We start from the raw sequence: 105,927 nt of genomic DNA, 5'->3' as shown, positions 1-105,927 counted from the left end.
GCCGAAATAATCTCATGGGTGGTGGCAATGGAAAACAAACCTGCCATGAGCAACTACTTAAAAGGAAAAAACAAAATCAGGAAAGAAACAATTTATGATAACTCAAAGGGAAGCTCACTACTTTTCGAATCGAGATCACGATGCCTTACAACGCGCAGCTATAAACCGAGATATATGAACGACGAAGTATCTGCTTGCTGCGGTAAAGCTGGAGAAACGATGGAGCATGTTTTATCAGAATGTGGAGATAGCTGCATAGTTGTCGATTTAGGCACCACTAGACTCCTTGAAGCACTTGGTTTCCGCGAGAGCAGGAGGATAGTAGACATGTCCGCAGTAGAGATCAGAAAGACGCGATTGAAAAATTGGTGAATGTAGGGAAAGGACAAAGAACGGACATGCACAAAAACAAAGTTCACAATAGGGGTCAGAAAATTTGGTTATGGGAATTCATCGTGCGTCTTTTGTTTCTTTTTCTTACTTAACCTAAGTAGTACATTAGGCAGTACAATAGCAAGAGCTTCGTGGTGCAACCCACCGCCCCGTTCCGATGGGGATCCTCATAGGATATCCATCCAATATCTATCCATCGAAAATTACGGTTGTGCTTCACACGTCCACGGCGGACGAGCAAGGAAGTGTGATGCGTTTTCTATGGAGCAAGGGACGAACGTCCATAGAAATCCACAGAGAAATGCAGCCCACGAATGGGGAAAGGTGTCTCGCTTCGAGAAGACTGAGGTGTTGCGAGTTCACAAAAAGCCGTGAAGACTTGTGTGACAACGACCATTAGGGAAGGCCGCGTGCGTCGCTGGCTGACGACTAGGGCATCTCAAATTTAGTGCTGCCATTGGACCGGTGTGGGGACTATGTTGGAAAATAGTGTAAGGCATGCAGAATAGTACTTATATTTGTAATGACCTGTGTGTACACCTTATTTTGCAACTAAAGAAAGAAACAGGGGCGAAGACTTTCTGATTCGCCCTTGTATAAAAGACCGACCAACTGACCGACATAACAGTACGTCCATATCTCTTCCCTAGTTACCAGTTTGTTCAGAAAATCGGACTATCATTTTCTAAAAATGTCCTGAACAGCCGCCGATGCGTCTACGCATTTGCTCTTTTGCTCAATTGTCAAAAGTATTGGGATCCACTTTGCTGCAACATTTTTTTCTATTCTAAGTCGTCATTGATAACGGCACCAACTCACGTGGTATTTACAGACATCGCAATACTTTCGGCCGATTTTCGGTCTTCCGCACCTTTTACTTTCAACACTGAAATTTCTGATTTTAACATTGACAATGCAACGTTTGTTGGCAGCACATGGAGGACTATAGCGGCACAAATTTCGGAACATATTATGTTTGGAGGAACAGGAACTTGATTATTGGGATATGCTCTTCACCACTTTTCTGGACATGCTGCCATGCTCACCTTGGAGCTAATGAGAAAATGATGAGCCCAAAATATAGGTAGCTAATTTTTGCACATTCAATATGGTTTAATTAGCCCATACATTGTGCAATCTAGGTCAATATTTTTTCTGGGTAAGTCTGAATATTTATCAGGACCCCCTCGTAGTTGTGTATGTGTACTAAACGTAGCTCAGTCTCAATTCAACAGTGTCATGTGATCTACAGCCCTCATTTACTATATATTCTGAAGTCTTCAGAAGAGGGACGTGCAAAGAACATGTACTTTCAAAGTTAATGTCCCGCAAAACAAACTTTTCAAGAGGCGTAAGTGTGCAACTTAATCTTAAGCATTTCTACAACTTCAAATTTACAAAATGGTACTTAAATGCTGGGATGTTACGTGCCAAAATGACGTTGTAATTATGTGGCACGGCGTGTGTGGAGGATTCCGGAATAATTTGGACCACCTGTGTTTCTTTAATGTGCCCTAAAATCTAAGTACACGAGCGTTTTGGCAATTCGCGTCCATCGAAATGCGGCCGCCGCGGCCAGGATCGTACCCACGACCTCATGTTGGGCAGTGCAGAGCCATAACCACTAAGCCATAAAGGTGTTCTGTGACTACATAAGCTACCGTGGCTGTTTCCCCACAACTAGAGGAGTGCGCCGAAACGTGGGCGCGCCGCCGTAGCCGACGTTCCTTCTCGGCGAGATCGATGTGCCATTTAAATCGCAATAAAGATCTATTTTTTAAATGTAAATCTAAGTTCATTTGAATTTTGTGTTGTGTTGCTTAATTGTTTTCCCCGTCTCACGCATAGAATCATGTCAAGTAGGAGAGAAATGAAGCAACACAAAGCAATCAATAGTAACCCTGCGGTCCGTGCGTCTGCAATGCGTGTCGTCACCAGTAAACGTGGGATTCCGAAACTTATCTTTCAAAATCGCAATATGGCGAAGCGAGAAGAAAGATATAGCGGTTTTGGAACGTCGGAAACACAGCTCGAGGGTCGCGGACACTGTGAATGCTGCTAGAATCGGCGATATGTCTCAAAATGGCATCAACGCGAGAGATGCAACTTACAACGAGATACAGACATTTCTGGCCGCGATGTGTTTAAGATGAAGATTGGACGTTTTTGCATGTATCCGTTGCATTCGAAGGTGTTTTTTCTACATGTCTACATGTAAAAAATTACCTCTGCATGTCGGCTGCATCGTGCTGTTCTTTTGCAACATTCATGAGAAATAGAATGCAATTGACTTCGATAGCTGCACTGAACTGTAAAACACTTTCGACGTGTAGGTTAAAAAAAAACTCCTTTATTTTCACCCCGGAAATAATTGTGCAACTGAGCAGAGCCTGCGTTCCAACTAAACCGCATTTTAACGCAATAGCGTTAAGGAGCTCGTGTCGCAGAAAAGCCGGTGTCGTCGGCGTTGGCGTCCGCGGCATTGGCCGTGAGCGATAAATCCGAGAAGGCACTTCATAAATAAAAAAAACAACTTGCGAGATGGGCTGGTGGGAATCGAACCAGGGTCTCCGGAGTGTGAGACGGAGACGCTACCACTCAGCCACGAGTTTTTTTTTTCTTTATTCACAAAATGACATACATAGATAAAAACACGTTGTACTACTTGGGCCAACGTGACAAGCTAAAATTTCTTGAAATTCACTAATTCATCAAGATTACCCAACCAGTCAGGTGGATCTGCATGTACACGATATATCTCACGTATGAAAATAATGCTTTCAACAAAATTTTCTCGTGCTGGGCGCGCATTCACATCGGCGTGCGTTACCGCCATCCGTGTCTTCCAAAGACTATGGAGGCCCAGGAGCATTATCATGTCATACGGAAAGCCCTGATGGCTGTCTACCGGCACGAAACGTATACCCTGTGCTGTTATCGGCAGTTCCTTTTTAAGAGTTCTTTGCAAGACATCCCAATAAAAAATGGCATTCCAGCACTCAATGAAAGCGTGCTCAATGGTCTCCGGCTTGTTACATAGCGCACCACTCAGCCACGAGTTCGTTCCTTCAAAATGGGACAAAATCGCCTCTAGTGAATGCGGTGTTGCCTTAGAAACGTGCCGTAGAAAGTTATACTGCGGTGTATATCGGTAATCTGACCATGTAACTTACAGAAGTCGCAGTTTCACGAGTAGCGAAGTACGTTTCCGTTGAACTTCTTCTGCGCTCTGCGCACACACAGAGCCATCTTGCGGCAAACACAGAAGACCCCTTCCTCGCAATGCACGGCGCTGCCCCGACACGTGGCGCACCACTCGCCCCATGACCGCGTCCGCCTTCATGGCGCGTCGGGGCCCGGTTATCTCCGCCGATCGCGACGTTTGGCTGGCGTAGCGCGTTCGAGTAGGCGGTGCGAACGGGGTGCGATAAAGCTATCGCGTTCCACTCTTGAAGGCTAAGCTTAAGCGTCCTCCAATTTTTTGTTCATTTAACGTGGTAATGACGAGTTAACAAATTTATCTAATTTGCTTTCTCCGGGGCATCATACCATATCTCAGCTGAAAAAAATGTTTCAGCCGCCACAAAAAAAGTTATTTCCGTTATTTTTTCAGGAAAAAAGGACGTTAAAAGAAATTTTAAAAGAAAAGTTACAAGAAAAGGGTGAATAATATACAGAAAAATGGCGCAGCATGGCCTTAGTCGCTTTTGCGCCATTAAACCCGAATTAACTAACTAATATACAGAAAAAGTGCTTTCACTTATCGTACAGTCGGGAAGGCTCGTTATAACATACGCTGATTGGTTGACAGAATAAAGGCTGAAACTAGCAGCACTGGGTTATAAAAGAGGTCTATTTCCTATTTGTTTAAATAAAGAATATTATATGAATACAATCTCATTAAGAACAAGAGCAAGCAAGGTTAACATATCTAAAGAGTCGCATGTGGTAATTAGTGCTGGCTTAGCAATTCTAGCCAAAGTCACCGACTCTTTCCTCAATGGAAAAACTATCGCATAAAAACTGAAACATAGAAAAAAAGAAAACAATTGCCACTACGAAGGAAAAAACAAGCAAGGTTCTGCATGCATAATCGTGAAGGAAGAAACATAAACCCTGGACATGCACGCCTCTAGATATGCGCTCAATGTTTTTTTATATATCTCGGCAGAGAAGCAAAAGATTTACTAAGGGTTTTGTACTTTTCTCACTTTCAATACCTCTGTATTCGGTCTTCGCAGCCCTTAGTATGAAAAGCCCAGAACTTCAACCTGTTTAGCAAAGAAGGATGTAGCGAAAGAGCTATTTAAATTTGTGGTTCCGGTTTCTATACGCTGCCGATGCTGCCAACGCAAAAAGACACAGTTTCTCCTGGAAGGCGAAGCATCGATTGCGATGGCAAATTATTGGACAGGATGGTAGTTTATCGGTCGTACAACAATGTAAACATATAGGCGCACTAGAGAAATTAACAAGCATGGTGTCACGCGTGCACAAGCCAACGTGAACACGTCTCATTCGATGACAGTGGAAACTCGCTGTAAAAATGCTGGAGTGAGGAATCGCGGCAGCAGCCGCGAGCGAATTGACCTTCGTACAGTCACTCGCATCAATGCCAAGTATGCCGCGAAAACACAGCGCAGCACGGACTCTGACCGCGTCACAGATTGTTTTCAAAAAGCCTTTCAAAAAACAGCGCCCTGGGAGGGCGCCCGCGGTAGCCCGAGTAGCCCGGAGGTAGCCCGCACGGTAGCCCGCACCTATGGCGCGTGTGCATGTGTCAGTTTCCCTTGTGACTCGACTAAGGCATTAGCCTGACAATCAATGTTGCCAGTACTTGTGCCATGCGTCCCGGCACATGTCAAAAAGTTGCCTATAAAAGCGAGAGTACCACAGTTTCTCACATTCTTCTCTCGTGGTTGCATTAGAATTTCGAGACACTCTGTTGCATTGCATCGCTTTCAGGATAGGCCCCATTTGTAATGAAACAGGTTCTAATGTTTCGGTGCCATAGTAAGAAAGATAACTCGTGTTATTTTCAACATAATGATGGCATCGCCGTCTTCTAGACACCCTATATGCTGAACGAAGTGAAAGACGGTTGAGGTGAAAATTACGCAGACTCCACGCACTATGGGAATCGATGCTAGGCAAATCATTTTCCAAGTAGCTTGTTATGTAGCATTGTCAAAGGTTCTGCAAAACGGTACGAGGTTGACTAGCGTGTTCGTACAAGGTGAGTAATATGTGTACGTGCGTGCATGTGCGTAAATAGCGCAGCAAGACGACCGTATGACGACCTTGGTATGACGAATGAACTTCTTGTTCCCTGAAAAAGAAACGCCAGACAGAAATAAGTTTAACTTTCCGCGTAGACTGTGAGCCTCTGACCCACTCAACCTTCTTGATGCACGCCCGAGCATGTAAGCAACTTGTATGCAATACACAGCTGGTCCATCAACCACACTTTGGCGGAGTGCAGTAAAGCTGCCTGTGCCAGCAATGTCTTGGACCATGCTCCATTGGGTGCACGCTTGGCATAAACATATTGACTTCGGAGAATCAGAGCGATACAGAGATGGTGCCGTGCATTCCCTTGAATAGCTAAAATATCAGATCGCACCATCAGTGTGCTGTGAAGAACACGCATCAGTTGATTCTTAGGCAAAAAAGTACAATGGCCTAACTACATCAGTGAGCCAATGTTATTTTCCAATTGAATGCTCATGAGAAAGAAAGAGCTGATTGAATATGGCTAGGTGTTCACCTATAACCGGACGTTTATATTTAGAGAGCATTAAGAAATAGGCTGCCCAAGCTTAGGCGACCTTATTGGCAGGATGGGCTAAAGATGCAGAAAAGGTACAGAATTACTTGAACCAAGCAGAATTCGGATTCTGCACCATCGCAGCATCGCTCACGCTACGCTAAAGAATTTAGGTTAGGTGACCCAATGGATTCTGTATAACGACGGTAGAGGCGTATATAACAAAGCTGAGCAGTGATCCAGTCGTGCTATACTCGTGGACAACTTTCCTTGGCTTTGAAGCGAAAGCTACGGGGGGTGGAGCTTTGTAGTACGAGCACGCTCGGCACTGGTTTCGGCAACCTTGCACAAGCTCTTTAGTGAAGGCAAATACATTAATTTGGCGTGAATAAATTTTTATTCAGATCTAATACGTACCAAGTTCTCAACAGCGAGCATTGCAGCCTGTGTCGGAGCTCCGAAGCAACTGTATGGCGTCGGTTAGGAATTCGATGTGCAACTGATGCTGGCGTCGGTAGAGTCAGCTCGCTCGCTCATTTGTACATGCCGATGGCTGCGATTTACAGCACAGACGCTGGAAAAACTTTTTTGTGTGCTTCAACAATCTTTTGTTGTTAAAGTTGGTCAATACACTGTCAGGGGAGTGTTCGTCGCTTAATTAAGCTACAAACCGTCACCAGGAAACACGGGCATCATTTGCATTTGATGAATATGCAAAGCGTGAGGAGGCCTCAGGTGTGCGAAAACTCGAAGGAGCAAACTAAAAATACAATAAAATACGGAAAGCTTACTGGTGAATGTTACGTATTGTTTAAGATTAGGTACGGTAAAAAAGAAAAAGTTTTCTATTTCTCACGTAAGAAAATGAAAACAAAACGGTGAGACTACTTCCAGCAGTGGTGAAAGAGGCGCGCTTAGTTTCCGTAGCCTTCGCTTCATAGCCGAGAATAGTTGTTGGCGAGTATAGCACCGTTTGTGCGTGGCGTGACGCCTGCAGGGAGTTCTTCCCTCCGCGGTGCGGCACCAGCAGCACGCAGCGCTTAAAGGCTCACAACATTGGTCCACGTGGCACTCTCGCCATGCACCGCAACGGCAAGTGCGAAACTCGAGATTGAGCCTGATTGGGCGCCGCGAGGGGAAGTGCAGCATGCCAGTGAACATAGCAAATGCGTGATTGCTGTAGGTTAAGCCCGATTCACAGACAGTGGCACCACCGTTGGCAAATAATCCCCTCCTTCTTTTCTACACTACCATCGCCTGAGAGTAGTCAACTCGCTGTGCTCATCGTATATGCCGTTTGGGATCCAGTGTATTATCTCTGTCTTATTTCTACAGTTAGCTATATTTGCTGCTTGAAAATGTGGCGTGTTATTCAATCGGTAAAAAAACTAGCCTCCATTAAAATTTTAAACCCATTCCAAGGTGTCAGCCACTGTATGTCCATTGAGGCGCTAACTGGGTAGAGACGTTTCTCGCACAGGCAGAGGAAAGGTACTTGAAGATTGCTGATGACTATTAACCATGTCCAATGCCTTGACAAATCATTTTGTCAGTCCTCAACAAGCATTCCTGTGCACCACATGGCTCACGACTTCAGCAGCTCCGATGCCGCTCTAAGAGTTATAGCAGAGCGCAGCAATGCAAGCACATGTCATATATACATTGTTGTGGCGGTGGAAAGACAGCTTGGCTTAAGTGATTTCGACGAGGAAGAGGAAACCTAGACAGGCCGCATTAATGTACGTATCTTTCCGGCATATACATGTGCAGTTAAAGGCATCACTCGTATTTAATTAACTTTACTCATACGTACTTAGGTGCCCTTGCTTGTTAAGATCGAGAGTGAACAGCTAAATTTCAAAGCGCAGAACAAAAAATCAACTCTGCATCAGTGACTTTGCTCTCAAAGAAACTATTAATGCAACAGCTAGTTGTTATGCGATTATACATCTAGACGTCCAACAAAAGCAGATAAAAAATATAAAACTAACAATAATTAAAGCGTGTTGTAAGTGTAATTCCTCCGGTTGTATCTGTGCTGCAAGTGTTGAATGTATTGTGGAAAGTATTTTAGCAAAGTGTCTTATTTAATAACTCTTGTTTTAGTCAAACAAGGTACTAATTGAAAGATAGATGCTATGTGTTCACTCTCAGTGTCAGTAGGTGGTCATTTAGTGGGATAACTTCTTTAATTGCTTCTACAACGTTTTCCATCAGGCATATTTTTCTATAATTGCTAGATCGATAGGTGCTCCCCAAGTATGTTGAAATAATCGATCATTACACATTTGAACTTCCTATGGGGAGTTCTCGCATGAGGTCCACATTCTGTAAATTGACAAATGTCAATGAAGAAATTAAAATTACTAATCTGTTCAGCAGCACAGCTACGTTTCATGGTTCTGAACTCTGATGCCACCTATTCAATCTCACGTAAAATGCCGAAATTTTATTCTGAGATAACCTTTGGACTAATTTTAATGAAATTTGTTGCATTTGACAGAGAAAGCTAAATTCTAGTGACTGCAGAAGGCGAAACTTTGATTTCGGATTTGAATACATTTATGAATAATGCTAAAATTGTTAAGTAAGAAAAAAACTTCAAATAAAGACAATGTCTACAAATTCTCAGCTCTACACCAAAAACAGATACTGCAGATCTGTAAACTACATCGATTAGATCATCTAAAGCAGATAAATCTGGTATATTATATTCCGCTTATGTGATTTCTTACAGTGTTTACGATAGTTTTGCAAGAGTCATATTCACAAATTGGTAAATACATCTCGCAGGAGTGTATAATGCAGTAAAAGCTCGTTAATTCGAACCGCAAGGGGAAGCCGCTTCAGTTCGAATTAACGAAAGTTCGAGCTAACGAAAGTGAAGGACAGCAACAGTACACTGCGATTTGGAAACTGTAGGGAATGTCAGAAATTTGGCGGGTCAGAAAGTGATGGCGCGTGCCGCGGGCACGCGCCATCTTCAAGTCGAAGCTCTGGGTCCGACTGTGCCACACCACCGATGTCCACCGAAACGTACGTTAGCCGAGGCTTAACACCATCACAATGAATCGCGACGGCCGATACCTCCTAAGCTGAAAACAGAGGTGCACAACCGATGAAGACTGCCGAGACAAAGACGCCGAACATGTGAAGGTGGCGAAGGCCCTGATTCGTTGGTTCTTGATTGGAAGCGCAACTGCGACGTACTTGATTCGCTGTGTTTAGGCGCTTGCCGTGCCATCTCCGCACAACATTAGCAGCTGTACAAGATTTGCAAAGCCTCCGAGATTCGCAACGGGCAAGAAGTCTCGGAGGTTACGTAGAACAGAGAGGCGGCAGCCGCCGCTGCCTTCTGGCTGACCCCGCGTCGGTTAGATTTTTTTTCCGATTTTGCCTTCTCTCGCCGTTCTATCCGTTTAGGAGGCAATACAGCCTTGTGTGTAGGCAGTAGGCGCGTTTCTATGGCCGTATGCCAGGCGAGCGTAGTTCGAATTATCCGTGAGGGAACTTTCTCGCGTTCGAATTAACGGACTTTTTTACACATAGACTTCTGTGGAGCTTGGCCGGACAAAATCGTACAGTTCAAATTATCCATAAATTCGAATTATTGAAGTTCGAATTAACGAGGTTTCACTGTATATCAATTTTGTCCTCTTTAGATGTATTACTAAATGCAGTTTTCAGAATTGTTACACAATTTTTTCTTTGCCAAGATATAGAGTCGTAAACTTCATAGTTTCATTTTGTTGAAATATTGTTGAACTAAGGTGCAGCTCTGTGCAACAGTCATTTGTAGACGAGCCGTGCAAACATGAAATGATTTTTCTCTTTTTGACATCACAGACATACATATGTTTTTTGTTTATGTAAATAAAACTTTGCCATTACAGCATTGCTGAGAACGTTCTCACAATGAGTGAAACCAACCAACAGCTTTAGATGGGCATAGCTGCTTGCGATGATGCTGTATGATGACATTGCGGAGGCAGGAGTTAAGCAAATTTTCACTGTTTTTGACACGAGAGTGTAAATTCCTTGCTGGAGGCAGTGCAATAACATATGACTCACATCTTCAAATGAGCCTTTTCTACAGATCGGCAACATCGTTTTACTAGTTTGTTCACAAAGTGATTCAGGGCCCCTTTAAACAACAAAACACTTTTATTCTCTTAAGGTAGACAGAAGTGAACGACTGAAGAAGAACAAAACTAGGCATATTACGAACCAGTCACCCTACTTAAAAACAAAAAAAACCTTGCTAACAACCTGTACGTGCAGAAAGGTCATCAGGGTCACTGCAGGACACATTCCATAATTATCCTGGCAATATAGGCAACAATGTGGTAATATTGCCACAAGGCAACAAGGAAAGCAAAGGCAATTTCATTGGGTGGACATTGTAGGCTGTACCATAAGTTAAGAATTGTTTGCGAAGTACTAGCAACTTGCAACACTGGTCATTTTAAACTACTTAAGCTTTACTTTAATAACGAGTTATGACCCCTGCAGAATTTAAGCCAGGCAATGCTAATTCACTTGGAATACAGCGTGAGCACGAGCTTTGAGATATACCTCCCCAAAACGTGCCATAAAAGAGATTTTCGCTTCATGTAGTATCATTCCTAGAAGCTGCAAAGTTGAATAAATAGGTTCCTAATCGATTTCCGGCACAAAATTTGTAACCTTTTGCGACACTGACAATCGTACCATAAACACCTTTCAATCTCATAGGCATACTGCATTTATTCAAAAAAGTTTAAAGTTGAAACAAGTGGTAGGCCATTACACACTGCACAACTCACTAAAATACTGCACCGGATTCTTACAAACCAAAAACACCGACAAAACAAGTAATCAGTTTGTGACAGGAAGAGGTGTACTGCGCCATGACGCAACCGCTTCAAGAAGACTTCTAGAAGTATTTCACAAGAAGAGAAAATAAAGTTGCATTTCTGAGAAATCACCTTTAAAGATGTCAATACATGGTAGCATAAAAATTATTGAGTGGCTGAAGGTTTTCCCACATCGGAGATCAATATAATTATACTGCCTGCTTTGTAGGGGGCACAGGCAACTATTGAGAGATGTGTCTAAAGCACCCTACTACAACTGCTGCAAACCAGTCACAATAATGTATGCAAGTGTTTCACAAAATAAATATCCGTGGAAGACATACAGAAACTGACTCAAGAAATCTGACACAATAGAAATAGTGACAAACTCATTACCATTCCAAACAAACACACAATAAAAGTGCAACAAGCGAAGATGACACAACTACAGTCGCCGACCAAAAATTTGGACATGCTTGGTAATTTGTACCTTCTTTCGGCATGACCGTTCTCCCCGTAGATTCCATGCATAACAACAGAAATTTTGGACCATCTAGGGCTCGCCATTTGATTTTCAGGACTCCGTCCATGCCAAACTTCTTGTTATTGTGGCCGTTTCCAACTAACACCAGCGCTGCCACGAAACTGTTGAGCGAAATTAGAGCCGCGGAGATGCTCAAACATGCTTCACTCTCTGAGGTTAATAGGTCATTGCAATCGCTATCATCATTGTTTTCCGGTTCCGTCACCGTCTTTTACGCTGTTTTTATGTAACTTTGGCAGTACGTAAGATTGTGTGTATCTATCAACAATAAGCGAAGCGTGGTGTCAACTCCCCTTTTCGTAGCTAGCACAGGTGATGAAGTGCTGCAAGTACAAGACGATGACCATGGCACAGAAAGCTGCCGTTGTACAGCTTGTACAGAACAGCCGATAACAGGTTCAGGTAGCCTGGGAATACGGCATTTCGAAGCAGTCTAGCTTGGGCTACGTCAAGAAGAAAGCAACACTCTTCAAGCGGCTGAGAAATGTGCTACGGCCCAGAAGAGAAAGAGAGAAAGAGAGAGAAAAACCATTTGTTCGTGATGAGATTGGATTACTTCCTCGTAGGGTGGAGCCTTTCGTTCAGGGCCTCATTGGCTCGCGCCACTCCACATGCCCGTCGGACCAGCCATCGCTGCTCTTGCGGGTCTTAGCTGGTCGGCGCAGTCTTCCAGGAGGAAGGTGAAGGTGAAGGAATAGGGGAGTAACCTGGAGGGTGTGGGCACTCCCAGGTGCAATGATATACTGTGGGATTTGCTTCACAATAGGGACAGTATGAGGGACATTGAGTGGGGAGGAATAGGTGAAGATAAAAGAGGCAGGAAAATGAATTAGTTTGAAGCTGTCGACACGCGACGGCATCTTCACGGTTAAGGGAATTATGTGGTGGAGGGAAGTGTCTCCTGGAATCTCTGTAATATTGTAGAGTTTCAGTGCAGTTCAGTGGTTCTGTCGGTGCGTCGTCTGGATTGGACAGCTCTTCCAATGGTGCCCGGTTAGCGAGCTCTCGTGCTACCGCATTAGCGTGTTCATTACCATGCAGTGATGTGTGTCCAGGTGTCCAGACGATACGCACCCTGTGTAACGCTGTGGGGTGTAATGATGTAAGGATGTGGTGTGTGTAGGGTGACACCCTCCCTTGTGCCAAAGTCCTGCAGGCGGTCTGTGGATCAGTGACCACTGTGATGGGTCCATCCAGTGCCGGCGTGGTTGAAGCGTGTACGATGGCTTAGGCGATAGCAGCCTCTTCCGCCAAGGCACATACCCCCAACTTGAAGAGTCTGAATATCCGGCTAGGTACCATGGTTGCGCAGTGCGTTCTTGTGACCTGCTGAAGCAAAAGGCCAAGACCCTCACGCTACGGACGGGAATCATAAGCTTCAGGTTCAGTGATGGCTGGCTCTGCAACTTTAAGAAGGGATGTGGCCTCGTCTTCAAGAAAATGTGCAGCGAAAGTGGTGCTGTGTAGAACACGTTGGTCGCACATTACTGCACTGACAAGCTGCAGACCTTGCTCGGCTGCTACTTGCCGGATGATGTCTTTAACTGTGATGAGACCGGACTGTTTTACAAGCTTCTGCCAGAGAAGACGCTTGCTGTTTCCAGAGATCACCGCCATGGTGGGAAGAATAACAAGGAAAGGGTTACTGTTCTGTTAGGTGTGAACATGTCCGGAACTAAAAAGCTAGCGCTTTTGGTTTTAGGAAATTCCTGAAACGTAAGATGCTTGAAAGCCATTAGAAATGTGCCCGTGTGGTATGAAGCGAGTACTAAAGCATGGAGTACACAACAGTTATTTAAAGGCTATGAGCACAGGCTGGATAAAATGTTTGGGGCACACAAGTGCGAGGAGCTGCTTTTTGATGACAACTGAAGTTCCCATGGCGAAATCAATAATTTGGAGGCAACTGAAATCAAATTTTCGGCACCGAACACCATGAGTATCCTCCAGCTTATGATCAGGACGTCATCAAGAACCTGAAAGTGTATTACTGATCACACCTGCTACGTCACATGGTACTGTGCATCAACAGTGGCAAAAGTCAGTGTGGATTTGTCGTGTCGATAACGGGAAGGAACTGATGGCAGGCACAATCCACCGCTGTTTCCACCATGCAGGAGCCTTGGCAACTATGCGAGACGTGAGCGGAGATGAGATGGTTGAAGATCTGCGAAGCGGTGTGCCTATTCGCGTCACAGTGAACATCGGAAACTTTGCTGGTGTGGACAATGCCAAAGTGTCCTGTGCCAAAGATAATGATGAAATAATTGTTAATCAAGTAGTCGCGATCTTGGGAGATGACTCTGACTCTGAGGAGAGCGTACCATGCGCTGCTGAACCATCGAATGGGGACCTGCTTTGGTTGTGCTTCAGTGAGGACATGGCGCTTGCCCAAATTCAAGCAGATTTGGTTCTACGTAAGCAGAATACCGTTCAACAATGCATCAAACAGTTTTTTTGGCCTCAAGTGGTCTAACAAGTAAATAAATAAGTGTTTTCTTGCCGAATTTGTTTTTTCAGACAATGGATGGTTCGCAGTATTTTGCAATCTTTATAAGGTCTGAATTATTAGTCAGCGACTGTACACAGAGTGTAGGAAATGCTCAACTTATACACAACAATATCACACTTACCACGATAAAAACACGCACACTTGTATATGCAAACTGAAACTTTGTGGTGACAACAGAGATCAAAGTCGTATTAAAATTTTCTTTAAGATGCAATAATGATGTGATGTGTGGTGCGCGACATGGTGCGGTGATCGGGATGGTCAGGAGCAGACGGCAAGGAGTGCACGCGCGCCGAGGCGGATTCCATGCTGGAAGAAGGAAAACAACGACGCCGAAGAGCGTCCGGCATGAGAACGCGCGGCGCATGAAAAACAACAAAAAAGAAGAAAAGCAAGCAATTAGGAAAGACCACGGGGAGTCAGGCAGCCGATCGGAAGATGCCAAATCGGCCAGATCAGAAGAAAAAGCGTGGTGCGCTGGCAGAAAGAGGGGACAGGCAGAGGAGACGCAGGGGAGACGCCAGGAGAGTCCCAGGAAGCGACGGCAAGAGGAGGTCAGCCACCGGAGCGGGCGTTGAATACGGGCCGTCGGGTTCCGGACCCGAGCCACCAAGACTTCACCCGACCGGGGCCCCCTGCCAACCTGCTCCTGTGAGTCGCCCGTCTACCCGAGCATGCCGCCAGCTTCTCAAGGCCGGTGAGCTTCTGTGCTCGTGGGCACGACGAGAACAGTCGGGCTACGGGCCCGAGTTTACGCCAGCTGCCCTGCCAGAACGCCACCCCCATCTGTCGTGCCGCCTGCTGCCCGAGGCCGGCGTTCGAGCTTCTGTGCCCGTGGGCAGGACAAGAGCAGTCGGGCTATGGGCCCGAGCTCTACTCCCAGCTGCCCGGCCAGTACGCCGCCGCCGTCTGCTCGTGCCACGATCCCGCCCGCTTTACGTCTCCGAGGCAGAGCTGGCCAGCTCCGGTCGCCCGGTCTGCCATTCCACACCACGATCCTTGGTGAGGCCGGCGCAACTCCTTTCACCAGCTTGTCGCAGCGTCGCAGCTTCGGGACTGTTGTGCGTCCCTGCCGTCGTGGCAAGCCCGGACTCGAGCACTAGTTAACCTCATGCAAGCCCCATGTGTGTTGCTTGCCGCAATGTGCGCTTGAGTGTTTATTTTATGCATGCTTTCTCTTTCCATCTATTTACTTTATGCCTCTTTTTAGTTTGATTAAAAGTCTTTGTGCGTGTGTGTGTTCGAAACGAACGGCTTTGTCCTCAATTGGGTTCTCGGAGGCTCCGCCTAAGAGAACCGTAAGAACCTTTTGAGCACACGAACCTTTGCCCCCATATTAGGGTCATCACAAATGATCACAAAGGCACGAAGACAACCGCCTTTGGCACAATGCCTGACGATACACAGGTGTATCCTGTCTCACCCGTGTGCCTTACTTTTCATATTTAAAAGGATCACCTAGCAGTTCAGTGATCATTCAGTGATTTAATGAGACAATAAAGAATGTCACTACATCAGTTAAGACTGGTAATGCATTCTTTGAAGATTGTATTAACAATTTATTTGGTAGAAAACTGCTAATTACCAGAGAAGAAAATGAGGGCCAAACTTCCCCTTCTCAAATCTTGCACCCAAAGCCCAACGTCTGTATGTCAGTGTGAAATTACAGTAGACGATTCTTAAACAAAACATTTAAAAACTTGCTGGTTCATGTTTTTGGTGCCTTTGCAAAACGACATAATCCTTATAGATAAGCAGTTAACTAGTCTCACATAGATGCTGAAAGAATCCATCACACCGTAAAAACTGGTGCTGGAATACCTAGCTTAGTTATTTTGGCACAGCCAAAATACCTAATAAATAAATACCTATTAAATATATACGTTTGGCACAGCCACATTGGGAGAATTACCAGTTTCTGACCAGTAGCGATATTTGTTTCAAAATGCGTTTAAACAGCACAGGAATTTCCCCCGGCATTAAGCGGCAACCAGTTGTATACATAGCGTGTATATACGCTTTTCCGCGTCACAGGGTTGCACGTTGCCGGCAGGTCAGTTTCTGGCTTCGCGATGACCGCTGTTTAAGGTTCTGAAACACGTCATAAATGCTACCGATATATTTAACCCTTTCAAGGAGACGACATATCTCCATGTCAGGTGTATCATCAGAATAAATGGCTAAGCAGATTGCTGAAATCTGTGGGAAGCGAAGCCTTAGTGAGGCGATTAGTTAAACGCTGTACAACTATTGGCGCTTCATATATTTGCGTTTACTTTTATCTTATGTAAACGTGCAATCTCGTGAATGGTTGTGTTCACCCAAGACAACGGTTTCTACTTTGAGCTCGTGCAATTTTAATCTTTATGCACCACACAGCTCACACGCTATTCGGAAACATAGACACCGAATCATGCGGTTGCGCAGTGCGAGACGTCTAAGCAACAATGCCACGAAGACGACGGCGATGCGCATTGTTTCTCGAGGAAATAACAGAGATGACGGGTGTATGCACTGAGGAGTAGGACACTTATATCGCTAACATTTAAGGATTCTGTACCTCTTGTGTCACAGTGGGACCTACCCATTATGAATGATGTTGGCCGAGACCGAGTGGACACACAAAATAAAATCAATCAGAGAATCCGTTTAATATAAATTCCTTATTCCTTCAAAAAGTTGGTGTGCTTTCAGAGATATCTGCGAGTCGACATTAAACGTTCAGGATTTACGTTGGAATTTATTTTTCATTACGCTAAGAGAGGTGCGCTTAATGGCACTTGGCGGTCAGCATACAGACGCTCTATAAGCTCTTTCGCCGACTTAAATTAGGCGCACACGTAACCTTCGTACACATATGTACCTACCAACTTGTGAACTATCAAAATATAAAAAGCACTTACCGTCGTGACAAAAGAAAGGGATAGAGGGCAGGGGGCAGGGGGAGGGGAGAAATAAGCAGGCAGTTTCGTTTGTTTTCCATGAGATTCCATTTTTGTGTCATGCGCGCACGGACTTTATTAACGATTATTTACGTTTAGACGTAGACATTAGGAGGAGCAAGGTAGGCAGAGTAAAGCCAGAAGCATACGATGCATGCAGTTCATTTAGATCATAGTGACGTTTTCAGTGTCTATGCTTTTGTCGATGTAGCAACTTGACCGAAGGAAATAGCCATCTCTTGAGCGCATTGCATTGCCACAAGAAGTTTGAGCAGGTAGCATCGAAATTTATTCTTATATGCATTTTCAATTCGAACAGAATTTTTGGAATACTGAGTCTAGGATGGCAGAAGACTAGGTGGAGCGATGAAATTAGAAAATTCGCCGGCGCTAATTCGAATCGGTTGGCGCCGGACAGGGATATTTGGAGATCGCATGGAGAGGGTTTCGTCCTGCAGTGGACATAAATATAGGCTGATCCCGGGAATAGTGCAGTCTAATAACGTGCGCCGATCCCGAAAGCAGAACAGTCTAACAATCTGTGGAGTTTGCTTGGCAATGCGCCACTCTTCAATGAACCCCTTTGCAGCCAACATGGGTCACTGTGTGTGTGCCACTTGTTATGCGCGGACTTCACGAAGGCCCCGCCAGAAAACAGCGCGTGCAGAGGGAAGCGAGAGAGAGAGAGAGAAGCCCGGCTGAAGTACGCGCCTCCCGCCTGACGCCGTTATACTATTCGCAAGCTTGGACCGTCGTCGTTTCAGTTGTTGACCCGAGTGGTGTCGTTGCACACACCCACATTGGGGGACTGCAACCGTGGATTGGATGGCTAAATTAATAGTCCCTGGCCAATCCCATTTATCTACGCTGTTCGCCTCATCTTTCAACATGTTTAAGAAATATTAACTCGCAGGATATATCTTTTCCTAAAACTTCAGGACAATTCGCAGCCCGAATTCCTAAGAGAGAGGGAAAACATTTATTTGCACCATCGAGGTCGTTGCTCTTGAGGTCGAGTGGGTGGTGTCCTCATTGCAGGGTTCCACTGGCCATGGCTGCTCGATAGATAGATAGATAGATAGATAGATAGATAGATAGATAGATAGATAGATAGATAGATAGATAGATAGATAGATAGATAGATAGATAGATAGATAGATAGATAGATAGATAGATAGATAGATAGATAGATAGATAGATAGATAGATAGATAGATAGATAGATAGATAGATAGATAGATAGATAGATAGATAGATAGATAGATAGATAGATAGATAGATAGATAAACTTTATAAAAAGAATAATCAGAAAACCGCTAATGGTCGGGGCCCTTAGTCCAGGGCTCCGCTGGCTCTTGCCATGTTCTCAGCTCTCTTTATCAGCTTGAGCTGGTCGTCGAGGGCCGAGCTGGACAGCAGTGCCTCCCATTGCTCCCGCGTGGTGTTCGTATCTAGGTGTTCTATGTCTTGTAGTGTGCACTCCCACGTAATGTGGTATAGGGTTGGCGTGGCCCCACACCATGGGCATTCGTCCCTGTAGGCTGTGGGGTGTATCCGATGTAATATGCGTAGGTTCGTGTAAGTGCCTGTCTGGAGCCTACGCCAGGCAGCGGCATCTTCTGTCTTTAGATTTCGATGGGGTGGTGGATATCGCAAGCGACGCCCTCTGTGGTAGTTAACGATGGCTGAATACTCGAGGTCGACAGGGTCCGGGTCTTCTGCAGCCGGCGTGATGAGTGCTCGGTTATGTACGAATCCTCGAGCTGCTCTGTCGGCCTGCAGGTTGCCCGTGATGCCAGTGTGGCCCGGTATCCAGATGATGGTTTGGGTGGTGAAGTCCTCAGGGTCCTCCTTAAGTATTCGGGCTAGGATTTGTGCAGCAGGTCTTCCAATTCTTCCCTGTAGGAAGTTGCGGCAGGCCTGCTGGGAATTCGTGAGGATCGTCAGTAGTTGGTTTGCGTGTAGGCCCTCGCGGATGGCTAACGCGATGGCCATCTCTTCGGCTTCCGTGATCGTGCAGGGGCGGGTCAATGCAGTGGAGGTAACGTGGCCTCGGTGGTCGCATGCCACTGCCACTGCGCCCTTGTTGCTCGTCCCATACATGGTGGCGTCCGTAAAACGGGCCGTGGTATTGAACCTGAACGCTTTCTCCACGTACTGGGCCCTTGCTCTCCTCCTGCCGGAGCGTAGGTTAGGGTCCATGTTGCGTGGTATCGGGGCAACGTGAAACCTGTCCTGGACGTGACGAGGTATTAGGCAGGTTTCTTGGGTTCGTTTTGTTAGTGCTGGGAACCCCAAGGTTTGTAGGACCTGCTGGCCCGTGTGAGTCCGCGCTAGTCTCTGTTGTTGCGAGACGTAATGGGCTTCTGTCAGTTCGCTGAGGGTGTTGTGCAACCCTCGTGCCAATAATTTTTCAGCCGATGTACTCATCGGCAGGCGGAGAGCGGTCTTGAACGCCATCCTCAAAAGTGTGTCGGCCTGCTTCGTCTCGGACTGTGTGAGGTGGTAGTAGGGCAGGCTGTATGTGATTCTGCTCACCACCAGACTACTGACCAGTCGGAGGGTGTCCCTTTCCTTCATTCCTCTGTTCTTCGATGTTACGCGGGAGATCATGCGTGATATCGCCTTGACACTGGTTTTTAGGAGTGTAAGGGTGTGTGTAGCGCGCTGGTTGGACTGCAACCACATGCCCAGCACCCTCAGCAATGGCTTCTCTGGTATGTGGCCCCCGTTGAGGCGTACCTCGAGTCTTCTTGTTGGGTCTGTGGGGACTGCGTGGTTACCCCGGCCTCGCCAGACTCGTAGGAGCTCAGATTTTTCGGGCGAGCATTGTAGTCCCCGTTGGCTGACGTATTCTTGGATTAGATTTGCTGCAGTTTGCAGGCGTTCTTCTTTTTCAGTGAGGGACCCTGTTGTGGTCCAGAGTGTTATATCGTCTGCGTAGATTGCGTGCCGCAGACCTGCTACGTCCAGCAGTTTGCTTGCGAGGCCGATCATGGCGACGTTGAACAGCGTGGGAGAGATGACAGCACCTTGTGGTGTTCCCGTGTTGGGAGGGTGGTACACTGGGGTCTGGATCTCTCCCATCTTTAGCTCCGCCGTGCGGTGGCTCAGGAAGCTCTGAACATACTTGTACGTTCGCACGCCGCAGTTGGTGTGGGCCAGCCCTTCTAGGATTCCTTGGTGGCTGACGTTGTCGAAAGCCCCTTTGATGTCGATTGCTAGGAGGACGTGTTCGCCGCAGCGGGAAACGTTGCTGAGGACTTCTTCCTTGATTTGGAGTAGCACATCTTGTGTGGACAGGCTTGCGCGGAAACCGAACATGGTGTCCGGCAGGTGTTTGTTATCTTCCGAGTGTCTCTGTAGCCTCGTGTTTATAATTTTTTCGTACACCTTGCCGAGGCAGGACGTTAGCGATATGGGTCTGAGGTTTTCAAATGCCAATTTCTTGCCCGGTTTGGGGATCATGATTATTCGTGCGTGTTTCCACATCGCCGGTACCGTACCTTGTTCCCAGTGTTTGTTGAGAAAAGCCGTGAGCGCGGAGATAGACTTGTCGCTCAGGTTTCTGATCATCGAATTCGTGATCTGGTCCGTGCCCGCCGCTTTGTTACGGGTGGTGGCTGCGATGACCGCTCTCCTTTCATTTTCGGTGATAGGTTCGTCCATTAGCGGGTTGGGTTGTCCTGTATAGGGTGTTCTACATGGTTGTGTGGGAGTGGGATCTCCATAGCACTTGGTCTTGATGGCATCGATGAGGTCTTGTTGGCTGCCTGGGTAGGTGTGTAGTAACCGTTCTAGAGCCCTGTGTTCTTCTCCTTTGGTTTTGGTGGGGTCCAGGATGGCTTTGAGGATGTGCCACGTCCTGGCCGTGTCCAGCGTGCCACCGAAGGAGTCACAGAATCTATACCAGTTCGCGGAAGCGAGTTGCATGGCATATTCCTCTGCTTCCGCTGTTATTTGTGCCATGCGCGTCTACAGTTTCCTGTTGTATTTCTGTTTTTTCCAGCAGCGGGTAAGGCCCCGTTTCGCATCCCACAGGTGTAGTAAGTGGGGATCCACCTCTGGGGTCTCTTCCGTTCTGGCGATTTCCTTTGTGTGGCGCTGTTTATGTCGACGGAGGTTGTCGCACCAATCTTCCAGATTCGTGATTGTGTCAGCGTCCTGTTCTTGCGCTTCCCTGATTTTTCGCCAGTCAGTGAGTTTAGCTGTGCCGATCTGCCTGCGTAGGCGCCCACTCTGTAGTGTTATGTTTAATACGAAGTGATCGCTGCCAAGGTTTTCTAGTGTGTTGAGCCATTCGGCTCGAGTGGTTTGAGTGATGAAGGCGAGGTCGGGAGTGGTGTCGCGTGTTACGCTGTTCCCTTCCCTCGTCGGTATGTTCGGGTCTGTTATGAGTGTGAGGTGACACTGTTCAATTAGTGTTTGTAGCTGGAGACCCTTCCAATCCTGCCTCTGGTACCCCCACAGGGTGTTCTGAGCGTTGAAGTCGCCCATGATTACCAGGGGACTGTCTTTAGCGAGGCGGAGGGTGTCCCCAAAGAGTTTTCCTATGTTTGCCCGCCTTTGGCTAGGGGGGCAATAAATGTTGAGTACGAAGGCGCTCTGTTTCTGGTTGCCTTTGTATATTATTTCGAGAAGTACATGTAGTACATCCACGTCGTCTATGGGTTTGTGTTGTATGGTTGTGATGTTTCTGTCTACTAGTGTGGCTACCTTCCACTTGCCGTCTTGAATTGTGTGGTATTCTTCGTAGCCATGTAGTGTTGGTCGGGTACCGGGCTCTTGTAGGGCTATGACCGTTGGTGGTTTTGAGGAATGAGTGATCAATTGTGCCAGCAGCCCTTTCTTCCTGCGGTACCCACGGCAGTTCCATTGCCAAATTTCTAAGTTTTCTTTGACTTGCCTGTATGTTCTAGGCATTGTTGGACGTTGTGGTCGGTGATGTTACGATTTGGTTTGGTGCTGCTACAGGTGTGGCCTTGTAAAGGTACTGTCGTAGTGTCTTTCGTAGTTTTATGGAGTGAAGCTGGTTCTTAAGCTTGCTGTCTACAGTGGCTTCCATATGTTTTATTGCTGCATCTGTCCGTTGTATTGCAGTCTGTGTTATTTGTTCCAACTGGGCGCGTGTTGCGTCCATAAAGGCTTGCATCTGGGTGCGGATGGCATCGACATGGGTTTGTAGGTCAATGATGTCCTTGTGTGGAGCCGCCTCTTGTGGTATTTGTGTGAGCTGTGTCACTTGTTTGAGTTGTCTGTTTTCTTGTGTGAGTGTATGTGTGCGCGCATGGTGGCGCGTTCCTGGTCCAATTTCACCGATCGTGGCGTCTGTGGTTTTTTATACGAGGGGGAGGCTACTGCTGCCCAGCTTACCTCGTGTTCTTTGGTGGTAGTCCTCTTGACTGAGGCTTCCTTGGTCTTTCGGTGGTGTTGCTGGGGCCCCTTGTCTTTGAGTACCGCGATGGCTGGTGCTGCCTGCTGTCCTTGCTTGGGCGTCGACCGAGATCGCCGTCTGGGCGACCGAAAGTGAGACCCTGGGCGAGAGCAGGAGCGGGACCTGGACCTCGGGTAGGAACCGGACCGGGATCCGTAGATGCTCGGAGACTCCGAGTAGTCGAAGTCGGAGCCTTCCCGCTCGGAGCTGAACCATCGCGGGCGAAGGTCAGCCGTCTTGGTCGAGTGAGTGACCAGGCGGGGCTGTCGTTGGGTTTTGGGTGTGGTGGTGGAGGCAGGCTTCCATCTGGGTGGAATGCGTTTGAGCTTGTTGTTGCACTCTGTTGCGGCGGTGAAATGGGCCCCTCCGCACAGGGCGCACTTCGGAACACAAGTGTGTCCGGCGTCACGGTTAATGTAGTTGCAAACGTTGCACGCACGAACCGTTGGGTTGGGGCAGACGTCTGGTCGGTGTCCGGTGATTCTACAGATGGAGCAGAACTGCCTTGTCGGCTGGTAGTCTCGGCAGGGCATTTCCCCTCCATAGCAGTACACAAATCTAGGCACCTGTGGTCCCTCGAAGTGGAGTAGGGCTGTCTGGGATTTTCCGAGCATACGGGCCCGCACGATGCGGACTCCATGTGTGCGGACCCGGAGATTCGCCATAAGCTCATCTTTGCCGGTGCCTGCGTCGATGCCGTGTACGACACCTTTAAGCAGGCCCTCGGGTGTTGATAGATACACCTTCACAGGGTGTGATCGTCCGTGAAAGGTGAGGCTTATAATTTGCATGAGGGTGACCACCGTGGCCTCGTGAGGTGTGCTCACGATGATGATGTTCGAGCCGTGTCGCAGGCGGACGATGAAGTCGTCCCCCTTGCAGGTCGGCGCACCTCCGGTGGCTTGGACGATCGCCTTGGCCACTTTGTGGGTCTGTAGTTTTCGAACAATGAGGCCCGGGGCAGGGCGTATAATGATTTTCATGTCAGTGCGCGGGGGTCGAGGCGCGCGTCGGCGAGGCCTGCTCGTTGCAGCCGCGTCTTCAGAAATAGGTGTTCCGGCTCCGCGCTCTTCGCAGGTAGCTTGCGACGTGGCTTTCGCGGCGGTGGCTGGCGCCTGGGTTAGAGCTAGCCCTAACGGTGTGCTTTTCGATGGCGTGGTTTGCCCACTGGATCTTGCTCACCAGTGGATTGTTGTTTTTGCAGGCGGCGTTTCCGATGAAGGGAAACGACCGTTTGCCACTGGGATTCTTGATTGTGGAGCTGCTCCGAGAGGACGGGAGGCGGCCCGGGCAAGGCGTCGTCAGGCAGGGGTCTCGGGTGACTCTCGGATACAACTTCCATGGTTTCGGTGTCGGTTGGTTGGTGGGCAATGGTGCCTGGGTTCCCCGCGATCGTAGCGTTCCGGGCTGGGTTGTCCCCACAGCTCACAGTAGACACGGTGGCTGCTTGCGGGTCTCCGAGCTCCCGCGCACCAGCGTTCGGCGTTAGAGCTAACCCTACCGTCGGCGTGGCCGAACGAATAGGGCTCTCATTGGTCTTAAAAGAGCGGCTCACCGAAGTTCGGTTCCGTTGAATCCCCTTGATGTTGACAAATATTCCGCTGATCCCAGTGGTACCAGGTGATTTTGGGCGCTTCGAAACTTTGGAATCACGGAGCCGATGCAAAGCACGTCTGCACGCCTCGAGCTTCTTCTTGGCTGCTCGACGTAGTCGCTGGACGAGAGCTTCTTGTCCCGCCAGGGTATGGGCCGGTCAGCTGTACCTCCCACCGCTCTAATGACGTGCTGGGCGTATCTAAGTGTTGAGGTTTGCCCCCGCACCCCACGAGACCGAATTCGAAAACTTTGCGACAAATTCGGGATAGCTGATATATATATATCAGCTATTTAGAGCAGATTGGATGGCTGGGCTAGTTGCTTTTCTTGCATCTTGAAACTGTAAAAGCGCTCAAAGACGAGAACGAAGAGCGTGGACAGGATGAGGCGCTTATATATTGCGTAGGCGTATTTATATGTTTCACAATGGTATCCGCTGAGGTACCGACCAAGCCAGCCGCAGCTACCCCAACCCTGGGTCGGTAAGCAGTGAAAGCTTCGCTTTAAAATACATATCAGAACACCTGTTTCTTGCAACCGCAGCTGAGAGCTATGATCAATCAATTCATAGTTGGTGCTTAAGCATGGTGTGCATCCATCATACGCTTTGTAGAGCTTGAACTCAGCTAATGTTACAAATGCAGCGGCAGCTGGAAACGCCGATAATGCAGCTTATGCGCTTTAAACTTGTTAGCGTTTGAAGTTGAAGTGATAGCACGTGGTGAATGCGTTTTGTACTTAGCTGCAGATTCATTGTTCCCTAGCAGACCGTCACAGTGCCACAGTGCATACAACTCCACCTATAGTTTCCATCTTTGCCAATGCGAAAACACTAAACAGCAATTCGTCTGCAGCAGCATATGTATTTATCTAAACTTGCACGAGGCGCAGGGTTGCCAGCAAAAGTCCTTCTTTTGAGTACTGCACGTGTGACGTTCCAATCACAACATGCCTCTTAGAGTCAGTAATTTAAACTTTATAGAGTGAAGAAGAAGAAACATAACTAAAAAGAATTGTCCGGCAGGTTTTGCTGTGTGGCCTGAGGTGGCGCGAATGCTATTATGATTGGTCGCTTCATCCGTTACCGCAGCGGGACGCTGGCTTTCGCGAAACCAAAGGCCATTTAAATTAACCTACGTGTTTAATTGGCTCATTTGTGCAAGCTAGCAAATCAAATGGTTCGTGACAGTGCGCGCCTCACAGCGGTACGAGGCAGCGAGCGTGGGCAATGCGGATTGAGGCAGATATGCGACAGTGTACACGACACGCTGCGTTCCCTGGCGATGTTTTGTCGGAAGCAACTTGTGGCAGCAAGATGGCGTCGAAGAAGAACGAAGAGGCGTGTGAAAGGGAGAGAATAAGCATTTATTCCAGTGAAAAATGGCGTAAGCGATTCCAAGAATCATTTAACTGACTCGCTAATGAACTTGTGTGTGAGACGGAAAGGTGAATATCTTCTATCGCAAGGATGCGGAAATTTCAAAAGCAGGTGAATACCGTCTTTCGCGAACATCTGAAGGCTAAGAACAATCGAATATTGGCGAATAGGTGCGACATTGCAATATTCCCTGTCGCACAGCACTAGAAAATTAAGAAAATTATCGTCGCACATTACTGAAACATGAATTGATAACTTCTTAAACAAAGTGAGACCGGGCACGTTATCAGGCAACAAAGCTTAATTTCATCACTCGTCTTGTTCCACTTACACGTCTTTAGTTCATGAGACATTGCGCCTGTCTGTGCTGCGCTAGCACCGTAATTTTGTGCAAATGAAAATTCTAGGAGCCGCGCCTTCTTCCGTGCATATCCGTTGTTCTCAGCCCATGTGCTATAGTGTTCACACCCGATAACTACGCCCCGAAAAGTAAGCAGCGAATTTCTGTCCGCCCCACCTCGTCAACCCTGAACAATTAGCATATTCTGCGTGTCCAGACAAAGAAGCATCAAAGACGCTTGCAAACGGGAACACTGCCGGCGAGCAGCGACAGCGCCTCAAACGCCTTACACCACACAAACTAACTTTGTGGACATGAGGCCTCACCATGGCCCGTCTCGTGTACGCATCGGTTGCCTTCGGACACCTCTATGGAACGTGTTACGGCTGCGGATACCTTGCAGCTACTTGCGTGCATCCTCTTGGAAATTTAGCTCTACAGCGCTCGAAGTGTACTACAAAGCGTGGTTAAGAGTTAGAGAGGTTCGGCTGCGTGCATAAATACCCAAGTCGAACTGGTTCCCAAGAGACAGGCGCATTTTCTCTTTATCATTGCCACCACGAGCAACGCGGCATTCGCTGCGAATGTGGCGGCACCAGGGCAGCTCAGTGGTGCTCCGCCTCGGTTGTGGTCTCCTGCGGGGCCGACGGTTGCGGCGGCTGCGGGGTGTCACTCTGCGCCAACTTGCTTGACTCCTGGCTGGAGCGGCGGGGCTTCTTGCGCTTGCGCTTGCTGGTCGCCGTCTCGCTCGCGTCCTTGCTGACGTCGCCCTTCGCTGGTGCACCGGGACTCTTCAACGTCATTTCCGCTCTGCAAGACACACCCATTGCGGAGACGCTCAATTGGCAAAGAGGGGAGACAAGAAGCAAGGCGAGTCGAGGCAGGGAGGTCAACCATGACGAGCAATAGGTACACGTGGACCACTATGGGTCACTCAGGCAGTTGCACTTGATCTGCACATTTGTGCGAATATTTCACGCCATTGAGGGGTGTGGCTGCTGTCGCAGTATTTTGGTCTCAGGAAATGGTACGGAGTCTTGTTTCACGAAATCGAAGGCGCAAGGTAGACGCGGAGAAAGAGACATAGCACTGGTCGTCCTTGTTCGCGTTTAATTTGGCGCCTTTCATTGCCGGAAATATGACACCTGCATCGACTAGCTGAAACCAAGATTCTACGGAGTTTAACTAGTTTAAAGCTGTCACGACAAAGAGGCCTCATTAAAAATGTCGTGCTGAGACTAAGGGCACAACAAGTGTTCGATAGTTTCTTCAATCTACAAGCATCGCACGTAGGTTCCTAGGAAAAAATGGAGACTGTATGCAAGAGCATGAATAACTCTACAAGAATAGCTATCGATTACAAGAGAAACACGAAAGCTCAGGTACACACAAATTGAATGCTCAAGAAAGGATGGCGCAACCACACAGGGATGAGAAAGAAAAACTCGAACGAGCGTCATTCATTTTTTTTTCTCGTCAACGTGTGTTCGCGCCATTCTTTCTTGATTATGGAATACCAACACGCCCAGCATTCAGTACTTCTAAGGCAAATTGAAGCAAGTCGTACGGCAAAGTCAACCAAGCTATACTCAAAAGAGGCGCAAAGGAAAGTTGTGCAAAAGAACCATACGAGCTATTGGCGGAAATCAAAAGAAATGAAAACCGGGTCATACTTTCTCAACCGCCTCGTCAAATCCGGTGCAACTCCTCCGTCACCCCAAGCTTTTCTTTCCATACTTTGACGTACTACTGCCCCATAGGTGAGTTGCACGTGAACAGGGTTTAATATGCCATAGATGCAGGTCCTAACTTCTCCGAAGCTCCACTGATCTACGGTCGAGCCGTGTCCGCTATATGGAGCGAACAAATTTTGTGTAGGCAGAAAGCTCACAATCAAGGGCAATACAAACTCTGCAAGGTAAGCAGGTTGTCTGCGGCAACTTTCGCGTCCGTGGTCACCGCAAACTAGAGTCCATTACCTCGCCTACCAAAGGAGGGACCGCTTACTTAGTGCAATCACCACGCTTAAAATGACACTTGAAGGGAAACATTAAATCAAGTTTAGACCGGATAAGCTATTTCGAAGCTCTATTTTCCATATTTCGCGGCAATGTGTTGATCATTCGGAGAGAAAGTTAAGGTTGAAGTACTCTTCCATTTTTTTTTCGTGTCGATAACCCAGCGCCGATGTGTCAGTGTGACGACACGGATATTATTAACGCGATAGCGTTAAGGAGCTCGTGTCGCAGAAAAGCTGGTGTCGTCGGCGTCGGTGTCGGCGTCCGCGGCGTTGACCGTGAGCGATAAATCACGGCAGGCACTTCATAAATAAAAAGCAACTTCCAAGATGGGCTGGGTGGGAATCGAACCAGGGTCTGCAGAGTCTGAGACGGAGACGCTACCACTCAGCCACGAGATCGATGCTTGAAAGCGGTACAAACGCGCTTCTAGTGAACACGGTGTTGCCTTAAAAACGTGCCGTAGAAAGTTATACTGCGGTGTATATCGGTAATTATGAGCATGTAACTTACACAAGTCACATTTACACGAGTAGCGAAGTACGTTTCCGCTAAATTTCTTCTGCGCTTACCGCACACGCAGAGCCATCTTGCGGCAAACACAGAAGACCCCCTCCTCTCAATGTACGGCGCTGCCCCGACAGGTGGCGCACCATGCGCGCATTGGGGCTGTGCGCGGACCGGCCCCGACTCCCTCTCCCCTGACGACGCTTCGCCGTGCTCCCATGCGGGTTGCAGAATGAAGCGCCGTTCCCTTCTTTAGATTACTATCTATCCATCTCTCTGCCCATGCCGATCACGACGTTTGGCAGGCATAGATCGTTTCCCCCTCCGAGACACCGAGTTCTTTGGTTCGTTCCGTTTGCTCAGGCGCATGCTTCGTTGCCGCGCCGAACGCTGCGTTGCTCGACGCTCTCCGTGTGATAGGTGGCCGCAAAGTCCGATGCGGGGCGCCTCGTAAGTGATCCCTGCGCCGTAGCGCATTGTCTTACACCCCTTGGCGGGTCGATGGGAACGCTGTCGCGTTCCACTCTTGAAGGCGAAGCTTAAGCGTCCTCCAATTTTTTGTTTACTTTTTATATTTGGCCGTCGTGGCTCAGTAAAGGCTGCCAAAACTTGCCAATTGTAGTCTCTGCCTCATTTATAATACAATACACTCCACTTTTGCCGATAACAAATGAAGGCGCCGCCTATCTCTGGAGTCACGGCGCGAGCTTGTGCAGAAACTTCACGGCGGCGTCGCCACCAGCCTTTCATCCTCGCGCTTTTTTCGGCTTACTGACCCTTTATTCGTAGTGAGCTTAGAGTAACCTTTCGGTTACGAAGTGTCTAAGACTACGTAGGACCTTAGCACTACCTACAAAGTACAGTCGTTAGAAAACATGCAAAGCTCCTTCTCACACAGGGTGGCTTGCCCGTCATAAAGTATGCTGTGTGAAATCCTGCGCCCGCAAGCGAGAAAATCTACGAGTCCTAGCACCTTTCGACACCAATCAGTGCTACTGTGCGGCGCAGGGTTAATAACGAGAACAAGTCATAAAGAAGTGGCTCTATGTGTTAAATATGGTAAAGCATAAGAGGCTAGAGGAATGTACGTAAACGGCACAATAACCGGTCTTTCAAAACGCCAAAATTAACAAATGTAATGCAGCAAAGGCCCAACCAATTTTGAGTCTGTGGTTAATAAACAAAACTCGCAGTTTCGTCCTGAAGGCAAAGCACTGATTGCGACAGCAAATTGGACAGCTTTGCAAAGTAAGGTTGCTAGTTGTATATGCATACACTGCTGCAAAAATTAGCTTACTAACTGCGCACGTTGTGACGCATGCACAGGCAAATACGAACACATCTCACTCGATGACCACAGACACTCGCTGTCCAAACGCTGGCGCGAAGAATAGCGGTAGCAGCGGCGAGCGAATTCACCTTCGTACTTCATCTCTGTTCACTGTGAACTAGGCACGCGAGAACACAGCGTACACAACGCCATCACCTATCTCGGGTCACCTAGCCTTCGAACCCAACGCCGACTGCCTCCAAGATAGGGCGCTGTCGACCACGCCCAGCAACCTCAGCCACGGTGTAGTAGATCAGATGCGCGCTAACCTACCCCCCCCCCCCGCCGCCCCCCCCCCCTTTTTCTAGCACGCGCACATCTCCCAGCTCCGCACCCTCCGCCCCCCTCCCCCCCCCTCTTAAACTCACGAGAAGACGGGGCAAATAACCATCCCTGCCTCTTCCCTACCGCGCGCGAAAAGCCGCCGCCGCATCGAGCCGCTAGCCTTCGCGGCTCACCCTCTCAAGCTTTCTCTCGCATCTGCAGCAAAGCGTGTCGCCGCAATCTACTCGAACTTGGACTTTATACGGATTACGGTGACGCCATCGCCATCAACGGAAATTTGCCTTGAGCGTCCTTATAGTTGCTACGGCAACACAATTCAAAAGAAAGGTTCGGCAAGTTCCAGCTTTAGCACCGCTGACTCCCACGTTGTGAGCCGGTGTTCGAGACCCTGTGGCGCCTACTTTGTGGTTTCGTGAATAATAAAGCATATCTTGCATGGCGAAAGTCTTTTTTGCCGCTTAGATCTCTTAATTGCAAATGACAGCGATTAGCATGTCCTCACTGCCGCTCGTAAGCCGGGTCACGCTATAAGTACGTTTACTGCTCTTTTTCTGCACTACGTTATGCTGGTGTTTTAAACGCGACAGCATGAAGGATCTCGTGTCGCAGAAGAGCCGGTCTCGACTGCGTCAGCAGCGGTGGCCGTGAGCGACAAATGCCGGAAGGCACTTCATCAATAAAACACATGTTGCACATCGGCTGGTGGGAATCGAACCAGGGTCTCCGGAGTGTTAAAACGAGACGCTACCACTCAACCACGAGTTCGGTCGTTCAAAGCGGTACAAAATCGCCTCTAGTGAATGCGGTGCTGTCCTCAGAAACGAGCTGTAGAAAGTTATACTGCGGTGTGAATATCGGTAATTATGACCATGTAAATACAGACGTCGCAGTTTCACGAGTAGCGAAGTACGTTTATGCTAAATTTCTTCTGCGCTCTGCGCACACGCAGAGCCATCTTGCGGCAAACACAGAAGACCCCCTCCTTGCAAGGTACGGCGCGGCGCCGACACGTGGCGCGCCACTCACTACATGATCGCGTCCGCCTTCATGGCGCGTCGCGGCCCGGCTCTCCGAGCCGATCGCGACGTTTGGCTCGCGTAGATCGTTTGAGTAGGCGGTGCGGACGGAGCGCGATAACGCTATCGCGTTCCACTCTTGAAGGTGGAGCTTAAGCGTCCTACAATTTTTTTTATAGATGTGCTCTGTAGCGCACGTAATTTTAGGGCGCAATAAGTTAGTCGCGTGACCTGACGGTGGGTGTGACTGTCCGGCAGTGGTGAAGACGCATTGCTTCCTGTCATCTTGTCTTGCAAGATGCAAGTGGTGAGAAAAGGCTTTCGCCAGGTTAAGCAATACTGGAGTAAAAAGAAGCGAGAGGATAAGAATATTTGTCAATTGATATCCGACCAAGCTACCCAGCGCAGTTTACTGCAACGCTAATACAGAACAGCCAGCCGAGCGGGGGAAAGAAAAAAAAGAACCAGAAAGCTCGCCCCACTCGCCTTCTAGAATAGCGTTCCCCGTAGAGATGTCATCGCATAAGCTGCTGTTGCCGCTTCGCGGCAACTGCACGATTGCGTAGAACCCCATCTATAGAGCACAACAAGCAGACGAAACAGCATCAAAGTGTGTTGAAACGGACGCAGTCGAAATTACTTTGAAACGTGTGAGTAACTATGACGCCTCTTACGATTTGCTTGAAGCTCACGTTTACATAATATCGCGTCGGAGCACATCGGCCGAATGGAATGCGTTTCTCTCTCTCTGCGAAAGCGCACATCTCCGTTCTGGAATCAGATGCGGCCCTTGTTACAGCAACGACGAGCATGCTGATCAGCGCGGGCTGCACAGCAACTCGCACAGAATGAACGCTGACGCGAGGGACGTATGTATTTAACTGTCCAGCGTGATTATGGCCGACGTACCTTAACCTGAAGCCTGCAAAAAAAAGAAACAAAAATACATCGGGCGTACTTCCGTAAACACAAGGCCGGGGCCGTGTAACGTACCTGTCAAAGAAGTTGGAGGGGGACGTCGGACGCGGCTTTCAGCACAGCCTTTTTTTTCGTTATTGTGGAAGGGCATAATTTACCTTGTTTTGTTTTTAGTGTCCCTTAACTACAATATGCCTGCGAGAGGGCACTTCTTCCGTTCTCAGTTGCTCCCTCCTCACACCACACTCTTAACCGGATATCAAATCTCGGTATCGCCATTGGCCAGGTATATCACTACCTGCCTGCTGCATCACCATTGCATGATACTATAACGTGAGATGCGGGCCCGGGAGGCACACACGCATTTTTGTCAGCATAACGCCGGAAGAAAGTAAGTGAAGAACTGACGTCGGTAAAAAATTTAAAATGCCGTCTTTTTTTGTTTTTCTTTTGCGAATGTCTTGTCGAGGATACTAGTTTGAGTGTAATCGAGAAAATCTGGCGCCGAATTTACGCAAACCTTTTATTTTGTAAGTGATCTTTGGCCTTGGTTGGCGCCCTTCGCTAACGGTACGTCCAGCATCAAAATTGGCCGACTTTTTATCTTGCGTACGATTCTAGCGTAAGAGGTTTTTGTGAACACGGGCCCTGTTTTACGTGCCCAGACCGCACGTGAAGCATGCAACGGCAATGCCGTTCGCGGCCGAATTTCTTGGCCAAGCACACGCGAAGTATCGATGCGATGTAATTCGCGAAACTTGGAAACGGGCAACTCGTTTGCGCCGACTTGCGCTAAAGTAGCTGTATACATAGTCTAAGGATTCGAATTTCGGTTCCTTTTTTACCCGTCGTTGTGGCGCGGTGGCTATTGCGTTGGGATTACTATGCCCGAGGGCGCGCGATGGAATGCTGGCCGAGGCAGCCGCATTTCGATGGGGGGTAAAATGCAAAAGCCAGTGTACGGTGCATTGGGCGCACGTTGAAGAATCCCAGATGGTCAAAATCAATTTGGAGTCTCTTAATACGGCGTGCCTCATAATCAAATCATGGTTTTGGTGTGTAAAATACCAGAATTTATTTCAATTCCTTCGGACAAAAAAAAAAGAGGTGAAAGGTAATTTTTCGGGAGCGTAGCCCGTTTCTATGCATAATCTCAATTAGGCGCAAGTGTGTAGGCACAAGCGTTTCCTCGCCAAGAAACGCAAACCGACTCAGCGGTACAGCTGCTTTCAGCTTGCGGATTCAGCTTTGCAATATCACGAACTGGACTACATTGGTGTTCCCAGATCCACCCACACGTACTAGTTTACTAATTTTGCTACATCGCTGATTATGTGATTTATCTCATTGGTACGAAATCGGATAATTTTGAAATCAGGAGTTTTTATCTTCAGTTGTTGCGTTAGGCTCAGAGTTGCGCCTCTCTTTCCGACGCAACTCTGAAGAGCAGCGGTTTATTTCGGACATTACGTTCAAGATAAACCCAAGTACGCCATCAACAACGTGGAGAATTGAGCTGCAACGGTGTCCCTGTAGATATCTGCCGTACAAGGCAACGAGGCGAATAGAGTCCTCGTATACGTGAGCCATATACAAAAACAATGTGACCAGTTCTCCAGAGCGCTGAGTTGCGCGGGGCACCTAGACTGATCGAGATGTTTTCGAGCCGTTCGGATATCTGCGCGCGCATCAAAGTTGATCATAGTCGATCGTTTGTGTGTCCATACGTCATCGTCATACGTCCATACGTCCATACGTCATGTGTCCATCAGTGAGCGCGCACTTTGATCTTGGGAGACGGAACCCACTACAGTGCACTCAGCGTTCATGGTTGCCGAGTGTATGCGCAAAAAAAAAACACCGATGATTACGATACTCCATTCATTTTGCGATATATTGGCTGGCGCAGGCAATCAGTCACGTGTGGAACGTTTCAAACGGAGCGAAGTGTGGCACCACTGCCTCACTAATACGGAGATCGCGAGAGCCAGCTCGTGGTGCCAGTACGTGGGTGGGATTCACAGCAGCCACCGCAGACAGGCGTTCGCTTATGCAGTGCTTTGTTTCCATACAGACGGCGCGCGCTACACTGGCGCCACATCGCATATAACCATCGTCACGGCAGAGGCCATCTTTCGCGACACTACGTTTTTATTCTCACGCTTTCGTTCCACCAAGGACAACAGTGGCTCTTCGTCGCTGGGAAGTCGTGCCTTCAGTGTCAGCGGCGACAACTTCCAAGGAAGCGTGACACTAAGCCTCACTCGTAGCCGCTCGGCATCGTCCCTTGCAGGAGCAGTGGTCCCCGTGCCACATACCGCGGACTGACCTCACCATCTGACGCCGCGGACGAGCCTAACCCTCCCCACCCAACGGCACCCTGCCCCCCTCCGAAGCGCAGATGAGGTTGCCCACGCGGCTGAGCCTGACCGGGCCGTCGGCAACTTAGCGCACGCACAGGCCGTATCCCTCCTGTCCTCCTCCGCTTTCTGCCTCACTCATGGTTCCGCGGCACACTCCTCCTGCGCTATCGCATTTCGTGCATCTCCCACTTTCTCTCCCCCTACTTTCATTCCCTACCCCCTGTGCAGCGCGGTTGAGGTGTCCTCTGCTGAGAGACAGTTACTGCGCTGCATTTTACCCCAACCTTTCCTTCCCATCTATAAGAATCTCCTTCTCTCTCTCTCTCTCTCTAAAATACAGAAAAAAAGCAAGACTCTTCGCCGGCTCACTTACGAGTGCTTCGATGTGCGGCTGGGAATCTTCTCGACTGGCGACAGCTTGTTTTCCGCGGTGCTTTGAGGCGTGATCCCTGCGGCGTCACGAGGCGTAGTCGACGCCGACGCACTACTGCCCGGAATCGCAGACGTCTCCGCCGTGGCCGGCGTGAGTACAGGCTCGGGAGCAGCGGGCGGTGGTCCCACAGCGGCAGGCGCCTTCAAATCCGCGCCCTCAACCAAGGGCACCTTGTCGAGCTCCTTGGCGTCGGGCTGAAAGCAGCCGAACACGTCCCATTTGAGAGGCGCGCGTCCACCGGCGAAGAACCACGAGGCGACGCCGGACACCGCCACCAGGGTGAGGAAGCTGATGACCATGGAGAAGGTGCGGAACGGGAAGCGCTGCTCGCCCTGCTCGTAGTCGTAAAAGGGGTACTTGATGAAGGGTGGTATCTTGAGAATGGGCTCGCCGCCGCCCGCGCGCAGGAAGCAACCGATCACGTAGGCGGCGAAGGAGCCGTACGTGTTGACGTGCTCCTTCAGGTAGACCACGCACACGAGCTGCGGGAAGAGGATCACGTAGACCAGGTCCGAGGAGAGGAACCACAGGCCGTAGACGGAGTCGGCCGTGAGCGCCATGAAGGTGGCCAGCGCGCCCACCAGCACAATGGACACGCGCATCACGCTGATCACCTCCTTATCCGTGGCCTGCGAAGCACGGAATGCCAATTGAACGGACACTGTAACGGCAAGAATTGCATCACGCTGGAAGGGAATATTGCGATTACAAAGAACACGTATACTTATACTGCAGAATAAATCGAAAAAGAAGGAAAAACATAGCGCTCCCTTGTCATATAACCTGTTGCAACTCATCATGGGGCAACACTTACGTTACTCACTTATCCTAACTTCAACACGTTTAGAATCAAGCAATACGTATAATCTTTAGCGGTTTTATGTCTCACACTCTTTCGTTACATTTTACGCTTAACATTTTAACAATGCAGAATCTGAACAGATATAGCAGAATTTTTTTGTTTAAGTACGTGTCCGGAAAGCTTCCATTTCCTTTGATACATCCTAGTTAATATCGTCATGTTCCAGCGACGCTTCTTGTTACATAATATAACTACTTATTACTTAAAGGGACACTAAAGTGAAAAGTGAGTTCTTCTGCATCAGTAAATCACCGTTCTACAACACCAGAAACACCACTCTTACAACGATAAGACGTTTGGTAAGCCAGAAAAAGCGCAAGAACGAAATTCGGGTGGCGACGCCTACGTGAGTTCCCGCACCTGGGGGCTGTGACGTCATGGATTTTGATGGCATCTTCCAGGGCCTACTAATTGTATATAGCGGTACAGATTGACTACATTGTGTTCTAAAGGAACCAAATATTAAACATGCCAAGTTTCGGGAACCTTTATTCAGCCAACGCGGCCCAAATGCGAAAACAAACTTTGGAATCCCTGACGTCACGCTGACGTACCGGCGCTGGCGTTTCGGCGCGAAATTCAAATACTGATACTTCGACCTTCATTTTCTCATCCAATACTCAAACTATTTTCTCGAAATGACTGCCTGCAGGTTTCTCAAAGAATGATTTATTAGTCTAATCTGATTTATTGTTTCCCTTTAGTGTCCCTTTAAGCCCACGACTAATTACGGCAAGCTCACTGCACATATTTAACGTGTTCCATTGTGGAATTCATTGCCGGCTGGTATAAAAGAGGGTTCTGTTGATTAATTTAAAAGGAATTCGCGTTTACATGGGCTAAATAAACAGTTAACTTTTCATTATTCTATTTATTTACAACGTTCTTCAGTATGTTTAGACTTGTAGAATGAATATCGTATTTTTCATTTTTCTGGTTGTACGCAGCGTTGTATATACTGAAAGCTGCTCTACAGTGCATGACATTACAGCTGCTCTGCATGTTTTGAATAGCCTGGTGCTGTTCATTGTATAGTTATTTTAGAGGGCAGCACTTAGGCGCCCATTCCTGAGGCGAGCGTCGGCGTTGTCCCTCGGCGTAACCGAGAGAGCGGACACACAGAAAGATGAAAGCGAACGCTGAGCGCAGCGTGAGAAGAAAAGCGCAGTGCTGCGTAAGACTTGCGACGACCGCTACACGATGGCGCCAGAGGAGTGGGCCTTCGTCTGTTCAGCGATGGCATGCGGTGATCGCGTCGCACGATACTATATATGGAAACAACGCGTTGCATGAGCGGAGGCCTGTCTGCGACGGCCGCTGTGAACTGCGCCCACGCGTCACCCACACGCTGCCTGTCGGAATCTCCAGACTAGCGACGCAGTCGCGTGACCCTTCACTCCATTTTCAACGTGCCGCAGGAGACAGATTGTCCGCGCCAGGTAATATATCGCAAAATGAAAACTCATATAGAGCTGCTTTTGTATTTCGCAATGAGGAGTATCGGTGAATCATGGATGAATTCTTTCCTTTGACATAAGCATTACCAAGGGGTCTCGCACATTGCATCTTTTCACTCAGACTTCTTTTTGTATTTATGTCTTCTTTAAAATTAATATCTTTAAATTACGAAAATAATAAATGAAACAATCCTCGCATTCTAGATTATCCTCACGCAAAGACGGGGGCGCCACGACTGAGTCGCTGCGTCACGTCAAACGTCACGGTCTCCTCGCTGATATGGCTTCTTTATCCGGAAATATCGGCCAAGGTCAATCCTTTATATTCTAATTACGAGCGATAATCCCTTCCGAAAGAATTCTCTCATTTCAAACGGTACGTACTGATTCCTGTAACAAGTAAGAATAGTCACCACCTCTACATATCATAATCCGCTGCGTCGTTATTACGTGATTACTGTGGCAATGGCCAGTCATCTGAAATGCCAATTCTCTGCACCAACTTTTCACATTCAGCGAACCGTAGTGGGAGCTGTACGTGTGTGCACCCTGTGCCTTCGGCGATGATTACCCACCGCAGGAAATCCACAGTGCCTTGTGACGTTCTGCACTATTGGCTACAAAACGAAGCTCCACGCTAGCTCACGCCTGTTAGCCAAGAAGAAAAAAAAAACAAAGGGACCGGGCGGAGCACGCACGTTCTGCCTGATGCCCAGTTTGTAGATATTCCATGCGAACATGGATGCCGCGCTGAGGATGGACGAGTCCGAAGAGGACATCACCGCCGCGGAGACGGCGCCCAGCCCCATGGCGGAAACGAAGCCGGGCGTCAGGTACTGCAGCACCAGCGGCAACGTCAGCGACGTCGCCTCGCCCGTCAGTGGAACGGCCTTCGTGTAGCCCACCTGCGTCAAGTCTGCACGCAAAGGCACAGAAAAGAGTTGGCGGTGCGAATACGCCTCGGCGAAGGCGAGTCATGCATGGGGCAAGAACTGATTAGGAACGAAAAATACCGTTCTCTGCGGCGTATGCATAGCGTCTCGAATTCCATCTGAGCATGGCAGCTTCATGAGATGGTGCAAGGTTAAAAGAGCCGCCATGATAACCCCACACAATGGGTCCTGCTATTTCTCCCACGCGCGCTACGTGTCGTTCGTTGTGATCATCACGCATTTCCTGTCACATCGGTCACCGAGTGGCACATCCATACAGGCTACGTCCATCGGCTATGAATGCCCTCTCTCTGCAAGCTTTCCCTGACAGCTGAAGCGCGTTTGATACTGCACCGGGAGGGCTGGTTGATGAAACCCAATTCTGTAGTGCAATGGACTTGGGGCTGTTTTTTCTACTCCGTGATTCTGGCAATTACAAGTCGCTGGCACTGGCCGCGCACTCTGCTTTCCCCTGCGTTGCATTGCTGCACTCACTGGCTGCCTTGGCGACGGCGCCGATGATGACGGGCGGGATGGCCATGAACAAGCAGCCGAACGCCGCCATGTACGACAGCAGCTCGGCACCCTCGGCCGTGCGGCTCGAGAGAACCCGCTGGAAGTAGACCTGCGTGCGTAGTGCGTTGAGTGTGTTGCAGAGCGACAGGTAGTAAGGAGAGAGACGGCACGCCGCTTTTAGCAGGGAAACTTGGTTTAGTCGGTGAACTTTCACATTGAAAAAGCAGCGCTAGAGCAGGCGAGGACTTCACTCGACCGTTCCTTAGTCGTGCAGGACATTGCCACATATGACAGGTTTTCGCAACTGTCCACGTGTCTAGCACAGCGTCTATGCCACTGCGTTCACTTCCGTTAACGCAATATTTTTCCAGCACGCACTGCGAAAATAGGAGACTTTCACGAACGCTGCAGAAAAGCCATTAGCCTCAGGTTCGCAGGTCCATGCACCATTGGAAAACGCCCGGTGAAAAGTACACGCAGCAACAATATTTTCCGCTGAATGCGAGAGGGTATTGATGTTCCTATTGTCGCAGGAGAGTAGTGCACTAGCCTGAAACCGGTGTAAAGGAGGCGGCTACACGAGCGGTGACAAGACGGACAGAGAGCAATGCGAGAGGTTCGAGACACATGGTCCACCAACCTGCCAGGGCACGCCGCCCATCATGAGGAGCAGCATGTTGTCCCAGTAGTTGCCGAAGTCCTTCCACTCGACGCTGCCCACGAAGTCGTTCCTCGGGTACGAGATCGGGCCGACCGCCTCGTGGAGCATGGCGAACGGCACCGACAGCCACTGAGCGATGAAGGGCAAAGACGCGCCATCAGCCATGTGCCATGTGACCAATATATGAAAGCACAATTACACTACTGAAGACGGTGGTACTGAAGTTACATAAACAGGGCGAAAGCGCCTCAGGAAGGCTGGCTAACATTCCAGTAAGTGGACTTATCTTCGTCAAAGGTGCCTTGTCAGCCCTCCGAGCATGACAAGGCCACCTTCGACTAGTATAGGTCCACCTATCGAAACGTTAGCCAGCATTTCTGAGGCACTTTAGCCCTGTTTACGTAACTTCAATACCAAAGTTGCAACTTCAGCTGTCAGCTCCCTCCTTAAATTAGACTTCTGAAGAGACGTTAGTAAGAAAACAATTCCAGAACGCCGTGCCTTAAGGCATGGTCTAGGACCTTATCTAGGACCTTGCGAGGTCCTAGAATATGCAGATGCCTCTTGCTTTCGTCACACACAGTACCACTTATGGAGAATGTTGACCACGAAAGACAAGCAAAGAACTGCATACCAGGCCAAAGAAGATGGCCAGGAGCTGGATGACGTCCGTGTAGGCGACCGAGTAGAGGCCGCCCGTGAACGTGTAGAAAAGGGCGATGCACGCCGACGCGACCACCGACTCTGTGCGCTCAAAGTCCATGATGACCTCTACGGTGGCGCCTGCGCAGTGAATAATTGGAAGACGATTCAACCATCCAGTTGGAAGTGCATCAAAGACAAGGTCTTCCTGAGAAAGTTGGGGCTGACAATGGGCACAGCCACAGCGCACGGCGCTTACAGCTTCAGCGCTCACGTGGGGAGAGTAGGAGGTGAGTAGGAGTGCCAAATTTTTTTTACTGTACTTAGTTTTATTCTAGATACCCACGGGAACGCCCCAATTTAGACTACACTACTTTCGGCACTGGCCCGCGTTTTCAAATTGCACTGTTCTCGGGATCGGTCCACGAAAAATGCTAGAAACCCTGTAACCAGACCCGGAAAAGTGGAGGTGACTCGCTAAGGAAGGCTCTGTCTTCAATATCGTGAACGAGTGTGTCAGAATAAACAATGATTTGTTTCGCTTTGTGTGGAACACGTCGCAATAGTAGGCAGAATCGCCAATGGCATAAGTGGGCGGTTACGATAACCGCCAGGAGAACCGATAGAAACAGATGCCTCCAGCTTAAGCGTCACGCCTTTAAGAGGGCTCAAAAAAGCACATTGTTGGACCAGTTGTGGGTATCAAGTATATATATATATATATGCAGACATATCATAAGAATCCAACAAACACTGATACCGAGGGCAACCTTACTTGTGCTTAAAGGTCGCCGCTATGTTGTCCTCGGTGTCAGTCTTTCTTGGCTTCTTCTGATATGACTAATAAAAGTCGGGCCCCTCGGTAACCCTTTTTCTTCTCGTTTATATATATATATATATATATATATATATATATATATATATATATATATATATATATATACCAGAATTGCGGCGCAGCAACAGACCAGGGATGACAGAACTGACACGTGCAAGACGCACAATATATTTGCAGTACATTTATTTTCGCGATAAAACAAAGCATTTAAAAAAATTGTGTACCTTGGGCGCAGGCTGTGAACCCGCGCAACCAGCGACTCGAACTCTAAAACGGAGTTTTGACGCAATAGCACGCGAGTCGGCAGAGGCATATTTCATCGAAAAACAAATGTGTGGGGTTTAGCAGAATGCGTTGTTGGGCAAGTTGGTTCATTGTAATTGGAAACATTGGTTGCGCATTTAGACATTCACATGGAAGGAAGACAGGACAGGCGCGACCGCTGATACTTGGCATGATGAAGGGAGAACACAATGAACCAACTTGCCCAACAACGCTTTCTGCTAAACTTCATTTATTCTACATCGGGCTCTTCCTTTTGTGTTCTCCCTTCATCATGTCAAGTATCAGCGGTTGCGCCTGTCCTGTCTTCCTTCCATGTGATTGTCTAAAAAGCGCAACCAATGTTTCCAATTACAATGAACCAACTTGCCCAACAATGCATTCTGCTAAACTTCATTTCTTCTACATCGGGCTCTTCCTTTTGTGTTCTTCCTTCATCATGCCAAGTATCAGCGGTTGCGCCTGTCCTGTCTTCCTTCCATGTGATTGTCTAAAAAGCGCAACCAATGTTTCCAATTACAATGAACCAACTTGCCCAACAACGCATTCTGCTAAACTTCATTTCGTCTTCATCGGGCTCTTCCTTTTGTGTTCTCCCTTCATCATGCAAAGTATCAGCGGTTGCGCCTGTCCTGTCTTCCTTCCATGTGATTGTCTAAAAAGCGCAACCAATGTATCCAATTAAAAAAAAAAGGTGTGAGGGGGGGGACATGCATAAGTGAACATTCTATTGTCATCCGCAGTAACGAATATATTTTTTTTTCAAATTTCGCTTTTGGCTGTGCTTACGCGCATGTGCTCTATCTAGCCTCTCTTCTCCTGGAAATACATTAGTTGAAAGTGTGCGCATGATTCATGTTGGCTCTGTCATGCCTGGTTTTCGCTACGCCACAATTCTGCTCAAAAATGAACACAGTGCTTGTATTCCTGCCGGTAGACCTGTGAGCAACACTGTGTTCTGCGTTTTGTCATCTTCTCAATGTATATATAAGCTATACGTTTGCGCGCAATACATAGAACATACGCTAGTGTGGGCAGACTTTTACATGTTACAAAAAAAAGTAAGTGTTTACAAATACTTCATTCAGAAATGTAATTGATTACTGTCACCAATTAGTGCCCGACGAAAATAATTGCGGAAATATTCAAACTAAATCAATTTTCTTACGTTACTTCCGTTAGAACTTATTATACCATCGGAAGGAGCTGTGATCATGAATAATCGCTCAAATGTGCATGCTGGGTCGGTGCTCTAACGTGCGGACGTCTTGCGCACAAGGTTGTTATTACTCAGCAGCTGGGTCCTCTGTGAAGTGTAGGCGCTTCATTGTTTCATAGTTGCTGGTCTTTCAAGAAGACACCCCCGGTTGGACCAATGAGAAGCTGTACAAATAGTCCGTAGGCGATTTCGTGGCATTAACGTCCCAAATGGCAGTCACTATCGTGACATGCCAGCTCCGGTTCGATTCGACGGACAACGCCTGGTGGAGCGTTAACACGAGAAAGATACTGAGCTCCCGGACTTGCCCGTTTTAGCAGGCGCATCTGCGAAGCTGCTGCGTGACACAATCTCGAGCATTGTGTGCTGTAGTTGCCACCAAATTCAGGTTCCTAAAGCTGCGTCACGTATTACAGCTCATCTCGTCAGTAAAGTAACTATTTACATGTAATTGGTCATTGAAAAATAGTAACGGAATTACAGTGAGCGTTACCGAGTAAAAAATGCAATTGTTTAATTGCAATATTATCAACAAATGTAACAGATTCCGACTAATTATTTACACATTATTCGTTAAGTGCACGTCTGCTGGTGGCCCACGAAAGGTCTGAACTTCCAGACCCGTATATAGGTGCCGCGCAGTGGCGTAGCCAGAAATTTCGTTCGGGGGGGGGGGGGGGGGGGGCTCAAGTTGCAGCTCGGCCTCCTCCTTAAAAGGAAACATTAGGTTGGATGCTCCTATCCAAATACACGTAGAAGGAGAATTCGTTTTTCTCGGCAACCACTGCACCAAATTTGACGAGGTTTGTTGCATATAAAAGAAAAAACTTGAATTATAGTGACTGTTTGATTCGACTTTTCAATTTAGGTCGTGAATATTTTATTGAAAGTGGCAAAAATCGAAAATTTTCAGAAAACGAGACAATTAAGTTTACAACTCTGTAAATCATCAATGAAAATTGATATCACAATTCGGTGAATCGCCCATAATAGTACATCTACAGCGGACAAAATTGATATGTTGCACATGAGTCTCAAGAAATTAAGTATTATGGAAATACGGCTTTTGCAGAACCCTTGTAGATAACATAACCAATTCACGTAAGACACAATTTGACATATCGAATTTGTCCGCTTTGAATGGTGTAATGAATGCCGTTTACAGAACCGCGATATCTGTTTTTGATGCTAAGCTATTAATTTGTAAACTTCGTGCATCTATTTTTTTCGAACTTTCGAATTTCTCAAAATATTTTAAACAAGTTCAAGCCCTAAATCGAAATTCCGCTTCCAACAGACACTAGAATTTACCTTTGTCTCTCAAATGCAACCAATTTCAATAAAAGCGATTCAGGAGTTATCTCAGAAAGCGTTTCTGCGTTTTACATGCATCTGAATAGGCCGCGTCGGAGTTGGGCCCCAGCTAAAGCTTCCTCTTAAACAATTTGCCTAGGGGATCAAATACACGAATAATAACTGCATTGGCACTGCCAAAGATGCTGTAAACGAATTCTTGAACGCTACGCACTGTCAATACAAGTAAAATATGTTTTTTTTTCATAAAAGAATATACTCGTATGTGCCAAAAATTGTGGACAACATAACTGATGTGAATTCTTCCATGTTTTTTGTCTGTTTAATAAGTAAAGAAACTATCACACGAACTTTAGAACTACATCAGTTCGAAGCCAGCAAAGCAGTGCATGCCGCTGAAATGAAAGATATAATGACCATGAAATGAACAAGTTGAGAACAAATATATTAATGACACTTTGTCATTAAAGATCCTTGTTTACATTCTTGTACATATGCGACGGCCAGTGAAAAATCTCAATGACGCTGTCATTTGTTCTAATGTATTACGCAGCAGGAGCTGTCACCGGTCGTGTATCGTGAGTAATTGCACCGAAATTATAGTCGCAACAGAGAGCACGTATAAAAATCAGGAGTTCTGCATAATATACGAGGGCGAGTCAAATGAAAGTGAGCCAATGCGAATATATGACAAATGGGGCACTTTATTTAAAAGTAGCCTGCATGAGCATTTAGACATTTGTCCCATTGATTAAGGAGTCGCGTAATTCCCGTCTCATAAAGCTCCTTGGGTTGTTGCTTCAAAACGTCTGCAACTGACTTTCACGTCATCGTCCGAGACGAATCTGGTTCCCTTGAGCTGTTTTTTCGGTCGCCCCAAAATGTGGAAGTCCCAAGGCGACAGGTCTGAGCTGTATGGCGCACGTTGCCGCGTTTCCCGCTTGAACTTTGCCAGCTTTGTATTAACCACATCAGCGACGTGGGGATGGGCATTGTCGTGGAACAAGATGACCCCATTCGTCAATTTGCCACGACGTAGTTTATTTTTGATTGCGACACGCAGCCGATCCGCGGCGTTTCACAATATCGGAAACAATTGATAGTCTCTCAAGATTTAGCAAATTCTATCAGTAATGGCCATTGACGATCGAAAAATAAAAGTCGACAACACCTTTCTGGTGGCAATGACGGCCTTTGCTTTCTTTGTGGGTTGTGAATTCGAATGTTTCCATTGTAAGCTTTGCCGTCGTGTTTCAGGCTCGTAGTAGTGGCATGATGGTTCGCCTCCGATCATAATTGCAGAAAAAAGATTGTCACCCTTATTGTGATACCGGATCAGATGAGTAAAGGCAGCGCCGATCTTCTCCGTATTCTGGCGGCGGTTAAAAATCTTGCGCACCCATTGCGCACACAAGAGCCGATAAATGAGATGTTCATCATTTATGGCGTAAACCAAACCGTGACTGATGTTCACATGCTCTGCCAGTTCATCGATGCTTATCCTCCGTTCTCGTCTCATCAACTCATGAACCTTTGCAGTTTTGTTATGGGTGATTGCACGATGGCTTTGGCCCGGTCTGGGATCGTATTTGCAACTTTCACGTCCTTCTTTGAACCGTTTGTTCCAACGCTTCTCAGTGGCCAATGAAATGCTATGTTCCATGTACACAGCAGCCATACGGCGACTAATTTCTTTTTTGGAAACACCTTCAGCTGTCAAAAACCTCACGGCACCACGCTGCTCAACTTCTAGAGCGTCCATGACGGCACGCAACCATGTTCAACCCAGTGTATGACAGCATTAAAGAACATTTATCCTCACAACTGCGTGTCACTTTTTGTAAATGAGAGGTGCCTGTGTGCTACGTGCAGGCCTTGCAGATAATGAACAGAACCAGAATTGAGCGGGTTGAGTAGGCTCACTTTCATTTGACTCGCCCTCGTACATTAGAAATGCGAAGATACAGCTTGATAAAGGGCAAAAAAGTGCCACTGGAAACAAAGTTCACTGCACGTTTACACAAAACCTCGCAACAAGTTATTTAAACATGCGTTTAAGTAAGTCTCTAATAAATCTACGTATCTAAGAAAACGTCACGGTATATAATGTGTCAAACAAGGCAAATAAACATGTTGCGCAATCACAGATTCACAGAATCGTAGATCCTGGCCCCATTCCACCCACTCCCCTCCCCCCCCCCCCCCCCCCCACCGATGTATCGCACGCAACGGAAGGCGGCGCGCTTGCTCCTCACATTTCTCCTTGGGCACACAAGACTGAGCCACCATCGTTGGCTCACCCATCCCACCCCCACCCCCCCGCCCACACTTTCACTCACATATACAGCATGCGGCGCGGGGTCACGATGTTATCGCACTTGGACTTTATGCCGAACATGAGTGTGACTGCGACGGCAGGGATGCGCCTAGAGTGTCCATATAATTGCTATCGCAATAATATAATAAGAGTATCCGGCAACTGAAGCATCCCGTGGCCCATTACTTTCCGCAAAAGAACAAAATATGACTTGCACTATGCGACAATTCGCTGCACCACAACCACGCTTTTTTGTTTCCTTTTGTGGAGCGGGCGCACCGTAATGAAAAAAAAAACGCAAAGTATGTTGGTCACAATCGAATGCCTACTTTGGACAACTAATATGGCTATTAAAGGAATTTCGAAGAAAACACGAGACGCTTGGTCCACCAAGAACAATGTGCATACTGCTCGGTATCTTACACCGGCGAGACAAGACTTTCTGGAGAGGTTGCGCTCAAGCGAACGCGGTGCAATCAGTCGAGTCCCCACAGTGATGGCGGCTAGCGACCATTGTTTCTTTTTCTCGTCTGCTAACTAGAAAGAGTCCAAAGCTCTGCCAGGCGAAAATGCACTCGGCCAGAGAAAAACGAACGCGCACCGAAGTGCGCCGCGCGGTGGTCGGGCAACACGAGAAAAACGCATGCGCTCTGGCTGGCTCTGGCAGCGCGCGGGTAGGGGAGCGAGAACAAAAAAAATTGAAAAGGCTCAGTGTGCCCTCGCGATTAAAAGTCAAAGTAGAAAAAATAAATAAGAACGCAGTTAGCTTGGCTGGCTTTAGTGTCTTCACTGGATGCTTTGGCGCAGGTGAAAAAAAAATGAAAATTTTTTTATGTGACATGACGGCATGAATGAACCACCACAACGCTTCGTCTCATCGGGCCTCGCAGCGGGCTTTGTCAGCTTGTCTGATAGTGTGTTGATTTGGCTTGTCTCGTTGAATGGCCCGATGTACGACTTTGGAAAAGTCAATGCACCTTTGGCGTCAAATATTTATGGGAGCATTAAACTTACAAAGTTTGGCAATGTCAATGCACCTTTCACATGAAAATTTTATGAGAACTTTATACCTGTAAAGCTTCGGAATTGATATCCACGAGCTCCATAAATTCCATAATAGAGTGGAGATTCCGCGGCCTCCACGAGATGCCGCCGCGAGCCCGTTCGCCATCAAAACATGCTTGAAATTTTGTGCTCGGATGGGGCTGCTTGCGTTATGTGACTCCCGGTGCATGGGCGTTGCCGCGAAATTCAGCCCAAGTTCGCAATTTTCGCGGGGAAATGGCTTTTCGAGCGTGAAAAAGACACTCTAGACAAAATCCAGAATGATTTCCGGCGCCGGGGGTTGCTTTTGTAGGCGGTGCATGGACAGCACGAAAACATTTCGGGGGGGGGGAGGGGGCTGAAGCCCCATAAGCCTCCCCCCCCCCCCGGCTACGCCCCTGGTGCCGCGTATTGCAAATGTGTGGGCACTGGGATTGCACGGTGCTTTAACAGGAAGCGGGGGCTCCTGTTTAAATACTGTTGCAGGAAGAAAGCAGGCCCACGAGTGTAAAATAACGTATATTTACAACTGGCGTATATGGCATTCAGGCTACTACCAGACTTCGTCTTCGTCTAGTCCAATCCAACTTCTTCGTTCCCTTCACCATAACATGACCCTCCCGGTGGAGTAGCTCCATCTCGGTGCAAGTTATAGAGCCTAACTTAATGGGGGGACATAGGGCTTAAGCCTGACGACGTGAACAACATCGCTGGTGACGTTGCGATGCACTGAAGGCTGACCGACTGGGGCGATCTCGTATGTCACTTTGGATAGTTGGCGTAAGATCTGGTACGGACCAGAATACCGGGAAAGTAGTTTTTCCGACAAGCCGACGCGACGTGAAGGCACCCAGAGAAGGACAAGGGAACCAGGTGAAAAATAGTAGTCTTGGTGCCGAAGGTCGTAGCGTCACTTTTGAGAAGCTTGCGAGACTGTGAGGCGATGATGGGCGACATCTCGGGCCTGGGCGGCTAAGTCAATAGCATCACGAGCGTAACCAGTGCTGGGTGATTGTACTGCGGTAGGTAGCAACGTATCAAAGGGCAAGGTTGGGTCGCGGCCATACAAAAGGTAAAATGGTGAAAATCCGGCAGTATCGTGAGGGGACGAGTTGTACGCGAAAGTGATGTATGGTAAAGCGATGTCGCAGTCACGGTGATCGTTGGTAACGTACATGGCCAGCCTTTCAGTTAGCGTGCAGTTGAGTCGCTCGGTGAGGCCGTTCGTTTGAGGGTGGTACGCGGTAGCGATCTGGTGTTCTGTAGAGCAGGAGCGGAGCAGGTCATCGAAGGCCTTCCATAAAAAGTTGCGGCCGTGATCCGTCAGCAACTGGCGAGGGGCGCCGTGGTGCAGGATGACGTCGTAGAGTTAAGAAGTCTGCGACATCTGTAGCGCAGCTGGTTGGTAGCGCTCGTGCGATGGCATATCTCGTGGCATAATCGGTTGCTACAGCAATCCATTTGTTGCCTTTGATAGAAATTCGAAAGGGGCCAAGGAGGTCTAGGCCCACGCGAAAGAAAGGCTCTGTGGGGATATCAATTGGTTGAAGCAAACCAGCGGGAGGCGTAGCAGGCGTCTTCCGGCGCTGACACAGGTCGCAAGAAACGACCTAACGGCGCACAGAGCGATAAATGTCGGGCCAGAAGAAGCGGCGCCGCAGGCGGTCGTATGTACGAGTGATGCTCAGATGTCCAGCAGTAGGAGCGTCGTGAAGTTGCTGGAGTACGGCTAGTCGAAGGTGCTTGGGAACGACTAGGAGGAGCTCCGGGCCGTCAGTACGAACGCTACGACGGTATAAAGTTCCATCACACAAGGTGAACGTGCGGAGGGACGGGTCATTGGGCGAGGAGCTTAGGCGTTCCATAAGTGTTCGAATAACAGGATCTTTGCGCTGCTCGTCGCCAATATGGAGGAAGCCGGAGATGGATAGAACACTGATGTCCGAGTCTGCATCGGTATCGTCCGGTTGATCCACGGCATTGCGGGACAGGCAGTCAGCGTCTTTATGCAGGCGCCCTGACTTATACATAATAGAAAATGTATATTCCTGTAGACGCAATAGCCTACGTGCAAGTCGTCCAGTTGGGTGCTTCAAAGAAGAGAGCCAGCAGAGGGCGTGATGATCGGTTACGATGCAGAAGCTCCGACCGAAAAGGTACGGCCGGAATTTCGCGACCGCCCATGCGAGCGCGAGACATTCTCTCTCAGTAATGGAGTAATTTCGCTCAGGTGTGGAAAGAAGGTGGCTAGCGTAAGCGATGACATGGTCTTGGCCCTGTTGACGCTGAGCGAGGACAGCGCCGATGCCATGACCACTCGCGTCAGTTCGTACTTCAGTGGGCGCAGAAGGCTCAAAGTGTGACAGAATTGGGGAAGTTGTAAGCCGCTCAATCAGGGTAGAAAAGGCTTTCTCCTGCAGAGGTCCCCAAGAAAGAGACGTCTTTCTTAAGATGGTCAGTGAGAGGGTGAGCGATGTCGGCAAAATTTTTCACAAATCACCGGAAATAAGAGCATAAGCCTAGAAAACTATGGACATCGTTTGTTGAACAACGTACAGGAAAATTTCGCACAGCGTGAACTTTCTGTGGATCAGGTTGCATTCCGGCGGCGTTTACGAGATGGCCGAGCGTGTTAATTTCACGGCGACCGAAATGCCACTTGGAGGAGTTTAGATGAAGGCCAGCCCTGCAAAACACGGAGGGTATGGTTGTGAGGCGCCTCAGGTGGCTCTCAAAGTTCGACGAAAACACAATCACGTAGTCGAGGTAACAGAGGCATGTGGACCACTTCAAGCCGTGCAAGAGAGAGTCCATCATGCACTCGAATGTAGCTGGCGCATTGCATAATCCAAACGGCATTAAATTGGTACAGACTGTCCGGTGTGACGAAGGCGGTTTTCTCGCCGTCCATCTCATCGACGCTAATCTGCCAATAGCCACAACGGAGGTCAATTGATGAAAAGTATTGGGATCCGTGAAGGCAGTCAAGAGCATCATCAATGCGCGGCAGGAGATAAACATCCTTCTTTGTTATCCTGTTGACGTGACGGTAGTCAACGCAGAAGCGCCACGAGTTGCCTTTTTATGCGAAGCATATTACGAGAGCTCAACCCAGCTCCTCAGGCGCGGCGGTGTCGCCTTCAATACCACGTGACACCATGACGTCACGACAGAGGAGAAACGGGGCTCCAACTCGCGCCGTCGCTCGCGGCGTCGCGGCGGTACATAAGCAGCTGCGCTTGCCTCTGCTAGACACTCACGAGTTGAGATGCTACCTGGAGACAGAGCTGCTCGTTGGAATGAGAAGCGAAGGTTGCGGCGTGCTACAGAGACTGATTTTCTAGGGGGCTTTGGCTCAACTCTTGCAAGATGGGCTGGGTGGGAATCGAACCAGGGTCTCCGGAGTGTGAGACGGAGACGCTACCACTGAGCCACCAGTACGATGCTTCAAAGCGGTACAAAAGCGCCTCTAGTGAATGCGGTGTTGCCTTAGAAACGAGCTGTTTCTAAGGCTCAGGCGTGCGTCGCTTGCTCAGGCGCACATTTCGTTGCCGCGCCGAACGCTGCGTTGCTCGACGCTCACCGCGTCCAATGCGGGGCGCGTAGTCGCTGCGCCGTAGCACCCCCTGGCGGGTCGACGGGAACGCTGTCGCGTTCCACTCTTGAAGGCGAAGCAGAGTAACGCATGAGTTGTTTCTTCGTCTAGCCAAACCAAATATAGCCAAGCAACAGCAGTTCACCAGGCTAAACAGTGGTTCAACAACTAAAATAAAGGCTAGTATGCTTCGCATCCTGGGCTTAACCTTAGCTAAGCCACAGCCATTTTTTTTCTTTACTAAGACAACCGGTGATGCCCACGGGCTACTGGAAGGTTCAATGATGTCCTTGCTTATCATCCTGTCTACTTCTTTCCGTATGATGGCTCTTTCTGTTGCGGAGACACGATGTGACCGCCTATGAATGGGGCTGGCGTCACCGGTGTTGATGCGATGCGTGACAACAGATGTCTGGCCAAGTGGACGGTCGTCCAAATCAAAGATGTCCCGAAAAGATGACAGGAGGTGACGAAGAGCTGTTGTTTGCTCGGAAGGAAGGTCAGGAATGATCATCTTAGAAGCATCGTCCGCAGGCGTCGAGTACGGAGGAGTGGGTGACAAAGGTCCGTTGGTACTGACAAAGGATTCAGATGTCAAAGAAGAAATCTGAAATTCTTCCAAAGGAGTGATATGCGCTATGGCGATACCGTGTGGCAGCACATGCGGCGAAAATCCAAAACTGAGGATGGGCATGCGAGCGCAGTTTTCGCGGATCCCGACTAAGGTGCTCGGCAGGGAAATATTGCGCGACAAAACCACGTCAGTAAGCGGTGACACGACGTACTCGCCAACAGGTACACGAGGACAGGGCGTCAGGAGGACATTAGTAGCCGCCTGTGGAGACAGCCTTGCAAACACAGCAGAACATAAACGGTGTGAAACACAAGTTGTTGCGTCGGCAGGAAGCGGCAGATCCAACTGTACAACACCTGCGGAGCAGTCGATTTGGGCAGAGTGTTTCGAAAGGAAGTCGAGGCCGACAATGAGGTCGTGTGGACAGTGTTCAAGGACGATAAATAGAGCAACGGCATAATGGCCCCCAATGGTCACACGTGCTGTGCACATTCCAAGGACAGGTGAAGTACTCCCATCGGCGACTCGCACAGTGCACGGTACGGCGGGTGTCAGAACCTTTTTAGCCTTCGGTGGAGAGCAGCGCTCATATCTGAAAGCTGCGCTCCTGTGTCAACGAGAGATCTAACAGGAACGCCATCAACTTCAATGTCCAGTAGGTTTCCACATGCAGGCAGGGCCAACAGAGGATTTGTGAGCCGGGTCGGAGTTGCAGCTTCACCTCCGGGAGCTGCACCGCCTAGTTTCCTGAAGTGAAGCGATCGGTTGCAGAAGGGCACGGGGAGCGGTGAAAGAGAGGCGAACAGGACCTACGACCTTGAAACGGGGAGCGGCTGGATCTTGGTGGAGCACTGTCAGCGTTGATGTTCCTAGTCAGCGTATAGGGCGAGAAAGTACTATTGTCTTGTACTTGGCGGTAGTGACTCGGAGACGACCACCGAGGAGGCGACGACCAATGGTTGCGGCAATGACGGGCGATGTGTCCAATACCGGAACTATTAAAACAGATAGGTTTATCATCTGCTGTGCGCCAGTCAGCTGGGTTGCGACGAGGGGGCGGAAATCTTTGCGCCTGGGAGCGAGCGGCCGGAGAAATCTGCTAGGTATTGGTATGGCGAACCGAGCAGAGAGATGGAATGCCCGAACTTGCTATTTCCTCCCGAAGGACCGCTTGTATAAGGGAGATAGCGGGCACGCTTTCCCGACAGTCAGAAAGAACTGGGACCGGAGCCATGGCGTCAAGCTCACGGCGAACAAAGAGCATGATTTCTTCCGGTCCTGTGGGCTGAACGAAGCGCCGCGGGTCATCGCAAAAAGAAATCGCGGCGGTATTGGGCAATCGGTCGAAAGTCTGAGTGACGTGGCGACCCTTAGCTTGTTCGAAGCGCCTGCACTCCTTTATAGTGGCATCCACAGTGGCACAATCGTTGCACAACAGGAGATTGAAGGCATCGTCTGCAATACCTTTCAATATGTAACCAATCTTGTCTGCCTCGGTCATGTTGTTATCAGCCTTGCGACAGAGGGCCAGCACATCCTGTACGTAGACGATATATGATTCTGTGGACGTTTGAGCGCGTAACGCAAGTTCTTTTTTTGCCGCCAGTTGACGACAGACAGGTCTGCCAAACAGGTCTCGCATTTTTTCTTTGCAGACGTCCCAGCTCGTTAGGTCAGCTTCGTGTGTGTCATACCATTGCCTCGCCGTTCCTCTTAGGTAAAATATTACGTTTGCTTGCATCATTGATGGATCCCACCTCTTGTTGTCACACACTCGTTCGTACATCGTAAGCCAGTCCTCGACGTCGGCGTTGTCCGTGCCACAAAATGTCCCTGGGTCCCGCGGATGAGTGAGGATGACCGTTGGCACGGGCTGCTGAGGCGTCGTCGCTTGTGTCGGTTGATTTGCCATTGTGGCGGCAGGTAGATGACATCCGCTGCGAAGTTCCGTGATCGTACCCCGCTACTACCACCAAAATGTTGCAGGAAGAAAGCAGGCCCACGAGTGTAAAATAACGTATATTTACAACTGGCGTATATGGCGTTCACGCAACTGCCAGACTTCGTCTTCGTCTAGTCCAATGCAACTTCTTCGTTCCCTTCACCGTAACAATACATAGAAAAAGAAATCTATTTTCTCGGCAACCACTGCAATATCTGACGAACAGGTAGGGGTTCATGGAAACCTTTCAAACTTGTAGACATTTCTCTCATGAGAACACGATCCACGCAAAAGCTACGGTGTCGAATGCAATATTTGAGGGGCTGTACAAAGCTCAAAGGACATTAAAACAATAAATCAGTTTAGACGGAAAGAGCGTTTTTGGAGACATTGTTGTCGTTAATTTTGAAGTAATAGGTTGATTATTACAAGAAAGACATGAAGGTCGAAGTTTTATGCGAAGCATATTACGAGGGCTCAACCCAGCTCCTCAGGCGCGGCGGTGACCATGAAATCACGTGACACCGTGACGTCACGACAGAGGAGAAGTGGCTTTGGCTCAACTCTTGCAAGACGGGCTGGGTGGGAATCGAACCAGGGTCTCCGGAGTGTGGGACGGAGACGCTACCACTGAGCCACGAGTACAATGCTTCAAAGCGGTACAAAAGCGCCTCTAGTGAATGCGGTGTTGCCTTAGAAACGCGCTGTTTCTAAGGCGTGCGTCTCTTGCTCAGGCGCACATTTCGTTGCCGCGCCGAACGCTGCTTTGCTCGACGCTCACCGCGTCCAATGCGGGGCGCGTAGTCGCTGCCCTGTAGCCCATTGTCTTACACCCCTTGGCGGGTCGACGGGAACGCTGTCGCGTTCCACTCTTGAAGGCGAAGAAGTAATGCATGAGTTGTTTCTTCGTCTAGCCGAACCAAATATAGCCAAGCAACAGCAGTTCACCAGGCTAAACAGTGGTTCAACAACTAAAATAAAGGCTAGTATGCTTCGCATCCTGGGCTTAACCTTACCTAAGCCACGGCCATTTTTTGAATTTCGGGCCGAATTCTGAACGGCGGTACTTGACTGTGTTGACATGAAAGAGTTCTTTCGTATTCAGGCTACTCTGGCTCAGCAGAGTTTTCCGGAACTCGCCATGTTCAATCTATGGCTCCATGAGAACACAATGTAGAATTAACTATGCCCTAGACAAGCTAGAAGACGGTGTCAAAATCCATGATCTCAAAGTGAACTGGTGCGGGAGCTTCAAGGAGGCATTAGCACCCGTGTTTTGTTATTGAACTTTTCTGGCTTACCGAGCATCTTATTGTGGTACGAGATGTGATTTTGGCCTTTTAGAAGGGTGATTTACTGAGATACAGAAGAAGTCATTTCTCTCTTCAGTGTTACTTTGAAGACCAATTCTCACCAGGTCTGGCCATTATGAGCTGGCAAGAGCGGTGCATACAATGCGCGATTACAATCGTGCCTGAAAAGTATTACGCCGCTACGCGTCCCGAAAACGGCTGAAATTTCGAACCAAAAGTCGTGCTCGCTTCTCCTCGTGGTTGCCGCACTCCCAGTCGACGTCATTCGCACAAGTGAACCTACGTAGTTGGCACTGCTGTGACGTCACTCAAAGTGACGCGTGACATTGAGAATTAGTAAATGAAGCAGCAAGAATTTATTTCACCTGTTGCTTCAATAGACGAATTAAAGTTTAAGCAAAAAAATGGCTGTGGCTTAGCTAAGGTTAAGCCCAGGATGCGAAGTATACTAGCCTTTATTTTAGTTGTTGAACCACTGTTTAGCCTGGTGAACTGCTGTTGCTTGGCTATATTTGGTTCGGCTAGACGAAGAAACAACTCATGCGTTGCTCTGCTTCGCCTCCAAGAGTGGAACGCGACAGCGTTCCCGTCGACCCGCCAGCGACTACGCGCCCCGCATTGGACGCGGTGAGCGTCGAGCAACGCAGCGTTCGGCGCGGCAACGAAATGTGCGCCTGAGCAAGCGACGCACGCCTGAGCCTTAGAAACAGCTCGTCTCTAAGGCAACACCGCATTCACTAGAGGCGCTTTTGTACCGCTTTGACGCATCGTACTCGTGGCTCAGTGGTAGTGTCTCCGTCTCGCACTCCGGAGACCCTGGTTCGATTCCCACCCAGCCCATCTTGCGAGAGTTGAGCGACGCCGCGAGCGACGGCGCGAGTTGGAGCCCCGTTTCTCCTCCGTCGTGACGTCACGGTGTCACGTGGTATGGCATGGGGTCGAAGGTCATTGAAGGCGACACCGCCGCGCCTGAGGAGCTGGGTTGAGCTCTCGTAATATGCTTCGCATAATAATAAAACACACGAACCGAATGTCTGCGTGTTTATTTCGTTTTTGTTTTACTTCGTACCTTAGCAAAAGCACTTCTGTTTCGTCTGCTTGTTGTTCCCACGTCGTGCAGTCGCGCGCCCAGGGAACGAAAGTGTGCCATTTTCTACATGTTCCAGCACATGGTCATGCTCTGTGATCCGCTAGCGTCTGCCTCAGTGTTTATGTGGCAATGACTTATGATACCGCTAGTCAGGTGCCAGCTGTACAATGACGCAGTGTGTCGCGATAAAGATCCGTGAACCGGGCCAGCCTCTCCAAATGTGCACACACTGACGGATCCGATTCACAGCAGCGGCCAGACAACGCAGGTGTATCGCACACAGCTTCGAAGCTCTTGCACAGAGAGAGATAGTGATCTAGGGAAAGGAAGGACGCTTGGTTCTGCAACCCGTCAGGGAGCACGGCGAAGCGTCATCAGGGGAGAGGGAATGGGTAGTGAAAGATGATAGAGAAAGAGGGAGGATGTGGCCTAATAGACTCCACTATACGCGGCAGGTGGCAGTCCTCAGTAAAGTTGCCAGCGTTGTAGCGGTCGCTTATAGGGTGTCTATTCCCGTGGAACTTATAAACTCCAGCAGGCTTCGCAGCGCAGGGAGCTGTGGACACACTGGGAACAGCAGGTCAGTCTCTGTGGCCGCTGGAAGGCCGTGGCGTCTGTAGGTGTTGATCACTGTGGAGCGTTCCTGCGCCAAGGATGGGCAAGCACAGAGAAGGTGCTCCAGAGTCTCGGGGTCCCCGCACCTCTTGCAGGCAGGCGACGTGGCGCGTCCCTTGGCGTACAGCCGGGCCGCAGTCCAGGTGCAGCCAGTCCGCAAGCGCAGGAGTGTGGAACGGTCTCTTCTGGAGAGGCCGTTCTCTGGAAGTGGCTTGGGGGCTTTGCCACTAGCCACTCGGGGGTCCGGATGAATGGAGGTGAGCAGGCACCGTAGCCGATGTCTCGTGTAGTCCGAAGCCGCTACCGCTCTGGTGACCGGGACTACATCATGATGGGCAGCTTTGGCGTAGGTATCTGCCTCCTCGTTACCGGCTACCCCGACATGTGAGGGCAGCCAGTGGAAGGATACTGGCAGTCCGGCGGTGGCTAGAGCCGTTAACTTGGCAAGCAGCAGCACCACTGTAAGTCCTGCCCGCCGAGGGTTTACGAGGGCCTGGAGCGCTGGCTTGGAGTCGCACACCACCGCCACCGGCTGCTGGGGAAGGTGCTCAGCAAGGAGGTCGGCAGCCAGGTGCAGCCCCGCGAGCTCAGCTGCAGTAGAGCTTGCTGCAAACGGGAGCCTACACTGCCTGTGACAGGCGAGAGTTGGAATTGTGCATGCCGCTGCAGCCGACCCGCTGGGGAGGACTGAACCATCCGTGAACACCAGCAGGTGTCCTTCCAACTCCTCCTGGAGCTTGCAGGCTGCCGCCTGCTGCAGGGCTGCGGCTGGTGCTCTCCGCTTGGCTAACCCCCTGAGGGAGAGGTGCACATTCGGAGGTCCGTGATGGGGAGGAGGAAGAGCCACTGCCACAGGTAGTTGAGGAACTGTCTCCTCATAGAGGCGACACAGGTTGCCCATACGTGAAGCCGGCAGGCTCCGGAGCCGGTCTAGAAGAGCCTGGCCGTCTGGTGCGCGATGTAGCCTGTCAATATGCCCCAGTCCCCGTTGCAACATGAGCAGTGACAGTGGCCATTCGCCGGCCTCAGCCAGTGTTGCGGCGATCTTGGAGTGCCTTGGAAGCCCCAGGACATTTCTGATGGCCGTCCTGTGCAGAACCTCTAGTTGTGCTTTCCTGGCATGCGTCAGGGAAACCAGCGGCAGGGCATACAACAAGGACGATGTTGCTGCAGCCTTGTTCAGGCGCAGGGCCCACTTCGTGGAGCATCCTCGGCCCCGTTGAAGGAGTCGGCCCACGGCTGCATGAACACGGCGCACCTTGGCGCTGAGGGCTTTAGTTGCCGGGATCCACGTCAGCCGGTGGTCTATGGTGAGGCCAAGGTACGTCACTGTCTGCTTCCACGGAAGGGGGTCGGTGCCGATTCTCAATTGGTGGACGCTGAGGCGGGAGGCAGCCCTCGGGTGTATCAGTAGGGCCTCCGTCTTTGCAGGAGAGACGGTTAAGCCGATGCTCCCGAGGAATGTCGTCACTGCGTCCAGGGCCCCCTGCAGTGATCTCCGGACGGCTGGAAGGCACCGCCTTGGTCCCCGGACCCAGAGCGCCACATCATCAGCGTAGATGGAGCATTGCGTGTGGTGCCGGGTGTCTGCCGGTAGAGCGGCTGGCAGACCTGCCAGGGCTGCATTGAACAGAAACGGGCTCAGCACCGACCCCTGCGGCACGCCGGTGGTGATGACTCGAGGGGTGCTGAGCGCCTGGCCCACTCGTACTCGGAACGTTCTTCCCGCAAGAAAGGCAGAGACAAAGCGCCTGAGGCTGCCAGTGATGCCGAGGTTATCTAAAGAGCCCTCGATGACCTCGTGGGGCAGGCTGTCAAAGGCGCTCTGCACGTCAAGCAGCACGAGAAGAGCCACGTCACCACTGTTCTTTGCATCCTCCAGGGTGGCCACGACATCGGCGATGGAGTCGGCAGTGCAGCGGTGGCGCCTGAAGCCGGTCTGCTGCTCCGGGAAGTAGTGCACCTGCGCGGCGATCCACTCCATGCGTGCCAGGACAATCCTCTCCATCACTTTACAGGCGGCAGAGGTGAGGGACACCGGCCTGTACGAGGAGGGTGCCGCCGCAGGTTTCCGTGGCTTAAGGACTGGTGCCACCACCGCGGTGAGCCAGTCGTCTGGGAGAGCCCCAGTGCTCCAAATGGTGTTGAAGTACTCCAGGAGACGGTCTTGCTCTGCAGCTTGCAGGTTCCGAAGCATCTGGAACGTGATTCCATCCGCTCCTGGAGCGCTCCGTCGCTTGCTTTGTCCTAGGGCGGCCTTCAGCTCGTGCACCCGGATGGGCTCGCAGCAAAGAGCATTAATCTGCTCGAGCACCCACTCCGGATGGTGACAGGTGGGGGGAAGGTGCCGAGGCCCAGTAGCTGGCGGAGGCAGGACCCGCTGTACCAGGGGCCGGGCGGTAAACCGGTCGGCTAGTAACTCCGCCAGAGTAGATGCGGAGATGCCCAGGGAAATGGCTGCTGACAGCACCTGTCGTTGTACACGAGGTCCTATCAGCAAGGCCCTCAGCAGGCGCCAGGCACGAGCTCCATCCGGCGCCCTGATGATCGTGGCACAGATGCCCTGCCAGCTTTGGCGCCTGCGTTGCCGGGAGTGTCGTCTGCAGGCGGCGTCGATGCGACGATGTTCCGTCCAGTGCTCCGCCTGATTGGTTCGCAGTGCTCTACGTTCAGCCCTGCGCCTGGCAGCTCGTAGCTGGAGGTGCCGAATGTCTGGTGCTGGTTGGCCCTCCTGCGCAGTGGACCAGACTGTGGCTGCCCGGCCACTCTCCGCAACGAGCTGCAGGAAGTCAGCGGTACTGGTGTCCTGCTGGCACAGCTTACGGAAAGCACTCCAATCGACAGTGGCGTACACGCGCATCCTGGGTGTCTTGCCCCTGAACGGGGCCAGCACGATAGGGAAGTGGTCGGACCCCCAGGTGTCCGGTTGCGGTGTCCAAGTGTATCGGCAGCCCTCAGTGGCCAGGCTCACGTCAATTGCCGTGCTGATGGCACGGGATGTGCGCCGAATGAAAGTGGGAGCCCCGGTGTTTAGAACCTTCAGACCCAGCTGGTTAACAACGTCCACAACTCTGCTACCTCGCCCGCAGCAGCGGCGACTGCCCCAGATGGTGTGGTGAGCATTGATGTCTCCGCAGAGGACGAAGTCCCTGCCGAGACGACGGGCTAGCTGCAGGAGGCACGAGGGATCCCAGGGCCGGCATGGTCGGATATACACGCTGGCCACAGTGGTGTCAACGTCTCCAAGACGCACACGAACAGCACAGCATTCGAGTGGTCCTCCAGTCAGATCCGCCACATCGACCTCAGCTTGCAGCACACCCGCCCGCACGTACACCGCACAGCGGGGAGGTCCCTGTGGATGTTCTTTATTGAGACATGGGGTCGCCGTACAGGGCTGCAGCGTGCACGAGGTGCGGCTGCTGTAGCCTACGTAGCCAGGTAGACGCAAATCATCTGCAGTCACGTACACCTCCTGCAAAGCAAGTACGTCGTAGTCGCTCTGCAGGAGGTGCAAGGAGAGGTCGGCTTGTCGCCGCCGCAACGAGTGCGCGTTCCACTGAAGCACGCTCGGCCTGCGGCGGTGGTTCCCAGCTGGGGCGTTAGCCATGATGGCTCTGCTGAGGAGGCAGCCCACCTGCCTGGAGGCAGATTGAGCGTAACTTCTTGTCGGCTGGCAGTAGGTCAGCAACGGCCCGCAGTAGGAGCCTCAGGCTGGTGGCCTCCGACTGCTGCTCAGAAGTGTGACTGGACGGCGCCATGTCAGTTGCGGCTGGGGGTGCGCCTGCTGAATTTGCTAGGGCCGCCTTGCGCCCTGACTTCTCGTGACCTCGCCGGGTTCCTTTCGACGAGGTGCTTTTGGCGGCGCCGGTGGCGACAGCTGCATAGCTGGGGCGCGCCGCCGTCTCCAGTGCATGGACTCCCGAAGCGATGGGAGAGGCTTGTGTCTTGGCGGAGGCACACATTGCTCGAGCTTCCCGATGAGGCATGTGGGTCGGCGCTGTAGCCTTTATCGTGGCTATGCGCCTCTCAGCCTGCCACAGCTTGCATGTAGGGGCGTCGGCAGCGTGTGCCCCTCCACAGTGGAAGCACTTTGGCTTGGCTGTGCACTGGTAATCCCTCGCATGCTGACCGCCACAGCGCAGGCACCGCTCCGGCCATTTGCACGTCGCCGTCGCGTAGCCGTAGCGCCCACACCGCCGGCACTGCAAGGGCCGAGGCCGCGACGGTCGCACATCAAAAGGCAACCGGAACAGGAGGATGCGGGCCGGTGGGCTCGGGGCGGCAAAGCGCAGGGTCAGGGTGCGACCGCTCCGCTTGACCGCAGTCACCGGCACGACTGAGGTCACTGCCGCCAACAGTGCCTCGTCGGAGAAGTCACCATCGACGCCATGTACCGTGCCCGTGCTCTGGGAACGGTCTGCAGGAAGACGAGCAGTGACAGCGAGCCCGGCCAGCTCGGTCGTAGCAAGCAGGAACTGTAGTCGCGCGGGTGTTGCGGCGTCAGCCGCCACAATGTTCTTTTTCGTATTCACGCGCACCTCCTTGACTCCAGGCAACGCGGAGAGCGCTTGCGCGATGGCGAGGCGAGATGTGCGGTGAAACGAAGCTGCCGCGGATGCCGGCTTGAAGAGGACCGTGCCAGCGACGCTGGGTGCAGACGCGCCAGACCCTTTGGTGCCAGCAGCAGCCGGAACTGTCGGTAGGCAGGAACCAGCGTCGGCAGCGGGCATTGGTGCCGCAGCGGGTCCCGGGAGGTGGGCGGCAGGGGCCACACTAGCGGCAATCCCCTCTCGTGTTGATGCAAGCAGGCGGCGTTTTTGCTTGCGTGAGATCACATTTGTGAAGATCTCTTCATCGTGGAGCTCCGTGGCACGTGGGCTGCTCTGGTTCTGCATCGTGTTGGCCGTGCCGTCGTCTTAATGCTCTGCAGAGTCCGCCGCCTGCATCACGGCGTTTCCGCAGACGGGCGTCACAGGAGGGGGCGATGATTCGTCAGAACCTGTCGCCGCTAGCTTGCGCGGAGCTTCATCGTCGCTGCAGGACTCGCTCGGGCGCGAGCGCTTGCGCGAGGACGAGGTGTCCATCGTGGCGTTATCGTCATCCGAATCCGGGAGTGGAGCGCTCGATAGCTCGCCGATTTCCGCAGCTGGGTAAGCGCTAACGGTAGCACTCACGATGGCGGCGGAAGTTACGGAGTTCGGCAGAACAACTGGAGTGGTCGGCGTCTCACGCGGCGCGAGAGCCGACGCAGCAGCGGGCGGGACCAGCGAGGCAGCGTTTGCACCGGCGTCCGCGGCCGCGTTGTGGGAGCTGGCGTCCGGTGGTGAAGCTTGACACACGGTCGTGGCTGGCGTCTCTCGTGCCCCGGTGTCGTAAGCCATCGACGCAGCCAGAGCTGACTGCGGCATCGCCCCGGTAATATCATCGGTAGCGGGTGATCCGCGTGGACGCCTGGGCCAGTTGGCGGCCGCGCAGAACCGCCGTGCCTGCTCCTGGCGTTGAAGGGTCTCTTCGCACTGAGAAATCATGTGCCGAAGAGACCGCGGGCACGCCAGGCTCACCGAGCGTTTGTGCTGCGGGGAACGCGTGCCAGACCGCCGTGTTCCTGCAGCAGTTGATATCGGCGGGGTGGACGTGTCCGGCTCCATCGCTGTGACCGAAAGGGTGGCACTATGCGCTAGCGTCGATCAAAAAGCAACAGTTCGCATGTGGTCGACTGTTCCACCAGTTGGCAGCTCGAAGGGGGCGGTGGAAACACCGCGCACAGAGAGAGAGCGCGGACGCGACAGGCGTCGCGAAGAGGGACGATGCACAGAGCGGAACGAAACAAACGCAAACGCAACAGCTCGGGGGCTCACGCGAAGGAGTGTAACTGGAAGTCCGCCGCGCAGCAAAAACACGAGAAAGAAAAAGAAGGCGGGGCTGACTGACGCGTAGGTGACGCGGCTTTCCGTCTCCGGTACGGGAGAACGCGGGGAAGGAATTTTGCGGAGGCTAGACGGGGCAAGTGGAAACAGCTTGAATTTTGACAGTGAAGCTCGCCTCCTAAAATCATGGGTTCGCGACACTTGAAATATTTCTATCGCTGCTAATAATGAACCAATTTGAAACATTATTGTGGTAGAACGCTTGCTAGAGGACACGTAGCAATTTCCAGCGTAGAAACAAAATTTACTTTATGGCCATAAAGGGAGTACTGACCCAGAAAGCTTTGTGTTCTGCTTTTTTGTTTTCCTTCTTTTCATTATCGGTTCACTCCATAACTGCGGTATGAAGTTTTTATTTCTCGACATTCTCGACAGCAGCACAAATGATGAATTACACCACATTTATTACGATCCATTCCAAACGCGGGTAAAGCGCAGCGTGGGTGCAGACACGAAAAAGGAGACTCACAAGAGGATTTCCTCTGCGACGATCGCCTAGGCGATACTATCGCCTACGCGTGACGTAGCACTCAACCAGCTAAGGAGCTCGGCAGATTTTGCTCAACCAGCCAATTAGCTCCCGCCTAACAACGACACAGTCGCAGACGAGGTACGATCGCCTAAAGTGATCATCGCTTCGAAAGCAGAGGTGGCAAGGTGGGATTCTTGAAGGCCGTACAATGACCGCATCGCCGAAAGCGGCAAAATTTGGAAACAAGGGGGGGGGGGGGCACTATCTCTCATCCTGCCCCGTCGATTGCTGAATCGACTCGGCTTTTGGCAGCCTGGCCATAGTGGCAGTAATATGCGGTGCAACGAGAGAAGTTTCGGTGACTTTATAGGTCACCTTTACCCGTCCCAGGCCATGCTACATTTGGCGCGCGTTTTGAACTCATCGCAGATAAAGAAATTATTTGTCGCACTCTCAGGGAACTGAGGTTTCCTAGTGCAGTCACTGGATCGACGGCTGTCCAAAGGAGCAATAAAGACTAGAAAAACATTTTCAGCCAGCACACCCCTAAAGGGACCCTGAACCAACCCTCGGCCTCGGAGAAAAAATAAAAAAACAGTCCGTGCATAGCATACGCTGATGTGAACACCTCAGCCAAATTTTGCAGTCGTGCGCGGCGCGTGGAGCTCGCAAACGGAGCGCGAAGTCACCTTTCTCTCAAACGTTCTCATATGAACATCAGCCTGCATTTTTCTGGACGCTTTATTTCGTAATATAGCGCATTCCCATACGCGACTGATATTGGCCCATTGCTGACATCATAGAGTTTCTCGCTATAACACCTAGAGAGAAATATGGCACTACCGTCTATGGGAGGTTCCTAAGGGGCGCTGTGCCGTTATGAGAATGACGGCGTATGTGTCTGCCAGGCTTGTGTTGACTGGTGTTGTAAGAGGCTCCGTCTAAAATGTAGATATGGCTACACAAATGCCGCTTTCTTCAAGTAAAATCTTTATAAAATGTTTCCATTGACGCATATTACATCTTGCACTGAAGTTTACTCCCCTACAATGCATAACCAAGCGAAGAAAAGAAAGAACAGACGACAAACTCTTCCAAAGCGAGCGCGAATCTTGTCGTCTGTCCTCCAAATTTAGCGGCCCGCGGATACCTTTTACGTTTCATATAATTATACATGCTATAACAAGTTCTCATAGTTAAACAAAACCTGTTTTTGTGTAATAATAAGACTAAAAGAGCTTCTTACGTGCTGTTTTAGTAGAAAATGAATCATTGTGACAGAGGGAAAGGTGCTTGCAATGCGCGTCTCCGAGGTGTCCTGCCTGTCTGAGGATGATGCCAAGCCGAATTCACAATATACCGGCATTCCCATCCATACCAGAGAGCAGCAGCGCCAAATTTCCCTCTAGGTAATATAGTGAGAAACTCTATGGCTGGCATCGATCAAGAAGCGTATTTGAACCAACGCGCTTCTTCATACTGTTGTCGTACATATTAATTGACGCACTTTAGTAAACAGGCTGAAGTAAGTGAGGATCTGTCACTTTCGAATTTCTATAATAATTAAGTACTTCTAGAAGAAGCCGACTATCGTGTCCTCACGATCGACCATGGCCGCGCGCATAGGAAATGAAGCTTTGGCCACCCTGCTTATATCGATGTCGTAGTCATCAGGTCTCGCTAATTTCGATTATTTTTGAACAACCATTTAGCCTCGAACTACGCGAAACTTAAGGTCAGATCAGAAGCATGCTTGACAGTGCGCGCTCATTCCTGGCCGCTCCTGGTTAGACCCCTTTGCAGACTTCAATCGTATTGAACAATTAATGGCGCTTCAAGATGCGCAAGTTGGATGTGGCAACTATCCGTTGGTCAAGCTGGTGCAGGACAAAGCCTGTCCGCATCCTGTATGGACGCGAGCGCGCGCTCAAGCCCCATCGTGCACAAAGCAAACACTGCACATACGCACTACATTTGAATCGACGAGCATAGCTGCGGTCTTGTACGTAGTGTAAATACCGCGGACGCCACGGGATGAGAGAGAGAGAGAGAGAGAAAATAATGTAGAGAAAGGCAGGGAGGTTAACCAGAGGTAGTTCCGGTTGGCTACCGTGCGCAGGGGGAAGGGTTAAGAGGGATAAAAAGAGAAACAGAGTAGAAGGGGGAGATAGAAAGAAAGGGAGACAAGCACGAACAAAGCGCGTACACGACAGAGCGGTAGGAGGCGGCATTCTTAGAGTCTGTCGTGAAGCCCCGAGGACCGCAAGAACCTTACTAGCGCGAGTAGTACTAGGGGATGAGACTATTCTGGCACACTACCTTTGGCACCTCTTGGACGCCAAAACCGGAAGTGGTGGCGCCTACGTGAACAAATAAAATTAAGTTTGAACTGTGCGCCACGGTGATGCTCAGTAGGCAGAGCTATGTGGGACCGCCCCACTCCACCGTAGCCTTCGCAGTGCAATACATTGAAGAAGGAGCGGGAGCACTGCGCAGGGGATGTTTGAATGGCAATAACTTTGTTTCTGCTGAATGAAGTGCAGTACATTTTTCAGGAAAGTATTTCTGAAATAATAATAATAATAATAATAATAATAATAATAATAATAATAATAATAATAATAATCGCCATCGTCATCATCAGCCTAGTCACGCCCAGTGCAGGGCAAAGGCCTCTCCCATACTTCTCCAACTACCCCAGTCATGTACTAATTGTGGCCATGTTGTCCCTGCAAACGTCTTAATGTCATCCGTCCACCTAACTTTCTGCCGCCCCCTGCTAGCTTCCCTTCCCTTGGAATCCAGTCCGTAACCCTTAATGACCATCGGTTATCTTCCCTCCTCATTACATTTCCGGCCCATGCCAATTTCTTTTTGTTGATTTCAACTAAGATGTCATTTACCCGCGTTTGTTCCCTCACCCAACCTGGTTTTTTTTCTTATCCCTTAACGTTACACCCATCATTCTTATTTCCATAGCTCGTTGCGTCATCCTCAATTTCAGCAGAACCCTTTTCGTAAGCCTCCAGGTTCCTGCCCATACGTGAGTACTGGTAAAACCCAGCTGTTATACAGTTTTCTCTTGAGGGATAGTGGCAACCTGCTGTTCATGATTTGAGAATGCCTGCCAAACGCCCTCCAGCCCATTCTTATTCTTCTGGTTATTTCAGTCTTATGATCCGTGTCCATGATCACTACCTGCCCTAAGCAGATGTATTCCCTTACCACTTCCAGTGCCTCGCTACCTATCGTAAATTGCTGTTCTCTTCCGAGACTGTTAAACATTACTTTAGTTTTCTGCAGATTAATTTTCTGACCCACCATTCTGCTTTGCCTCTCCAAGTAAGTGAGCATGCATTGCAATTGGTCTCCTGAGTTACTAATCAAGGCAATATTATCAGCGAATCGCAAGTTGCTAAGGTATTCTCCATCAACTTTTATCTCCAATTCTTCCCACTCCTGGTCTCTGAATACCTCCTGTAAACATGCTGTGAAATAGTCTACTTTAACGTGGAATGCGTTCCTCGACTTTGATAAATGTTGTCCAGGGCCAATACGCGCAACAAGGAAGCTTATGTTCTATCGAAATGTGAAAGCGCATCGAGAACAACCATTAATCAACGGAATTTAACAATAGTTTGCGGCAAGTCTTTCAGCCAAAGGGGTGAAACAGCAGGCAGAAATCTGGAAATGGGCTTCACCCCAAAGCCCCTACCGATTCATTGAGTTATTTTTATAGAAGTACTCCTCTTATGCGACACATAGCTGTACATTTAGTTTGCTTTACATCACATAACTTACCCCACTGCAGCGGGAGATCTTGCGTCGGTCTCTCTCATCTGACCGGGCCCCTCACCAGGTCTGGCCATTTCGAGCTGACAATCACAGAGCATAAAATGCGCGCTAACGATTGTCTTTGCAATGAATTACACCGCTAAGCACCGCGGAATGGTCCGAAATTTCGATCCGGATGCCGTTTTCCTTTTCTGTCGCGGCGACCGCGCTGCAAGCCGGACGGTGACGTACTCGTGTTCCTGCGCCTACGTGACGTCACTCGCGGTGACACGTGGCTTCGAGAATTATTCAAGGCAACATCTGTTACTTGTGTGATCAGTTGCTTGAATTGACGAATTGAACTTTAGAGAAATAATAAAATACACAAACGGGATTTCTGCATGCTTTTTGTTTTACTTCGCACCAAAGCAAGAGGGATGTACTACCGCTTCGTCTGCTTGTTCCTACGGTCATGCAGTCGCGTGCGCAGGTACCGAAACTATGCCGTTTTCTAGCGTGTTCCAGGCGTGATCATGGTGTGCGATCCGCTTGTTCTGCTTCACTATTCGTGCAGCACTGAATTATACCGCTAGTCATGTGTCCTCGTGCAGAGCGCGCAAAATCGTGCGTGGTGCGCAACGAGACAATCACAACAGCTCACGCGCAACGCCGTCAGCAGAAGGGCGCTGCGCCGCTAGAAGGGAAAGAAAGAAAGAAAGAAAGAAAGAAAGAAAGAAAGAAAGAAAGAAAGAAAGAAAGAGAGAAAGAAAGAAAGAAGGAACGAACGAACGAACGAACGAACGAATGAATGAATGAATGAATGAATGAATGAAAGGAAGAAAGAAAGAAAGAAAGAAGGAAAGAAAGAAAGAAAGAAAGAAAGAAAGGAAGGAAGGAAGAAAGAAAGAAAGGCAAACAAGGCTAGCAGAATAACATGACGGCGAGGCCCGTGACGTGTGGGTTATGCGATTCTCGAGGCCCGGTATAGGAGAACGCAGGAAAGGAATTTCGCTTCCGCAGTCTTGACGGGGCAAGTGGAAAGAGTGTCTCGCTTGTTGGTGGAGATCCCCTGCTGAAATCATGGGTTCGCGACACTGAAATATTTCTATCTCGGCTATTAGTGAGCCGATTTCAAAAAAAGAAAAATTGCGGCAGGACGCTTCCTACAGGACACGTAACATGTTCCAGCGTGTAGCCAAAATTTGCTATGGGGCCTGGCGAGAGGACCTTTAAAGGAAAGCGAGTCTCGAGACAAACTTCTTCCTCGTCCTGCGTTCCTACTCTAAACCAACAAATGACTAAAGTGTTGGTCGAATACGTTTAGCTAGAAACTTCATACTCAATACAAAAACTGAGCAAGAAATTTGCTGCGAAACCATTGAATAGCATTGTACCCATTCGCGTTAAGCTGCAAATACATACTAGGGTGAATAAGAAAGTATTTGCCCCTATTTGTTATTAGCTAAAATAACGTACACACAGGTCATTACAAATATGCGTACTATTAAAGGGAAGCTGAAAGCGTTTCCAGAAAAAATGAGTGAGGAGCAGTGCGCCGTGGTTTTCAACCCTCTGAATTCGAATATCGCATCGAAATTGAGCGAAAGAAAGCGCAAACATATTTCGACGAAAAGTGCAGCAGCAGACACGCCCAGCTAGCGCGCCTCGTTTCCGCCTGTGATTGGTCGGGCGCCTCGTGACGTCAACAGTGGTGTTCGTCCGGACCGACTGCTGCCGCTACACACGAAGCACGGCACAAAGTAGTTTGGTGGTGTTTTGCTGGGACGGTCATGGAAATTTTCGAGAGCTTGCGTTTCTCTGAGGAGTTGGGCGTTAAGTCCAAACTCTACGAGAGCGATTTTGCGCGCGCGACGGGGACGGGCGATGGCTTCGAGTGACCAAAACGGGCCGTCGCTTGAACAAATCGCTCGGTGTTGTCGCTCAATCGCTCGTTTCCAGAAATCTGGAACTCGTCGCTCGTCGCCCGGAAACGCTATGAGCGACTAGCCAATTGTTCGAAGCCGAAACTGGACGTACATAACTCAAATACTGCTGTTTGTCGCACGGAACGAGCAAACTATGGAATTTTACACGTGCAAGAATAAGAATCAAGTGCAAGACCATCAGAAATATTCTATGCTCCTTCTTCAGTAAAATACATCAACTTAAATTGATAAAGCATGCGTCACGCTAGTTTCAGCGCGTAAATTGCTGCCCTCATACCGGGAAGTCGTCACTCAAAGCCGTCGCTCGCGTGCAGTTCGGCTTGCAGACGACGAGTGAACGCGACAGCCATCGCCTCGCTTGTAGCGCTGTCGCTGTCGCGTGCAAGGTCACTTGTAAGGGGTTTATACTTGTACATACTGCACGTACGTAAATACTTGTACATAGTACATGTGCGAGCCGATTGCGACGAGCCGGCCTCTACAAGAAGCAAAAGATGCTGGTGCAAGCACTGCTTTCCGCGCGAACGAAGGCGAAGTGTCAGCATCTCCTTGTGTTGGAAATGTTCTTTGGCGAGTATGTATTTTTGCTAAGCTGCATTCTGCGTTCCAGTGAGTACGTTTCCGGGCAAACAACTGTAGTGTTATGTTCCTGCATGCCTTCTCGTAGAACGTAAGCAGTGATGCGATCTTCAGCATTTGTGCGCTGCCCCAAAGCTGTCGGCAATCTACACAGACGGTTTAAACGCGGGAAAAGATTACCGGCTGCTGTAGCACATGTAGTATAGAACCTTCATCAGCGCGCCATCCGCACGCTACTCGTAACCGGCGAATTCCGTCGGCTACGTGAGATGGTCGGTTTCTTATGTGTGCGAGAGAAGGGGGAGCGCAGCGTCTTGGCGTGAGCAGGCTTTCCAACACATGCAAACTTTACGCTTGCACTGCGTTATGGTATAACTGCGTGCAGGCTGTTTCACAACACACGAGCGAATAGAAAATTCGCGGCGCTTGGCGATAAAACCTGCTTCAAGGGTGGGCGATAAACATGCACCTTCCGTTCAGCGTGCTAAATACTTTTTTAAAGAAAACACAAAGCACGCATTATTGATAAACTCCGGTAGTAATCGTCACGGAAGTGGTTAGGGCACAACACTTGTTCTTGAGCGCTTGAAGTTGTTTCGCTTCACAGCAGCCTCCCACTTAGCTGAAAGCTTCTTGTCTTGCAAGAACAAATGGAACATCAGAACATCGTCGCGGCCGCAGGTTTTCGTGCAAGCGTAGGCTGCACAGAACGCCGGCATGATCGGCCTACAAGTTCAATTGATGCTGCGCACGTCAACTACCACTCCTATATACACACAAATAAAGGAATGTAGGGTCGAACGAAGCAGATTAGGACGGCACGCTCGCAGAAATAAGCCCGGTCAGGTATGGTCGCGCAGACTGCGAAGGAGCGGAACACCAGTGTTGACGTCACTAAGCCGCGGTTTCCGGTCTCCGCTCGCATCATCAGCGTCAGCAGCAGCGCGAGGCACTCGACGTGGGCGGAGCTACAGCGCAAACTTAAGCGACGATTGCGTCGCTCCTAAGTGAAAAATCCCCCCAAAACTTTACCTTCAAGGTTTATAAGGTTCCCGCATCCGTATATGAGCGTCTTATTGAATTCGACAGACTCTTCAGCTTCCCTTTAAACGTACCTTACACAATTTTTCACATATTCGCCACACCGGTTCAGACATTTGTCCCATCGCAGTGTAAACTCGAAAAGCCCTGTCATCAGTCAGCGGCGCACGCGGCTTCCCCGAACCTTCATTGTCATTCAAGTCTTCGCGGCCCTAACTCACAACGCCACCACCTCACACTTCTCAAAGCGAGACACTTTTCCCTATGCGTGAGTTGCACTGCCCTGTGGATCCTTGCTCCATAAAAAGCAAGTCACACTTCGCTGCTCGTACGCCGTGGAGATGTAAAGCACAGCCGCCATCTACAACTGATCGCAGTGCCGCGCTCCGGAGCTGCCAGCAGATAAGGCCGGGCCGGTTCAAGAAAGGTCCCCCGCTGGGAATGGCTATGTTGACTTCGGATTTACAGCTGTAGTTTGGCTAAAACCAAATGGTAGGGTGATAGGGAAGAGGGGGTGGCAAGGACTTTCTGATTCGCCCTCGTATATCAAATTTGTTTAGATACGGTAACGGATGCTGTTTACGTAATTATGATATCCGTTTTTAGTGTGGAGTTACGGTACTGTAAACTTGATACTCCTATTAGCTGAAAGCCTTAAGAGGCTTATGGGTCGAAATATGGATTCTCTGTCGTTATCGAAAAACTGACCGTGAGGCGTTACGGCACCAAAATTCAATGTCACCAACATTGATGGTGCCACTCACGACCACTGGTGTGAGCTAAACCCACTACCTTGGTGTTTATTAGGACAAAGTTAACTAAGGCACTCGCACCCACGGCCTTTAGTTGGAGTTGAAACCACGACCTTTCGTGGGACCCAAATTCAGTGGCACTAAAATTGATGTTGCCATTATTGATGGTCGTACCGACGACCATTGGTAGGGGTCGAACCAGCGAGTTTTGGTGTTAAGGCGAAGTAAGGCACAATTAGGGCGTTCGAACCCACCACCTTTGGTGGGAGAAAACATATAATAGAAAGTAACAACGCATTCATATGAGAGAGTCAATTTAATGAATGTCTTGTGAGCGCGCCGGCTTTCGCCTTCATCCTCTTTAGCACATGCTAGAGAGACTCAATTTTTTTCTTTATTACAGGCCTTAAATCAAGGCTTTGCTTCCCAGAGTCATTAGAATTTACCTTTTTTCTCTCAAGTGGAACAAATTTCATTCAGATCTGCCCCGGCGTCGTCTCATAAAAGCATTTCTACATTTTACATGTACCTGAACAAGCGGCAACGGAGTTTGCCTCGATCTAAAGTGCTTCGACCGAAGCTTCCGTTTGTTCCGTGCCTTCGTTGTTAGTATAATTAGTGAGATTTATTGTGTGTTCCAATTATGACTAGCATCGGAGCCAGTCTACGTAGACAACTAAGGACACAGCCGAGAAAATTTTGAGGCCATTTAATCGAACGAGTTTCTAGCCGACTGGAAGACGCACGGAAGACGCTTCAGAAAAGTTCAGAAAAGCACCCACTATTTCTGTATTTTAAGTATTTGCGCCTGCAAACCAACGAAAAACACGATGTAGCTTACATTAAGGGCCTAGGATAGCGTGTCTACGTTTTCTTGTGCACGGACAACCTTGCTGTAGGCTTTCCAAGCGTCCTGCTCAGCCGCCATATTGTTTTGACAGAAAAGTAGCCTACCCAATTTTTGAATTCGATGCTGTTTTCGCGAAGCTGTCTACTCTGACGTCTTCGCGAAAAGTGGAATAAGACTTAAGATGGCCGCTGTCCGCTTAGCCATCTACTTAGCTCTCCTCAGCGAGTATTGGAATACAGCCCAAATTTCCCAGGCCTGTACCATATATATTTCTGTACAATGATTGCAAACAGAGCAAGTTGTAACTAGTCTACGCAAGCATCCGCAAAGAGCGCTGTGACATCACCGACCGGCGCCATCTTACCAAGGGCGGCGAGGATGGCGGCCGACCAGAACACTTCGCCGCAAAGGGCCGGCAGGAAGAGCAAGCAGCCCATGCGGGCGCCGAAGTGCTGCTGGAAGGGGTCCAGCATTGTCTTGTAGCCGGCCTTCCTCATCTTCACCGCGAAGAGGTATCCGCCTGCGCAGAGCATAAGGAGCGCCTGAAACGTAACGCGCTTCTAGCGCCATGTTGGCGCTTGTTCTTGCATGTGCGTTTCTCGGGAAAGCTGTCGTGTTCGAATTTTGAATCGTATAATATGTGCACCGATCCCGCGCAGTAAGCAAATCGAGGCTCTGGATTTCTTTGGCCGTAACTGATGTTTGCGGCATAAAACTCCATACATTTACTTGTATTTGCGATGCACTGTGCCACGGTAAATACGCGAGGAAGTGGGGAGCCACCACGTGACTTCCGCCAAGCTTCTTGTTCGAGTATCTACTATGGCAACCACAAAGTTCAGGGCCGCGTTGACAGGTCTTTCTCTGCTTCTTTGTATCTCCTTGTTGAAGTCGGTAGTGCTACATAGAAAAGTATTTTTTAAATTAAGATACGCGACAAGTGCACGTCACATCGTGCACGCGCATGTTAAGTGTTTCTTTATGTGTGTATATGCGCTCGTGATTATGTTGTGCGCGTCTGCATCTGCACATATGCGATCTTGTGTGAATACCTACAGTAGTGAGCAAAAATATATTTTGCATTTGATATTTTGCGAACAGCGTACTTGTGTCAATATTCTATGCACCAAGATTCAAACAGACGTGAAGATTAGGTTACCGATTGCGCCCTGCTGCACACCGAATTGCCCAATCAGCTTAACTCACCGATGAACAGGCTGAGGGCGTATCCGAAGGGAGCCTGGCACCAGGCGAGCCCCCTGGTGTATATCACTTCGGCGGTACCATTGATATACCCGCCGCCAACCCAGGTCGCTGAAGAGACGAGAAAGGCCCAGATGTCACAACCCATGGCATGCCAACACTGCAGGTGTAGGGTCACATTATACCGTATACTACTTTAGAAACTTATCACCCCGGCACCTCTTTCTCGCGATACGGAAACACGCCATTAAAATTTCTGTTCCACCCGAAGGGCGATGTATTGACAGCGATACCAAGCGTTGTGCTTTAACTGCTCGGACACTGTACGCACTACGTGACGCGGGTGTTACGTGTTAGCAGGACGTAGCACGCACGACAACTGCTGCTGGGCAGAATGGAACACCACCCTAATGTTAGCCAGACTTTTGCTGTCTGTTCAGCTCGGACCAGTGCATGCGCACAGCAGCATGCTTCGCAGGAATGCTGCAGTGCACTTATATGGCTGCGCGTGCAGAAAACGTTCATGCCGGCATTGGAAGGCAAAGCGATCTACCCAAGTTTTAACAGCTCGAACCGCTTGAGCCGCTTGAATACCTATGGTGTTAGGCTGCTGAGCACGAGGTCGCGGGATCGAATCCCGGCCACGGCGGCCGCATTTCGATGGGGGCGAAATGCGAAAACACCCGTGTACTTAGATTTAGGTGCACGTTAAAGAACCCCAGGTGGTCGAAATTTCCGGAGTCCTCCACTACGGCGTGCCTCATAATCAGAAAGTGGTTTTGTCACGTAAAACCCCATAATTTTTTTTTGAATAGAACATTGATGGCGCGTCCACTTTGTCGTTTTTGCAGCCGAACGCACTAGACTGCATTTGGCGGCAAAAACGACAAAGTGGACGCACCATCAATGTTCAGCTCTCGAAACCCCTCTAACCCTCCCCGCGCAAGCATCGAATGAGCCGTCCATAGCAGTACAGCACGACGACGGCGGCGGCGCGATGGCAGGAATGCGCCCAGAGCGGCCATTTCTATCGCAAGTGAGCCACTTCAATGGTGAATATCGGGTGGGCCCCGCGGAACGCGAGCCTAAATCAGCAAATATTCTCGATTCCCATGTAGGAACTGTTTGCAACCAAATTAGCCTGGCACTTGCAGGCGCTGTGGCCATCTAGATAGGCCAGCGCGTGTTCTGAGAAATCGGACTAGCCTATAAGGACCTTGTGAATATGCGTCCTTGTAGTAGACAGTGATCACTACGTCTAAGCACAGTAGCATAATTTATTGGCTCGTTCCATCGAGCAGCATTCGCAGCGCCGCCGTATCCGGCAGTACCAGCCGCAGTACAATACTTATTACCACATGCCAATGACAGCCCTTGTTTATAGTATATATGAGTGGTTGAAGAAAGGAAGGCACTTTAATGGGCTTCTGGGGCCAGCTCTGAAAACTAACACAACAGCTGAGAGCACCAATTAAGGTCACCAGCAAAGCGCCAAGAGAAGAAAAGTCACTGCGCCTTAGCAATCAGGCTAACTATGCATATGCTGTGTCAAGTAAACAATTTCTAAAAATATTGCGAAGCAACTGCAGAAGTGCCAAGATAATAATAATAATATTTGGGGTTTTACGTGCCAAAACCACTTTCTGATTATGAGGCACGCCGTAGTGGAGGACTCCGGAAATTTTGACCACCTGGGGTTCTTTAACGTGCACCTAAATTTAAGCACACGGGTGTTTTCGCATTTCGCCCCCATCGAAATGCGGCCGCCGTGACCGGGATTTGATCCCGCGACCTCGTGGTCAGCAGCCCAACACCATAGCCACTGAGCAACCACGGCGGGTGAAGTGCCAAGAGCTGTGGAAGTTACACTAATGCTCCCTGGAATGACAGAGTGGCAGGGTAATTGTTCCTCACTCTTTTGGCCTTCAGTGCATACATGGAATTCTAACGGGAGTTCATCTGTCACTTCTTGTGTAGATTTGACACAATATTTAATGTCATCAGGTTTACCTTCACAGTACCGGACACTCTGAAATTGGCCCTGTGAAGAACTGACCTCGCAGCCGTCTCATTGCGATTTGTAACATTATGGTATCATATGTCTCATCAAACATATCAAACGATCGCAATGTTGCTATAGACGACATGGTTCCCTTTATGCGAGCAAGAAAAGGTAAGCGTATGAGCAAAACAACCATCGCTAATCCGAGCACCCGGGCCAAGACTCATTTCTTAACACCGCCGCCAGGTGTGCCATATCCGCTCTTTCGTTCTTAATGTTCGGGGTGCGATATTATAATGGCCGGAAAGCGGGCCGTTTTAGTCATGTGATTTGTCAGAATGGCACTTTTGCTGACCAGACATGCGAGGGCAAGCGAACGGTTCATTCTCCGAACCGTTAGAAGATTGCGCCCACGGGGTATGCGTCTACCTAGTGGACATGTCCGTTTTTTTTTCGCTGCTGAAGTGCTGATTGGCTGGGGGTGCCTGTCTCCTTCTTACGCATACCCCAGGCAAGCCAATCAGAACTTCAGCGCTCGCACAGGTCACGTCATTGAAGTTCTAGCACGGTTTCGCTATAGAGAACCACTTGGTTGGGAAGTGTTTTCAGAAATACACACTTCTTGGCGCCACCTTCAAGTAGTGCTTGCCGCGTACCTGCAACAATGATCGTAATTATAGACTTGGGGCTCCTGCGCGTGTGCCGCAGGCGCCAGCAGACGGAGACACTGAAATTGACACACGATCAAAATTTACTGGCATCTCAGCGGTGCTTACCGGTCATAGTAAAGACGCCAATGAACAGCCCGATGTTTCTGCCGGCGAGCATGATGTTGGATCCTTCGCCCATGCTCATTGATAAAGTGCTTCGACGTGGCGCATCCTTCTTTCGGCCGGCCCAGATGCCCACCACCAGGATGAGGAAGTAGAAGAATACGATGGCCACCAGGCCCGGTATGTTGATCGCCATCTCGCTTCGGTTCGCGGGGACGGACAGTCTCTCGGGGACAGGCAGGGGAACCGGCGGAGGAGCGGCTGAGTGCGTGACCTGCGAGCTCGACGGTCAAAAATAATTATGGCGGACGCTGCGCTCTGCTCCTCGCCGTCGTCTTCGTCCGCTAGCGTGCTTGAACGCAGAGCTCGTGCCTCGTGTGACGCCTTGTCCTCTTCGCCCTTGAGTCAGTTTCGAGCGCAGCGCATTCCCAGGAGCCATGGAAAGCAAAAAAATTATTTCCTCGCTAAATTCTTGAAACGCTACGTTGTGGTACCTTTTCCTTTGATATTATGAAACGTTTCCATCAGTGTTTCTTCATTTAAGACTTGAGTAATTACACTTCTAAGCCTACTCGATTCTTCGTCACTCCCAATACTGAGTGTAACCATTATACGAGGGCGAAACAGAAAGTTTTTGTCCATATTTTTTTAGCCATATTACAACTGTAAGTGCGAAGTCAACATATCTATTCCTAACGGTGGAGCTTTCTTGGGCCGGGCACGCCTTATCTGCCAGTAGTGCCGCGGCACGGCGCTGCTGTCAGTTGTTGAAGTGCGGAAATGCGGTTTTGTTTGAAATCAGGGGTACAATCAGAACTCCATGTGAACCAAAGATCAGTGGGTCGCCTCGCATTGGGCGCTCACGGGAAGACTACAAACGAAGTTGCGCAGGGTGATATGGGCTGGACTACTTTTGAAGTGAGGGAAGCTCGCAGTAAAATTGAGCATGAAGAATGACTGAGGAATACTTATTTTATTTATTTATAATACTGCCAGTCTCTACTGAGACCATAGCTGGAGGGCACTATATATATGCACATAAACAAAGAACACTGATAATGTTAAGTATCAATAAATGTATAACGTCAGTTTTGCACCTTAAAACATAAACAATTTTTACTACAAAATGTATGCACCAAACACAAGTACATGCGAACTTTCAAAAAAAAAAGTGAGAAATGGCAACTGAGGTATTCTACGGTGCATACCCGACTACATACACAGGGCACAAGTACATGGTGGTTTGCACGATCAATAATAGCACAAGCAATTTTAACTTGCTAAACAATTTTTTCAATTTCTAATTCAAACTGAGACAGTGACTCTGTGTTAGTGGTGAGAGGCGATAACATATTCCATTCACGGATGGCAACCGGAAAAAAGGAATATTTAAACACATTATTATTACATTTATATTGACACGTGTATTTATATTTATCGGGCGACCAGGTTTCACCGCCTAACAAATCTTATCGCACAGCGCGGGAAGCGCTTGCATGTATCCGAAGTTTCTGGAAAGTTATCGATGCTTCTATCCGCAGTCTGTTGTTGCCGAACCTTGTGTTATCTGATTTATTCGCCTCACGCGAATGATGTAGAACTTTATGGAAGGCACGCGGGTCCCAACGATTAGTCTGGAACATTCGACGACTGTTTATAAAAGCCGACGCGCTTGAACCGCTGATCAGATTTTCGACGATCGCCGACCGTGTTCGCCGCTATCGTTGTGCTATAAGTGTAGCCTGTTTTGTGGGCACAAGTTCGCCCAATAAAAGTTAGTTTTGTCTATCACAGTATTGCTACTGTGTTCTTAACGTCACCACCACGTGACAATATTCTACTAAGGTGTTTGTGTGTTTGTGCCTGGTAGGTCGTGTTTGTGAATAAGAAATGTAATTTGAAATGTCAGTTTTGACAGAATTATGCAGAAGTTGATAAAGAAATTTCAAACGTGCCTGTTTCGCTCGTGCTTCGAGCGTAAGGAGCCCAGAAATTGCAAGAAGGTTAGAGGGAGAGTCTTCACGTCTAAATTTGTTATGGATAAATCGAATGGCCTTCCTTTGTATTGTTTCTATTTTCTTTATGTTAGTTTGGGTGTGAGGGAACCATACAGTGTTTCCGTATTCGAGGATCGGCCTAACGAATGTTTTGTATGCTAGGAGTTTTGTTGACAAGGGTGCGAGTTGAAGTGATCTGCGAAGGAAAAATAACTTTTGCATAGCAGATGAGGTAATGTGGTGAATATGCTCGTCCCACCTTAGGTCTGACGTTATTGTTAAGCCTAGATATTTATATTTTTGTACTTTAGTCAGAACTGTACCATTTATGGTGTAGCAAAAGTCTGAAGGTTTTTTTTTTCTCGTTATGGTCATACATGCTGATTTTTTACAATGATTATCATCTGCCAGTCTGAGCACCATTTCGTAATACTACTAAGTCATTTGTTAAGAGAGTAGTGATCTTGATCATTTTTAATTTCTCTATAAATGATACAGTCATCCGCGAATAACTTTTTTTTACAGTCTATGTTAGTGGTTATATCATTATACGAGAAATAACAAGGGCCCAAGCACGGAGCCCTGTGGTACTCCTGACGTAACTGATACTATATCTGATGTTCTATGTTCGAAAATAACAAACCGACACCTATTAAACAAAAACCCACGAACCCAAGCAACAATTTCTGTGTCTCCGATAATGCTTTCTAGTTTATTTATTAGTTTGGTGTGACAAACACAATCAAACGCTTTAGAAAAATCAAGTAGGGTTAGGTCCGTTTGGCCGTGATTGTCAATACCCAGCGCGAGATCGTGTATGACTTCTGTTAATTGAGTTATGGCCGATAAACCCCTGCGAAAACCATGCTGGTTAGGGGACAGGATGCCTTCGTTTTCAAAAAAAAATTGCTAAATGTTTTAGAATTATATGTTCGAGTAGTTTGCATGCCGTGCTCGTTAACGATATTGGTCTGAAGTTTGATTCAACGGATTTATCTCCCGACTTGTAGATCGGAATAATTTTAGCTATTTTCCAATCTTTGGGTAGTTTTGATGTCGATAGGGATTTACGGAAAATAAGGCCGAGGTATCTGCTGCACCACTGTGCGTACCTTTTAAGAAATTGGTTGGGTATATTGTCCGGACCACATGCTTTTTTGTGTCTAGGGCAAGAAGAAGGTTAAGAACACCAGCGTCTGTGATAACGAGTGGGTCGATAGTGGAAACAGTCCGTGGAACTAAGTCCGGCATGACGCCATTATCGTTTGTGAAGACCGAACGAAAGAATTGGTTATATCTGTTGGCTTTATCCGCTTTTTCACTTGACGAGAGCTGAGTTATGAGTGTTTTTTTTGGCGAAAGTGGTTCCAGAATCTATGTAGATTGTTCTTTATAAAGCTGGGGAGTACGGAGTTGAAGTAATGGTGTTTCGCTTCTTTCGATTTCTGTTTGAAATTTTTTGCTGCAAGCGCTAGCCTAGGGGTCTTAGATGGAGTATTGCCTGTTGCCTTGCTACTTTGCGTAACCTTTTGAGTTGGCGTTTTGCATGTATTACTTCCCGAGTAATCCATGGGTTATTTTTCAAGGTTTTTTTCGATTTAACAGGAATAAAATGGGTTAAACAGTGGGACACTATGTCTTCAAAACGCATCCAGACAACATTTATATCTGAGAAAGGATCTGAGGCCAATGCCGAAAACTCTTGGAATTCGTGAGATAAATAGGTTTGTATGTGGGCGTCATCTGCTTTGTCGAAATTGATTATAGTTTGGGCTGTGGTTTGCACTGATATTTTGTAATCTAGTGGTAAGATACACATTGGAATATTGTGATCGGATATTCCTTCTATTACTTCTAACTTCACTTGTTCTAAGAGAAAGTTACTACTTAGTAAGATCAGGTCAAGTATACTCCGAGACTCGTTTTGCACCCTTGTGGGGTATTCCACAATTTGGCGCAAGTTGAAATTTAACATCATATCGAGAAGGGCTTCTGAAGCCTTTGTTGTGTACTGCATGGTAGACCAGCTAAGGTCGGCAAGGTTAAAATCACCCATAAGAATAACACGACAATTTCGACCATGTTGCTGCAAATATTCTTGTATGGCAATTATGCATTCGTGTCCACATACGGGGCTTCGATATAGGCAACCAACAACTATACTTGTGCCTTTAGTGTTAATCTTACAAAAGATTGCCTCGGCATCAGCTACCTCTGGAAGAATGACCAGTGGGATTGATTTCTTTATTGCTAGTGCCACGCCTCCACCACGTGATTGCCTATCTTTGCGAACCAGTACATAGTTTGGGGGAGTGACTTCATGACTTGACACAGACAATGATAACCGTGTTTCGGTGACTGCCACTATATCTGGTTCACGATCGAGCAATAAGTTTTCAAATGGTTGCACCTTATTTAAGATACTTCGAGCGTTGACGTTTAACAACGTTATTTTTTCTTGCGCTGGTATTGGCGTGTTGCCGGGCGGTTTACTTCGTTTTTTTCTTTTTTCCACGTTCGCGTTCTTTTTTTGTTCCATTTTGTCGTGCTTCTTTATTTCTGCCCTGCCATTCTTTTCGTCATCCCAGATGAAAATACGGCTGTTAATGAATAGTTTGTTGTACGCTAACGACACCTTGTCTTTATTTTCGCGGTTTGCCTGTGCACTGTTCCAGAGTTTCTTTCGGGTCTCTCTAACTTTTCGCGAAAAATCTTCCCCTATTGAGAGGTCTGATTTCTTTAGTTTAAAGCAGTTTTTTAGTATGACACTTTTATCTCTTGCGTCTAGCAATTTAAATATCACTGGCCTCGTCTTGTTCGGTCCTCGTCTTCCTAAACGATGTATGCGCTCAATGGCCACAGGTTCGAGTTCAAGGATTGTTGTGATTATTTCCTCATTTACGGCCTCTTCTAGCGCTTCACTTGTTTCTTCTTCCATTTCTGGTAGGCCATAAACAATTAAGTTTGACCTTCTGCTACGGTTTTCGATGTCGTCTATTTTTTCATCAAGACTCTTAATTACCTTATTCATAGAAGCCATTTCTGTATGACACGCGGTCACTTCAGCTTCGAGTTTCGTAATGAGGTCAAGCTTGCTCTCTATATCCGCTAGTCGCTTTTCTTTTATATCTTTAATGTCGGAAGCAATTTCGGTAAGTTGTTTGGCGATTTGCTCGAGGTCAGGGCCGGGGTTGCTTTCAATATCTCCGCCCATCAACAATAGCTTCCTAAAGTATGTCATGCATGATTCACACACAGCCATATACTGCCATGGGCACGGCAACACCAGCAAGAAACGGTCACTTGAACGGAGGCATTTCCCAGACCGTTTTCTCACCTGCAAAATGTAGACGAACGGGCAATTTGTGAACCGCATGTCGACGGCGCCACCGTGCCCAGTGACAGGAGGTCCCTTGTGGAACGCATATATAGCCGCAGATTGTACAGACTCCTGGTGGCGCTCTACAGCAGATGGGTAGGCGCATGTGCCGGTAAGCTGATGTAGCTGATAGTCGGAGATCCGTGTCGGCAGCGTCGGTGCGTATATAGTCATTGCTTGTATGCCGGTCCAGCGCAGTCGCAGCGGTCCCGGTAGTTCCGAGCCGCACATCGCCGGCGTCGAGTAGCAGGCCGAAGACGAACTGCAAATTGTAGACGAACGGGCAATTTGTGAACCGCATGTCGACGGTGCCACCGTGCCCAGTGGAAAGTGAATGGGCTGGGAGAGTGTTGAGTTATCTGTACAGGAAAAACATTGATTCACAGTGGAGGAAACGAACTAGAAAGCTTACCAGCAAGTGTGCGGCCTGTAGGGTGGGCAACACAGCAACAAAGAACGTCAAGCGGAAAGTCAGAGAGGCCGAAATAATCTCATGGGTGGCGGCAATGGAAAATAAACCTGCCATGAGTAACTACTTGCTGAAGGATGTGCTAGTATTGAAGGCATATATGCTATCATCCGCCGGCTTGAGCAAGAGCATACTCGTTTACTCATCTGGCCTCGCAACCGCCTATGTCAACTGATGCAAGGGGGGCGGAGGCACTACTTAAGATGCACTTCGACGGACTACAACCGGGGCGTGACGTCGCTTTCGGCATGAGCTTACCTCGTCTTTTTGCACAGGTTAATTGCCGAAACCCTGCATCTTGTTACGGTGTTCTGACCGATGTGTGATTACGGTGTCGTGCCCCGACAATCTATTGGAGTACGTGAGAAAATATATTAGTTTACGTGCTTTTGCCTACTGTGCTTTCTCTGGATTACATTTACTTCTATCCGGGGATGTCGAAGTAAACCCTGGCCCAGGTACAGATGCTGGTAATGCTGAAGGAAGTGCTAGTATTGAAGGTATTTATGCTATCGTCCGCCGGCTTGAGCAAGGGCAGACTCGTTTTTTCACCGAGCATGAAGTTGACAAGAAAGAACAGTCTGCACTCGCTCTTTCGCTACATGAACTACAGAACATAGTCGCTGTTCTTCAAAGTGACCTAGTTTCAGCCAAGGAAGAGTCCTGAGAAAATCTGCGAAAGATAGTCTAAATTAAAAAGTCCCTTGAGGATACAAACAACAGGTCGCGCAGAAATAACTTGGTAGTTTTTGGCCTATGTGATTGCGAAAATGAAAGTTGGAGAGGCTCTGAGAAAAAAGCGATCGCGTTTTTTGAAACTGAGCTCGAACAGACTATTACAACAGAAGATATTGATCGTGCTCATAGGCTGGTAAAGTTTCGCGATGGAAAGAACCGGCCAATTATTGTTAATTTCTGTACATTTAAAGTTAAGTAACAACTTTTGTCGTGCGGATCCAGGCTGAAAGATAAGGAATACGCAATTCGAGAGGATTGAAGTCCTGCTATCAGACATGCGCGATCAAAACTGGTTGAATATGCTTTAGCCACAAACCTCTCATTTAAACCACGTTTCGATAAGCTGCACATGGGCAACAAAATCTTTGGCTATGATAGCGGAAAAAAGGTGGCGACCGAAATAAGATGGCTAAAGGTCAACCATTGTGCAGAACCTAAAACCTTGCGTACTGGCGCGGAAAATAACACTTCTTGTTATTTTACACTTAATCTTCTGTTAGTTAACTGCCGAAGCTTGCAAAATAAGGTCGATGAGTTTGCAGCTTTACTTTCCTCTGTTCAACCACACATAGTGATCGGAACTGAATCCTGGCTTCATGAATTCATTGCCAATAACGAGGTATTTCCGTGTGGCTATGATGTTTACCGGTGTGACAGAAACACACATGGTGGCGGCGTTTTTCTTCTCATTAATGAGTGCCTTCACAGTACTGAACTCCCTACTTCTTTCTATTACCCTGAATCCATATCGTGCAGGGTTAGAATGAGCAATGGCAATTACCTTGCTGTTGGGTCTTTTTACCGGTCTCCTATTTCTTGTAATCCGGAATCATTTACCGAGCTATCTAACTTTTTAACTGCCGTAAATACTGAGTATATACTTGGGGGTGACTTTAACATGCCTGCTGTTGACTGGGAAGATGGCAAACCTGTGTTCACAGACTCGACTGCCCTAACTCTTGCCTTTTCAGAGTTAGTTATAACTAATGACCTAACCCAATTCGTCTCCGAATGCACGCGACGAGACCATTTTTCTACCAGCACTTTAGATTTGTTTTTTGCTAGCTCTGAGTCGTTAATCCAAAATGTAGCTGTCATCCCTGGTATCAGTGATCACGATTGCGTTGTTGCCACGTCTAGGGCCGCTTCAGTTAGACCAGCCCATAAATATCCTAGAAAGGTTTTTTTTTTTTTTTACGACCGAGGGGATTACATGTCTTTATCACGAGAGCTTTCTAATTTGTTCCCTATTTTTATGAGGTCATTCAGACAGTGGACATAGATGAAACTTGGATTATTTTTAGAGATAAATTAAGGGCTTTAATTGAAAAATACATACCTTCCAAACTTTTGACAACTAGACGCCGGAAAGTTAAACCTTGGGCAGATAAAAAAATTCGCTCGCTAATTAAGAAAAAACGCCGCCTGTATGCTTCGTATTTGAAGACTCGCAATCAGTCTGTTTTCCATAAAATGCGTCACGTGAACTACAAAATTAAGCAAGAAAGAAAGGTGAATAAAAAAACTTATTTTTCATCGCTTGACGCAAAGTTGAGGGATAATCCTAAAGAATTTTGGAAATTTGTTCAAATAAATGGTAAAGTGGACACCACTGTCCCTATTTTATCAGTTGGCAAGAAAACAGTGCTTGATGATTATGAGAAGGCTTCCTGTGCGAATTGCCGTTTTAAAAGCGTTTTTTCTGAGACGAACACTGGTGAACCGCCTGAAATACAAGAAATAGTTTACGAGAATATGCCTCCATTTCAACATCAACATTTCACGTCCGAAATCAGAAAAAAAGATCAAGACAATTCACGACTATAAGAAAGCTGACTTTGAATCAATTAACAACGAGCTCTGTATATTCCTTGATACTTTCCTGACTGATTTCGATAACCGCAGTGTTCAATTGAACCGGAATATGTTTGTTACTAAAATTCGTGAACTAACAAGAAAATTTATCCCTACCTACACTCTTTCCTGTAATGATAACGCTCCCTGGTACAACACCCACATTAAACGCCTTACAAACAAAAAGAAACGTTCGTACAGACTAGCCAAAACATCTGGAAACGCTCAAAGATGGGCAGCTTACAAACACGGTACATATATAACTACATACCAGCGCTTAAACAAGCTAAAGATTACTTTTTAAATAACACATTGCCTTCCATGCTAACTACTGATACGAAAAAGTTCTGGCGCACTATTAACCCAAAACATGACGACGCCATAACCCTTGTTGATAGCACCGATACCGCAATTGCCCTTGCCAATTGCGCATCTGTATTAAATGACGTTTTTTCGCGTAACTTTTCTAAACACGCTCATGTAACACGCCCAACTACACTATCTTACGACTACGCCGCAATGCACCCTTTAATAATCGAACCCGTTGGCATAGAAAAAATAATCGCCTCATTGAAACTCTCATCCGCTCCTGGCTGTGACTTAATTAACGCTAAGTTTCTAAAAAACACTAGCACATATTGTTCCATTATTCTTGCTAAGATTTTCCAGCAATCACTTGACAATGGTTCATTGCCTGCTGATTGGAAGGTGGGAAAGGTGATTCCACTCTACAAAACAGGCACTAAACATTCCCCACTGAACTATCGGCCTATTTCCTTAACAATTATACCATGCAAAATTATCGAGCATGTTCTGTCTTCTCATATTGCCAACTTCTTAGAAGAAAACTCCTTTTTTTCTGAGTTTCAACACGGCTTCCGCAAAACATACTCATGTGACACCCAACTAGTATCATTCACGCATAAACTAAACCTATTGCTTGACCACTCTTCAGTTGCAGATCTAATTTTTTTGGACTTCGCAAAAGCGTTCGATAAAGTGTGCCATAGCTTAATAATCTACAAACTGCAACAACTAAACCTTGAGCCTAAAATTCTGTACTGGCTTGAAGTTTTTCTCACTAACCGTTCACAGTTCGTTTCAGCTAACGAAGTAACATCTAATCTGAGTCCTGTTTATTCAGGTGTACCACAAGGCTCCGTGCTTGGACCCCTCCTATTTCTCATATATATTAACGACTTACCTTCCTGTGTTTCATCTCAAATTCACCTATTTGCTGACGACTGCGTAATTTACACCGAAATAACTCGCGACGAGGATGTTACCAGGCTCCAAGCTGACCTTAACGCCATTTCTGCATGCTGCAATTCATGGTTAATGGAACTAAATGCTAACAAGTGTGAATTCATGCGTGTATCTCGAATTACCAGTGAACCACCTGTGTACTCCCTTAATAACACTCCATTAGAATTGGTAACAACTTACAAGTACCTTGGCCTTCACATCACCTCTGATCTTACTTGGAATACCCACATCACCCATATAATAAGTAACGCTAACAGAATGCTAGGTTACTTACGACGCAACTTTTCCAAAGCACCTTCTTCCTTAAAATTAATCCTCTATAAAACTCTAATACGACCTAAACATGAGTACGCTGCTTCAATCTGGGATCCAGGTCAAGCAAACCTAATACACTCACTGGAAATGGTTCAGAATAACTCTACTCGTTTCATTCTTTCTAACTATAATAGAACCACGAGTATCAGTTCCATGAAATCTAGCCTTAACCTACCGTCCTTGTTATCACATCGAAAATTGTTCCCTTTGTGCCTTTTTCATAAATTATTTCATCACCCGCTGCTACGCAACAAACTTATTTGTCGGCCTCCGTATGTATCACCCAGACTAGACCACATTCATAAGGTTGACATTTCATTTTGCAGATCCAACGCTTTTTTGCAGTCATTTGTACCACGCACTTCCAATGAGTGGAATCACCTCCCCGCCTCGATAGCCACTATCGCAGATCACCAATTATTCAAGAATGTCATAGCTAACACTGTATAACTAAGAAGCTTTTTTTTTCATATTGTTCAACCTGTACTCACAAATGCCTTAGCTAACATTGTATATCTAGGTGCCATTTGTTAAATAGTTTTGTTTATACATATTTATATACATAATGTTCTGCAATAGTAAGTCCTGTTTGTTGAATTTACCCGTTTTTGCTTGTAACCACTCCCCTCTATAATGCCGTAATGGCCCTGAGGGTATGATAAATAAATAAAAAAATAAATATGGTCACTGTCACATATAACGGTGTTCTGAAGCTTATTTCCAGTCTGAAGAACAAATCGGCTGGCGGTCCTGATGGTTTTCCGTCGCAGGTATTGAAATCCTGCTCTCAAGAAATCTCGCATTTTTTAGTCGCTGTGTTTAATAAATCATTCAGTACCATTTCATTACCTGCAGCGTAGAAGGTAGCCCACGTCGTTCCCATTCATAAAAACGGTCTCAAAAATGTATTAGAAAACTACAGGCCTATTTCTCTAACATGTGTATGTTGCAAAACAATAGAACACATTATATACAGTGCTGTGATGAAACACCTTCAAAGCAATAATTTCTTTTCCAATTTTTAACATGGATTCAGGCCCGGCTTCTCATGCGCGACTCAACTGGTAGAGTTCTCTCATGATCTCTTTTACTCTTTTGACCTTGGATTTCAGGTAGACGGCATATTTTTGGATTTCCCGAAAGCTTCTGACACCGTTTCTCATGCATTGCTTTTACATAAATTATCTTGTCTCGGTATACACCCTGCAATAGTACATTGGATTGGAAATTACCTCTCTGGACGAACACAGCATGTTTTAATAAACGGCACTAAATCAACACCTGTCACCGTAACCTCAGGCGTGCCCCAAAGGTCTGTTTTGGGGCATTGTCATTTTTAGTCTTTATAAAAGACATTGTCCACAATCTAGAATGCAAGCTGAGGTTATATGCTGATGATTGTGCCATATACAAGAATGTAGAAAATGATTGTGATGTTAGTAGTTTGCAGAACGATCTAAACAATATTCATGCTTGGTGCATTAAATGGGGCATGTCTTTGAACAATGCTAAATGCGAACTTGTGTCATTCAGCCGTAAACGCTTTCCTGTGAGATCAGTGTATAAATTGGACGGACTACTTCTTGAAGAGGTCAAACACTACAAATACCTCGGGGTCTATTTTTCAGAAAATTTAACCTGGAACAAACATATTGAATACTTAACCTTAAGATAATCTCGTATGCTAAACCTAGTTAGACGTAATTTTTATAACACCCCCCAGAAAGTAAAAGAACTTCTATACATCTCTCGAACTTCTCGAATACGCTTGCCAAGTATGGGATCCTCAAAGCTCTAAACTTATAGAAAAGCTCGAACGCGTCCAAAACCGCGCTGCAAGATTTGTTTCTGCTTATTATTACTTCCATAGCAGTATTATATTACTTAAAGAGGACCTTGATTGGAAAACACTAGTACACCGCCGATTAACTGCAAAATTAGAACGTTTTTTCCGTATCTACTCTGGTCTCACAGGAATAAATAGGAACTTGTACATTTTCCCTCCCCGCTTCATCTCTAAACGATGGGATCACGAGGGGAAAGTTCTTGAAATGCGCTGTCGTACTGATGTCTACCATAATTCAATTTTCCGGATGCTTCCGCACACTAGAATTGGCTTCCCAGGGGCATTGGTGAATGTAAAACGTGTTCAGAGTTTCTGTCTTTATTGTCACGCAGTCTGTCGTAGTATATTATCCCGTTTTCTTTATATCATTTGGCTGGCATTGCACTTCATGCGATAGTGTACCCTTTCCATTTCTGTCTTGCAATTTTGCACCGCATTTCACTGAAGACCATTTTGCCTTCGAGATGACTCATCGATGTTACCTATTTTGCTACTTTTACCACCTGCGCTTAGCTGTATCAAATTTTTGTCACATGTTCATTTTTCTGCAATTTGTCCCCCCCTGCAATAATGCCCTTGTGGCCCTGCAGCTACTTGTTTAAATAAATAAATATATAAATAAATAAATAAATAAATAAATAAAATACTTAGGAGGAAAAAAAAACAAAATCAGGAAAGAAACAATTTATGATAACTCCAAGGGAAGCTCATTACTTTTCGAAGCGAGATCACGATGCCTTATAACGCGCAGCTATATATCGAGATATATGAATGAAGAAGTATCTGCTTGCTGCGGTAAAGCTAGAGAAACGATGGAGCATGTTTTATCAGAATGTGGAGATAGCTGCCCAGTGGTCGATTTAGGCACCACTGGACTCATTGAAGCCCTTGGCTTCAGCGAGAGCAGGAGGAAAGTAGACATGCCCGCAATAGATATCACTAAGAGCCGAGTGAAAAATTGGCGGAAGTAGGGAAAGGACAAAAAACGGAGACGTACAAGAACAAAGTTCATAATAGGGGGCAGGAAATTTGGCTATGGGAATTCATCTTGCGTGTTTTCTTCCTTTTCCTTACTTAACCTAGGTAGTACATTAGGCAATACAATAGCAAGAGCTTGGTGGCGCAACCCACCTCCCCGTTCCGAAGGGGACCCTCAAAGCATCGATCCAACATCCATCCATCGAAGATGGCGGTTGTGCTTCACACGTCCACGGCGTACGAGCAACGACGTGTGATGCGTTTTCTGTGGAGCAAGGGACGAACGTCCATCGAAATCCACAGGGAAACGCAGCCCACGTATGGGGAAAGGTGTCTCGCTTTGAGAAGACTGATGTGTTGCGATTTCGCAAAAGGCCGTGAAGACTTGTGTGACAACGAGCATTCGGGGAGACCGCGTGCGTCGCTGACTGACGACTAGGGCTTCTCAAATTTAGTGCTGTCATTGGACTGGTGCGGGGACTATGTGGAAAAATAGTGTAAGATATGCAGATTAGTAGGTATACTTGTAATTACCGGTATGTATACCTTATTTTGCAGCTAAAAAAAGATACGGGCGAAGACTTTCTGATTCGCCCTTCTATAAAAGACCGACCAACCAACCGACATAACAATACGTTCATATCTCTTCGCAAGTTACCAGTTTGTTCAGAAATTCGGACTATTATTTTTGAAAAATGTCCTGAACAGCCGCCGATGTGTCTACGCATTTTCTCATTTGCTCAATTGTCAAAAGTATTGAGATCCACTTTGCTGCAACTTTTTTTCCAGTTCTAAGTCATCATGGATAACGGCACCAACTCACGTGGTATTCCCGGACATCGCAATACTTTTGGCTGATTTTCCGTCTTCCACTCGTTTTAACTTTCAACACAGATATTGCTGACTTTAACATTGACATTGCAACGTCTATTGGCAGCACATGAAGGACCATAGCGGCACAAATTTCGGGACATTTTATCATGTATCATTATCAAGAGGGTACGTGCAAAGAACATGTACTTTCAAAGTTAATGTCCCGCAAAACAAACTTTTCAAGTGGCGTAAGTGTGTAACTTAATCTTAAGCATTTCTACAACCTCAAATTTACAAAATGGCACCTAAATGCTGGGATGTTACGTGCCAAAATGACGATGTCATTATGTGGCACGGCATGTGTGGAGGATTCCGGATTAATTTCGATCACCTGTGTTTCTTTAATGTGCCCTAAAATCTAAGTACACGAGCGTTCTGGCAATTCGCGTCCATCGAAATGCGGCCGCCGCGGCCAGGATCCTACCCACGACCTCATGTTGAGCAGTGCAGAGCCATAACCACTAAGCCATAAAGGTGTTCTGTGACTATATAAGCTACCGTGGCTGTTTCCCCACAACCAGAGGTGTGCGCCGAGACGTGGGCGCGCCGCCGTCGCCAACGTTCCTTCTCGGCGAGATCGATGTGCCATTTAAATAGGAATAAAGATCTCTTTTTTTTAATGAGAATCTAACTTCATTGAGATTTTGTGTTGTTTTGCTTAACTATTTTCCCTCTCTCAGGCATAGAATCATGTCAAGTAGGTTAGCAATGAAGCAACAGAAAACAAACAATAGTGACCCTGCTGTCCGTGCGTCTGCAATGCGTGTCGTCACCAGTCAACGTGGGATTCCAAAACTTCTCCTTCGAAATCGCAATATGGCGCAGCGAGAAGAAACATAGCGGTTTCGGAACGTCGGAAACACGGCTCGAGGGTCACGGGCACTGTGGTTGCAGCTAGAATCGGTGATATGTCTCAAAACGGCATCAACGCGAGAGATGCAACTTGTAGCGAGATATAGACATTTATGGCCGCGATGTATTTAAGATGAAGGTTGGACATTTGGTGTTTTTTCTACATGTCTACATGTAAAAAAAATATTTCTGCATGTCTGCTGCATCGTGCTGTTCCTTTGCAACATTAATGAGACATCGAATGCAATTGACTTCGATAGCTGCACTGAACTGTAAAACACTTTCGACGTGTAGGTTAAAAAAGTACTCTTTTATTTTCCCCCAGAAATAATTGTGCAACCGAGCAGTGCCTGCGTTTCTACTAATCCGCATTTTGTTCATATAACCTAGTAATGACGAGTTCACAAATTGAGCTAATTTGTTTTCTACGGGACGTCATACCATATATCAGCCTAAAAAATCTTTCACCCACTGCAAAAAAAAAGTTATTTCCGGTATTTTTCCAGGAAAAAAGGACGTTAAAAGAAATTTTAAAGGAAAGTTACAAGATAAGGGTGAATAATATTCAGAAAAAGCGATTTCACTTATTGTACAGTCGGGAATGCTCGTTAAAACATACGCTGATTGGTTGACAGCTTAAAGGCGGTAACTAGCAGCATTTGATTATAAAAGAGGTATGTTTTTTTTAATAAAGCATATTATATGAACACAATCTCATTCAGAACAAGAGCAAGCAAGGTTAACATATTTAAAGAGTCACGTGCGTTAATTGGTGCTGGCTAGCAATTTTAGCCAAATTCGCCGACTCTTCGCTCAATGCAAAAACTATCGCATAAGAACTGAAACATAGCAAAAATAAACGCAATTGCCACTAGAGGGAAAAAACAAGCAAGGCTCTGCATGCATAATCGTGGAGGAAGAAACATAAACTCTGAACATCCACACCTTTAGAGATGTGCTCAATTTGTTTTATATGTCAAGTGAAAAGGAAAAGATTTACTAAAGGTTTTGTACTTTTCTCACTTTCAATACCTCTGTGTTCGGTCTTCTCAGCCCTTAGTATGAAAAGCCCAGAACTTCAACCTGTTTAGCAAAGAAGGATGTAGCAAAAGAGCTATTTAAATTTGTTGTTTCGGTTTCTATACGCTGCCGGTGCTGCCAACGCAAAAAGACACAGTTTCGCCTGGAAGGCCAAGCATCGATTGCGATAGCAAATTTGTAGACAGCTATACGAAGTAAGGATGGTAGTTTTATCGGTCGTACAAACATGTAAATTATATAGGCGCACTGGGTAAATTAACAAGCATAGTGTCACGCGCGCATAAGCCAACGTGAATACGTCTCATTCGATGACAGTGAAAACTCGCTGTCAAAACGATGGAGTAAGGAATCGCGGCAGCAGCCGCGAGCGAATTGACCTTCGTACAGTCGCTCACATCAACGCGAAGTGTGCCGCGAAAACCAACCGCAGCACGGACTCTGAGCGCGTCGCAGATGGTTTTCAAAAACCCTTTCAAAAAACAGAGCCCTGGGAGGGCGCGCGCGGTAGCCCGGGTAGCCCGGAGGTAGCCCGCGCGGTAGCCCGTACCTATGGCACGTGTGCATGTGCCAGTTTCCCTTGTGATTCGACTAAAGCATTCAACTGACAATCAATGTTGCCACTACTTGTGCGATGCGTCGCGGCACATACCAACAAGTTGCCTATAAAAGCGAGAGTACAATAGTTTCTCACATTCATCTCTCGTGCTTGCTTAAGCATCTTGAGACACTCTGTTGCACTGCATCGCTTTCGGGATAGGCCTTATTAGTAGTGAAACAGGTTCTCATGCTTCTTTGCCGTTGTAAGAAAAATCACTCGTGTCATTTTCAACAATATGACTTCGTCGCCGCCTTCTTGCTCCTGTTGTGATGCACAAGCTCGCGTCACACGCGAATGCTTGACGCACACACGCACACACAAATTGTGGGTATGTGCAGGGGACGCAGTCGCATGGGGTACAACATGAAGCGTCTTCTGCATGGTGCTTTGGGTGCATCGACATTAGGGTACAAAAAAGACGTAAGCAAATGCGCAAGTATTATTTATTCACCTGCTTTCAAAGCTTACATGCTTAAATTACAATACAGGTAGTTGGGGTCCTATGGCCTAATCTTGCAATCATGCTCACTCCCTATGCTTAGCAGGCCCGCCATAGTCAAAGGTTGTGGGAGCAATTGGCATCCATCCGTCTTGCTGTTCCAAGTCTGATCACGTAATTTCTAGATCCTACATGTCGAGCGCGGTGACACCATAGCCGAGCAACAGTCGTATTTCAGGAGAAAATTGCAGAGTTGTAAGCCTCATAATTCCTGATGAGAACAGGTTTGGGTTTGATGGACGACATATATATGCTGTACTATGATTGAGCGAGCACTAGCTCTCAAACACGAGCACTCCCACTAGGATCGACAGTTTTACTGCTGGGCTTTGCCTCTCTGAATGCCGAGCGAGAAGGAAAATTTAGCTCCGATTGCATCATGAGTGGCGCGACAACGTTGGCTTCTGTGCATGCGGCCCATGCATGATCGAGCAATGGTTTCTTTGCTATACCTAAAAATACCAAAGTAAGGCGAGCATGTAGTTCGGTTGCAAATAGATAAGTGATGATAGCACATGTTTTCATCACATGTAGTATTAAACAAGCGACACCCTATATGCTGAGCGAACTGAAAGACGTTTGATGTGAAAATTACGCCGACTCCACGTACTGTGGAAATGGATGTTACGCAAAGCATTTTCCAGGTAGCTTGCAATGTAGCATTGCTTCGGGCTCTGCAAAAACTTTACAAGGTGGACTAACCTGTTCGTAAAAGGTGAGTAATTTCTGTACGTGAGGTCATGTGCGTGAATACCGCAGCAAGACGACGGTATGACGACCTTGGCATAACGAATGATCTTCTTGTTCTCTGAAAGAGAAGCGCCAGACAGAAATAAGTTTAACTTTCCACGTAGACTGCGAACCTCTGACCCACTCAACCTTCTTGATGCATGCCTGAGCATGTAAACAACATGTATGTCATACTCAGCTAGTCCATCATCCACACTTTGGCGGAGTGCACTAAAGCTGCCTTTGTCAGCAATGTCTTGGACCATGCTCGATTGGGTGCATGCTTGGCATAACCATATTTACTTCGGTGAATCAGAGCGATAGAGAGATGGTGCCGTGCATTCCCTTGAATAGCTAAAATCTGAGATCGCACCAGCAGTGCACTGTGAAGAACTAGCATCAGTGAATTCTTAGACACAAAAGTAGAACTTGTTTTTCAACAAAGTACAGTTGAAAGTCAGGCATCCGTCCGGGTCAACGCCTTTTCCATATGTGCGCGTCCTTTGTGTTTCGCTGGTACCCCCTTTTTTAAGTACAACTAGTTATGGCCTAACTACATCAGTGACCCAATGTTATTTTCCAATTGAATGCTTATGAGAACGAAAGAGCTGATTGAATAGGGCAAGGTGTACACCTATACCCGGACATTTATATTTAGGAAGCTTTAAAAAATAGGCTTCCCAAACTTAGGCGACTTTATTGGCAGGGTGGGCTAAAGATGCAGAAAGAGTACAGAAATACTTGACCCAAGCAGAATTCAAATTCTGCACCATCACAGTATCGCTGACGCTACGCCTAAGAACTTTGGGTTAGGTGACCCAAGTGGCTTCTATATAATCACGGCTGAGGCGCATATAACAAAGAAGCTGAACAGTGATCCAGTCGTGCTATACTCGTGGACAACTTTTCTTGGCTATGAAGCGAAAGCTACTGGGGTGGAGCTTCTGAACAGGACTGTATTCGTACGCAATGCAGTACGAGCACGCTCGGCACTGGTTTCGGTAACCTTGCACAAGCTTTTTAGTGAAGGCAAATACAATTAAATTGCCGTGAAATAATTTTTATTCACATTTAATATGTACCAAGTTCTAAACAGCGAGCATTGTAGCCTGCGTCGGAGCTCCGGAGCCGCTGTATGGCGTCGGTCCTTTAAATAAGAAAGCATTCTTATTCTCTTAAAGTGGAGAGAAGGAAACTACTGAACGTGAACAAAACTGTGCACTTTACGAACCAGTCACCAGATTAACAAAAAAAAATCTTTGCCGACAGCCTGCATTTGCAGAAATGTTATCAAGGTAACTGCAGGATTCATTCCAGAGTTACCCTGGCAATACAGGCAACAATGTGGTAATATTGCCACAAGGCAACAGGGAAAGTAAAGGCAATATCATTGGGTGGACATTGTATGCTGTACGAAAAGTAAAGAACTGTGTGCGAAGTACTATAGCAACTGGCAAGGCTAGCTAAATAAACTGCTTAAGCTTTACTGTAATAATGAGTTCTGACTCCTGCAGAATTTAAGCCAGGCAGTGCTAATTCACTTAGAATGCTGCGTGAGCACTAGCTTTAAGATATACGTCCCCAAAACGCGCCATAAAAGACATTTTTGCTTCATGTAGTATCATTGCCAGAACTACATACTTGATTAAATAGGTTCCTGATCAATTTCTGGCACAAAATTTGTGACATTTTGCGACACTGACAATCGTATCATAAATACCTTTCAATCTCATAGGCACGCTGCCTTTATTTTAAAAATTTCAAAGTTGAAACAAGTGGTAGGCCATTTCACACTGAACAACACACTAAGATACTGCACCGGAATTTTACAAACAAAAAAAAAGCGCTGACAAAACAAGTAACCATTTTGTGACAAGACAAGGTGTACTGCGCCATGACGCAATCACTTCAAGAAGACCCTGACTAGAAGTATTTCACTGGAAGGAAAAATAAACTAGCATTTTTGAGAAATCATTTTTAAAGATGTCAATACATGGCACCATACAAATTATTGAGTGACTCAAGGTTTGCTCACATCGGAGATCAATATAATTATACTGCCTGCTTTGTAGGGGGCACAGGCAACTCTTTACAAATTTGTCTAGAGCACGCCACTACAACTGCTGCAAACCAGTCACTATAACACTTGCAAGTGCTTAACAAAATATATATGCATAGAATACATGCAAAAGCTTACTCAAGAAATCTGACACCAAAAAAATATTGACAAACTCAACACCATTCCAAACAAACACACAAAAAAAGTACAACAAACGAAGATGACAAAACTACAGTCGCGGAACAAAAATTTGGACATGCTTGGTAATTTGTACCTTTTTTCGGCATGACCGTTCTCCCCATAGATGCCATGCATAACGACAGAAATTTTGGACCATCTAGGACTCGCCATTCGATTTTTAGGACTCCGTTCATGCCAAACTTCTTGTTATTGTGGCTGTTGCCAACTAACACCAGCGCTGCCACGAAACTGTCGAGTGAGTTTATAGGCTCGGAGATGCTCAAACATGCTCCAATCTCTGAAGTTAGTAGGTCATTGCAATCGCTATCATCATCGTTTTCCAGTTCTGTCACCGTTTTTTGCGCTGTTCTTATGTAACATTGAGAGTACGTAAGATTGTGTGTATCTATCTACAAGAAGCGGAGCATGGTGGCAACTCCTCTTTCGTAGTTAGCACCGAAGTGCTGCAAGTACAAGACGATGACTATGGCACAGAAAGTTGCTGTTGTACAGCTTGTACAGAACGGCCGGTCGCAGGTTCAGGTAGCCCGGAAATACGGTATTTCGAAGCAGTCTGGCTTGGGCTACGTCAAGAACAAAGCAGCATTCTTGGAGCGACTGAGAAATATGCTACGGCCCAGAAGAGAAAGAGAGAAAGAGAGACATAAAACATTTATTTGTAATCATCATCATCATCATCATTATCAGCCTGGTTATGCCCACTGCAGGGCAAAGACCGCTCCCATATTTCTCCAACAACCCCAGTCATGTACTAATTGTGGCCATGCCGTCCCTGCAAACTTCTTAATCTCATCCGCCCGCCTAACTTTCTGCCGCCCTCTGCTACGCTTCCCTTCCCTTGGAATCCATTCTGTATCTCTTAATGACCATCGGTTATCTTCCCTCCTCATGACGTGTCCTGCCCATGCCCATTTCCTTTTCTTGATTTCAACTAAGATATCATTTGTAATGAGATTGGGTAACTTCCTCGTAGGGTGGAGCCCTTAGATCAGGGCCTCATTGGCTCGCACCACTCCACGTGCCCGCCGGACCAGCCATCGCTCCTCTTACGGGTCTGAGCTGGTCAGCGCAGTCTTCCAGGAGGAAGGTGAAGGGGAAGAATTAGGGGAGTAACCCAGAGGGTGTAGGCACTCCCGGGGTGCAATGATATACTGTGGGCTTTGCTCCACAATAGGGACAGTATGAGGGATATTGTGTGGGGTGGAAGAAGTGAAGATAAAAGAGGCAGGAAAATGAATTAGGTTGAAGCTGTCGCCACGCGACGGCATCTCCTCGGTTAAGGGAATTATGTGGTGGAGGGAAGTCTCTCCTGGAATCTCTGTAATATTGTAGAGTTTCAGCGTAGTTCAGTGGTTCTGTCAGTGCGTCGTCTGGGTTGGAGAGCTCTTCCAATGGTCCCCGGCTAGCGAGCTCTCGTGCTACCGCATAAGCGCGTTCATTACCATGGAGAGAGGTGTCTCCAGGTATCCAGACGATACGCACCCCGTGTAACGCTGTTGGGTCTAATGATGTAGGGATGTGGTGTGTGTAGGGCGACACGCTCCCTTGTGCCAAAGTCCTGCAGGCGGTCTGTGGATCAGTGACCACTGTGATGGGTCCATCATGTGCCGGCGTGGTTGAAGCGTGTACGACGGCTTGGGCAATAGCAGCCTCTTCCGCCAAGGCACATACCCCCAGCTTCATCAGACTGAATATCTGGCTAGGTACCATGGTTGCGCAGCCCATTCTCATGACCTGCTGAAGCAAAAGGCCAAAACCCTCACGCTACGGACGGGAATCATAAGCTTAAAGTTCAGTGACGGCTGGCTCTGCAACATTCAGAAGCAATATGACCTGGTCTTCAGGAAAATGTGCGCTGAAAGTGGTGCTGTGGAGAACACGTTGGTCGCAAATTAGTGCACTGACAAGCTGCAGACCTTACTCGGCCGCTACTTGCTGGATGATATCTTTAACTGTGATGAGACCGGACTGTTTTACAAGGTTCTGCCAGAGAAGACGCTTGCTGTTTCCAGAGATCACCGCCATTGTGGAAGGAATAACAAGGAAAGGGTTACTGTTCTGTTAGGTGTGAACATGATCAGAACTAAAAACTTACCGCTTTGAGTTATAGGAAAGCCCTGAAACGTAAGATGCTTGAAAGCCATTAGAAATGTGCCAGTGTGGTATGAAGCGAGTTGTTTAACGGATTAAACAACAGTTGTTTAGAGGCTAAGTGCACAGGCTGCATAAAATGTTTGAGGCACAAAAGTGCGAGGAGCTGCTTTTTGTTGACAACTGCAGTTCCCATGGCCAAATCAATAATTTGAAGGCAACTGAAATCAAATTTTTTGCCACCGAACCCCATGAGTATCCTCCAGCTTATGATCAGGACGTCATCAAGAACCTGAAAGTGTTTTACTGATCACACCTGCTACGTCACATGGTGCTGTGCATCAGCAGTGGCAATATTCAGTGTGGATTGGTCGTGTCGATACCGGGAACGAACTGATGGCAGGCACAATCCACCGCTGTTTCCACCATGCAGGAGCCTTGGCAACTATGCCAGACGTGAGCGGCGACAAGATGGTTGAAGATCTGCGAAGCGGTGTGCCTATTCGAGCAACAGTGAACATCGGAAAACTTTGCTGATGTGGACAATGCCACTGCATCCTGTGCCAAAATAAATGATGAAGTAATTGTTAATCAAGTACTCGCGCCCTTGAGAGATGACTCTGACTCTGGGGAGAGCGTACCATGCGCTGCAGGGCCATCGATTGGGGACCTCCTTTCGGTGTGCTTCAATGAGGAAATGGCGCTTGCCCAAATTCAAGCAGATTTTGTTCTGCGCAATCAGCATACCGTCCAATATTGCATCGAACAGCTTTTTTTGGCCTGAAGTGCTCTACCAATTAATAAACAAGTGTTTTCTTGCGGAATTTGTTTTTTCAGACATTCGATAGTTCGCACTGTTTTGCGATCCTTATAAGGTCTGAATTATTAGTCGGCGACTACACACAGTCTGTCCGAAATTCTCGACTTATACAAAACCCTACGACGCTTATCACGATAAAAACAAGCACACTTGTAAATGCAAACTGAAACTTTGTGTTGACAACAGAGATCACAGTCGTAATAAAACTTTCTTTAAAGTTCAACAATGATCACAAAGGCACGAAGACAACCGCCTTTGGCACAATGCCGTACGATACAAAGGCTTATCCTGTCTAACCTGTGTGCCTTACATTTCATATTTAAAAGGATCACCTGGCAGTCCAGTGATCATTGAGGGATGTAATGAGACAATAAAGAACGTCACTTCATCAGTTTAGACTGGTAATGCATTCTTTGAAGATTGTATCAACAATTTATTTGGTAGAAAACTCCTAATTACCAGAGAAGAAAATTGCGGCCAAACTTCCCCTTCTCAAATCTTGCACCCAAAGCTCAACGTCTGTATATCAGTGTGACATTACAGTAGACAATTCATAAACAAAACATTTCAAAACTTGCTGGTTCAAGTTTTTGTTGCCATTGCAAAACAACATAATCTTTATCGATAAACAGTTAACTAGTCTCACATAGATGCTGAAAGAACCCATGACGCAGTGAAAACTAGTGCTGGAATACATAGGTTGCCCTAGGTATTCCTAGTATTCCGCCCTAGTTGCGCTACTGAGAATGTGCCACTGTAAAATGACGAAAACGATCCCTTATATTTATCCGATGCTGAGCGGAATGAACACCTCGCCAAAATGGTTCCTCAAGGAAACAACTAGTCGAATCAGCAGTCTACGCCAAATATGCATCAGGTATGTGCCGCTTTCACTGAACGCCTTTCACACCGCTGCTACAGCGAGCTGCACCATGACTGCATTGGGCATGTGCCGCTTTTCAATGAACTTCTCGCCAACTTGGGTTTGTAAGTAGGCGACACAGTGTGTGTGGTAAGCGAGGGAGCAATTCTCACCGTTCGCCGGCACCAGCGTGCCACGCTTCACGTCTCGGAGGCCAGGTGCAGACATCTCGGCAGTGCCAGCAGATGGCGCAGCGAGTGCAGAAACCTAGGCCATAAGCTTAGCACAGACACATTGGGAATTATGATCCTTACTGAAGATCGAGACGAGTAATAACGTTGTGTCCGTTCAATAACAAACCATACCCATCGCCAAGCAATATAAATGCCTCGGCGTACACATAAACGTTGGAAAAACTTACTCAAGCACAGACCAAGGTGATCTGAAATTCATGTGGAAGCGGAATGCAGCAATAATGAAACATGGAGCACTTTGGGGCCACTACATTTATCAGGTGGTGCGTGGAACCTGGAAAGAAGTAATGGTGACAGCGCTAAAGTTCGCAAATAACTTCCGGTGATTAAAATCAGATATATTTTTGGTCTCGGAAGCTAACCACAGATCGGTAGGTCAGTTGGCTTTGGGAGCCTACGGTTATACCACAAATGAGCCAGCGCAGGGTGGCATGGGTTGGCCCTCTTTTGAAGTCAGAGAAGCACAGACCAGGTTAGTTTTGAAGAACGACTCAGGAATATGAATGAACATAAATGCACAAATATGATTAGTTGAAAAGCACAGATACGGAATGGAGGAAGACGTCAAGAAAGTTGGAAACCATGTACAAGGTAATTTAAACTGTAAGTAGACAACGAGCAGTCGTCAGAAAAAAGGTGAGACGCACAGAGACAATTAATTGGATGCAAAGAATGGAAACAAAATGGGCCATCGACGGTCGGATGCACGGACGTAGGGATGCGCGTAGGACAGACAGACAGACAGACAGACAGACAGACAGACAGACAGACAGACAGACAGACAGACAGACAGACAGACAGACAGACAGACAGACAGACAGACAGACAGACAGACAGACAGACAGACAGACAGACAGACAGACAGACAGACAGACAGACAGACAGACAGACAGACAGACAGACAGACAGACAGACAGACAGACAGACAGACAGACAGACAGACAGACAGACAGACAGACAGACAGACAGACAGACAGACAGACAGACAGACAGACAGACAGACAGACAGACAGACAGACAGACAGACAGACAGACAGACAGACAGACAGACAGACAGACAGACAGACAGACAGACAGACAGACAGACAGACAGACAGACAGACAGACAGACAGACAGACAGACAGACAGACAGACAGACAGACAGACAGACAGACAGACAGACAGACAGACAGACAGACAGACAGACAGACAGACAGACAGACAGACAGACAGACAGACAGACAGACAGACAGACAGACAGACAGACAGACAGACAGACAGACAGACAGAAACAGACAGACAGACTGACTGACTGACTGACTGACTGACTGACTGACTGACTGACTGACTGACTGACTGAGACCGACCTACCTTTATTTAGGTCCTGAGGTACGCTAGCGCTCAAGGTGGTAGAGCAGCGGGCGGCTCCCACGTCGGGACGGGTAGGCCGAGCCTCACCGCCACGTCGCGGGCCCTCTGGATGGCCCCGAGTTGATGTAAAGGTCTGAGCTCCTGAGCATGGAGCTCCATTCCTCTTCACGATGATTAAGCAACATTCACTGGGCCCGAAATAAATCGGTGGTGCACGCTGGCACCAGACGGGGTGGTTCCCTAGTTACGGGACCCATATGTTTCCAGCAGCTCCTGGCCCCTGTCCGTCAGTGCGAGCTGAATCGGTAGGGCGGGGCTGGATAATAAGGTCTCCCATCGCTCAAGGGGTAGGGGATTGGGGGTGTTGGTGGGAAGGGGAGGAGGGGGGGTCTTGAGGTTTGTGCACTCTGCCAAGACGTGCGGCAGGGTGCCCTTTTTTCTTCTGCAAAAAGGACAGAGCATATCGTATTCCGCAGGGTACATGCGGTTCATCAGTACGGGATGCGCAAGCGATCCCGCCTGCGCTCGACGCAGGATCGTCTGTTGTTGCCTGGTGAATTTGGGGTGCGGTTCTGGCAGTCTGCACCTTTCCTCTCAGTACATCCGGGTAATGTCACGAAAGCTGGTAACCGGGTGGGGTAGCTCTTCTGGCTCGTGCTCGGCCCGGATTGACATTTCTTGGGCATGGTAGTCGGCGATGGTGTTGCCTGCTACCTGCGAGTGAGCCGGGACCCACATGAGCTCATTGGCTCTTCCCGGAGGCTTGTGCTTGGCTAGAATGGCTCGGGTCGCGGAGGAGATTAGCCCCCTGCGGAAGCTTCTGTAGGCTGTCTTTGAGTCGGTGACTACGGTGTCCACGCTCGGCTGTAGGAGTGCGAGGGCCACGGCCGCTTCTTCGGCAACTGCGGGGTCTGTTGTCTTCAGTGACGCGCTGACGATCAGCCTCTCTTTTGAAGTAACCACCACGGCTGCACGGTCACTGTGTTTTCGGAGCGAGGCGTCTGCGTAGAGGACCCTGGGGTTGTCTTCCAGCTTACGGGCTAGGGCTTTGGCTCGCGCGGTGCGCCTCTCGTCATCCTTGCCCGGCGTCATGTTCCGGGGAAGGGTTTTTGTCTGAATTATCGTTTTCCAGTCTTCCGGAAGGGCCGTCTTGATGGGTACTGGCTCGATCTGCCATCCTATCTTGCGTAGGACGGCTCGTCCGTGTTCCGTGTGACTGAGCCGGATTCTCTGATTGGAGAGGTGGGCTTCGATGAGCTCCTCCACCGTGTTGTGGGCGCCCATGTCTAGCAGTTTCTGCGTGGACGAGTATATGGGCATGTCAGTGCTTGTTTCGTTGCCTTACGAAGCATCGTGTTTAGGGTGTCCCTATTCGCCTTCGCCACATGGAGATGCGGAGCGGAGTAGGTAACCCGCGACACGACGAACGCGCGTACCAGGCGCATGGCATCGTCCTCTTTAAGGCCTCCGTTTCTGTTTGATACCCTACGAATCATACCAAGTATCTGTTAGGTTGTATTCTTGATCTTTGTGATGGCGGCCTGTGCCTTTCCGTCGCTCTGAAGTAGTAGGCCGAGAATCCTAATCTGCTGTGTTGGCTTGATGGTCGTTCCGGCGATCGTGATAATCACGTTCGGCGGCAGCTCCTTTTTGGTTTTTCCCGGTTGGATCATGAGCAGCTCTGATTTCTGGGGAGCGCAGCTCAGTCCGCAGGACTTTGCGTACTCGTGCACGGTCGTTGCCGCCCGCTGCAAGACTTCCTCCATCCGGGCATCGGATCCGGCTCGGGCCGTTCACACCGTAATATCGTCGGCGTAGAACGCGTGGTCCGCGCCTTCTATTTGCTTGAGTAGATGGGGCAGGGGAAGCAAGGCCAGATTGAAGAGCAGGGGCGACAAGACCGATCCCTCAGGGGTGCCCCTATCGCCGAGCTCGACAGGGTCCGACTTCTCCTCCCCTATCCTGATGGTCGCCGTTCGGTTTGACAGAAAATCTTTTATGTAGCCGAATGTCTTTCTGCCACACCTGGTTTTGTTTAGATTCTGCAACACGCTCGCGTGGGACACGTTGTCAAACGCTCCCTTCAGGTCGAGGGCGAGTATCCCGCGCGACGCGTGCCTCGCTGCCGGCTTAACGACCAGTTCGTGGAGTTGGATCATCACGTCTTGGGTGCTAAGATGTTGCCTGAAGCCATACATCGTTTCTGGCATCTGATCCGTTTCTTCGAGGTGCTTCTGCAGCCGGCGAAGGACCATGTGCTCCATCACCTTCCCCACGCAGGATGTGAGGGAGATGGGCCGCATGTTGTCTATCGTGAGGGCTTTGCCGGGCTTTGGAATGAAGCGGACCTCGGCGTCTTTCCATTCCTTCGGCAACTGCGAGCTCTCCCAGGCTTCGTTAATGTGCTCTAGGAGGCCGCGGGCCACTGTACCGCTCATGTTACCGAGTAATTTGTAAGTTATGGCGTCCCTGCCGGGCGCACTTTTCTTGTTACTATCATCTATCGCTGTCCACAGCTCCGTCATGGTAAACGGCCGGTCGAGTTCTTGGTTGTCGGGTCCTTCGTACCTCTCGGGCACCGGGTACTAGCCCTTCTCTGTCTTTAGGTACTTGGCCTTCAGGTCTTCCAGGAGCCTTCGGCCGTCTGCCTTGTACGTGTTCAATACTTTGGTGAGGTTGCTATTGGTTGCAGTTTTGCTACTCAGCGGGTCGATCAGATGCCCCAAGAGACACCACGTCTTCCACGTCGAGAGCTTGCCCTGTAGGCCGTCGCAGGTCTTCAGCCAATTTTCCTTACATAGTTTGGCCGCGTACTCGGCGATCTGTTTGTTCAAGACTGCTATGTGCTTGGGCAGCTTTCTGTTGTGTCTCTGACGTTTCCACCACCGCGTCAACGAGTGTCGGGCCGCCCACATGTGGGTCAGTCTGGCGTCCACGTACGGTGTCTGCGACGTCGTTGCGATTTCTTGGGTAAATTTATCCAGAGCCTTCTTCTGGTCCCTCGCCCAATCGGTGTAGGTCCTTTGTCTTTCAGCCTGTCCCGTTTCTTCCTCGGATGCCTCTTTTTGTTCTTGGGTAAACTTTCTCATCTTGTCCCAATCCGTGATCCGCGCCGTCCCCAGTACAGCCCGATATCGGGAGCCTCCGATCGCGATACCGATCACGCTGTGGTCCGACCCCAGGTCCTCTTCTTCGCTTCTCCAGGAGACGTCTAGCGTGCCCGATAGTCACGACAGGTGTGGTGTGGTGTCCCTAGCGGCACTGTTGCCTCTTCTGGTGGATACGTCCGGCTCGTTCAGGAGGCCATCTCGTGATCCTCCATTGCTTTTGCCAATGCTTTTCCTCTCTTGGACTGAAACTTATAGCCCCACGTTGTGTGAGGGGCGTTAAATTCGCCGAGGATCAGGAGCGGCCTGGTCCCTGCCAACCCTTTCGCCTGGCTCACGATGCGGTCAAATTCGTACTGCCGTTGTGACGGCCGGCAGTACGCGCTCATTACAAATAAATTGCCCGAGCTGCCAATTTCTATAGCATGAATTTCGACCAGCGTGTGCTCGCACCCACCCTGCGCCGTGACATGTTGAGTTGCCGCCACGTTGCTGCGGACGAGCACCGCCGTCCCGTTCTCCGTGGGGTCCGTGTAAGTGACGTACCCCGGGAGTCTTGGTTTCCCGTTTGTTTCTTGTCGAGCAATTACATCGGGCTTGTTTTCTTGCCCGTCAATGTGTAATAATAGTTCCGCTTCTTTGTTGCGAATCCCTCGGCAGTTCCATTGATAAATCACTGTGGTATCCCCCCCGGTTTTCTTCTTGTGCTTCTTACTTGGCTTCTGCATCATCCTTTCCGGACGTCTCGAGTCGATTGCGCCTTTTCGCGATCGCGCCTTTGATTTTTTCGGACCGCCCCTTTTTCAGGGACGCGAAGCGGTTCCTCACCGAAGTTGAGGCTACTTTTGGCGCTAGGCGCTTGCTTCACCGATCGCGCGTGAAACTGACTCTCGACAGCCGCGAGTCGGGCGTCCATTTTGCCTAGCCTTTCATTAATTTGGGAAATTGCGGCCAAAATGGCCGTCAGCTCTCCCTCTCGCGGGATCTGTGTCGTTTCCGTGGTCGCGGTCTCTGCGGTCGCCGCTTCCTCTCCGCTCGCGAGGCTCATTTCGGCGTCCATCGCCTCTTGATTACTTGATGCACTGTGCGTAACCCCAGCCTCTCCCGCCGCCTGCCCTAGGCGGGGCGAGGGGGGGTCCCTCCGCGACAATATGCGCAAGCCTGCGGCGTTGTTTACCGCCGTGTTGTTGTTTCGAGGGCTTGCATTTGCCGAGCGTCCGTTATTCGCCAGCGTTTCGATCTTATTCATAAGCGCCCGTATTTGGGCGTTCTGTTCCTGAATCTGAGCGTTTTGGCGCTCTATGATCCTCTTAAGTTCTATCACTTCGCTACTGTCCTTTTGCGGATTCGCTTGTGAGTTAAGGGGTTGGGAGGGGGTGAGCGGTGGGAATTCGGTGTTGTTGGTTCGAGTGACGGGAGACCTGTTGGTCCAGCCCACCATTTTCTCGGCGATCCCTCGGCGTCCGGTTGACTCGCTCCGGGACCTTGACCTGGCCCCGGTTCTCGAACTGGTCCGGGAGCGCGAGCGGCGGTTGCCGCCCCCATTGCCACCCCCGGATGGTGTCTTCGATCGGGAGAGACTCCGGCGGCCGTTTCCGCCGCCACTGTTGTTGCTGCTCCGGCCTGGCGTGTGTGACCGGCCCCGTTGTTTGGAGGCGCTACGCCGGGGGCCGCCTGCAGGACCTCTCTTGTCTTGGTTTCTTCTCCCGGCGTCTTCTTCCTCTACTCGGCGCCGTTCCCAGCGTCGCCAGCGGACGAGGTAGGGCGTCTTGAAGCCGGCTTTGCAGGCCTTGTCCGCGGTCAGGTGTTTGCCTCCGCACAGGCCACACTTCGGGACACATCTGTGGTCTTCGGTGGGGTTGGAGATTCCGCACCCTCGACAGATCGTGTTCGAAGGATCCGGGCACACGTCCATTCTGTGGCCCACCCTTCCGCACGCATAGCATACGTCGATTTGTTTTCTGTGCAACGTGCACTCCGTGAGCAGGTTACCGTATCTCACGTAATTGGGTACTTTGTGCCCTTCGAAAGCAATGACGACTGATCGGGTTTTACCGATTCGGTTTGCCTGTAGGGCCGTTGGGTTATGCTTGTGCACAACATTCTCCTGAATCTCTTGGGCCGTATCCTCGAGCGGGATGCCTCTTATGACGCCCTTCACCGTGCCGTGGGGGGCCGCTTCGTAGGTACTTATTTCGTGCGCCGTGCCGCGTATGTCCATCCTTCCTACTGCAGCGTATCGGTCGGCGTGCTCTCTCTTGGAGTTGCTCACCACTAGGATATTTTGCTGTAGGTTGGGGCACACGACGTCTTCACTTGCTTCATTGGCGGGGATCTGTGCCACCGCCGCAATTGCACGACTTAGTTCAACGCGAGTCACGTCGCTCAGGTGGAGCCCGCCTCGCGGTCGGAACACGATCTTTATGTCGCCGCGCGGCAAGTCTGGCATGCGCGCGCCCTTCAACAATTTGCCCTTGTTTATACGTTTAGCCCTTGAGTGACGTGTATCACTGCCAGTGGCGCCATCGCCGAGGTTGTTGCTCCGGCTGTTGACATCAGCCGTGGCCTTGGTGCCATCTTGGCTCGTTTGAAGTACGGGATTT

At 48.5% G+C, this 105,927-nt stretch overlaps 1 protein-coding gene across 1 annotated transcript; it reads right to left on the bottom strand.

Moving 5' to 3' along the window:
- Positions 1-25,366: 25,366 nt before the first annotated feature.
- Positions 25,367-75,492, bottom strand: LOC135905324 (high-affinity choline transporter 1-like). Its single transcript, XM_065436355.2, has 9 exons — positions 75,149-75,492; positions 72,374-72,481; positions 71,532-71,687; positions 39,673-39,821; positions 39,018-39,167; positions 38,357-38,486; positions 37,628-37,845; positions 34,551-35,239; positions 25,367-26,550 (listed from the first exon to the last, which is right to left on the bottom strand). The coding sequence occupies exons 1-9, from the start codon at positions 75,339-75,341 to the stop codon at positions 26,346-26,348; spliced, it is 1,998 nt and encodes a 665-aa protein (XP_065292427.1). The 5' UTR covers positions 75,342-75,492; the 3' UTR covers positions 25,367-26,345.
- Between the last annotated feature and the right edge of the window lie 30,435 nt (positions 75,493-105,927).

Source organism: Dermacentor albipictus, chromosome 3, assembly GCF_038994185.2.
Source record: "Dermacentor albipictus isolate Rhodes 1998 colony chromosome 3, USDA_Dalb.pri_finalv2, whole genome shotgun sequence".
In the NCBI taxonomy this organism is placed as follows: domain Eukaryota; kingdom Metazoa; phylum Arthropoda; class Arachnida; order Ixodida; family Ixodidae; genus Dermacentor; species Dermacentor albipictus.
This window is presented reverse-complemented; position numbering and strand designations above follow the sequence as displayed.

Excerpts from the sequence above, each read along its gene's own strand:
- LOC135905324 (XM_065436355.2), bottom strand. The coding sequence starts at position 75,341 with ATGGCGATCAACATACCGGGCCTGGTGGCCATCGTATTCTTCTACTTC. Across the intron at positions 72,482-75,148 it reads TGGCGTCTTTACTATGACCG|CGACCTGGGTTGGCGGCGGG; the intron begins GTAAGCACCGCT and ends TCGTCTCTTCAG. Across the intron at positions 38,487-39,017 it reads TGGGCGGCGTGCCCTGGCAG|GTCTACTTCCAGCGGGTTCT; the intron begins GTTGGTGGACCA and ends CTACGCACGCAG.